The 144179-nt window shown below is 35.3% G+C and overlaps 1 protein-coding gene across 1 annotated transcript; it reads left to right on the top strand.

Annotated features, from left to right (window-relative positions):
• Positions 1–208: 208 nt before the first annotated feature.
• Positions 209–85035, top strand: LOC145660939 (SCO-spondin-like). Its single transcript, XM_081726379.1, has 6 exons — positions 209–428; positions 21635–21820; positions 29851–30033; positions 40161–40337; positions 45558–45725; positions 84848–85035. Exons 1-6 carry the CDS (start codon positions 209–211, stop codon positions 85033–85035), a joined length of 1122 nt encoding a protein of 373 aa, XP_081582505.1.
• Positions 85036–144179: the final 59144 nt, after the last annotated feature.

Here is a 144179-nt window from a genome sequence, read left to right on the forward strand (position 1 = left end):
GGTAACAATGGAATCAAATAAGTGTTAATTGTGGAGAGAAAAAGCCAAGTAAGGTATCAGAAATAGAAAAAATGAAAAGAGAATCAGAAAAACGAAGAAGAGAAAGAATAAAAGCAGATCCTGTATTATACGAAAATTCAAAATAAAAGAAACAAATAGATACAAAGCCAGAACTCTACAAGCGGAATGATTTTAAAAAATAGCAGACATGAGTAAACGAGAGAAAAGAGCCCAGAGAAAAAAATACGTGAAAAAGTTAGAAGGCATAAAGAAAAGAAGAAACGAAGAAAAGAAGGAAGCAGTAAATAAAATGCTGGAAGAGGCAACTCCTCCTAACAGTGATAATGGTGGTAACACTCGAAATGTCGTAAGGAATGATATTGTTGGGCCTAATTTTGAACGGGTAGAAACCAGCCGAAAGAAAAATGGTAAGAAAATTGCAAAATGAAATAAAACTAACAAGGAGAAAGCAGATTTTGGTAAATGAGCTTCGGGGTCATTTTTCGCGAAGTGCTAGTGCATATTTAAAGTGTTAATATTACAAACTGGGAGAGCGCAACAGCCAAAAATAACGGAGAAAAAGCGTCTTGAAGTTTCCGACTGGCCGCATATATCGTACGACGCATGAAGTTATCAAGTGACGGCGTGTCAGATTGAGGAATATCTACGACTCACGTGCAAAGGGTGCCGGGTTCGGTTTCCGCCCAAGTCTACTTTTTTCTTCAACCAATAAAGTAGCCATTTGTAGCTACAAGTAAACTATTAATTCTCCATATGTTTATAATGAATAAAACAATAGATATGTTGAAATCAGTTGTAAAATCCTTCAATGTTCCATGTTAACTATCAACAAAATGTAATCTATTCCGTAAATATATTGGTATCACGAGTTATATTATGGTTGCCGCAGTCATTGTGTAAAAAAATGTTCTTCACGCTTCGTGTTTACATCTGTTGACAGTGTGCGAATTATAACTGAAATGAGGGGGGCAGTCTCCTTTGGTTATAGCTACCAAAGGGGATGGAAGTACCGTCAAGTGACATGGGGAAGAAACACATTGGTATTAAATATGCGCAGACTAAGCTCCTTTCAATGTAATCCTGACACTAAATGCAATCATTTTCATGAGGGACAATACAACTCTGTGCCTGCTGCACAGAGAAAAATCCGTTCTCCGGACAGTGGTAACAAATATACGGTGTCCTCTTGCTTACTATAGAAATCAGCACGGAGCATACGTTATCCGCATGCTACATAGGAACTGCCCTTAGATGTTACATCATGCCGTTGCAGGATGTCTGACATCTAACAGTTTTCCGTATATAACATGCATATACTTCTGTTACCTGTCAGCTATATGTTATATACATCCATTTGTATGTGAGATCCTGACCGCCTACACTGTTTCATACCGAACGTACGTATAGATGGAACACTTACACTGAAAGTATTATAAAACATGCGTTTTCAGTTATACGTCTGCTGTACGTTGTCCAAAAACTACAGGAATTACGCATGTAACCTTTTTAAGTACGCCACCTACAATTTTTTTCTCAGTGTGTTTCAACCATAAAGTGTATTCTTTTATGTAACAGCATTTATGAACTGCTACAACTTGTTTTCAGCATCTTCGAACTCTTACTCTAACCTAACGATGTTCAGAAGTTTCATTATAGTTACGTGTTAAAAGTTCCGTATTTTTACTTAACTACTGCACCCAGTACTAAATAAATCTTAACAAACGTTGTGTTATCAAGATGTGTAATCCGCCATTGACAACGAAAACGATGCCAATTTTTTGGGGGGATATCGACAGAATTTACACAGCAAATTCTTTTGTTATGTTGAAATTATGTACTCCAGGAACACCATCAGACATTACGTGGCCTTAAAATGTCTTCTAACATCTCCGAATAAAGTCGAGGTTTTTTTTTTTTTTTTTTTTTTTTTTTTTTTTTTTTTACAGAATAGAGGCAGAACTCATAATTGTGTTTTCCTCAAAAGCAAAAAGAGCCACTGTGGATACTAAGGACATTGTTGCGGGATTGGAACAGCTTTTCTTGTAAAATAGAACATTCCGGTCTACGTTTACTGCAATTTTAGCTGTGTGCACAAATCTATATTGAGCATTCAATCCAAAATATTACAGTGTCTTACATTTTACCAGTGAATAAAACTTAAATACATCTTCACTGAGTATGTTTTGTAACCTCCGTGGATATTAATGTAACCACCGTGTTTGTCAAAATAATAAATTAACATTTTTTTAAAAATATATATATATTTTCTTGATCTCATCCACTGTAATGATTGTATTTGTTTAGCCCTTAGGTGTGTAAAAAATAAATTATAGGTTATTTCTCCGATTTTTAATTTTAAGAATTTTCCAATGCCAAAATTCCCCTTAATTTCAGAATCACCCATATATATATATATTTCAATATCTAGGTTTCACAGTAAGTTACTCCCTACAACAGTTTCAGACGTGAGAGGCATAACCTTTTTTTCCCCATGGGTTATCACACATGGTGATTTTTCAAAAATTGGGTATTTGAACAAGAAATATCTCATGACAGACAGGATTGTAAAATCCAAAATCTGTTGAAAAGTTTTGTGAATTGTGGACTAACAAGTGGTTTAAAATTTCATCATGGAGAATTTATTACTTGAGTTAATTTTCTTTTCTTTTTCTTTTTTTAATTGAAATATGTTCTCTATTTATATAATTTTACAACTCCTGTAAGTCAATTAAAACAGAGATGGAAAACTTATTTGAGTTTTTCTCCTGTTTTGTTTGTATGTAAACGAATATTTATTAATTAAAAAATTAAACCACATTTTGAAGGAAACGGCTTTATATCAAACCTAATATAAAACAGATCAAACATGAAATGCTATATGTACTTAAAATTAGAAAATTTAGTGATTGGAGAATTTCGGTACTTCCAGGACGTAGTGTATCTTCATAGAAAGAAATACCAAAAAAGTACTGTAACCTGCATTTACGACTAGAAATGGTGGATTGGGACAAATGAGGAAATAAATTAGGAAAACAACGATCATTGTGTTAACGTTTTCCATTCACAAGGCCCAAGATCCTTTTTCAACTATCGAAGTATGATAAAGTTTGGGTTCCAATCAATAAATTTGAACGAAAAGTATCATCAACAGAGATAACAACAGCTACATGTCCTAGTTTCAATAGCAGTGAAAAACTGAACAGAAATTGTTAAGATTTTTGTATGAAAGGCATCTTAGTTTACATTGTGAACAATAAATGATTTTTGAAAAAATCGCCATTAAAAAAAACGCTATGGCTCTGACGTTTGAAACTTCGGAAAGTGGTTTACTATGAAATTTCTATCCAGAAAAAATGAAGGCCATTTTTGCTTTCTTTATAGTTTTTAATGTCAAAAATGAACATTTTTAACATTAATATTTACCCATTTTTCCTATATTTCTATTCTAGTAGGCTGAAAAGTTCACTGAACATAAGATGTTGTATAATTCTTTCTCTTTAATATGGTATTTGATTTAACTGAATGTTTTTAAAAATAAGGAAGCTAAAGTGTTTAACGCAAACCTCTGTAAACTGCAAAATAGGCCAACGCACCTACACAAAAAGGAAGCTAGTAAAACCAATATACATAAAAAATATTAATAAATGCCTGTTTCCACCTTTCTGAACATAGTACGACCTTTCCTTGAAAAAAAGTACCAATAAATGTTATCAGCAACCCTTTAACATAAAATTGAATGATTGATTTCATGTGAATTGACCGGCAGTGAAGTAAGAAACATGTAAACACATTTTTATTATTGACATACCAGTACCCATATGAGCCAATTATGCCAAAAGGGCATAAATAAAATAAAACTCGAATTAGTATTAAATTGTGTAGGTCCGAGGAAAAACATCTTCGGGGTACGAGTCTGGACCGGAGTCCGTTTTTTGAAGACCCATGTCTGCATACAGTCGCTCCAGAAAAATCTTTCTTCATGTTAAGAAGACTAATAGCCTGGCTCAGAAATTCTAGTACTACTTTTGAAAGAGATTACTGACTTATCATTGATGTCATTGTGTATGAATGTCATTGCGGTGGCTCAGTGGTAGAGCGTTCACCTCTGGTGCTTGGGGTCTCGGGTTCGATCCCAGCCCCCGCCAAGTGAACTTTGTGGTGGACAAACACCGTGTACGTGGGTTTTCTCGGGGTTCTCCCGTTTCCTCCCACTTTCCTCATTCTACCATTTCATTCATTACTCATCATCACCGTCTCCTTTAGCCTAACCGGCATAAGCGTGGGACGTAAAACTCAAAGATGTCATTTCATTTTTTCATTTGTATCTGGAAATACTTCCGATTTACTAGTTTAATAGAAGCAAAAAGTTGTAGTGCAGTTAGCCGTGAAGGTAAAAACATATGATAATCAAAAGTCTTATCCAGTAGCGTACGAAGGAATTTATTTCGGGAGGGGTCCACACTCAACATGAGGATATTTTATATTAAAATTCCTAAAATTGCCCCTAAAATTAGGCTAAATTTACACAAAAATAGAAATTTCGGAGAGGGTCGGAACCCCCAGGACCCACCCCCTGCGTGAGTCCCTGGTCTTGTCGTTCAATTGGCAGAGAACTGAATCCATGATTCTCATTCTTTACAATCCGCTACCACTGAATTATTAATAAAATAAATTGTTTCAATCGTGGTTAGTGGATTTGCATGAAAACTAAATGTTACAACGAAGCTTTTCGAATATCTATAACATGTAAATCCTACTCCAAACAATCTTCAGAAAGTCAGGTTTTCTCTATCAGGTTAACTGAAGATTATGGGGTAGTAAACACAAGGTGTTGCACGCTGCGAATGCACCATCATATGAATCAAAATTATTTCCTTAAGATTATGTTAACTATTATATTGAAGAGGTTAGTAGGCAAAACGTTCGACGATTGGATTCTCTCATAGTTCTAATAAATAGTGTTGACCGTGAGAAGAGACGGAGCTTTCCAAATGCAAAAAGCTGATTTCGAGACGAGACAACATATTCAAGACGTCTTTACAAGACGAGACAGCCTTATCTCTTGTCTCATACACTCGTAAACAAAATTCGTTAGAAGGCGGAGCACTCGTCTATTGTAGATGGGTGCAGTTGAGGATCATTTATCACCAGAATAAATATTCAGACTTATGCCTAGTCATCTAATTTGTTACTACTACAATAAAATACTGTGTGTATGTCTGTCTGACCGTAATCAGATTTCCGCACAGAGAGGAGTGAATAAGAGCTATCAAATTTAGTACATGTATAGAGCGTTACTAGATCTCATTCCAGACAAAGTATATATATATATATATATATATATATATATATATATATATATATATATATATATATATATATATATTTCGGCACGGGGGAAATCATGAGGGCTAAACATTTGTGCATAGAAGGAGACAATAAATAACGGGACGCTATATAGTAGCCTCAAAAGTTTAGTTTTCTGGGTAGCAAAGGTGAATAGTGACACTCCAGATGCTGTGTAAGTCCAACTTTGGCCTCCATCGTCATAAAGCTTGGGGGTTTAGGAAATAACAAGTGAAAAATGACAGATATTAATGCCGAATTCATAGTTTTAGGGATCGCTTAGCTGATTGGTGACAATTCCGATTTACGTTTGAGCCCAAATTTCTACAAGAAAGAACATTGAAGATGAACTGACTGAACTGACAGAGACAATCTAGATTGCCTTGCAATTTGAAATTTACTTATTTCACTCATATTGAGAGGAACAACGCCGAGGGTTGCTATTATTTATTTATGTATTTATTTATTTACCTATTACACTCATATTGGCAGGGTCAACGCAACCTCTTGCAGTGGAATTGACTGGATATTTTACGTATAAATTCATTTATATTATTTAACCAGATTAAGAATGTACTAAAGATGTACCGTATTGACTTGACATCTAGACTTTCATTCCAAGCACTGCTATCGGCTGAAGAAATTCCACTCCCTTCGGCGTAGGCGGCTGGAAGGTTTCTCGCTTAGCAAAAGCTGAACCCTTATTGGCTCAACGCATGGATATATCGAGGGTATGAGCTTTAGTTCTCATTTTTCCCACTGCTCAAGACATTTTGGCAACACTATAATAGCTTCCTGGATACTAAAATCTCGTTTCCACGCAGTACACTGCACATGCAGCAGTAAAAAAAGAAAAAAAACTAGCTTGAGTAGTGACAAACAATGCCGGTCTTCCACATTTTAAAAAAGTCTTTCCTCAATTTTTATAGTAAAGGTTAAATGAGAAAACTACATGAGATGAAATATTTCGGTTTAACGTTACACGAGAAAGTTAAATGATAAGACGGATTCTAAAAATTGTTTTACGGAGACAACCATACACATTTAGAAATATTTAATACTCTTGATATTTTAAACTGTATAGGAGAGGCAATTTGTCAGACAAGGAAAGATTACAGTTCTCATCATACCTATTCGAGCATTTAGAACATTTTTATGGATGGAGGAGGAGGTCACGGTTTCTTCTGCAGAAGTGCAAAATAATAATTTAAATTTTAATTATTTTTCTATTCTCCTGATATGGAACAGAGTCAAATTTAATTCAGACGTTGCTTTTCTGCTCTCATGACATCATACTGCAAGTATCCTAGTGATAGAGAAACTACCCTCAAACGAGAGATCTGGGTTCAATTGTCTACCAGCTGAATGAGACGACTTTTGTTTCTGATACCGACCGATCTATAAACTTTCTCCCTCCTATTATACAATTACGATTACAAGTATTTCTAGATACAAATGATTTTCGAACGTTAAGATATGACGTATTTCTTCTAATGTTTGATCTTAAACAGGAACAGTTACTCTTAAAATGTTACATCATATTTTAATACCGAAATTTAGTTCCAATTTATTATTATTTTTACTTCTTTGAAAACGAAGCATGTTGTATGTATTTGCATTACTATTGAAAATAATATTGGTTGCTACATGAAAGGGAAATGTGTTAGTAATCACTTTATTTATTTATTTTCTATTACTAACAGAGAAATGAAACAATTTTTAAATTGTATTTACTGTAATATTATCATTTATCCTTTAAAATTAACTCCCCCTACCGTACATTCTGTACACAATTCGTTGCGTATATATGAGAGGGATTTAGATCAAACGCATATCAGTTTCTGTGTTATTTCTTGAATAATTTTCGATAGATTCTGTAGATCTCGAGCTATGCAACTTTAAAGACTTGAAATAGACAATCAATATACTTGAATTAAATATTAATAAGTGTAAAATCGTGAAATACAATGGATGTGAAGAAAAAAATTATGGCTTCACTTATTCGATCAATGGAACAAAGTTTACAAAATTAGATACTGATAAAAAAAACTAGATTGATATTTGACGAAATATTAACCTTTTCGCATGAATTGGCGCAGATATTACGAAGGATACATATCAAAACCTTGGATTTCTTACCAGAACAACCTAAGAATTTAGGAATGGTAACAGTTTAAGAGCGCTTTACTTTTCTGGCGTAGCCTAAGATCCAAACTTGAATTTACCTAACTTCTACAATTTGAAACACTTCTGTGAAAACACATAGTCAAAAACTAGAGCAGATAGAAAGCAAATTCATACGTTTTCTCACATACAAAAGTATAGGATTTTACCCAAAATACGAACCGTACGATAATTTAGTTTATAACTTTATATTTCAGACAATTGAACAAAGACGGACGTTGAATGACGTCATTTTCTTACAGAAAATTTTGCACAACAGAATAGACTGTACAGACATAATTGCAAGAATAATGATCTACGTTCCATCCTTCAAAACACACAAGGGAAATATTGGTCTGTTCTGCTGAAGGAAGGCACTTACAAATGCAGTGCATATGCCACCTTCATGGAGAATTTGTGCTGATTCACAAATTCTTTGTTCTGGAAAGTCTTTCAAAGAACTAATATTGAATGTTTTGTATAAAATGTTTAAGTAAAATGTACCATTTTATTTTAATATTCTGTATTTAAGCATCAGCATCATTATAATTTAATTTTTGTATGCAAGTTTTACGTTACAATCTAACATTATGTATTCAAGCTTTATGTGTAGACATTGTAATTGGGCAGTAATGCGTATTGTGTTGATAAATAAATAATATAGTTTATTTTCCGTTGTTTTCGGCAGCTTATAACACTAAAAGGAAGTATTTTTCGTCCAATGTTTATTAGAACTCTACTCTTTAAATTGATGTATGGAATCATCTCCCGGATTTTGGACAACGAATTGTTAAACATATTCTATAAAGCACGTACTATAACGTAGACTTACTAACAGTAGATTACATGTTTATTGCATATTGACGATTTGTTTTCAATTGTACATTTGCTATTACTATTGAGATCTTGGGAAAGAGGATCTAAATTTTTATTTATAATCGAAACCAAAGCTTTTCTGCCACAAATATAAGCCAATCCTCCAGAATCATACTTAATGATTTTTTATCCATTTACCCATGATAAAATTCTAAATATAATAGCTTGTCATGTAAATACCTCAACTCGGAATGCTATTTTTTGGCGTTATATACAATAACTAGAAAGAAACGTTTACTTGGTTTACAAGCTCAACAAGTAGTTAAATAATTCTGATATTTATTGTTACTAGGGTCTTTCAATATGTGAAACATATTATTGCTATTAAAAGATAGAGAAGTATGAATGAAAATATGTATAGTACAAACACATATACTTACATTTGATACAAAGTGGATGTTATAATTTTCCACTCAATTTACAAACTTCAATCCCAGTAAGTACAACTTTTCTTTTCATTATTATGTTTAGTTATTTCCTTTTTAAAAAAATATAATTTAAAAGTAAATAAACATATCTTGCATTGATTTCTGGAAATAATGCATACATTCAATTTTTTGTAAACTGTGGGATTGTTGTGGAATGTTGCTTTTTTATTCTTTTCTCTTCGTTTATTCACTTTTCTTTAATACAATATTTCACATAGAAAAATGTATGAATACATAAAAGTTTCGTTTTAAAACTAAGCGTAGTTTATATCTGAAGAGAGAGATGTTAAAATTAAGTACTGTAATGATCTATGCAATCATCAACATAATAATATATTGCACTTGGTCCTTTGCACAGGGCAATAACCCTTACACAAAATGCGATGTCGGATTTGAATACAATTTTACGCTTGGGGCATGTACTAGAAATACAAGTAAGTATGCATAATCATTATAAGCAACAATGAACAACTAATAAGAAATCTTATCCTGGTTTTCATTCAATGTATAATCTGCAAATATTATATTAACAAATTTTATTAATCACTGGGTAATAAAGGTGACCTAAGCACATACGTCATTCGCAGAAATTCGGGGGATTCGTCTCCTCAGATTTTAGTCAAATATATTTTAAGAAACTGTAGCACTTTGTATATATAACTTTTGTCGAAAAACGATTTTGACTTTTATTCATACGACCGCCCTCCCAAATTTAAAAAGCTAACGAGACTGACCAAAGACATGAGCAGCCTAGGAAACGATCTTCACCTTTGCTCGGTAAGGGCTCCAAGCGAACTAGGTGGAATGGATTTTAGGATCCCAATATTCCAAGCAAGCAAACGGAGGTTAGAAAGCCACAAAACTTTACACAAGCTGGATGGCTTAGATTAGGAATCGTATATAGTTTTGATCAAACCAAATAGGCAGGAAAGAAAGCCTAGAGATCTGAGTAAGCTAAGGGATTTAGAGTTAGGTAGCTCCTAGAGCTCCAAGCAAGCTAAAAAAGAGGAAGTAAAAAATGTAGACTGATATTGAATGTGTAAGTACTGGTTTTATAGCTGCGCCAATGTGGCACTGTTGCTAGTTGTCTTTTTGTCACATGTTAAGTGGTGTTGCTTACGTTCCCGTTGTATGCCACTGCAGTAACTTGTAGCAGGACGAGCATGGCATTGTTTAAAAATATAAGCACATGTTGGTTGTAAACAGATCCATGTGCGGGATATAATACTCCCAGGCCAGTTTAAAAAATAAACCAAAGATAATATGATGGAAATCGGAGTAAAGATTTCACTATGCGTGCCGATGCATATTTTCTAATAACATATTTTGGAGGCTACATACATTCAAAATATTCTTAACGGAATAACAATCATAATAAATATGTGTCTCTATGTGGGCCGAGAGCTAAATTGTTTGATGTCTAATCGGGGTTTGTGTATTTTGGTCCAATCTAAAGATGTAGACGTTATATTCGAGCTATAAAGAAGACTTCAACATATGAAATCAAATCAAGCAGTAAGTGAAACTAAAATTTATTGCCACGAAGTTATTGAAGTTATATTATTATTCTTGGTGCGACGGAAACGTCTACTGACGTAAATCACTTTCAAACTCGAAGAAAAATGAAAAGAAGTTGCAAGCAATCAGATCCCACTGAAGTTACATACATTCACAATCGGTCAACAATGACTGAATTTCATTGCGAAAGAAGACTGAAGACTGCGATGCGAAAAAAATCCTCAGATGGATATTGCAGAGCCAGGTGATCAAACAAGTAGGCGGAGGACCTATTGAAATATCAAAACAGGAGGAGATCGGTGAAAGAGATATAAGGAAAATACGATAAGCAAGGAAAAATTTCAATGTGCAAATTATAGACAGTTTACACCACCTTTTGAGCGATATGTGGCCATGCATTGAAGTAAACATTTGAACAGCATGTATGTTAGCGATTGATGGATGCATGAAGGCAAGTTTGTAGTGGGTGTACTGAAGTTGAACACTGTACTGATCCATAGTGATAGTTTTACCTTGAAGGAGAGAAATATGATGGAGTACTCAAACCAACAATGAACACATCAAAAATTAAATCTTCTGCAGTTGGTAAGGTGCGATTGGAAACTGTCCTGGATGATGATCTATCCACTGTCCTGGCTGTTGATCAATGTCAGATTAATTTTTCATCAGAAGTGACAAAATGTTACAGGAAATAGTCCTGTTTTTCAGCATACTCAGGGAACTACACACCTTTAGAGGACGATCCATCTTGGCCGCTATCCATACATGTATCACTCCTGAGTCCAATTTTTCACACGGCTGGTTGCGCACATATGAACAACAGCTGTATGATATGTGTTTTATTCGTCTACAATTTCAGGACCACATTTCCAAGTGTTCTTTATTCCCTAGGAGCTCTTGGAAAATTAAATCAAATCCTCCAGTTTAACGCCAAACCATTATGCCCTTAATGCTAAGGGAAATAGATAATTAAGGCAAGTGGCTAATGATGAAAGAATTGCTGGAATGAACATGTCGAAGGAAATGGGAGTACACCAAGAAATCCCACGGACACGATGTTGTCCACCAAAAACATACTTGGACGGTGATCGAATCAGGAACCTCACACACTAGAGGTTAGTGCCTTTCCACTAAGCTAACAAGCTACCAGAGCTCTTCGGAAACGATTTGGCATATATGTTTTACTTGGAATAAACAGAAGAAAATTTTATAAGCTAACGGCATATGGTGAGTAGTTTTACAACTTCTGCTCAAATGAATTGTTGGCGTTTAGCTCTTCAAGATGTGCAAAATGTCAGCATTTCAATTTAAGAGGTAAAATCATCGTTTATTGCGTACTTTTACATAATTGCACGACCCTGTTCAGCATTATCGTGCCCCTGGCCTGCTGAAGATGCACGGAGTTTGTGAGTTCGTACGTATGATTTCGGTTAATACATTAGTTGCATTAAGGCAATAATTATGCAACATTGAGAGTCATTCATGTTTTATACTTTGTGAATGTTTTATAGGAACTACATTTATGCCAAGCTGGACAGTTTCTGATGTCAGACTGCTTCGTTTTTAATAGCCTTAGTATGAAAATTCCTATTCTAAAGGAAGGTGGGCTCTTTGGAGTGCAATGAGATTTATGCAAGCTAGTGATGAGATTTATTACGACAGAATTCTACAAGCTTAGGTTTGAACATGTCAATGACTTACAGTTAGACTTTCATTTTTTTCTGTGATATATAGGAAGTCTAGAGTTAGCGAATTTGTAAGACATGGAGGGATAAAGAAATGGTTAGCTCGACAGCGCCGTGAAGCAGCAGATGCGTAAGCCATCCAGTGACAGAATCTGGAGTCCGATCAGAAAGCAACACCGGTGGTACATAAAGATTGGTGTGATGTGAATGTGTGCATATGATCAAAGTTAACTTGCCGTTAAAGGCTGCATTCTTCCCAGTAGATTTCAGTCTTTGATCGTGGGCAAATAATAGTGTATTGTGACTGTGGATTATCCTGTTACTACATTGGTGACCATATTGAACGGGATAAAGCTACGGTGGAAAGAAAATGGATTTGATGGCTCCACAAGGTCATTACTGAGGAACGTCAGATTCCAACGACCGCACCATACTACCGTCCGCAAGGACTGTCGGTCTGTGCATATAGCTCTGAAAAATCATACAGCCACATCTGGCATACTGAAGCAATCTTGGAGGCTTTCGTAAAGCACCTAGAATCTCTGCGAATAATTTCATGTCATATGTTATTTGCACAGTACCAATTCTTATGGCTCTCGCTGACTGCATAACATTGGTATGGAAGGTTGTATAGTTTCACGAAAGTCGCATGTGGAGAAACAAATTGGAGTACATAATCTTTTCATATGAATCCTGATTTTGTCTTCAGAATCATAGTGTCCTTTGCTCGGTAAGGGCTCCGAGCGAGCTAGGTGTAATGGATTTTAGGATCCCAATACTCCAAGCAAGCAAACGAAGGTTAGAAAGCCACAAAACTTTACACAAGCTGGATGGCTTAGATTAGGAACCGCATATAGTTTTGATCAAACCAAATAGGCAGGAAAGAAAGCCTAGAGATCTGAGTAAGCTAAGGGATTTAGAGTTAGGTAGCTTCTAGAGCTCCAAGCAAGCTAAAAAAGAGGAAGTAAAAAGATGTAGACTGATATTGAATGTGTAAGTACTGGTTTTATAGCTGCGCCAATGTGGCACTGTTGCTAGTTGTCTTTTTGTCACATGTTAAGTGGTGTTGCTTACGTTCGCGTTGTATGCCACTGCAGTAACTTGTAGCAGGACGAGCATGGCATTGTTTAAAAATATAAGCACATGTTGGTTGTAAACAGATCCATGTGCTGGATATAATACTCACAGGCCAGTTTAAAAATAAGCCGAAGATAATATGATGGAAATCGGAGTAAAAATTTCACTATGCGTGCCGATGCATATTTTCTAATAACATATTTTGGAGGCTACATACATTCAAAATATTCTTAACGAAATAACAATCATAATAAATATGTGTCTCTATGTGGGCCGAGAGCTAAATTGTTTGATGTCTAATCGGGGTTTGTGTATTTTGGTCCAATCTAAAGATGTAGACGTTATATTCGAGCTATAAAGAAGACTTCAACATATGAAATCAAATCAAGCAGTAAGTGAAACTAAAATTTATTGCCACGAAGTTATTGAAGTTATATTATTATTCTTGGTGCGACGGAAACGTCTACTGACGTAAATCACTTTCAAACTCGAAGAAAAATGAAAAGAAGTTGCAAGCAATCAGATCCCACTGAAGTTACATACATTCACAATTAGTCAACAATTACTGAATTTCATTGCGAAAGAAGACTGAAGACTACGATGCGAAAAAATCCTCAGATGGATATTGCAGAGCCAGGTGATCAAACAAGTAGGCGGAGGGCCTATTGAAATATCAAAACAGGAGGAGATCGGTGAAAGAGATATAAGGAAAATACGATAAGCAAGGAAAAATTTCAATGTGCAAATTATAGACAGTTTACACCATCTTTTGAGCGATATATGGCCATGCATTGAAGTAAACATTTGAACAGCATGTATGTTAGCGATTGATGGATGCATGAAGGCAAGTTTGTAGTGGGTGTACCGAAGTTGAACACTGTACTGATCCATAGTGATAGTTTTACCTTGAAGGAGAGAAATATGATGGAGTACTCAAACCAACAATGAACACATCAAAAATTAAATCTTCTGCAGTTGGTAAGGTGCGTTTGGAAACTGTCCTGGATGATGATCTATCCACTGTCCTGGCTGTTGATCAATGTCAGATTAATTTTTCATCAGAAGTGACAAAATGTTACAGGAAATAGTCCTGTTTTTCAGTATACTCAGGAAACGGCACACCTTTAGACGACGATCCATGTTGGCCGCTATCCATACATGTATCACTCCTGAGTCCAATTTTTTCACACGGCTGGTTGTGCAGATCTTAACAACAGCTGTATGATATGTGTTTTATTCGTCTACAATATCAGGATCACATTTCCAAGTGTCCTTTATTCCCTAGGAGCTCTTGGAAAATTAAATCAAATCCTCCAGTTTAACGCCAAACCATTATGCCCTTAATGCTAAGGGAAATAGATAATTAAGGCAAGTGGCTAATGATGAAAGAATTGCTGGAATGAACATGTCGAAGGAAATGGGAGTACACCAAGAAATCCCACGGACACGATGTTGTCCACCAAAAACATACTTGGACGGTGATCGAATCAGGAACCTCACACACTAGAGGTTAGTGCCTTTCCACTAAGCTAACAAGCTACCAGAGCTCTTCGGAAACGATTTGGCATATATGTTTTACTTAGAATAAACAGAAGAAAATTTTATAAGCTAACGGCATATGGTGAGTAGTTTTACAACTTCTGCTCAAATGAATTGTTGGCGTTTAGCTCTTCAAGATGTGCAAAATGTCAGCATTTCAATTTAAGAGGTAAAATCATCGTTTATTGCGTACTTTTACATAGTTGCACGACCCTGTTCAACATTATCGTGCCCCTGGTCTGCTAAAAATGCACGGAGTTTGTGGGTTCGTACGTATGATTTCGGTTAATACATTAGTTGCATTAAGCCAATAATTATGCAACATTGAGAGTCATTCATGTTTTATACTTTGTGAATGTTTTATAGGAACCACATTTATGCCAAGCTGGACAGTTTCTGATGTCAGACTGCTTAGTATGAAAATTCCTAATTTAAAGGAAGGTGAGCTCTTTTGAGTGCAATGAGATTTATGCAAGCTAGTGATGAGATTTATTACGACAGAACTCTACAAGCTTAGGTTTGAACATGTCAATGACTTACAGTTAGACTTTCATTTTTTTCTGTGATATATAGGAAGTCTAGAGTTAGCGAATTTGTAAGACATGGAGGGATAAAGAAATGGTTAGCTCGACAGCGCCGTGAAGCAGCAGATGCGTAAGCCATCCAATGACAGAATCTGGAGTCCGATCAGAGAGCAACACCGGTGGTACATAAAGATTGGTGTGATGTGAATGTGTGCATATGATCAAAGTTAACTTGCCGTTAAAGGCTGCATTCTTCCCAGTAGATTTCAGTCTTTGATCGTGGGCAAATAATAGTGTATTGTGACTCCGGATTATCCTGTTACTACATTGGTGACCATATTGAACGGGATAAAGCTACGGTGGAAAGAAAATGGATTTGATGTCTCCACAAGGTCATTACTGAGGAATGTCAGATTCCAACGACCGCACCATACTACCGTCCGCAAGGACTGTCGGTCTGTGCATATAGCTCTGAAAAATCATACAGCCACATCTGGCATACTGAAGCAATCTTGGAGGCTTTCGCAAAGCACCTAGAATCTCTGCGAATAATTCCATGTCATATGTTATTTGCACAGTACCAATTCTTATGGCTCTCGCTGACTGCATAACATTGGTATGGGAAGTTGTATAGTTTCACGAAAGTCGCATGTGAAGAAACAAATTGGAGTACATAATCTTTTCATATGAATCCTGATTTTGTCTTCAGAATCATAGTGTCCGTATCCGTATCTAGTGTAAACATGGCACCAGATTGGACGACACCTGTGTTTAGTATCATGGCATCCAGATGTAATGGTTTGGAGTGCCATTGGATTGTGTTCCTCTTCATGCCTCCTATTCACTGACTGTTATTTTAGATATCAATGTCACATTGACCTTATGGTGATTTATTTAATGAAGGTGCTTGCGAGATTACATTGCAGCATTATAACGCGCGACTTCATGTTGTATTTATTGTCCCAGAAAATGTCCATTGTCCATTTCCTGGCTAGAAATGTTTCTGTAGCTTCTATGTGTGCTCTCAATCTATCACCAAATATACATGTCTGGTCTATGGTTGAAAACAATATCACATTTGAAAATTCCGCCAGCTAAATTTGGTAAGCTCTGACAAATGGTGTCTAATACAGTTTATACATGGTCTAAGAAAGCTTGAACAAAAATACCATGCAAAGCAATTGTATGAAAAAGACGTCAACGCTGACGTAATTTTTGTCTTAAACTCAATAGTTCCTTTTAAAAGACATTCCGTTTCGGTCCTGTTCTAAACAATCCCATTCAAGAGCATACAATAACCAATTAGCACCCGAGTTGCTTGCACGATATTTGAAAACACATATGTTGGCGTCATGAGATGGAGCGCAGTTATTGAATTAGTATGTTTTTACGATGTTACATTATGAAAGCAATGATAGCTATAAATACTATTGAGAATTTCATAGTCACTAATATCTGGTAATTTGAAGAATACTCTGTCAAATTGAGAATCTATATTTTACTTTTCTTGCTTTAACAAGATGTTCTACTGCAACATAGAACACAATAATAGAGATCATGAATAGTATCAAATGATGTATTGCGCCATTTCACGTGCAGTGTATCACTGGGTTTCTTGTGAGAAATTATGCTTTAAAATTCAATTCTAGATTCATGTCTCCAAAACGAATAATAGATGTTAAATTATGATTAAATTCGGAAATGGACGAAATATTGGAAGGTTCAAATTCATCCTTATGATCCTTAAACCATATCACAAAAGGTTGAGTTTTATACACGGGCGCATTTAGTCCAGGAATATTGAATCATTGCCGGAAGTATCTGGGCCAGGAGGCGTACATGGTCTTTCAAAATGACAACGATCATGGAAAAGTAAGTAACCGGTAAACGTTAGCAGAGAATCCACTCAAATTTAGGTTATCACGACTTCCAACATTACCGAGTCGCTGTTTCACTGTTTAGCAGACATTCATGTGCTTTCGGATATTTCGCCACACATAAACACGACCCGTTGTTTTAGATAAGGTGAACAATGACTCATGCAATCATATCACATGTTTCCAGTCATCAACTGTGCATGCAACATCCTTACAGCACCATCAGCTTTGTGAGAATTGTGGTAACTTATGAGCTGTTTCGCACACCCAACCAGAATCCGTGTGTAGGCTGCGATAGACTGTGATTGTCGACACAGGCTGTGAGATGTACTGATTAATTTCCTTCGTTACTTACATCACAATGGCGTTTAGTTCTAGGTGACAATTTTCTTTAATGATTGACATGTCACTGGGAGTTTTCTTCCGACCACTGATCCTCTTCACCGATGTGGTTTTGTACAGAGTTTTGTAGGTCATCATTATCTTTGACACTGTCCTTCGTGACACGTATATCACAATTGTCATTTTCGTAAACCTCGCACCACGTAACTGAATATCAGAAATACCGTCTTTGGAAATTAGAGAGATCGCCCATTGTACGTTAGGAAATCAGATAGGTAGCAAGTAGCTTACTGTCTCTTCACTTCGCTGCTTAGTGTCATTCTACTGCTTATTACGTAGTACGGAGTTACTCTAACTCACCAATAACAAAAGCCAGGCACTACGGTTGCCGTTTAACCGTTACCAAATCAGACATCTGACATGTTTCAAACTCCACATGTTTACGTAAATTCGTAAGGATCTGAGCCTACGTACGTTTCAGTTCGAGTATCGAAGAAATATTAGATATTTCATTTTTAGTATCTATATTCTATTCAGAGACTATGAAATAGTTTGGAAATAGTTTACAGTAAATAATCATGACGTAATACATAAAATGAACTTTCCAATTTACTCTTGTCAAGTCTTGTTTTAGTTAAAGATGATTGATGATGGTGGAAGTGAATGATTATGAACGAGTTTGTGGAATTTGAATGTGAATTGAAACGTGAACATTCTATGAAAACTCACAAACCTCGCGTAGACCACCACACTTGTATGTTCGTCGACCAAATCAGCAAGTACTACAGCAGAAGCGAGCAGTTTTTCAGTGACAAGCTATTTCCTCAATCATGAGAAAATAAATTGAATATTTAGAAATTATAGAATACTTGGCCTCTAGTAGGAGGTTACTTTTCTAACTTTATTTTGTAATAATGAAAGCTTAGTTCAGTTTGTGTACACACAAACCACAGTTTTTTTTATTAAATCAGTTTTAAGCCATTAACAAAACCAGTACCATTGCTTTTCCGCCTCCAGTCATGCGGATATTAATCCAAGAAAGAGAACCTGCATTATGTGTTATCTACGTTTGTTGAACAACTGTGTTTAACTAAATAATTTTTCCTACCAAACAAACCATGAAAATGTAATCTATTAATTTATACAACGAAGGTGGTAAAAATAACAAAGTAAATTTTAATGATGGGATATGCATGATGCCATCCCATTAACATATCTAAATTGCTTTGATAAACGAATAGTTATAAATTGATCAAGTCATCTGTGAAGAGAATGTTATTTCTCGTCGTAATGTATTGGTGGAAGAAATTGTTCCTGGTGTAAAGTCATTTCTCTTCTGATAATGATTAAGAATTTTAGAATATTTATAATTTTGATGCTTAGTAGTAATAATAATAATAATAATAATAATAATAATAATAATAATAATAAGAAGAAGAAGAAGAAGAAGAAGAACACTATCAACATTTGAAATTTCGTGGTCAACGAATTTTATTTTGTCAGTAAGTAACTCTTTATACTAAATGTATCCAGAAAATATCGTAATTAAGATAGATAAAATATGCATAAATGATTAAAATTTAACAACATGAACTTATGATGTTAAGTTAAATAGAATGAAGTAAATGTATTATTTTAACTATGATTTTTGCTCATAAATATTAGTACTGACGCTCTGCTTAAAATGTTCAACTTCTGAGAGTGACCATCTTCCTATATCCCGGCAAAAAGAAAGCAGAAATAGTTAGCACTGTGCTTCAAATCTAAGGGCAAACAAATCACGTGTTCAAATTTGAGTGGTAAGGAACTTGTATCTTTTCTTTCTGATTTATTTTCTCTTTTTCCATTTCTTTACTTTCTTTCTTTTTCTGTAAACACTCGCACATATTCATAAAATTTAATTGTGCTTGCAGAAGGTCCTGTATTTTGCATGGGAACAATGAGGTTTAATAAATATGAAACCGGAAAGTGTAACATTATAGTATAACATCTGCTAATCTTAAATGAAGATTTTGTACCAATAATTTGACATTGTTAACTCGAATTTTACAAACGGTGCATGATATTGAGAAAACAATAATCGATAAAATCTCCCCTTTATGATACGCCTTGCAGATTTTTTCAAAACTTCTTTCACTTGTGTCTGGAAAGGGACATGTACAGATGTTGTGAGGAATGATAAGGATATTTATGCTCATATGCGAATGATACGCTGTGTAGAGAGCGCAGGTTCAGCTAGTCTATATATTAAAATCCTAGGTTTATATGTTTGTCGCCAATCCTTTCGACAATGAGATCTCGCAAACTATAAGTGGTAGAAACGTGCCACTTTCACTAATCAATTCCAAATTTTGTGTAGGTTGTCCAGTTCTCATTCAAATGTTAAAAAACCTTGTCGTTATTGTTCTATTCAACATTTTAGGGACCGTTTTGAGCCCATAAGATTAACATTATTGCAGGTCGAACCTACGGTGTTAGGCAAACAGTAGGGAAGTTGCATATGGCGGCTTAACAGAAATTACAGGCGCTTTGTTTATATCTGAATGGCAAAACCTATTGCAAGCTGGCAACCTCAAAGGCCTCAAGAGACGCAATGATGCGTACTCCGACGAATATGTATTTATTTGAAAAATATTTCCACTTGATATCGTGTTACTTCAACAAATTTGTTACAAACTCACTCCAACATCTAGCAATTCACTTCCTTTGTCAATCTCTTATGCTTTACTTGTGTGAGTAAGGAGACATGCACAGTGGGAAGGAGATTCATGGTCATAACAGAACGATGCGCTGAGTAGACAGCGCAGGTTCAGCTAGTATATATATTAAAATAATAGGTTTATATTTTTGTCTCCAATCATTTCGACAATGAGATCTCGAAAACTACAAGTGCTAGAAACGTGCTGTATTCATTGGGCGATTTCAAATTTGGTGTAGATTGTCCAGTTCTAAAGAATATTAAAACAACATGACCGTTATTTCTTTATAACATTTTTAGCAGTACACTGGAAGTGTTAAAGTTCTAAAAGAAGTAAAACATTATACCCTACGAGTTACACATTTCAACACCATATAGTTGCATACAGGGGTTGCATATTCCCCATGCGCATGTTTCAGTGCCAAAAGAAATGAAAACCGAAACATAAGCATTTCTCCAGTCTAAGAGGAATCTTTATTGTTTGGAGTATTTTGCCTAATGAACACCATATATCACCAACATTATAATTAATTGCGTGTGTAATGTGTTTGCTTATTACCTAGGTATATACTGCATGCAATAAAAAAGAAAACACTGGTCATACATGAATTAAAAACTTCAATCGGAGGTAGAGTAGGCTCAAATTTTGCAAACGGTGCGAGATATTGAAAAAATAACCGAAAAAATCTTTCCTTTAATGTACCCCTTGTCGATTTTTATCAAGACATCTTTCTCTTGTGTCTGTGAAGGGACATGTACATATGTTGTGAGAAACAGTTATGTGTAAAGAACAGTTATGCTCATATGTGAATGATGCACTGTGCAAAGAGCGCAGCTCCATCTAGTTCTTTGCTAAAAATTCAAATAATGATTTTGACGCTTCCGGTTACAGAGAATTCTTAGAATGGACATTCCATGAATAAAAAATAAAGAATAATTTTAATATTACAGACATTGCCTCCTTTCACCCGTTAATATCATTAGTTTCAAATATGCTAAAATAAATATTCATTTATTTCTTATTTAAGATTTCGAAAACTAAATCCACAGCTTGATATTAAACTGTTCCTTCATTAGATATATTCTGAATAAATAATGGAATATTATACAAATTATCACACGTTCATACGTTAAGAACAAAAACGTTTCTGAAGTACTAAAACACGTATTCAGTCCTTCAGTCACAACGTTTGCCAAAATATTTTCTTGTATCATCTTGGGTGAAAAGATGCGGGTTTCTTTTTGAAGAAATTTCACTTTTATATCTTATAGTAGTATGATCTGGGTGATGACAAGTTGTTTACTTTTATTCTTTTATATAATACTATATATGATCTCATATACTACTAGTGTTTCATTTGCCGAATTATATTATATTTATCAGCAATTTGAGTAGATTAAGAAAGTATAATGTTCTGATTGTAACAATATTACAGTACTTCCTAATGAATTAATATTCAACGTTTAAGCTTATTAATGGTCATCTTGTCCATTTCGGGTATATATATATAGTTGTGTTGATTGGTTATTTTCATTCCAGTATGTGATGGTGAAAATGAAGTCTACAACTACCATCAAGTTTGTGGAGGAACTTGTGTACGTCCAGCCAAGTATTTATGCGATTATTTACCTGCTCCGAATTGCATTTGTAAAGAAGGTTATGTATGGAATATGGGGTACTATCCAGTCAAATGCATTCCTATATCTGAATGCCCTTCAAGTATGAGTAAGTTTTTAATAACATTGAGTAACATTGATCTAGAATCTCACTGGATACATTAGGATAAATTAAAATGATACAAAACACATACAGTATAGTACATAGATAATAAACCGACCATATCAAAGTGTTTACAATTGTAGAAATCCATTTGCATTTTACTTATTTAAAAGCGGTGTTATCAGCGTTTGCTGTGAAGTGAAATGTGTTCGTAAAAAATTGTTTCAGCACCATGTTATAAAATTTTCAAGGAATTAAATTTATATTACCACTAACCTCCCAGTCCTAAAGGATACAATTTGTTAACATGTTGATGTACAAGGCGTATCCAAAAAGTAAGTTTCCCACGCGTCCCATAGCTAGGAAACCGCATGTTGCGCGAAATGACTGCGTGCACGTGAGAGAGTAAGGTCCTAGCATGGCGCATGCGTCAGCGGAACTTCACTAGTGCTCTCAGTAGTGTCCTGACAGTGGTTGAAGACGGACGTTCCCATTCCGTGAGTGATGTGCGAGCAGTGATAAAGTTTTTGAATGCACAGTGCATAGCCGATTGAAATCCATCGTCAGCTGTATCGTTGCAAAAATGTCAATGCTGACCCCATGCGCTTTGCTTTGTGTTCTGAAGTCAGTTGCTTCGGCACCCATCTGGCACACAACTTCTTGAACAACAGATACTCTGCGACAATGGTATGTATTAAGGAGCGGGAAATCTGCGGGAACAGCTTGGTCATGACGCAAGGTCCATAAACCTAGCACAGCTGCCACGATGCTACTGAGAGCACATTGTAAGTTCCGCTGGCGCATGCACCATACTAGGACCTTACTCTCTCACATGCACGCAGTCAATTCGCGCGACGGTTTGCTAGCTATGGGACCTCGTACTGCGCCTCGTACCTCTGGGTGCGCCTCGTACTGCATTCTCTCTTGGTGGATGTTGTCCTCGCCACGGATCACTTCATCTTAGAGGCAAGTACGCGACAATGTCCATCATTCAACCAAATCAGGTTTAATAGTAATAATATAAGTTTCGATGGATTGGTTCCAACCCACTTGTCAGTGACAAAGCATGGTTTGTACAAAACAACTACTAAATGTTCTGAAAAATATGAAAAGTTGATATCATGTTAATGTGCAAAGCACTGACTAACAGACCATATATTAGGGATATAAAGGCAAAATTTTCTAAATCCATTTTTCAATTTTTTTTTCAGGAAACAAAAATGTAGCGCCTTTATATTTCCGAATTGTTGGACAGTTTGCTTGTTTCTGGTTACTACTTAGTGCACATGAGTGAAATCTACCACTAAACAAAGAAACAAGCAAAAAAGTAACAATTCTGAAACATAAAGGCGTCATTTCGTTTACGTTTCCAGACGAAATTGAAAAATGGATTCAGCAAGTTTTGCTTCTATACCCCTGATATATGAAGTTCTTGAATTAGTAGGAACATAAATTTAGAAAGCCCTTGGCATTTGAAATGAGGTATTGTTATGGGCTATGATATTTTAATTCCTCTGAATACTATTTAGGACTGAGGTATGTACTTATATTCTTCCTTGGAGACGAGACTTTAAGACAATTTGTTGTATTATGAATTGGTACCTAATTTTCTTTAATATTTACCTGGGATCAAGGTACATATCTCTGAGGTTTGTTTGTACGAAACACTGATTTGAAACACTTTCTAAGGTATTGTGCCGGTTCTGTCGTTTTTGAAGTACCAATATTTCCTATCATTTACATTACAACAATAACATTAACCTAAAGCGGTAGCGGGACGTTTTCACGAGAGAATGTGTAGTAAAGACATTTTGTTTTCTTATAATAACGCTTTGCGAGTCAGTGAAGGTAAGAACATGAGGCAACAAAAACTATATCGCATAAAGTAAGACAAACGTAAATACTCTTAGTTCAGCAGTGAATACTGAACACAGATGATTTAGATAAACTGTAGAGGTATAATGGAAAAAAAGAAGTCTCAGTTTTTGCCCCGTCCGTATAAGACATTAAAGGCTGAGTAATGTTTCAACAACACTACGAACTCATTCTAAAATTCCTTGTTCCTCGTGTACAGTTTGGTAAGTGGTAAAAACCAAATGTCAATTCTTATTGGAAATGTGGATCTAAATACATTGTGAAAAAGCACAAACGTATGGCTAACAAAGAGTCGGTCATACAAATCGTCTGCCTTCAGGGATGTGTAGGCAAAAAACGTACCATAAGCGTGTATCCTGAAGACGAGGTTCATACTGGTCGTAAATCTAGACACAAAGAGACAATAATTTGCAGGGTTGCCCAGACACACAACAGAAAGGGGATGTATGCTTTCTAATATGTTACGTAGCCTAATGGTAGCCTATTTGTTTGTGTATAAAAGGATTGAAACAACTGTTGCGGACAACACTATAGCTAGGGGAATTCTTAGGTAATGGACAGTGTCAAATTTCTTGACTTGAAGAGAAGATATAGACGAGTAAAGAAATGAATCATACATTTACGTAGATTACGATATAATTCCAATATAACAATACAGTCAGCAACTAATTTTAAGTGGTTGTAGGGTAATACTAAACAAATTCAAATCTATATATATAAAAGAGAACGCACAAAATCCTTTGTCCGCTCATCACGCTAATACGGCTGAACCGATTTCTTTCATTTTTGGGGGGTTGTTAGGATTTGGACCCTAGATGGTTTTTATCATATCACTTTAATTTTCAATTACCAGTGTCTTGAGATAATTGACCAATCAGGTGTCCATACGTACAAAAAATCCTTTGTCCGCTCATCACGCTAATACGGCTGAACCGATTTCTTTCATTTTTGGGGGGTTGTTAGGATGTGGACCCTAGATGGTTTTTATCATATCACTTTAATTTTCAATTACCAGTGTCTTGAGATAATTGACCATTCAGGTGTCCATACGTACAAATCCTTTGTTATTAGTTCATCATAGGTATAAAAATAAACGTATTTATATGCAACCCGCATGACCCTGTGACTCGGCGGGTTAACATAACTGACAGGCGCTATAAATCACTTGAAAGCGAAAAAGTAAAAATTATCTAAGTAACAAAGTTTATTGCGTTCCGGGATGACCGCAGCGAAGCGGGGCGGGTTGGGGTGACCGCAGCGAAGCGGGGCGGGTTAACATAAATGACAGGCGATATAATGTTAACATTAGTGCAATCTTCTATGGTTTTTATCATATCACTTGAAAGCGAAAAAGTAAAAATTATCTAAGTAACAAAGTTTATTGCGTTCCGGGGTGACCGCAGCGAAGCGGGGTGAACGCTGCTAGTTTTAAATATAAGTGACATTACACCGTAAAAAAAATGTTGTGTTTCGTTGCGTAACAGCGACGTAAGGGAGTTGGTTTAGAAAATTGAGAATTGCCTAAACAATCTTAATCAGGTTTCGGAAGAAAGAAGTTCTCAATTTAGTGTAAACTCAATCTTATTCGTGAAGTTGGAATAGTTAACATTAACCGAGACTTTATTATATTTTTCCAGTTATATGTTATTATTGTTCCTATTTTTGGTTCATTTTCTAGTTATGCATTTTATATTTTAAATATTTTAAACTTTTACACACCACTTACTTAAATGATTTATTTTCTTTTTTTACTTTCGTGTTTCGATAAATTTATTCTAAACCTTAGGTTTTTATAGGAGCTTTATGGAGTTTAATAGGAGTTTAGGAAGACGTAAAGAGGCCTATGATATTTTGTTGTTAGTACGTCCGTCTATCCTTCCGTTCATCCCTCGACTGAGTTTGGATATTGCGTCAAACAGTTAATACCATATCTCACAGAAATATTTCACGTGATCCATTCTTGTCTGTTTACTAGAGTTTATTTTGATTTATTAGTATACAGTAAGTACCAAGCTATTGACCATATATTGACGAAGCAAATAGGTTCGTTGCTTTGTCCTTATTAAACACTCAGTAACTAATTCATGTATTTGAATGCAATATTCAACTATCAGAACTAATATCAATATAGTAACTAATATTCAATTTACGGTAAACATGAACAGTTTTTAATTACAAGATTATAGCAATATTTTTCCTAAATATAATTCTGCCAATTATATACGAATCTAAGGGTTTAAAATGAACTCCAAAATTTACAGATGTATGTCTCCTAGTACTACCCAACACGTAATATTTTAATCTTTTAGTACTTCGATAATATAAGAGTGGGTCAAGACTAGTATTTAAACATTCTTGAACAGTGGACCATGATACATTGCTATTTTAAAGGTGTGGGTTAATAAACCCATGTATAGGATCATGTGCAATGACAAAGCCTCATATAAAATCCTTTAAAATTTCATGTTCTGGAATACCCACCGAAGAAAAAAAAGTGAATTCAGTAAGTTTTCATGAACCCACACTCTGGTTCTACACACTTCTCCAAATTTTATTTTTGGTAATCACAACAATTGAAGAATATGGTTTTATACAACCCATTTGAAAATATTTTGGTGGACCAACTTATTGCTATCAACGTTTAGACAGCGTTGATATGCTGCGTCTCAGTAGAGAAATGATTATATTATGATTAGTCTACATGATTGGCTGAAATTCATTGTACATTTGAAGAAAATTGGATGTTTAAAGGCTAGAAAAGAAGGAAGGTATTATGAATGAAACGTTGCGATGATACAAAATACGCAAAAAGCAAAGTATTTACGAAACACTTCATCGATTTGCATTATACGCTTTTCGTGTTATCGTTCTCAGAAACAAACACTACACCATTTGTTAAACTTTGGTTAGAGAAACCGGTGGAGTATCGGTATCGTGCTAGACTCCCAAATGGAAAATATCGGTTCAATTTCCATTTCAGGTAGTATTATTTTTTCGTATAAAGTAATAGCTGCAAACAGAGATGCACCTACGGTTGGAGAACTTACAAGGTAACACCGGCGAGAATCTGAGTTAACTGTATGTGCGTTCTTCATCATGCACTGTAATGGTAAGTTGGTTTTCTATTTATGTTCGTCCTTCCCTGTCTTTCTAGACGTTTCTCTATCATGTGTTTGCATCTTTCTCTTTTCTCTCTCTCTCTCTCTCTCTCTCTCTCTCTCTCTATATATATATATATATATATATATATATATATATATATATATATATATCACACACACTTTATGTGCACCAGAGATTGATCGACCCAGTCTGGAAGATCTAGTTAACTGGAAATTTCGCAATCGTGTTTTTCGTGTTTTGGGAATAACATCTCCAGTACTAGTAATTGAATCAGCGGGTCACTATGGGTTCGAATCCTCGACCCCGTGGTGGTCGATAAGCGAACCCATGTCACAAGACTGAAGCGATGAACTGTTTCAGGTCTAACATGTTCATTTGGCGTGGGAATCCCGGGTTCGATTCGTAGTGGGAGCACATATGGTTCGGATTCCATGTTAATCAGTAGGTCCTCGTCTCGTATAGTCTCGCTGCTGAACGGAACGTTAAACTCAAAATGAACTCTAACGTGTTCATTCTATCTGTGCGAATTAGAACGTTATATCCACAATAAACGAAATCAAGACTGGTGTTAGGAACAAATAAATCTTCGGAGATGACTAGGAAATACATTTTTTGTTTTTCTCGTCTGAATTTTATTAAGAAAGAAATTTCTGTATTTTTTCACCGTCCTGGGTTTGTTTGGGTTACTTTATTACTTGGCACTCTATGTATTGTTTTTAGTTGGAATAAAGAACTATTTCAGTAAAAAATCAACGTTTATGAACAAAACTGTTACATACTGTATGAATAAAACTAATTGTAGGAAGAAACAACTGAATAGGAATCTGTTAGATTCCATTTATATAGCTTCATATTGTGGTGTCAATACGGTCCCTACTCCCAAAACTTGTGATTGTTTGCACAGAACACTTTTTGCAAGAGCGGGACTCGTGTGAATCACAATATTTTGGCATTCGGGATATGAATGGTATGTGGTTCGGATCTTGGAAACTTAGGTGAATGGATAGTTTAGTACAATGTTTGCAATAATCAGTTTGATATTTTATAGCTGCTTGTATTAGAAATTGTTATTAGTAAGCGTCTATTTGTCATTTCATCGATTTAAAGGGACGCATCCCACTCTCAGTTCTGGGACATGTCTCTCTCTCTCTCTCTCTCTCTCTCTCTATGCATATTATATATATATATATATATATATATATATATATATATATATATATATATAGAGAGAGAGAGAGAGAGAGAGAGAGAGAGAGAGAGAGAAAGAGAAAGAGAGAGCGGAAGAGAGATAAACTTTCGAACTGAAGATTGCATTCGTCTCAGAGGATAATTATCGGCAAACGTGTATAGAAATTTTGTGGCACTACTGACGTGATGGTCTCTGCAATATGCACATTTCTCAAGAAATTTGCCTATTGCAGACTCAAATGTTAGAAATTCGGGAAAGTTTCATTTTTCTGATCACCGCCCTTTGATACATACCTCTGATTATATATGCCTGCTTCTTCGTTTTCAATTAGCAGGGGCCGCGGTGGCTCAGTGGCAGAGCGTTCACCTCTGGTGCTTGGGGTCCCGGGTTCGATCCCAGCCCCCGCCAAGTGAACTTTGTGGTGGACAAACACCGTGTGCGTGGGTTTTCTCGGGGTTCTCCCGTTTCCTCCCACTTACTTCATTCCACCATTTCATTCATTACTCATCATCACCGTCTCCTTTAGCCTAACCGGCATAACCGTGGGACGTAAAACTCAAAGATTTCATTTCATTTTTCGTTTTCAATTAGCATATTAAACGCTCTGTTTTACCACCTCTTATGTTCTGTATGCATTATTAACAAATATAAAAAAAATACTCCTTGGAGTGGATTTAAACTGATGTTCTTTGGAATTATAATCTAGCGTCTTAACCACTACACTAAGACCTCTGCTTGTCAAGTATTCAGTTGTTGGCATATTTTTTCCCATTTAAATGAAATTAAATGAAATATGTAAGTTTTACGTCCCACAGTTATGCCGGTTAGGCTAAAGGAAAGTGATTATGAGAAATGAATGAAATGGTGGAATGAAGAAAGTGAGAGGAAACGTAAGAATCCCGAGAAAACCCACGCACACGGTGTTTGTCCACCACGAAGTTCACTTGGCGGGGCTGGGATCAAACCCGGGACCCCAAGTACCAGAGGTGAACGGTCTACCACTGAGCCACAGCGGTCCCTGCGCTCCTAAAATATGCGCAGCAGAATAGCTCTATGATTAAGGTCTTAAGTTTTATGTTTAAAGGCGGGATGTAAAATGTATTCATATCAGTTTATTAAGTATTTTTATGTAAAATTCATTAAGTTGAACATAAAGTATCAGAGAATAGTTAATAAATACAAGATGTACATAAATTGTGAATAGCAAATTTTACATGTAGTATGTAGATCACAGTAAGGGGAGCACGAACAAAAATAGATGGAAACTTCTGATTGAAACTTGTCACATATCCAATGCATAAATAAATAGGAGTTTATTCCAATGAAATCAAGATTGACAACAAGCAACATACTCTTTAGCCACAAAAAATTAGTATATTTTATTTTCTAGAAAAGTACACATGAGAAATTTGTCTATCATTTTGTTCAATTTGATTATATTTACACATTATCAAAATTCAATTTATCTAAATGGAAATTAAATTTTGAGAGTTAGTTATAATTTTAGCTTTTATCTCATTACTCATACACTGTGTTTTCTCGTTGCCACTATCATAAATGATAGCTTAATTGGAATAAATTTCAATACCAGTTTCAAAGTAAATAACTAGCACGGTTCTCATACGACATCAGCGTTTAGGTTTGAAAATTAATTGATCTATCTCTGTTTAATCGAAAATTCAATTCCTTTCACACCCACGCATATTACGCGTTGAAAGCTAGTAACATTGTAGATCTTAACTCATTTGGCGCTTAATATTGTGATATAACTATGAGAATAACATATGTTTTATACAATACGGAAGTCACATGATTACCAGAACAATGATGTACTAATTTATTCTAATAGATTGTGCTCCACCGATGGAGTATAAAATGTGTGGATCCGTCTGCAAAACATCATGCGAAGCGAAATATAATCCTGAAATATGCACAAATGAGTGCGAGCCTGGATGTTTTTGTCAAGAGGGATACAGAGCTGTTTCAAGTACATTTAATACATTTATCTGCGTGCCAGAATCTGAATGTCATCGTAAGTATACATTTAATGATTAATTGTTTAATTTATTTCAAAAGTCTAATAGTGTTCACATTCCGATTGCTGTTTTGAGGTAAAGCTCTTATCTGAGCAATTACAGCTCAAAAATGTGTGTTTGAGTTTCAGTCACAATGGGCATTTTCGAAATGTGTAATTAGGGTTCCTGTCACAACGGCATGGCACGTCCCCCACGTTAAGTATGGAGGAGAAGGCCTCTAGGTATAGAGATTAGCTGCGAATATATTGAAAAAGTAGCCGCTGACAGACTACCAGGGGCGATTCTCGAACTTGCTGGTTCGGTGTGAGGCTTAAAACTCATCCTGTGAAAGACACTTGTTAATGAAGATTCACAGAAGCATTGGATCAGGACTACTAACTTGCCCCTCAGTAATGTAAAATGGACATGAGAATTGGAATATGGAATATAAGGTGTTTTCATAGAGCAGGTGCGTTGAAATCTGTAATAATTGATTTAGCGAAGTATAGGACAGTCTTGGTACGAATTCAGAAAGTTAAAAAGGAAAGGAAGCTGTGAATTTCGGAAATTTCTCATTCTTTTACAGTTAAGAAAATAAAAGTGACCAAGTAAAAACAGGAATTTTCGTTTCCAAACGAATAAAATCAGCAGTTAAACAGGTTACATATGTTAATGATAGAGGCTTTCTTTTATTACTCTTAAGGGTCGTGTACATGTCCCAACAAGATAAGGATAGCGATATAAATGACAGTTTTTACGAGGCAGTAGAACGGGAATTTAACGAACTCCTACGATACTATATGTAAATTCTATTAAGGTATTTCAATGCGAAGATGGAGCTAGATGATATTTTCAACCGATCATAGGGAACAAACGTATGCATAAGGGAAGTAATAACTACAGCCCGGATTTATATACAAAATGCATGTTTATAGTAACATGCAGAAACGTATGGAAAATGTTTTCTTCTTTCCGACGAACTTGCAAGCATTCATTTGAGACGCATGTGATGGTGCGTATAATTGCATGCCTTGAGTGAATTTCGATGTGCAAGCATATTTCATAAACTTTGCAGGATACTGCATATTTCCTAATTTTATTGCTGTATACTACCATATTTGAGAGTATATTACAAGAAAGTAGATTATATTTAAAGTGAACTGTCTCACTTTGTAAACGCAGATGTAGGATAAAATGTCGTATAGAATAATAGAAGAAATGTTGTATCCTATCATAATATAGTCCACCTGACTTGTCTTGCGCACGGTTTTCGTTGTGTAGCAGAAACAACAGATACTAATATCTAGCATAAGACGCGCATGTATTAAATGTAAAAAAGTATTTGTGAAAGCTCCATTGCACGTACGTATCTTTTGCGAAGTTGCGAGAAATGTTCCAGTACCTTCTCAACCATTGGAGCTTGTGGCTAGAAGCTGTGCCATATTATGCAGATAACTTAAAGCAAGTGAAAACAACTCTAGACTCACTAAGTCTCGATGATGCAGCCGCTATTTATGTGTCTCAAAAATATTTCCCTTCAGGTGGCATTGAGAACAAATTTAAGTATAACCACTTCTCGAGAATACCTGAAATTATCAGACACTTGGAATCCCGTAAGAATATTTTGCATAATTCACTCTCCTTATTGGGCGAATTATCGCAGACTTTGTTCAGTGAAACAACTCACGGTCTTGGGAAAATAGCGTCAGATAAACTTTACAAGGTATTAGGCAAAAATCCCGGTTACAAAACAATCTGTGGCATTGCAAATGTACTTTGCGGTGAAAAAATGGAATTGTAAGAGAACGTAACACAGGAAGACATTTGTTGGTTTTCATATGTACCAGTGAGTTCTACTTATTTATAACGAAACTTGTCGACGTACAAAATGTTTCTTATTCATAAACAAAGAGCGTTGACAGAAGAATTCCTGAGGAAGATGTTTAGAGTTCATTGCAACAGAGATCATTAAGATATTTTTGTAAGAAACTGACATTTTATTTTCTTAGTGTATATTTCAGTGCATGTTAAAAATTTTAAATGCATTTCTTAGTGCATATTTGTGTTATTTTTCGTGCATATTTACATGGATATTTTGGGGTTTGTTTGTGCATGGAAATCCGGGCCCTAGTAATGATAATGGCGTTAGACTCGTGAACTTTGCAATATCCAAAAACATTATCGTGAAGAGTACAAAATTCCCACATCGCGACATTCATAAACATATTTGTACTTCACCATGTGGAAACACACATAATCAAATTCATCACCTTTTAGTAGAGAGAAGAAGACAGTCTAGCATAAATGATATTCGGTCGTTCAGAGGTGCTGACTGTGACATTGCTTATTATCTGGTAGCAGCAACAATAACAGAGAGAGTATCGTAGAATAAAAAAGATATTTATCACCTGAAAGTTAAGACGTTTAATTTAAAGAAAATAGAGAAGAACTAGATGAGAGTGGAATACGAGATTAAAATATCGAATAGATTCTCAGTTTAAAAGATTCGGAGTGCACTAGTGTTGATTATACCTTGTTGAAATTAGGAATGACGTTAAACTTTCAACAAAAGAAAAAAAATTGCGGCATACAGAAATACGTAGGGAATACCATGGCTCTATCAGGAATATACTAAACCTGCAGAAGCGTTACAAACTGAATCAGCTAGAAAATTCAAACGAAATAATTACACAAAATTTCATCGACATCAGTCGGGAAAATTTCAAAATTTCTAAAAGAGATGAATGTGCTTTTTTGAAAGCTGAGATCATTGAACTTGAAGATGATAGAATAAAAATAAAAACATTCAGGACATGTATAAGGTTATCAACGAATCTAAGAAAGGTTATCAACCTCGCGCTTGTATATTAAAGAAAGCCGACGAAACAATTCTCACTGATACAGATAGCAACTTGAATAATGAAAAGATTTCTTTAACGATTTGCTTAACACGCAGCCAGAAACTAATGTTTGTGGAGAAAGGGGAATGTACATAGGAGAACTGTATATTCCACAGCCTAATGCAACACAAGAAGAAATTGCTGTAAAGATATTAAAGAAACCCAATCTTCGGGTGTCAACGGAATTCCTGCTGAGTTCATTCTAGCTGGACGGAACAAAATGTGGAACAAGATACACATAATCCGTTTTCTTACCTAGAAGAAGGCGTAATTGCCACAGGAGTATAAATAATTAAATATTGTTCTAATTTGCAAGCAAGGCGACAAAACTGAACATTTTAATAGGACGTTCGGGTTTGAAACTGACTACAGCTCGGATAGGTATGAAAAGTTGCACGACAATATTACAGAACATCGAGTACCGAAAAAGCTACTTACATTAATTAAGACGTGTTTAAATTAATCCCAATGTAAAGTCCAAGAACGCAACTTCCTTTTCACGATGCTTTACGTCTTGAATGGTCGCCATTATTATTTAACTTTATTCTCGAGGACGCTATAAGGGAAATCAAAGATATCAACCAGGACTGTAAGCTAAATGGCATTCCCAGGTTACGGCGTATTTTGATGAAATAAATCTGATAGGGGCTGACAGGAGAACAGTAGAAAGAAATACAGAGGTGTTATTAACTGCGTGAAGGGCCTGGGTTTAGAAGTAAATGCATAGAAAACTAAGTAGATAGTATTTCGCTATAATCGTGATAATGCAAAATACGGATAAGTCAAAATATGAAATAATACTTTCGATAAAGTGGATACTTTAAAATATTTAGGGTCAATATTAAAAGACCAACACCGTATTCAGGAAGAAATTAAATGTAGACTGAAAGAAGGGAATTCGTGTTATTATTCCGTTCAAAATCTTTTGTCGTCGCAAAATTTGTCGAGAAATAAGGAGCTCAATAAAAGATAATACTGTATGTTCTGCTGTATCATTGCGAAACATGGTTGCTTACTCTGAGAGAAGAACGCAGACTGAAAGTATTTGAGAGTAAAATCCAGCGACAAATATTGAGACCCAAGAGGAACAGGAATGAGGAATGGAAGAAAATTCTTAACGTATAATTGCATATTTTGTACCGTTGACCGAACATTGCTATGGTCATCAAGTCTAGGAGGTTCAAATGGGCAGATCATGTAGCCAGAATGGAATATAGTAGGAATGCTTTAAAAGTTTTAACTGGAAATTCAATCGGAAAATGATCATTAGAAAGACCTAGACGGAGATGGGAGGACAATATTAAGATAGATCTCGCAGAAATAGGAATACCAAATAGAAAATTGATGGAGTTGGCCAAGGAGAGAAGCCAATGGAGAGCTTTTGGGAACGCGGCATTGACACTTCGGGTACGGTAAGTCATGGAATTAGTTATTAGTTATGAAAATTAAAAAAAAATGTTTAACATATAAATATAGAATTTCTATGATTTAAGATTAGAGCTTTGTTAGGAGTTTACGGGACATTTTTTTTAAATGTGCAAATTTACCAAATTGCCTGAGTTAGTTTTAAGAATATCGTCCAAAACGACACTCACTCGCCCAAAGATCAAACTACCCATTGTGGAATTTTTAGGGCAAATGAGTTGTGTCAATTATGTCAGGATATTAATAGCATATTTATATATATGAAGTAGAAGAAACTCGAAAAGGTCAGTTTTGAGAAAACTTTGCGAAAGAGCTAACCCTAGGAGCAAACTAGTATTTCTGGAATTTAGTTGCAGTCCTTTCAGTGAACATTCGATATTTTTATTATTTCTGCCCGTTAGTAAACTACTCCCATTTTTCTGGATTGGACGAAATTTGAAGTCTGGCGGATGTTAGAAAAGCATTAAGTTTAACATTCCGTATTGATACGTTAAAGAGTGTAGTCTATAGACAAGTGTACATAAGGCAGACAGAGATTATTGAGTTTGTAAGAAAAAAATGATTTGTATGAAAGGTAATGAAATAAATGGTTTAACTAATACTGTTAAAAAATTCGGAAATTATCATACCAGAAAATATTAAATAAATAATTGCTATTATAAATCCGATAGTAAGAAAAAAATAAAAATGGCAGAAAATAAATTATGAAAAATGTACAGGACTATATGGATATCTGAAGGATCTATTTCAGATGATCCTGTACTTAAGCAACATTCCAAGTTATTGAGTAAAAATTAAATTCAAATAATTATTTTAGTAAAGATAATCTTATCCAAATTAGTTTTACCCATTATTAAATATAAAGATATCATAGTACTACGACTGTAAATAACCAAGAGAGATTAAAAGTCTATAATACACTTTTGTATAAGTCATTTTCCGCAATTTTCAATGTTTTTCTGACGATCGAATTTATAATAGCATTTTAGTTACTTATACAGGGTGTTTCAAAACAACACTGACAACGTTTGGGAAATGATTCCTGACACCAAAATAAGATGAAAAGTATAGATCAACCTACGTGCACAAATCCTTCTTTTCGGAGTTATAGCCTGCTGAAAACATGAAAAAATGAACTTTAAAGATCCATAGCTCCAAAACTATCGAACCTCAAGTAGTCGGGTGAAGACTTTATTTAGGAACTAGTATGTTCTCTATCTAAATATCCATGCTTCACAATCCTGCTGCACATGCGGATTTTTTTTTTTTTTTACAGAGGTAGTTGGTGAGTACTTCAAATTAAATTCCTGTAGCCAAGCTGCCTCTATAAAAATTGAACTTGAGTATCTTAGGGTTCTGAAACATGTATTTTTGGATAGGGCACATATCAGTTCTTAACTAAAGTTTTGACCCAACTACGGTAGGTCCCTTAGTTTTGGAGCTATGGGCCTTGAAATTTCACTTTATCATGTTTTCAGCAGCCTATAACTCCGAAAGGAAGCATTTGTGCAACCAAGTTGGTCTATACTTTTTGTGTTATTTTAGGGTTGGGAATGATCTCCCAAAAGCTGTCGGTGTTGTTTTGAAACACCCTATGTCTATATATATATATATATATATATATATATATATATATATATATATATATATACGTGTGGTGACTGAAAATTTTTGAGCCTTGAGGAAACTGTAAGAAGTACAGATTTGGTAATACCTTTATTTTTCAACATAATCCCCTTGGACAGCAACACACTTGCTCCAATGGTGCTGCAGTGCTCTTATTGCAGTAGAAAAAATAACCCTTAGTTCTGAGCACAGAAACTCCTCCACGGCTGTCATGACGTCATTATCACGTTTAAATCGTCGTCCTGCTAGAGCCATTTTTACATTAGGAACAAGTGAAAGTCTGAGGGGGCCAGACTTGGAGAACAGGGTGGATGAGAAACGAGTTCAAAGCCGCATTCGTAAATAGCAGCCATGGCAACTGCTGATGTGTGGCCGAGAGCATTGTCATGATGGTAGATAAAGCTTCTGAACATCATTTGTGGAATATTTTTTTGAAATTTCCTCGAAGTTTTTTCAAAAGCTCACTATAGTATTGTCCTGTGATTGTATGACCCCTTTGCACGTAATCATTGAATAACACAACTTGGGAATCCCAAAAAACAGAGCTGATCACTTTGCTAGTGGAGGGGATCACCTTTTCATCCTTTGGGTAAGCGGAGGAGGGGTACTTCCATTATTTGGATTGTTGTGTTTTTTCTGGCTGGTAATGGTGTATCCAAAGCTCGTCCATAGTGATGAATTGACAGAGGAAATCGTCCATATTACGTTCTAACAGTTTTAAATTGTCCACGGATAGGAGGTAACGAGTGTGTTTTTGTTCGGGAGTCTGAAGGCATGGGACCCATCGAGAAGAAACTTTCGATAAATCAAGCTCATTCTTCAGAATAAGATCTGCTTGCTCCTGTGGTATGCTCAGCCTGTTTGCAATCTGTCGGTTCGGCAATTGGCGATCTTCCATGATTCTACCAATTACCAGGCCAATGTTTTCCGTTGTGGTAGCACTTGATGGTCTAGCAGACCTCGGATCATCTTCAACACTCTGCCCACCACATTTAAATTCGTGCACCCTTTCTTTGATGGTGGATATGAAGTGCCAGATTTACCAACGATATTGGCCGCCGACATTCCTTTTAATTGCAGATACTCGATTACTGACCTGTACTTGATCTTTTTCATTTTCCCAACTTCTACATTCCCACCCACTTCAAGAGCCTGTAAGAGAGGAAACAAATTACTTAGAAACAAGAGCTTGATACACATTAATATCAAAGGTTGTACTATTCTAATACATATAGTTATTCTATTCTAGATGCTCATTTTCGGTGTTAGGCTCAAAACTTTTCAGTCACTCCTCATATATATATGGTGTTGCAAAATAACTAATAAAACTCGTGGCATATGACTCCTGCCACTGAGACAAGAAAGAGTCATTTTGAAATTCTGCAATCGGACATACTTTCTTATCTACAAGTTGTCGAAAGCTTGGAAAATTAACTTTCGGATGTCAATATTGCAAACTATCCAAGGTACAGAGCGCAGGTAAAAAATAACGAAAATATGCAGAACTCAAAATTGCATGAGCAAGGGATTCCTCAAGTGACCGTATACATCAATGAAAACTTGGCGTAAGGAGTAGCATTAAGGACATGAAAGGCATTGCCAATTCACCAATAATGTTACTACAAACTAATGCAAGATTCTGTACAGGGTTGCATGCCAAGAATGGTGGAACATCTGAAGCACAGTTGGAATGCAACGGTACTCACAGGTAAAGGGTCCAACTGATGAATCGAATTCCGAGATGAGATTTAGTGCGCCTGATAGAGAATGTAATATATATATATATATATATATATATATATATATATGTGTGTGTGTGTGTGTGTATATATATATGCCAAGTTATATAGTAGATCGCGAACCTCTGAAATAGGCCATTTTGAAATATGTGATTTTTTTTACATGCAAAAGTAGACATGCAGCACATGTGCTTAGATTGTGTTTTGATCAAGGTTGCTGTGCTGCTGTCCACGTTGTCACATCACTAACCGTTGATGAATTATGACCCGTTTTATCCCTTTGGATACCATCAAAACACATTCTTGTAATGATTACCCTGTCCAACAATAGTGTGTTCCATGTACATCTTCCACTCATCATGCACTGCCAGCAATGTCCTTGGACACAGAATCGTATGTATTCTCTATGCGTTGCACGAGATATGATAAAGTCCAGACGGTGTATACTATGGACTGAAGATGGCCCCACATGAAAAATTGAGATCCGAAGAGCATGGTGGCAACTCCACCTGTCCCCGACGCCCATTCCACCTCCAAGGGAACTATTGATCCTGGTACTCCCCGCAGTCCGTAATGGGGAGAGGTTTCTACCTATTTTTTTTGTGCATGAACATATGTTTGTTCCTATATGTTCATCGTATCGAGTAGATTTGATTCGGATGTTCGAATAACACGTTTATGTCCGTTCCTTGTGAGCTGGGAAGATTAAATATTCTCTCATTTTGCAAGAGTGAGTCCTAAGACAGTGAGCCTCTGAGAGTTTTCTGGAAATTTGGTTAAATTTCGCCAAACAATGTACTTAAAATCAGTTTATTGCATACACTCATTTACGATATTTGCATTGTTATCTAGTTATCAGAATGGTATAACAATTCATACGCTTTATGTAATTTACATTTATATGTTCCACTATAAGTTACATGTCACATGAATGCCACAAGGTCTAACATTTTCACCTGTATTAATCGAACTATATCCCTCGTATCACAGTAGATGTGATTTGCTATCCGTGCGAGAAGATTATTATATGCACAATGTACTATGGCTAACTATGGCTAACTATGGCACCAACTACAGTATGCTAGTGGAGACATCCAGGTGGAAGCAACGATTATTTTAACGCTCTCACGATGCAATTGTGTGGGATGAATGCGTAAATATTCTTTTCTTTCCCAACACTTTGCAAATTGTTCCCTTTCCTTTTTTCTTAGAAAAAAATTAAACTTTTAATACTATAGAATTTTCCCTTACCGAGTTTTCAAAGAAGAATTCGCGGAAACTCCGAAACACATATTACCTTATTTTAAATTAAGAATTTACAGTGCATACCAAATTTTAGTCTTGGAATATAAGCAAATCCTAACATTAGGTATTTTTTGAATAAAGGATCTGGACTTTTATTATTATAGAAATTGCTCCCCTTCGTCCTGAATTCTGAACCATGTATTCCCTTTTTTAATTTAGTGTTGAAGTATAAAATTTCAAATTTTCAACTTAAGCGAATTCTCGAATTGAATATTGCATGATTAAAAATTGGAAATAACGAATTTATAGAAAATGCCCGCATTAATTTCCTGTTGGAGGGAAATATTGAAAATATCAAAATATACGTTCACTTACTGTTAGTTAACAGATCAAATACCAAATGTCACACGTATAATAAAAGCAGAATCGGAAATTAGAGATTTTTGTATAAACAAATGGAAAAGAAAATATAATAGAAATTCTTTATCCTTCCCCTTCTTAGAGGGAATTCGGAAAGTGCTGAAAATCGTACTTAGTTTTACTCCATTCCCTTAAGAAACATATTTCCAAAGAAAAATCTTACCATGTACTTTCGTAATACGAGGAACATTCTTCCCAAATATTACGTTAAGCTATAGCAGTACGGCCAGAATGTTGGTTAAAAAATCAGTTTCACTCTTTTATACTATATTTATAATACGAATATATTGTGTTGGAGAAAAGCACATTACAGCACACACGGAAAACTGTAGACTGATGGTCTATATTAGTGTAAAAGAAGTTTCACGCCATCAAAAATACATATTTGAGCAATCTGTAATGGCTGTGCAAGGAATTCCCCATAGGCACTTAAAATTGGGTTCAAAGTAGGCAAAAGCAAGCCTTTCCAACAGAAAATACAAAATGCGTTTAAGTGCTGTCGGGAGTATTAGGGTTAATAACAATAACGCGTACTGCAAAGCATTTTTTCCAGGCCTATTTCTTTTTGACAACTCTAACTCGGAAACTACGTCCTTCTCCTCCGCATGCTCTCCTGAACTATTTTCTTATTTTTTCAGGAAAACCTTCTATGAGAATATGTATGAATGTAAAGTATGTTTTTATTTATGTAAAGTATTGATATATTTACGCCATTTATGTTTGTGTGTAAACTACAATAAATTATTTATGTATTTTATCATATAATAATTTTGCTCATTTCCTAACTAGCGTGCGAAGAGAATGAAGAAAACAAACTGGATGTGTTATTCCCAGAACAAACATGTGCTCAAGACTCTATTGTCTCACATACTCTAATAAGGCATACGCGATGCGCTTGTGCAAAAGGATACGTTCGTTTAACGGCACAGGATCAATTCTGTAAATCAGTTACAGATTGTATTCATGGTAAGTATACTATAATATAATCGCCTCACAGTAAAATGTATTTAGATTAATAACCTATCTTAAGCGTGCACAGAATATTGGGCACGATGAGAAATAGTTACGTTAGCAATTAGTTCTAATAGGAAATCCAACATTTGTGAGCAATGGAAGGGATGATTGCATTGCATTGCATCAGTATATTTCTTGTTATTTATTTATATTATTCTTGCTTTCAGATGGAAAGATTATTTAAATTATGTTTGTACCTTATTTCTAATGTTTCTCCAATAAGTCCGTTCTTTGAACAGGTAGCTATTGTCATACTAAATATACGTATATTGATATAAATTTAGAAAAAAAAATATCTAAACTAAAATGTTGTAGAGACAAATTGCATATAAGTCTTAGAAAAAAAATCAGTAATCAGATGATTCTACAATAATATAAGCTATAGATGAAATATACTTCTCGCTTGTTATAATCATTAAAAATAGTTCGTGTTAAAAATTATTGAAACAAATTTTCCTTGTACATCTAAGACGAATAGTGCTAAGATCATTAAATATTTGATTTAGAGGTGAGAAATATAATACAAATGATAAGAAAATCAAAATTTCCTAGGTAGTTTGAAGAACTTGAAGGAAAATGGTAATAATTTACCAGTATCATCACGGGTAGTATTGAATATAGGGTCAATCCATGCTAAGTAATCTACAAAAAGAAAAATTGCCGCTCGACATTTTCAAGAAAATCTAATTTTTTGATTAATGTTTATCTTATATCAGAGTACTTCAAAACCACAATTCATTATTTTTTACAACAGCCCATGGCGACGCAGCGGCTGCCGCCATTCTGCGTTTTCTCTCGAGTTCAGGCATTAACGTTGTTTTGAATATCTCAGCATATATTTGTCCTACGAAATTGAAAATTGCTAAACGTCTCCAATTCGTGCAGAGCTAAAACTTTGATCTCTTAACATTTTTGCATAAAAGCATTTGAAGGGAGTGAAATCAGGGCGTACAGTAACAACATTTTTGGACATTGAAGACATGTTTGGTAAGAGGAAACAACTGACGTAGAGGTCTGAATTTGTGAATGCATGTAGTCACGTTAATACAAAATATATATATATATATATATATATATATATATATATATATATATATATATATATATATATATATATATATATATATATATATATACAGACCTGTAGCAGCTCCCAAAAGGCATGAAAAAAATTCGTAAAATTGGGGAATTATGACAATTTGGCATGTTTCAATATGCAATATCTTCAATGGGAATGGACAAAAAAATCTAAAATTTTGGGAATAGTTAGTCCTTTAGTATACTATAAGACACAACAAAGTGCGTTTTGTGCCTTTGAACAGAAGGGGGTCAAAGTATTAAATAATGACGTCATACTCTAGGAGCTGTTTTGTTAACAAATTCAACTGGAAATTCATTGTTGCGAAGTAAAATAAAGTAGGATGAATTGTTAGTCCAGTCAAGGCTCTCAAGCTCGTTTCTCTACTCTAGCTGTAGCACTGTCTTACCATACCCAGAGCAGCACTGGTGAAGAATGCCGCTATCAGTAGTAGACGATGAAAGTCAAAGTGCATATTTGACCAAAAGTCTGTGGGTACTCATTGTTCTAATCTAATTTTTAAATTGAGGAATCTAATATTTAAATTGCGGAGTGGATAAATTCACCCTTCTTATTTACGTATTAGAATTATAAGTAATAAGAAATGTGGAAAGGTAGTTAGCTACTTGTACATCATATTGCATAAAAATCGAATAGTTTCCACGTGGAACTTTTCTTATAAAGCATTGCGAGGTGACTAGGTTCAACCTCTGCCTCTTGTTAGATTTTAACTTCATTCACTGAGGCTTAGTCCTCAAAGAAAATGCATGCCATTTCGCATATATCTCAATAATTTTGGCGCAGTTGTAAAAGAAAGCCATTGTTATGTTATTATACAACACTAACCGTCAGAGAAAGGCACTTACATAGAGTAGATATTCCTTACCATTTTCAGTTTGCTGGAAATTAATTGGAGCTAATTTTTTGTTGCTCTTTAATTTAGAATTAATGATTATAGTATTAAATAATATGTAGTATTTAGCTTTCGAAGCTGTAATACAGATATATTGTATATCTGTAAGTCTTATAATCCAAGTTATTGCTATGAGAAGGGTTTTAGTTTTAAAATCGAAATTTTGTAACATGGGGATTTAGTATTGCTGTAGTTATAATGAACTACTTAATTATTGATAACACGTAAAATATACATATTGGAACATAGAACTTGCGTATGTAAAAGCAATTAGCATTAGAATCAATATAAATATAAATATCTTTGTTTTACGTTCGATCTTTCTCCTGTGTGTGTCAGATCCTTACCTAATCCCAAACCACAGTCTGTAAGAACAGTCTGTAAGAATTTTCTATCCATTTTGTCAACTTTTTAAAATTATTTCTGAAGTTATTTTATGAATCTGTTCAACATAGTCATCACCTACACACAAGGGCGCCAATAATTGGGAGCGCCGCCTCCAGCGAAGCTCATGTGCACCCCTTATTGTGTTTACGAATATACGATATTTGGAATAATTTGAATGCAATTCGTCTTAAAAACCTCATATATATATACCTTTTGCATCTGAAGGGGCCCCCAAATTTACGTAGAAATCGGCGCCCTTGTCTACGCATCCAAAACGTGATTAGGTTCTTGTGTAGGAAGACCAGTTTCAGAGACATGTTAACTTCTTGCTTTTCTATAACTGTTCAACAAACTGTTCAACTTGTGTTTTGTAATCGTCAGCTTTTGTGTTACCTAAGTACCAGGATCACAAACGAGGGATGCGAATGAAACACATGAGTAATGTAAAAGATGACTAAACCATGTATCGGGAACCTGAACCAGCACGAATTCTCTTATCAGACGGCCGAAGAATATACCATTCTACATTTTGTTGATGTTGGATTACATCATGAAGTCTAATATGAATTGAAGTACATTTATGTCTTTACTATTGATTGAAAGAGCATTTAAAGCATTCATTAGCTTTTTCCTTCCTTCTATATGGTGTCCATGTTTTCATCTGACAATGAATATCTTGTGCTCCACTATCCCATTTCCAGAAGAATCAGCAAAATTTGGAATATTTAACTCTTAATTGAGTAGTATGCCCATAATTTGCAATCAGCACGAGTTTTCATCTATGAATGTCACACTTAAAGTTTTCTAAAAATATGTTTCGTATTATGAGGTTTCTTTATCTAGGCGACATAAGTTACTGGTGCAGGTAGAAGGTATTCCCATTGCGAAACAAAACAGCTATTAGAATGTTCTTTCAAAAGTAGATAAAAGCTCTCTACTATTCTGAAACATGTACTTTACGAAGAACAGCAAACACGCCATTCACATCACAGCAGCAACAACAACAAAACAATTGTATTTTTATTCTATATAAGCATTGAATGACTGATGTTGCTTCCTGTAGTACAATGCAGTTGTATGTGAACTAAGTAAATTCCATCCAGAATTTTACCATGCGACTTATATTGCTGCACGGCTTCACATCCTATATTCATGACATCTTAAGTTAGACCTATTGTTCTGATATATGATTTTAGGGCTATTGTTATCTCTGAATGTTAATCATGTGGCGAATTTCGTACTGTTCATTCAAATTGGTATTTTGTGTTCTCCAGTTCTGAAGCAGCTATATATAAGTATCTTCCTTTTCCACTTATCATGTTTTTGAAATTAAATAAGTGGAATATTATCATTGTTATTGCATGGTTAGATAGCAAACGAAAGGTCATCAGAATACTTTTTATCATTATCAACATACGAGGGGGGACCCAAAAAAAATAACGGGAAATTCGTCGTAACTTCTTTATTTCTCAATATTTTTACACCAAATTTTCATCACCTTCAAAGTATTGTCCATGGACCGCAACGCATTTCTGCAAACGATCCTTCCATTGTTCAAAACAGTTTTGAAAATCATTTATCGGGATCTTCTTTTTGGCCTCCAGCGATTTTTGTTTTACCTCCTCCACAGTGGCAAAACCTCCTCCACTGGCTTGATTGCTGCTTTGATTCTGGGTCATAGCCATAGCACCACGATTCATCATCAGTAATCACCTTGGCAAAAAAGTCAGGGTTCTCTTTGAGCTGATTTTGAAGTTCAACACATGCCTCAAGTCGATGCTGCTTTTGCTCGTCTGTGAGAAGGCGAGGGACAAATTTGGCTGCAACCCTTCTCATGTGCAAATCTTCTGATAAAATCCTCTGAATTGAACTCCACGATATTTCAGACATCTCACAGAGTTGATTAATGGTTCGGCGACGGTCTTCACGAACGAGGGCATTGATTTTTTCGACGTTTTCGTCAGCTCTTGCCGTTGAGGGGCGTTCTGAACGGGGTTGGTCTTCAATTAACAGTTCTCCATTTTTAAAACGTGCAAACCACTCGTATACTCTGGTTTTACTTAGGGCAGCATCCCCATAAGCAGTCTTCAGCATTACAGTAGTTTCCGCGGCCGATTTCCCCAACAGGAAACCAAATTTCATAGCCGCCTTGATAATCTGCCATCACGTTTTCGCCGAACTGGATAAAGTTGGTTTACTAAACAAACTCTCAAGAGCGAACCGATGCACTCACAGCGACACAACTTCGCACACTGAGCAGGTGACATGATCGTAACGGACAATTGGTACAACAATGGGTTCCCCCACTCTCCCTCCCCACTGCAGCACAATTCCCGTTTTTTTTGGGTCCCCCCTCGTAATTATGCCTTGAAGTTGAATGAACAGAAGTATGAGCCACTTACATGGTTGACTGAGTAGTGTCATATTATCTGTGTCCTATATCTGTTAGTTTTCTTCCCTTTTATATTTCTTGGTTTATATCCAGAATCAGGTACATTTATTATTACATTGCTGATATTATATTAATTTATCCATTACATTTGCTGGATGAAATCAGCATTATCTGATAATATAAACCATGAATCATTACTTTATTAAATGAAAACGTTTCAAGAAACTTGGTAGATCTAAGAATATTACGAAAGTTATCTATTCTGCTACACAATTTATTGCAAAACAAGTAATGGAATCGAAAAAATACATATTTATCTTCTGGAGTACAACAAGTCAATTATTGGAAGATTACTTTCCTCAAATGTCATCGCTCTAAATTAGTTTGTCATTATTCTTTCAGGCTGTCCTCCAAATGAAGAATACTCCCTATGCGGAATGGAATCTGATGAGTGTGTACCCAAAGAGAAACTTGATAAAACCAAATGTAGAAGGGGATGCTTCTGCAAACAAGGATTTTTACGTGTGAACGGAACATGTGTACCAGCTGAAGACTGCCCAACATACGTTGGTAAGCAATAATCTAAGTATAATACATAATTATATTAGACATATAATAATAGATAGTATACTGGAACAAGTACTATATGAGTATCTAGTTCTTCTCATCTTCGCTTTAGCAATTCAAATTGGAAATACCATAGAGTATCTGAGCATTCTAAAAAAATTCTGAGTGTATCACACACATTATATAAGATGAAGCCAAATGTTTAGTTAGTTTGAAAAGTTTTGAGGACAATATTTCAAAGATATATTTCAGAACTCTTTGCCACTTACGATATGTGCAATATTGTTCTAAAATATTGTGCAGCTAGGGAATAAATGAGATTTTCAAAGTAGTTGCCTTTTCGAAGGCAAAATTCTACATGTATTTTCTCTTAAGTACCGATAGTCATCAAGTGACACTGAAGCTTACTAAAAACGAAGCTCTTAGCGTAGTGAAATTATATTATTTTATTTGATCGGATTGTGATAACAATATTCAAACTCGGTAAACTAGGTAATGAGATGCAATTTGTTATGTTATATACTGCATGTGCAATAGACAATTTTCCAAAATGTGTTACTACTGTTGTTTTATGCTACGTAGTTCCTCGTATATAAATGATTTTTTTACACATTTGTTTCAATACAAACTCTTAGTACGTATTTTGATTGTAAAAATCACAGCTAAGTAATATAGGAAATTAAATCATATATATTTAACCAAATCCGAAATCCGACTTATCTTGTCTCTAATGCTCATATGGTATCGAATTCGATTCCCGGTAAGGAATACAAGGAATTAATTTCAAAATTATTTACTACCATTAATCGTCCTCTCCTCTAGCTTAAAGGGCAGACCTGTGAGGCTATAAATGAAACATTTCACTTCTTTCATTGTCTCTGTGGTATACTCGTGAACAGAAAGCAGTATGTAAAAATATTGATCAAAGAAACTGTTTATTCAGTATTTCAAATAATTATTCAGAATGTCCTTATGTATAAAATCAATTTCAGTAAATTATATCTATGTCATACGTTATTTAGCAACTATAGAGCTCCTTATTATGTTTAAGGATGCAATAGGGCGTATTCTACCTGATATATTCTAGTATATATTGATCTCAAACTTATTAAAGAACAATCTTATATACGGGACATGTTTTTGAATGTATACGTTATAATTTTGAAAATGGTTGAGAGTATACTTTCCAAAAATCCTAGCATCACATCACTGTTTACGTCCGCTATGAAACGTTGGTGTAGCTTACAAACATCTTGGCATTTGAAGGCGGCGCTCCAAGTTCCCTTTAAATGCTGCTAGCAAATGAGAGGCCAGCGGTATTGCGACGTTTATTTTGTATACATTCACGTCTATCCTCTGCCACCTGATCGCACTCTGCTTAGTCATAGCTACACCCCTTAGCACTTGGCAACGTCGCGACTGAGCTTGTGTTTTATTCGTTTAGCTGAAATGCCAAGGTGTTTAAAATATATTGACTTTGATCTAAAATCCTACATGTAGTAATGATGTAGTGCATTATTCATACTGCTATATGGACAATGAGGAAGAAGGTTCAGTAGTCACATTAGATTCATCAACGCTTTAGTATCCAATCGAATCAGAAGTCACTTGTGTGATGCTTGTTCGACGAAGAATTATCTCCTTTGTGCGTTTGGCTAATTTTCAGAAAGGGTTACTTTAAAATCGACAGGATCAATTTGACAGAGCAGAAGTTTTACTCAAGAACTCTAATATGGACTACCTGTCATTTATTTCTATTATTTTTCCGCTTACTAATAAAATTCCAGATAGAACTGAAAGAGGTTATTATATAGAAATGCAATATTTTCAAGTGGAACATCAATGGTTAGTGAGTTTAACAAAGCGTTTTATCACCTATGCCATGGAAATCGTAGGTTTCCCTCTCTGTCAGAATATATCTTGTTTAGTTTCTACATATAAGTAATATTTACATGTGGACACCTTAACTGTTCAGTGCCTAACGCGAAAATTTCTGCATGTGTAGCCAAACGGTCTATTTGTGGTAGAAATATTTGTCACGGATAAAATCTTGAGTAGTAGGTAAGTGTTTTACATTAAATAGTAATTTATTGGTATTACACTTTATTTGTTTCATTACTATTAATAATTGATATTTTCTCAGTAGAACACCTGTTTCTTCCTCATATAACATTTGCAATGAAAAGAAAATTTGAATACCAACGAGTATAATCGATAGGTTTACGGTTGACGGAGTTTCCATGATGACATTAAAAAAAAATATGAACATTTAGAATCTTTAAGAACATAAAATGAAAGTCAACTTTGGTGTGAAGTTGGGTCGATTTCGAGACATTATAAGTATCACCTTGTCATATTTGTTGCGAAACTAACAATAAGCACTTCCGAAGTGTAACACTCCGATTATGATAAAATTTGGAAGGTAGATACTACACATGAAATAAACGAATACATGTTTTTTTTATTTTCTGCTGAAAAACGGTTTTAGGGTGCATAAGCCCCAACCCAAAATTTTGAAAGTTCGCGCCCGAAAGGCCAAACAAGTGAATCTAAGTCAACGAAATTGTAGACATAAAATGAGGGAATACGGGTTTTCAATTCGCTGGAAAAAAGAAAACCGTTTCGGTGCGACACATACCCTTAAAAAATTTTCATCGTGAAATATCAAAAGTGCTAATAACAGTATGTCATAAGTGCTTAAGGGACATGAAGAATTGGAAAGAGACATTATGTAGGAACAATAAGGAAAAAAGTAAATGAATACGTTTTTTTCATTCTCTGCGGAAGAACGGTTTTTGTGGTCAATAGCCCCCACCGGAAATTTTAAAATTTGAGGCCCAAAAGGCAAGGAGAAGTGCATTGAATTGAATGAAATTGTGCACAGATATTCTAGACTTAAAATGAGATAATTGTGTTTAGTATTTTCCGGAATAAAAGCGGTTGAGTGAGGCACGGAGCTTCTAAACCGTATTACGAAATATCAAAAGTGCAATGAGCATACGTCAGAAGTTCTTAAAGAATATAGAGTACTGCAACGAAACTTCGTATAGGGGCAATTTGCAAAACAAAAAATTAAACGTGTTTTAATTTGTGCGGAAAAACAGTGTTGGGGCTTAGGCCCCATCCAAAGAAAAGTAAATATTACGGTAATAGCGAAGGAAGGAGTGGACCGAAGCAAATGGAATTGTGTAGATATTGGATAGACCTTATGTAAAATAAGACCGTTCGTGTTTCTCAAGTGTCTATATCCGTTTTGCTTCAAATTTGGCACATCAACAGCAAACAAGAAGTAAATCGACATGTGATTTGGTTTATGGGAAAAAGCATTGTAAGGGTTAAAGGTGTCTTCTGAAATACTATAAAATACGCTATACTGCTTGTGCCTGTTGTTGATCTGCAAAATTTGAAAAAATCGGAAGGAGACACTTGTGAAACACGAAAGGTATTATTTTACATATCCAATATCTACATACAATTTCATTCGCTTCAGTCCACTCTTTCCGCCACTCAACGCCTCGGTCCACTCAACAGTTTTTTTGTTTTCAGGAAAATACGAAACACGTATTCCCTCACCTTACCTCTACAATATTTGTGCACATTTCATTCACTTTGCTCCACTTCTTCTTACCTTTCGGGCGTTAAATTCCAAACTTTTAAACCGGGGATTTTTCCCCGTAAAACCTTTTCCCCCGAAGATAAGTAAAAAACGTGTTCGTTTATGTTTTGCTTATTGCCCCTACACAAAGTTTTGTTTCAATTGTTCATGTCCTTTATGCACTTCTGTCATACTGTTACTAGCACTTTTGATATTTCATGAGCAAAGGTTTGGAGGGGTCCGTGCCCCACTCAACCATTTTTTACAGGACAATACGAAACCCGTATTCCAACATTTCACGTTTACAATATCTGTGAACACTTTCACTCACTTCAGTCCATTTCTTCTTGCGTTTCGGGCGTCAATTTTCACAGTTTTGGGTGGGGACATTTGTCCCTAAAATCGTTCTTCCGCAGAAAAAAAAGTGTTCGTTTATTTTTTGCGTATTGTTCATATACAAAGTTTCGTTCCAATTCTTCATGTCCTTTACACATATCTGACAAGTAAACCTTACGTTTGGGTGAATCGAGTTGCTGACTGAGACACATATGAGAAAGTAGTACTAAATGTGGTCAGTATTTCAGTGAAGTTATAGGTGCGAAGCTACAGGGGTTTACGAGATACAGTTACCAGAACATCACATGGAAGTACAGAATAGTCTTCATACAGTTGGAGGTAAGAGCTCTGTAAGAACTCTTGTAACGACAAAAGGTGAATAAAAAATATATGAGTACATATTAGGACTAGGGGAAAGTGATATAGTAAGGGTATACCTGACGGCGGCCATCTTGAAATCCGTCATTTTGAATTAAGGTTAAGTTTTTAAAATAGAAATAGGGTCATGTGATACATGATTTAAGGCGCAAATTTAATCAGAAGAACAATGGTGACGTTAATTTTGATTTACACGCAATTGGTAAAAAGTTACAGAGAAATTAAATATTGTTGCATCATATGTATTAGTCATTTACCCCACCTTGTAAATTTTGTGTTAAGGATAATAATTAATTAAAAAGCACGTGGATAAATATTAGGTCTATGGTAAGAGTTGCCTTGATGGCGGCCATCTTCAAATCCGCCATTTTGAATCAGACAAAAGTTGTAAACAAAACGCATAACATTGACACCTTATTAGTAGCAAATATTACCCTAAATCCAACGGTATAACAATTTTTGCTTTATCATTAACCAGCATTTGTTATCGCATAAACAAGTTGCTAATTTAAGGAAAAATGACCAAAGTGGAATTGAGTCATAATTGAACTTGGGTCTTTCTTCCAGAAAAATCCTCAATTAGTACAATCAATATGTAGTTCAGAAAAGAGTGCATGACTTGCACAAATGCTCTGCTCACAGTGAGAACACCTGACAAAGGCAATCGAGTTATACTTGACACATTTGTCGTTAACATTTCTGTCAAAGCAGTAGTCGTAAGGAGCGATTCATTTAATTTTGTGCTGGCTAATGATAAAGCAAAAATTGTTATACCGTTGGAGTTATGGTAAAAAGTGCTATTAATAAGATGTCACTTTTATGCGTTTAATTTAAAACTTTTGTCTGATTCAAAATGGCGGATTTGAAGATGGCCGCCATCAAGGCAACTCTTATCATAGACTTAATATTTATACACCTGCTTTTTATTTAATTATTATCATTAACACAAAATTTACAAGGTGGGGTAAAGGACTAATACATATGCTGCAACAATATTTAATTTCCCTGTAACTTTTTTACCAATTGCGCATAAATCAAAATTAATGTCACCATTGTTCTTCTGATTAAATTTGCGCGTTAAATCATGTATCACATGACCCTATTCCTATTTTAAAAACTTAACCTTAATTCAAAATGGCGGATTTCAAGATGGCCGCCGTCAGGTATACCCTTACTATATGACTTCCCCCTAGTCCTAATATGTACCCATATATTTTCTATTCACCTTTTGTCGTTACAAGAGTTCTTACAGAGCTCTTACCTCCAACTGTATGAAGACTATTCTGAACTTCCATGTGATGTTCTGGTAGCTGTATCTCCTAAACCCCTGGAGCTTCGCACCTATAACTTCACTGAAATACTGAACACAATTAGTACTACTTTCTCATATGTGTCTCAGTCAGCAACTCGATTCACCCAAACGTAAGGTTTACTTGTGAGATACGGTTACTAGCACTTTTGATATTTCGTGATCAAAGGTTTGGAGGGGTCCGTGCCCCACCCAACCGTTTTTTTTACAGGAAAATACGAAACACGTATTCCCTCATTTTATGTCTACAATATCTGTGGTCAATTTCTTTCACTTCGGTTCATTTGTTCTTGCGTTTCGGGCGTCAACTTTCAAAATTTGTGGTGGGGTTTTAGCCCCCTAAAACCGTGTTTCAGCAGAAAATACAAAAACCGTATTCGTTTATTTTTTGCCTATTGTTCATACACAAATTTTCGTTGCAATTGTTCTTGTCCTTTACACACATCTGACATACTGTTACGAAGTAGTCGCACTTTTGATATTTCGTGATCAAAAGTTTGGAGAGGTCCGTGCCCTACCAAACCGTTTTTTTTTTCAGGAAAATACGAAACCCATATTTTTTCGTTTTATGTCTGCAATACCTGTGCACAATTTCATTCAGTTTGGTTCATTTGTTTTTGCCTTTCGGGCGTCAACTTTCAGCATTTTAGGTGTGGACCCTTGGCCCTTAAAACCGTTTTTCTGCTGAAAATAAAAAACACATATTCGTTTATTTTATGTGTAGTATCTACCTGCCAAATTTTATCTAATTTGAAGTGTTACACTTCGAAAGTGTTACTTGGAAGTGACATGGTGGAAACAATAACGAGAATGATTGATCTCGCGATTTAAGCAAAATATCTCCCATTAATGAGGCAGGTTTAACTGTTAATGTAAGTAAAGTTTTCCAAAATTTAATTTAAAGTAAGGACCTGTCTACTGTTGTGATCTAATATATATTATAGGCTTTGCTTACCCTGGTTGATAGATTAGGGTTTAGTGCTCATTTTTAGCACCGGGAGTGCATAAGATATATACCTGCGATTTGTGGAATCCGAACCACCGCAATGTGTTAAAATCTCAAAATTGTCCCACCAGTAAGTTAACCAAGACCCCCTTGGACCCAAACATGCTCGTCTAATCCACTATAGCAATGACTAAAGCTTTAGTAAGTTTATTATTATTATTATTATTATTATTATTATTATTAATAATAATAACAATAATAATATTTTAGTATCCTAGGATTAGACTCTGATACTATGGTGCACAGTGATAATAAGAATGAACGAAATGGTGGAGTGAAACTTGTGGGAGTAAACGAGAGAACCTAATGGAAACGTACGAACACGAGTTTGCGATTACAGACTATAATTATTGATAGCGTTCAGAATGGCTTATTTCCTTATAAAGCTTTAGGAACACAAGTGTGTCTGCTACATAATATTTAGAGTTGTTATTTATTATTTTGCTTATGAAACAAAATGTAAAAGTATAAGAATCTGTATATCGACGTAATAATTCTAAACGTTACACTAAAATATATCGTAATCGCTTGAAAACCTATTCTTTTCCATAATCACATTTATAGAACTTCATTTTATTTAAGTCCATAGTCGATTTGTTTCATATAATATATTTTCAGTCAAAAATATTTTTAAAACTAAGTTTCGTTTCACAGCGTGAGTGTACAACTTTTCAAACAAATTTTGAGAGGAGTTTTCAAAACAAAAATAGTAAAAGAAATAGTTTCAATATAAAAGGAATCAGTGAGTTGAAAAACTTTCATACAGGAAAGTTTTAAACTAAAATTTCCAAAGAAACGTTTTTCTAACTAAACATTTCAACAGTAATATTGTAACAAGAAAAATAAAGAGCTTCGTTGTGGATAAGCGGTTATCGTACTCGCTTTTGTTGTGGGAGACCCGGGTTAGATTTCCGGCGGAAGCTCATGTGGTTCGGATTCCATATTAATCAGTAGTTCCATGTGTCATATAGCCCCGCTGCTGAAAAAAGGTTAAACCCAAAATCAACTCAAGAAAAAAGTTTTGTTACATCGTCAAACTTTTTCCGTTCCTCAACTGTTTCATTAACAAAATAAATTATTTTTAAGTATTCGACTATACCAGTGATCTTACATTATGAGTCATTATTACAAATTTTAAGGTTCAAAATGTGAAAACACATATAAGCCAATTAGATTTCACCGAAGTTCAAAAGATTCTGCTAATGATTTTAGACTATGAGTCATATCTACGGACACTAAGACTCAAAATGCAATGTCGGTGCTGCATAATTCTACTTTGAAGATATTTTTGTAAATTCTTAAGTTCATGGGTGTGATTCTCGCCTTCTTCCAAAAGATGAGAGATTTGCACGATGATAACGTAATATGTCATACTAAACACTAAGAGCACCTTTTCTCACTTATATGACAATATTATGGAATAAAGTTTCATCAAAGAGAATAAATTAGTTCAATAATTTATTATACGAAAATACATATAATTTACTTATTTATTCAATTTTTACCCATACAAAGAGACAGGTAAGACCAACTAAATGTATAAAAATATATATTCAAGTCTTGGAAATTATTTTCCAATGTTTAGTTTTGATAAGTTCGAAATTAAAAAGGTTGGCCCATTGCACACCTCCAGAAATGTAAGAGTAGTGTACCGGCTTATCGACGTTCTGAAAACGAACATGACTAGTAAATAGGGATATATTAAGTCTAAAACCTCCAAATTTTCAATTCTTGGTACTTTCTAACTATAAAAGGAAACAATCAGGACAAATCAAATTCATATAGTTGAAGAATCATATAGTTGATAAATCCAAAGAACATTTATCTACTTTGATCTTTTACAAGTTCCCTTATCTTAGTGAACCTCAAACTACCCACGTCTTATGAAAGATAATAGACCCCTGTACTTAACTATATAACTAAACGTGAAAAACCCTTACCTTAGTGAACCCCAAACTACCCATGTCTTAAGATAATATACCCCTATACTTAACTATATAACTATACGTGATAAACCCTTATCTTAGTGAACCTATAAGTACGCATGTCTTATGAAAGATAATAGGCCCTTGTACAGTCCGCGGCATAAAATTTGTTACAAAAATTCTAAGTCCAAATTAATAACAAACTCTTGCCAAGATTTCTTATGCATTCCCGCAATACATGTATCAATCGATTAGTTGCTTCTAGTATTTATTCCAACTCCTCCCCGTCCTCCACCTCTCCTAGTCTAAAGCAGTGTGTGTGACGTAGTACACTCTTTCCATTCAGCTGCAAAAGAAACAGGAATCAAGTTTACAACGTTATAGCTTTAAAACAGTCTTTTCCATTCGTTTGTTCTGAAATATTTGTAAGAGCCTAAATTAAAGGAAAGTCACACAATCTTCCCAGAGCTTCATAAATATCTTTAGTTTCATTCTTTTCTTTCTTTAAAGAGTGCAAAATAGTAAGATGCTCCCTAAGAAATCTATGGAAATTGCCAAGAGCTCTAAAATATCTACGGACAGAAACGAGTTTTATTCAATGATTCATTGAATTTCTTTTCAGTAAGTGCAAGCAAATATTTCAGGGGCGTCATTTGGGCAGGACAAGAGGGTGTAATTCCCCCTCTCTTGAGCTTCATAAATAGAGATTTTTTGATCAAATGTATAGTAATACACTAATAAAAAGTGAAAATCTTATGTCGCCGGAGAAACTCTTCCTTCCCCCCCCCCCCCCGAATAAAGTCTAAAAGACACTGGTTTTAACAACAAACCTATAGAGTTACGATAGCACATTGCTAAAGAGCTTACATTTGGTTTCAAGAGTCGAAGGTTTGATCTCAAGCCATATGACATCCTCGGTGACATTGAGAGAGAGAGAGAGAGAGGGATTCAAGTATGGAGACAGAGAGGGATGATTTGTATACACAGACTTACAATTGGGGAAAAAATGATCGGACAGCATTCGTATTATGACGAAAATTCTGATTTTGTGAAAGATAAGAAGGGAAGTTTTCGAACTGCGAGGAACACATTAGGCAGTTGTCGAATTAATATGGAGAACTCTTTTTAGAGCATCAGATGATTACGAAAGGAGAGAAAGATCTTCAGAACTGAGGAATTAAGATTTTAAAAAATCTGGTTTCGGCGACGGGTTTCGAACCACGTACCTTGTGGTCATCGAAGCATGGCTTTATCCATTCTGCTACGGAAGATTCTATTACTCTTTCACATACGTTTCCCTTAGCTGCGTTGAAAGCTACCTTAAGGGGATATTCCAAAAGTTGACTCGGTAGATGCGCCGTTCAGTTAGGACGTAAACCTCTTGTAACTTAGTTACAATGTGCAAAATGAACTTCCTCTTCTTCAGGACACTTTTTAAAGCTTTAAAATTTGTTACTATTGTTTCAATTAAGTTACATTTGATAGAACCATCTGATAAAGTAGTACCAAGCCCTGTGCGTCATTGTCTGTTAGGTGAATGGTTAATGTAAGTTACTCCTACGTGGATGGTCCGAGCTTCCAATCAAGACCATTCTTATTGATTATTTTATTTGAGCTACGCTCATACTGTATATTCCACAAGTTCAAGTTTGAAGTAAGGTAGTCACAGCTAGTTTAATTCGAAATAATTTTCCAATATTATATTTGTTACTAAATTCACATGGCACTCCTCACTTGTGTGTAGCCCTGCATAAATGCAAAATTGTTTTAAAAGTATATTTTACTTTCAAGTATTATTGATTTTTTAAAATTGTCCTTCAAATTTATTTTATAATTATTTTCTCTTTCTTAATTATAACATTTTCTATTTATATTGTATTCTATGTTACACGTTTATTATTTACATTTTATGTCTTACCTTTGAAGAGGAGCTTTTGACAAATCAGAGCAGCAGGGACATAGGGGAAAGTGGGGGAATACCACGCAACGAGGGAATACCACGCACCCTATTTTCTCAGTTCTAATGCTTCGAAACTGATTCAGATTAGTGCTAATATCTAGCTTAGACTATGAAAGACATATTGCATGAGCGAGGCGCCAGTTGCTGCTAGGTGTGGTTTATGGCATGGCGAAATGTTGTTTTGTTGTAATTTCTTCTAATTTACTTCGTTTGCAGATTTAGAGATATGTATTGAAATACTTAGTTGATTTTTATAATGTGTATACAATATTTTAGCGTAGTGTGTTAGTATTAAGTTCACGCTAAATCTGTTTATATGAAACGACGTGAAACTTCTGAAGGTTCAATTTTTCTTTCTCGGCTTGGAATGGGGTAATTGCACGCATGTCGTCCATTGTGCGTGGTATTGCCCCTTCACGAAGCAGTTATCAAAAAAGTTTATGCTGCGTTTCTTTTCCTTTTTTTATGTATATTGCAGATGCCATGACACTATATTAGGCATACAGAGAAGTGCAAATGGACATTAAAACAACTACCAAACGCCATAGGAGCAATAAATGGCGGAAGAAAAATTAGAGAGGTAGTAAATGATTTTGGGATACATGAGGCTACATTAAGAACAAAAGTGAAAGCTGGGACTGTCTGTTCTAAGAAAATGGGAAGAAAAGCTGTATTGAGCTCTACACAAAAAGCGGAACTTTCTGGTCACGCTTTACATTTAGCCAAGTTGTTTTACGGAATGTCTTTAATTCAACTACGCAGAAAAGCTTATGAATACGCAGAAGCTAATAATATCAAACACAATTTGAATAAAAAAGGTCGACTTGCTGGGAATGATTGGTTGGAATTGCTTTTAAAGAAAAATTCCACGATAAGGTTAAGGAAATCTGAAGCAATTAGTATTAACAGGGTCGACGAATTCAATGAAGAAGAGGTGAAAGACTATTTTCAGAACCTGACAGAGTTACCGAAAATATCATTTCTGCGAAGATTAGATCTTTAACGTTGACGAAATAGGTATATTCATAGTATAGACAAACTAGCAGTTGACCTAAACGTACAGTCAACAAACGACCTAAGTTTATGGAAAGATATTCTGATGCTTCACGTTAAGGAATTAGTGTGTGCCAATACCCGATGTAATGCGTGTCATTACCCGATGTGGTGGGGAATACCACGCGTTTCTCGTTTTCCACAAACTTTATTTTTACAGAATCTATGAAAATCAAGGAGCACTACCGACGACCGAATATGAAACTAGAATGATTAAGTTACAACATACATTTTCCTCATGTTAATTTGTTTGATTTGTAGGGAGATATTGGAAAATCTACCTTAAGTGCGTGGTATTCCCCCACTTTCCCCTACACAGGATGCAGGCCTTTGCAATCAAAAGCTTTTGCCCCCACGAAATCACTATTTTTTTTTGTAAATTATATCTATTTTTAGAGATGATGATAGCAGGGGCGGATTCAGGGAAATGCGTTCGGGCGATCACATCCCCCAGAATAGGGAACTTTTTATACTTTTTATTTTAAAAATAAAACATATCCTAAGTATTTTTCATCTTTGTATTATAAACTTAAATTAAAACCTAAAGTAGATAGGCCTTACTTTCTTAAGAAAGTTAATTCTGCAGAAGAGCTACTTCTCCTTTTCTAAATTTGTTTTTTCTTTTCTTTTCTTTTCTTTCTTTCTTCCTTTTTTTTGCAGTCCGCTCTTACCTTGATTTGACTTCGAACGACCGCCCCTCCCAAACAATCATCCTGGATCCGCCCCTGGATGATAGACATTTTAGTAAAATATGCCCTCAATCGCTGAAATAAATTCCTGTAAAGCTTTCGATCGCTGAAATAAGTTTCTGTCTACGCCCCTGCAAAACAGTGACGATTTTATGGAGTGATCAGTTAGTAATGCCTCCCTGGAGCAACGACACTTCCCCAGAAGTCATATCTCCGATAATTCAGAATGTGATTTGTGCATTATCACTTTTCACTCTCAGTGTCTTGAAACGCACCAAAAAGGAACTGTTCTGAAGTAGCTACTGCTTCTCCCTATGACCCCATTTCAATATGGCCAACCTTGGACATATACACATCTGAAATATCACCTTTTATGTCAGTGTTCCCGAAAACTATCCATTCAACACAAATATAGGATATTTTCGATTCTTTATTCCTGTCACCCTCCCATTGTCAACTCGAAGCCAACCAAGGTTTATTTTGGACTTACGCAGCATCCACAGTGTCACTTTTCATCTTTGCACATGAATTCGACACTAATTTCGTTCGTATTTGACTACTTTTACATGTCACCTTCACCTCTTGGTAGGGATTGTTTCAGTATCTCGCCCCCACAACTATGGAGAAATTTCAAACAACTAAGTATAATTATAAATTATCATCTGAAACACAATAGTACGGGTGATCTTTTTCGCAGAGGAATTCGTTAACTACTGTTTGAATATCAATGTATTGGCTTTTTTTGCTATCCATGCTGAAGATTGCCAAAGGGCTAAACTTCATCTGCACTATTGTGCAATGAATATAGGTTTTAGTTGTTTAATTTACTGAATACTCGCTTAGATGTTGCTCTCGTCACAGAAAAAGTGATATACAGTTATAAAAGAAAAATGAAATGAAATATCTAATTTTTACGTCCCACGATTATGCCGACTATGCTAATGGAGAGAGTAATGGTGAGAAATAAATGAAATTGTTTAATGAAAAAAGTGGGAGGAAATGGGAGAAACCCGAGGACACTCATGTACACGGTGTTTGTCCATAATAAAGTTCATTCGGCGTGAGCTGGGATCGAACCAAGGACCCTATGCACCATAGGTAAAGTTATAAAAGAATAGGCGTCTAAACAAATACGGAACACTATTATCAATGAGAGTTATATAAGATTAGATTTTTATTTATTTCATTCTAAGTTAAAATTTCAATCAATCTTTTTCTTCATTACTGTTCGAAAACTTAAAGTTGTTGCTGCAAGGACGTGATAAATCTTCTCAGTAGACTTCGCAGTCCCCTCCACAGGTTCTTTTTCATGTAAGGCTAAACTAGTCTCATTTTAGACATCAAGGAAAAATAGTGGAATTACGAATTTTCAATGGGCCCCGTTTTACTCTGGGCTCTCTCAACGCACTGCCGTTAGTTACGTCACTGTTCAGGATGCATGATGCAGCCTCTGCTTTTAGGAATACTTTCTAAGGCAATACGAGTTTTTTTAACTGCTGTGTGAATTAAGTTGTATTTACTAGAAGTGTCGGTTAAAGGAAACTAAAGATTTTACACTCAAACACAAATACTCCCTTTCGAAACTCTAATGGAAAACGAAACGAATCGTCCTGAACATGTTACGCTTTTGAAGAGAAAAAGAGCAAAGCAGTAGTAGCACATACGCTTAATGGTGTTTCTTGGATACAAATTTATAACTTACAAAAGTCATGTTCACGTCATGGTTTGATAGATGAAGGGTTAATAAAAGGAATTCTTACGCTGGTGGTCGTGGGTTCGAATCTCTGCTCTTCTTGTTACTTTTTTCTCTTAGCTACACTTAGTTTGTGCATTCCAAACCTCGAAGTTTGGTTTGGATTATTTATGAAAGCAGGTAGAGAATTAATTGTAGTCGAAATTAGTTTCAAATATGAGATTATGATTACATATTTTGTCTTTAACTTATTACGTATCAATTTTTATATCAAATTTTCCAGTCTTTATTTAATTCATCTTCCGGTGTAATACAATGAACATTTGCAGAGCGACGTCAGTTGGACGAAAGTACTATATTCCATTGTTACTCTAATATACCTAGGTTCATATATTTATAAATTGTTTACTAAGTAAAAACTTATGGCGGTCCACATTATGTGTCATATAATAGACTGTACGAAGGCGGACATAGCAGAAGGCGTATTGCAAATATCCCTGGTGATAAAAAGTAGGGGTCTTCTTCACTAGATTCGAACCACTGTTACAGGCTGTTTTGGTTTACATAGCAAGCATAATACCACTCGGCCACCAAGTCTCGCACGTTAGCCTCTTTATTAATGCAGATCATACTGAGACACTTACATTCACTGGTGTCGCGTAATGTATTTCATAAAATTTTGTTAATAAGTGGGTCGAATTAGGTAGCCCTCGAGAGGGCTGATGGTGTTGTGGGCGAGCATTTATTAATAGTGTGTATAGTCCCCTTGGGACTCGATTACAGCTGCCATACGCCGTGGCATTGAATCCACCAGGCGAGAGATATAGCGTTGGGTGCAACAGATCGACCACGCATCTTCAACACGCCCCCAAAGATCATTAGATGTTTGTGGAGGATTGTTCGACCAGGTTTCCCGCAATGTTCTTGCAACAGAGCCCCACATATTTTCAATAGGGTTCAGATCTGCTCCATGAGGAACCCAGCCAACTATTTCGACATCAGGTTGCCTCTGCAACCATATCTGAACCACATTTGAATTATGTATCGAGCTATTGTCCTGTTCAAATATAATATGCCGTCACCTACTTGAGCTTTTATTTCCGGAAGCGTTTCATCCAGATGTTCCACATACTTGTGGGCGTTTAGGCGACCAGGAATCCTGTAGATTCCTCAGAAATTTGCAGCCTTGCATATCCATGCCCAACAGTGGACAGTTACATGTTCCATTCGACCAGAACGGGAAACGTATTCAGAGGCATACCTTTTTCCAGGGCGGCGGTAAACACGCTTGGCCCGAAGTTTGCACTGGAAAATATTTTTTCGTCTGTGAAAACGACCTCGTCTCACACACGTGCAATATTTAACTGTGCAAACGCCAGACGGTCAACCTTGTGGTCTTCTGTTAGTCGCTCCTTAACAGCTGCCCTGTATGATCTCAAACCAAAGGATTTGAGTCTACGACGGACAGTCGTAACATCGTCTGGGAAATTGGTTTCCTCTCTTAACTGTCGGGCAGACATGAAAGGGTGCTCACGGCATTGGGCAATTACACTCTGGTCTTCTTCGGCAGAGGAAACTCTTTGTCCCCCACTTCCTCTTTTACGTCTTACGTCTCCTGTTTTCTAATATTTCCTCCACCACCTCCGTGCTGTAGCACGGTTAACGCCATATCTCGCGCCTGCCTCGCTATAGTTCATGCCCGCATGCTCAATTAAAGCAATCACGCTGCTTTTAACAGAAGCTTCGTAGTCAGCCATTTTCACACCAGAAGCAAAATGATAGCTTTGCTTAGGTGTTTGAACGGAACGTGCTTCATGTGACGTCAAGTAACAAGGCGGAGTTTCCTCTCATTGCTGTAGACGATATCGTACGCCCTCTGCTGGGTGTTTCGTGACGGAAAAAGTGCTTTTAAGCAGTTCATGGCGACCGCTTTGAAATCAAATGTAAAGTATGAGAATTAAATTTGTCATATTCGTAGTTTGGTGTAGAGACAAAACAAAATTGGAAACCAAAGGTTTAAGAACAACTCAGATTATTAATATAAAACAAGTCAGCGATTATTAACTTGTATTATCATACAAGAAATGCGAGAATTTTGAAACAAAGAAAAATAGCTTAGAAATTTGCAACTGAAGACAAAAAAAAACTAACTTAAACACACTAAAGGGTATGAGTAGGGGGATTAATGGGGACGTCAGCAATGAGGCTATATGTCTCCGTCTCGATTAACGCGAGGGATGGATTTTACCATTTCACTTTGACGGAATAACGTAGAGGATGTAGAGGAGGGGGAAGATACATAACAGCTATATATATAAAAATAAAAGTGACAATGTTCGGTGGTGAATAACTCTTGAACTACCCGATCGTTCTCAATCACTTTTTGAACATAGATGAATTTCGAACCTGGGAAGCTTTTTGTTATTTCATTTTGATATTAGAACTTGCGGAAGAGGAGGGGAGGGTAAATATATGAAAATGAATAAAACTTAATAACTCTTGAACAATCCGACTGACCCCAATCAATCAAACATTCAATATAGATAAGGTTCGGACCTGGGATGTTTTCATTTTTTGCCTTGACGGCACAATGTAGGGGAGGGGAACGGGGGACTATTAAAAAAAATAAAAATGCTGTCTTGGTGACTTCATCACGCTTAAACCACCGAACTGATCTTAATCAAATTATCAACATAGATGAGGTTCGGACCTGGGATGGTTTTTATCATATCCCTTTGATGGTAGAACGTAGGTTAGGAGGAGGGGAGGGGAGATATCTATAAAAATGAATAAAACTTAACAACTCTTGAACCACCTGACCGATCTCGATCTAATTTTCAACATATATGACGTTCGGGCCTAGAAACTTTTGTTTTAATATTTTCACTTTGACGGTAGAACATAGGAGAGGATAAGAGAAGGGGAGATTAATATATAAAAATAAATAGAACAACTCTTGAACCATCCAACAAATTTCGATCAAATTTTCAACGTACATGACATTCGGGCCTGGGATAATTTTTGTCATACCGTGCCCCCAACATGGAGAGGGGAGAGGGATACATACAATCGAAAATGACCAATATCAAACAGTACTTTAGTAATAGTAAAACCATAACATATTACTATTTTTCTTTAATTTAGCCCAGCGAAATCGGGGTGCGACTTAGATTCGAGGACGTCTTAAGTTCGAGTAGTTATCGAGAAATAATTAAAGATATTAACGTGTTATTGAATTACTTTGCTAATAATAATAATAATAATAATAATAATAATAATAATAATAATAATAATAATAATAATAATAATAACTATTATTATTATTATTATTATTATTATTATTATTATTATTATTATTATTATTATTATTATTATTATTATTATTATTATTATTATTATTATTATTGAAGATTTGATCATTCAAATATTGAAAGATCAAAATATTCAAATATCTTAAGACAATTAAACGTGTGTCATCGCTTACTAATGATCACCCAAAATTCCAAATTTAAACAAAATATTCACACATGGTTCCGACTTGAGAACCTCCAGATTATTAGCTAGTGCCTTGAGCACAGATCCACGCTCTATATGAGCTAAATGGTATGTTTTAGTATGTTTAAATTAGATTTCCTTGCCTCCAGTTACAAAATTCTAAGTTAGTATTTTTCGTTTTTTCAAAATTTCTTTCGATTTTTTTAAATAATATAAGTCAATAATCTTGGCATAGTTTATATTAATAACGTGGTTGTTCTTAAACCTTTCGTTCGCTATTTGGTTTCTTCTCCACACCAAACTACAGATATGATACGTTTAATTCTCATACTTGTCATTTGGTTTCAAAGCAATCACCATTATCTGGTAAAGCAATTTTGTTCGCCACGATTCATGAGTTTTGTAACAAAACACGTCAAGAAATGAGTTAAACGAAGGCTGCAAGAGTTTATATCAAAGTTGAGTATTGTGAGCTAGTGACAAGCATGTAACAACGTCTCGTATTTGAAAATAATGTTAGCTACTTTTAATTCACTAACTGGTATTAGATTTAATTCAAGCTTAAAGAATTAGAATGAACAAACTCAGTGTAGCTTAAAGAAACAAAACGTAAGAAGAACGGACAAGATTCGAACCCTGGACCACCAGTACAAAAATTCTGTTCACTAACCCCTCACCTAACAAGCCATCAACTTCTATAAGTTTTAAATTTGTAAGCAAATGATACCATTATACGTTTGTGCAATCAATGTTTTGCTGTTTTCCTCTTCAAGAACGTAACACGTTTACGACGATTCGTTTCGTTTTCCATTAGAGCTTCTAGAGAGATGATTTGTGTTTGAGTATAGGATCTTTTGTTTCCTTTAACCGACAGTTCTAGCAAATACAACTCAATTGAAACAGCTGTAAAAAAAAAAAAAAAAAAAAAAACTAGTACTGTCTTAGAAAGTATTCCTAAAAGGGAGAAACTCCATCGTGCACCCTGAACAGTGACGGGAGTGCGTTGAGCGAGGCCAACCGCAAAATGGGGTCCGTTGAAGATTCCTAACTCCACTTTGAAGGGTTTTAATTAATTTCACACTTTTTCCTCAATGTCTAAAATGTAACTAGTTTGCCATAGATGAAAAGGAAGTTGTGAAGGAGTTATAGACTGTGAAGTCTACCGAAAAGATTTATCACGTCCTTGCAGCAACTATTTCCAGCAAAAGGGAATAAGTACATCAGACCTAAGTTTTCAGAAACGCTAAAAAACCTTCCCGAGGCGTATTTGTATTTGTTTCAACACGTGAATAGCTGATTAATTGTAGCAAAAGAACTGACCAACTCTAAGACAAGAAGAAGAATCTTGTATCGTAGCACTGCAATTCGTAAGAAAAACTTAAAAGTGGAAAAAATATTTTTATGTACTTATTCCCTTTTTCCAATCAGTGGTTCAATTATGAGCCTATATTTTTGAGGTGTTAAAAATAATAATAATAAGAAGAAAACTTATTAACTGGTAGGTTACGCTGGACTCTTAATTGTGTATATGGAATAATGGAACATGGGGTTATACAGAGGATTTCGGATTTCTGTTGGCGATGAATTAATCTTTACCCTAGTAGGGAATACGTGTTTGTCCGGATTTCGAACCGTAATGAAGATCAAGATTGATTGAAATTTCAACTTAGAATGAAATAAATAAAAATCTAAACTTATACAACTCTCATTGATAATAGTGTTCCGTATTTGTTTAGACGCCTATTCTTTTATAACTTTACCTATGGTGCATGGAGTTGTTGGTTAGATCCCAGCTCGCGCTGAATGAACTTTATTATGGACAAACACCGTGTGCATGAGTTTTCTATGGTTTCTCCAGTTTCCTCCCACTTTCTTCATTAAACGATTTCATTCGTTTCTCACCATCACTGTCTCCATTAGCGTAGTCGGCATAACGTGGGACGTAAAACTTAAATATTTCGTTTCGTTTTTCTTTTATAACTGTATCTCACTTTTTCTGTGACGAGAGCATCATCTAAGCGAGTATTCAGTGAATAAACCACGATATTCATAACAAAATAGTACAGAATGAAGTTTAGCCCTTTGGCAATCTTAAGCATGGACAGCAAAAAAAGCCAATACATTGATATTGAAACAGTAGTTAACGAATTCCTCTGCGAAAAAGATCACCCGTACTGTTGTGTTTCAGATGATAATTTATAATTATACTTAGTTGGTTGAAATTTCTCCATAGTTGTGGGGGCAAGATACTGAAACAATCCCTACCAAGAGGTGAAGGTGACATGTAAAAGAAGTCAAATACGAACGAAATTAGTGTCGAATTCATGTGCAAAGATGAAAAGTGACACTGTGGATGCTGCGTAAGTCCAAAATAAACCTTGGTTGGCTTCGAGTTGACAATGGGAGGGTGACAGGAATAAAGAATCGAAAATATCCTATATTTGTGTTGAATGGATAGTTTTCGGGAATACTGACATAAAAGGTGATATTTCAGATGTGTATATGTCCAAGGTTGGCCATATTGAAATGGGGTCATAGGGAGAACCAGTAACTACTTCAGAACAGTTCCTTTTTGGTGCGTTTCAAGACACTGAGAGTGAAAAGTGATAATGCACAAATCACATTCTGAATTATCGGAGATATGACTTCTGGGGAAGTGTCGTTGCTCCAGGGAGGCATTACTAACTGATCACTCCATAAAATCGTCACTGTTTTGCAGGGGCGTAGACAGAAATTTATTTCAACGATCGAAAGCTTGACAGGAATTTTATTTCAGCGATTGAGGGCATATTTTACTAAAATGTCTATCATTCAGGGGCGGATCCAGGATGATTGTTTGGGAGGGGCGGTCGTTCGAAGTCAAATCAAGGTAAGAGCGGATTGCAAAAAACAGAAAGAAAGAAAGAAAGAAAGAAAAGAAAAGAAAAAAAAACAAATTTAGAAAAGGAGATGTAGCTCTTCTGCAGAATTAACTTTCTTAAGAAAGTAAGGCCTATCTACTTTAGGTTTTAATTTAAGTTTATAATACAAAGATGAAAAATACTTAGGATATGTTTTATTTTTAAAATAAAAAGTATAAAAAGTTCCCTATTCTGGGGGATGTGATCGCCCGAACGCATTTCCCTGAATCCGCCCCTGCTATCATCATCTCTAAAATTAGATATAATTTACAAAAAAAAAAAAAAAAAAAAAGTAGTGATTTCGTGGGGGCAAAAGCTTTTGATTGCAAAGGCCTGCATCCTGTGTATGTCCCTGCTGCTCTGAATTGTCAAAAGCTCCTCTTCAAAGGTAAGGCGTAAAATATAAATAATAAACGTGTAACATAGAATACAATATAAATAGAAAATGTTATAATTAAGAAATAGAAAATAATTATAACATAAAGTTGAAGGACAATTAAAAAAACAATAAAACTTGAAAGTAGAATATACTTTTAAAACAATTTTGCATTTATGCAGGGCTACAAACAGTGAGGAGTGCCATGTAAATTTAGTAACAAATATAATATTGGAAAATTATTTCGAATTAAACTAGCTGTGACTACATTACTTCAAACTTGAACTTGTGGAATATACAGTATGAGCGTAGCTCAAATAAAATAATCAATAAGAATGGTCTTGATTGGAAGCTCGGACCATCCACGTAGGAGTAACTTACATTAACCATTCACCTAACAGACAATGACGCACAGGGCTTGGTACTACTTTATCAGATGGTTCTATCAAATGTAACTTAATTGAAACCATAGTAACAAATTTTAAAGCTTTAAAAAGTGTCCTGAAGAAGAGGAAGTTCATTTTGCACATTGTAACTTAGTTACAAGAGGTTTACGTCCTATCTGAACGGCGCATCCACCGAGTCAACTTTTGGAATATCCTCTTAAGGTAGCTTTCAACGCAGCTAAGGGAAACGTATGTGAAAGAGTAATAGAATTCTCCGTAGCAGAATGGATAAAGCCATGGTTCGATGACCACGAGGTTCGTGGTTCGAAACCGTCGCCGAAATCAGATTTTTTAAAATCTTAATTCCTCAGTTCTGAAGATCTTTCTCTCCTTTCGTAATCATCTGATGCTCTAAAAAGAGTTCTCCACATTAATTCGACAACTGCCTAATGTGATACTCGCAGTTCGAAAACTTGCCTTCTTATCTTTCACAAAATCAGAATTTTCATCATAATACGAATGCTGTCCGATCATTTTTTCCCCAATTCTAAATCTGTGTATACAAATCATCCCTCTCTGTCTCCATACTTGAATCCCTCTCTCTCTCTCTCTCTCTCTCTCAATGTCACCGAGGAAGTCATATGGCTTGAGATCAAACCTTCGACTCTTGAAACCAAATGTAAGCTTTTTAGCAATGTGCTATCGTAATTCTATAGGTTTGTGGTTAAAACCAGTGTCTTTTAGACTTTATTCGGGGGAAGGGGGGTAGGAAGAGATTCTCCGGCGACATAAGATTTTCACTTTTTATTAGTGTATTACTGTACATTTGATCAAAAAATACGTATTTATGAAGCTCAAGAGAGGGGGAATTACACCCTCCTGTCCTGCCCAAATGACGCCCCTGAAACATTTGCTTGCACTTACTGAAAAGAAATTCAATGAATCATTGAATAAAACTCGTTTCTGTCCGTAGATATTTTAGAGCTCTTGGCAATTTCCATAGATTTCTTAGGGAGCATCTTACTATCTTGCACTCTTTAAAGAAAGAAAAGAATGAAACTAAAGATATTTATGAAGCTCTGGGAAGATTGTGTGACTTTCCTTTAATTTAGGCTCTTACAAATATTTCAGAACAAACGAATGGAAAAGACTGTTTTAAAGCTATAACGTTGTAAACTTGATTCCTGTTTCTTTTGCAGCTGAATGGAAAGAGTGTACTACGTCACACACACTGCTTTAGACTAGGAGAGGTGGAGGACGGGGAGGAGTTGGAATAAATACTAGAAGTAACTAATCGATTGATACATGTATTGCGGGAATGCATAAGAAATCTGGGCAAGAGTTTGTTATTTATTTGGACTTAGAATTTTTGTAACAAATTTTATGCCGCGGACTGTACAGCGGGCCACAGAAATTCTTGAGGTACAAAGTCCATGAGTTAGGAAACCCAACTACCGAACGCTACAAGATTAATTACGCCTGGATGAGTAGCTAGAACAGCAGCTTGAAGTTGCCCCACCTGTTAAAAGAACAAATCTTAAAGTGTGCTTTTTGTGCAGGAGTGAGGAGAAACGCTGGCTGGCGAAATGTTAAAAGGGAGTCTTTGGATAGTTGTACTTACCATAAACAGCACAATTCCAGAAAAAATATACGGACACCAGAGACGCCAATGAGAAGATAACAATGAGGGGACTTAAATAATATTATAATTAACTCAAATGAGGGATTATATAAACAAGTTAACTTACTTCAAATGCCTATACATATATGCGTATCAAATAATATACGGATAGATTATGCGGTGTATGTATTAGTTTATTTTTAAAAGTAAACACAAAGCATTGCGCTGAGTTTTAAAACTATTAACACTAGTTCTACCTGCAAATCAATTAAAGTATGGATTGAACCCAACCTCTAATGAAAATTTTGGGAGTTTAACAGGGCCTGGGCTCCTAGGTTCCGGCGTCACTGATTAATGCGTAATGTTATTTCGAAAGAAGAACTTGTCTGAATTTCATTATTCGTTAATTGACATAAGAAAATGCTAAATATTGGTATGCAGTAATTTATTTGTATATATTAAAAATGCAAAATTAGATAACACTTAAACGAGTTGGAGAACTTACCCGTACTAAGCGTGTTTCTCTTTAGGTTGCAAATATAACTGAGGATTCGTGATTTGATTAACATTTGTGCAAATTTACACATTGAGACACAAGGAGAAAAGGGGAGAATATAATGTCAATAATCAACAATTTAAAAATGCACGAAATTAACAGTTAATATCAAATATATAACCATTGATAGAATTAAGTTTGTAACTCGTTTTCTCCGTTCATTTTCCTTCCCTTATTTTCAGGAATAATAATAATAATAATAATAATAATAATAATAATAATAATAATAATAATAATAATAATAATAATAATAATAATAATAATAATAATAATAATAATTATTATTATTATTATTATTATTATTATTATTATTATCTTATAGAATATTATAAGTTAGGAGCTTATTATCGCTCATGAAATAACATTACAACCAGAAATGTAACATTTGGCAAGAATATTTCGGTTTTGTTTGTGTTGCTCACGACAAGAGGAATTTCTCACCTCCTTTCTGAAACAAAATAAAATTGAGACGAGAGTTTATATATTACATTCAAGACGGGACAAGGTAACTTAAATTATCGTCTCGCTTTGGAAATAGAAATCGAGACGAGACGGAAAGTATCGTAAACTTTTCTCGTTTTATCTCGATTCTCGAAATAATGTATGTCCATTTTTTTAAAGTAACAATTGCTTTGTAGATTGAATTTTATACGCTATTTTGTTACTTTGTATTTCGGAGCTCATTGAATTTATTGTGGTTTGTGTAGGTATTTTTGTAGCAAAGCATTTATAATTACTTCTGCATATCCTAAAATTAGTTTATTATATGCCTTACCGTTCAATGGTATTAACCCTAACAGCACAACTACATAGCAGGCATATGCCTATGATGTTCCCTAAGGTACATGGGAATGTGCCCAGTATGTGCCTTATATCCCTGTAAGTGAGAAATTTCATGGACAGCAATTGGTATTCACAGTCTATGTCCGCCCCTAGGCACATACTTGACATGTACCTGAGGAACTTACCTAGAATGTTCTAGGTATGTTCTTCCCCATACCGTAAGTGAAAATTTCTCTCCCAAAATATGTTAAATCGACATTATGCGTAATTTGTTTACATTAAGGTGAGTCTAAAAAGCACTTTTAAAAAAAGTAAGAAAATGTACACGACGGTTGTGAGGCCTGAGCCACCAACCCTTTGATTACTTGGGACGTGCTCTTCCGACTTTGTTTTGAGTGATTCACCGAACGTGTCTCAGTAACTCACTTGAACTACTTTTTTTACTAACTTTATTTGCTTACTCGTTTAACTGTCTTTTCCAATTACCTAACTGACAGGGACACGAACACAGAAACATCGAGGACAGTTAAAATCACAAAGGCTTTCCCACCGGGAATCGAAACCGGGACCCCGTACACCAAAGGCTCGCGTGCTAGCCACTAGACAACCGGGGAGGGTTGACTTGGCCACGGAGGCGATGAACAAAACATCGCTTGTAGAAGGATAAATCCTTGGGATGATTTTAACTTTGCTAATCAGAGTGCTCTTGTAACCCTGTATATTAGACGATAATCGTTTTGGATCAGATAAAATCTGTTCGCCATGTAATTTTATATATATATATATATATATATATATAAAATGACGGGCTTCTCTTTACTTTATATGATGATTCTTCCATATTCATTTTCAAACAGTTAGCATCTAAAGAATACAATTCTTTATCCTTAAGTACGTAAATAATTAACTGTTCATATATGAATGAAAGATTCATCTTAATTTATATTAATCAATTATGTTATTTGTTTCTTCTAAATTCATCTTCCAAATTTCATGCATTTGTTCCTTCTTTTTTATAAGCGATTGTGTACTAGAAGTAGCGATGTAAGGTGGAAAATTTTCCGCTACGTTTTTCCGGAAAATTTTCCGTTCTAAAAATAAAGATCAGTAATCAAGTAACAATTCCTCAGTAATCATAACATTGATAGAATTCATGTATGGAAATGTTGAAAAGTGAAAGATTGTTTAAAGAATCTTAAAATTTTCATGGCTCAGACAATATTTAGTACTACGTAGGAACAAGTGAAATAATTTTTCATGAATCGAAATATTTTCTTCTACGGAAAAATTGAAGAAGTAATTATGAGTAGGAAAATTTCCATCATTTTGAAGGAAAAAGCGAAACAACTTTTTGTAAATCTGAAAGTTTTATTGCTCTGTAGAAACAAGTTAAAGGAATATTCATGGATCGGAAAATTTTCATTACGATGTAGAAACAAATGGAAAAAACTTTTCATAAGCCGGACAATTTTGTATATTATATATAGTGATGTTAGGTGAAAAATTTTTCACTATATTTACTTGCATATTGAACTACAAAATTGAACTTCTGTAGAGGAAAGTTAGTCAGCAACAAATTATAATTTTCGAATTAGCTTTGCGGAACCTGGAAGTTTTCTAATATTTCAAGTTGTGAAGTAAAAATTTACATAGTGTTTCTCTCTCTCTCTCTCTGCGAGCTCCTTCGTTGCTAAGCGGTTAGCATATGCACGTTTGGCGTGGGAGACCTGCTTCGATTCCCAGCGGGAGCACATGTAGTTAGGGTTCCACGTTAATCAATTGGTGCCGTATCATATAGCCTCGCTGCTTAAAGGGACGTTAAATGACTTTTGGTATATAGTTAGGCCTTAATCCAAACTGGGATGTTATCATATCACTTTCATTGTGATAATATCTTAAGGAGGTAGTGAGGATTCGAATTTTTGAGAAAAGAATTGAGTATCTCACAACCCGTTAAACTTACGGAGCTGAAATTCAGTATATTAACTCTTTATTGAAAATGAACATAACGTCTCAGAGCATTTTTTAAAATTGTTCTTTGTGAGGGGGCCGGCACTTTCTATGTATTCAAAAATGGTAGTGGTTTGGTTTGCAAAAATAATCGGAAACGATCGATATTAGTTGAGAAACAAATTCACAAACAAATTGAGAAAGATAAACCATGCGCTTTCTACTATAGTAATTGCTGAAGGTTATGTTTACTATATGGAGCGCTTAGGGCACATGGCAATCAAGCAATAAAATGTGAGAAAAATAGACATAAAATTTGTAATGTACGCTAAATTACATGGAAATTTTAAGTTTGGACTGTACGTTGGTCTATTTACCTTGATTTGTGACTTTCGATTTTCATGCGTTTTTTCCACTGAGAAGTATCGATAATTCAACAACGAAATAATTATATCATGATAATTTAATTGAATTTCACCGAAATTTGACGCATGACAAACACTTTACAATTTTATATCTTAAACGTCAGATCCACCGTTATTGTAACAAGCCGGTGCCTGAGCGAGTGACCGTGAAAATTCAAACACTTATTAGTTAGAACTTCACAACATTGTTTTATTATTACAAGTATAAACTCTTTAGTCAGTAGAGAAGAGGCTGTGTATCATGTTTCAGAGTTAATAGCGATGTGTTTGGTAAGTGTGGGGTCTGAGAGGGTCGGTGGGTTGTGGGTCAGAGTGGGTCACGGTTGGTGGAGGGTCATGTTGCGTCAAGTTTTCATTCACCCATGCCATCACTGCCTCAAATAGGTCAGTGCTCGCGGTCCCGTGTTCAATTTCCGGTGGGAGATCCTTTGAAATTGTGTATGTCCTCGATGTACCTGTGTTCGTGTCCCTGTCTTTCAAGGTTACTATAAATACCTGTAAAACGAGTATTACTAAGTATAATAAAGACAAGTTACAGAGATATTTTCGGTAAGTCAGAAAAGAAAGTGGTCTGAGGCGCTATATGTATATTTTTGTTTGTTAATTTAAATTTGAAGTCTCTCGACTATAGTATTTTCATGACAGAAATCAGTGTTTCGTCGTTATCGTATTTGTGTGCAGTTTGCTTCATAAACGAGTTTTTTTTTACTTTTACTTACCTAAGCAATCTTATTGTAGTGGAGTGAGCATTCATTTCGTGACTCAAGGGTCCCGGGTTCGATTCTCGCCGCGGTAAGTTGTTTTGATCAACTACAACAGGCCGTGGCCAGCCCAAAAATGTACAATATACCACTGTCCGGAGAACGGATTTTTCACAATGTAGGTAAAACGCTACACCCATCTAGTATCGAGTAAAAGCATCACTGCTTCTCTCATGTTGAATTACAACATTATTACGCGTACGCGACTAAGAAATAGTTTCAATTTACAACGTTTTTATATGAAAACTAGCTACTTCCACGAGATCCCCCACCCCAACTACAATACAAAACATTTTGCAACTTAGTTTCTCCTTTAAATCTTGCAAATTTTTACTAGTCCTGGCTCCACAACCTGGAATTTAATCCTTAAATATGTTCACTTGCTCAGTTACTCATCTAATTAAGGTAATTTAGCTTAACTTTATTCTTCTACGAGAACAAACATATGAAAGTCTTTGCAACCATTACTTTTTCGGTGAATATTCCACCACAGTTCTTGTTTTACATATCACACTTCGTCTCCTACCTTCCAGATCGCTATTACAACTGTGGCATGAAGTACTATGAACATATTCCTTCTTTTCGGAAAACTTGCTTCAATATGTATTATGTCATTTCATATCGAGATTCGAGAAATCTGATAAACTTTACTTTAACTCCTTTAAAATATGTTTAGAAGTGTTCATCAAATAGTTAGAATGGAAAAATTCTTGGAATAATCGCCTTTATATTGCATTTTATACTTTCTTACGCTTGTGCATTCGGAAGGAATGCTTTCGTTGTCGTTTTGAAGAAAGAAAAGAAACTATAATCGTTAATTTGGGAAATACAGCTCACTGGTAGAATTGAGAGGTAACTGAGAAGACGACGAGCGTTTTTAGTTTATAGGGCATGTGGGTAGAAATAAATAAAAACAAATATTTAAAAGAAAAGAGAGAGTCGAGAGTTTGTTTAGGAAGAAAGAAAAGGAAGGTTGTTTGGGCGTTTTAGGATTTTGGATGTGTATTCCGTACCTCCGTTCCTGGTTGTCGACTGGTGGTTTCCATGTCTCGGCTTCTGTGTCGAATTGGCGTGGAACTTGGTATAGGTCTTTTCTGCCGTTGCTCACACTCGCGACTCGTGTACTTCACCGCTTCTCGAGTGCTACTCCCCTCTTTCGGGTCCTGGGACGTTTTTATATGAACCAAAGTAGGAAGATGGCCGACGAAATTACGGAAAAACATCCAAAGTACGCACGTGTAGGATTCAGGAAAGTGCAAGGTAAATGGAATTCTTGACTTATTTAATAATTTGTTAACAGTTACAGAACGCTTTGGTTACATCAGATTACATAAGTTACATAAATTTACCAAGAATGAAGAATGAGGAATCGTCTACTAAAGAGAATTTTGAAATGTTTGCTGACTGTCTTATTATTCCAAGTTGTGTCTGTTCCTCATCATCCACAAAAAATAAAGAAAGAAAAAAAAAGTAAAAAAAAATATAAAAAATAAAATCGTTTTTAAATCTTGATTTGTTTATATACTGAATATTAAAAATATTAGGGAAATCCAATATCTCTACAACTTAGTGTTTACACATAGAATTAATCGAGCTTTTTTGCAAGCCTTCCATGAAAATTTTAGGGGAGCCAAGAAAAATTGCCCACCCGTGGATACGGGACTGAACTGCAATATCCATACTTCTGATGTGTAACAAAATAAAAAATACTCAATTCCTTTCGGCCTTACAAGTTAGAGTAGAGGGTGCTTTCTTCACAGGGGAAATACCAGCAAAATGACGTCACATGTCTATCTACAACCTTGATTCTTATTGTATGAAAACGTAACGTGTTTAGCAAACAATTCATGAATACGATCTCTAAGGGTCATGCTTAATGGGGTGAGCCGAAAAAACTTTTTTATTATTTTTAAGTCGCTATAGCGCGGAAAAGTTGCCTGTGGTAGTGATTAGAAAAATTAAAAAAATTGGAGTTGGCTAATATCTTCCTTTCGCGCATCGCAGTTAAAGTTTACCAAAAGTAATGAAAATCTTGTGATTTTTAATTTCTTTTGTCTTATAAATAAATAATATTTGATCAATCCCATGATTTATATTCGTTAATATAAATTGTAGTAAAGTATAAAAATAGTTATAGTGTGTTGTTTTGTTTTATATTTTCCAATTGCACAACTTTACTGATTATTTTTTTTTTTGTAACAAAAGAAGACTTTCATACTTTGTGTCTGGGGTAATTTTGAACATATGAGTTAAATGATTAGTTTAAAAAACAAGCAGATTGGCAGGGAAATATTTCATCACAGTCCGATAATTTCCTGGATATAATCCCACTTTCCCTCTCCTTCTGCAAGATAGCTAAAGCGTTTTTCACAGACTTTGCACCTTTCAAAAACAAACCACGTAACTTGATGTTGTATCACTGCGCGCACGACTATTTGCTGATTGGTGAAGAGGAAATTGTTTAGTCTGTTTCCCGCAATATTTCTGCTGCAGCACGTGCATATATTTCTGCTACTGCGATGTGCATTACTCGTCTCACCCTCACCCTATTGCCGTGATATAGGGCAAAATACCCAATACTATATAATCCCCCCTCCTTTAAGAGCAGCTGAACATTGTTATTTTTCTCCAAACTGTAATTATAGATAAAATTACAATGAGTTATGTCAAATTATCAACTGAACGATAAAGAGACGGCGCTGGTATGTAACAGCAAGCATATTTATCATTATGGGAAATTATTTATTTTTCATGTATTACCTAAATCATTAAGCATGGTACTCTTCCTCCTTTAGTTCAATTTATTGATGTACTTTCTTAGCATGCGAATGTAAAATACTAACTTCAGTACTACAAAGTAAGTAAATAAATATTCTATGAGAACATGAAAATTAGCTATTATAGGTCTTAATTTTCTTCAAGTGAATTGAACAACGTTGATATCGTTTGATAATTTATTTGCTTTTCTTCTGCACTTACGGGTCTGCCTTGTTTATGTTTATCAGAATAACCCGGAGCAGCAGGTAACCTACTGGCTTCCTTGGGCGACATCTTTAAATTGTGGCGCGCACTTCTTGTGGTTTGTCATTTGTTGTAACAGTTTTTCCTTACAAATTCGATTTTGGTTCAAGATTTCGATCCCATATAGATACATACTTTGAGTCGAAACCTAAATGATTTTACTGTGCCTTAACAATACATGAACTACCATAATACATTGCATTTGTTGTGTACTATTTGCTCATGGAAGAATAAACTGTTATTAGTCTCAGTTTCAATGTTGCTAACTCATAGTTATTTTTCAGTTTTTCACAAAGAATGGTTGTCAAACAGTTGTGTCGTTTCATAAAAATGGGCTAAGAAAATGAAAAAGAGAAATCAAGTGAACTCGCTGTTCTTATTGAAGATAATAAGTTCCTTATAGTATTTCAGATCCTTGTTTGACCTTTCATTAGAGATGAGGAAATAGTCAATTTAGAAAAGAGAGAGAGAGATTATGTGTGTGAGGGAGATAGAGAGAAGTTAAAGAGGATAAAACGTGGTTTAGTGATTCACTACGAAGTAATATGAGGCTAATTTTTTCAGTTATAATTTCTATATCGCCTTTTTAAAATGCGATAAGAATAAATGACCATTTAAAAGATGCCAACCCGAATATTCGGTGCCAGAAATGAAATAATGGACAAAGGAATCTTCAACATTTAAGAATTTTTATAATATTGGATAGGAATGATCATAACTTTTGAGTCATATTTTTCTGTCTGCAGTGAAATTAAGAGGAGGTACTATGTGCATGTTAAATAATATGTCTTTGTTCCTATGTAGAATCTAAAAAGTTTCTTGAAATTTGTTGAATAAGATATCGATAGAGTCTTCATACTCTCATGACTGATATTAGTTTATGGTGTAACTTTTCTGTTAGATATCAAATGAAAGGATAAGTCACGAGGATTCAAAACATATTTTATAGGTATTTTATTACATATAACAAAGGAAATAAATAATAAATTCTCTATTCAATAAATAAATAAACTCAGTAGTTTTCAAGTTCTTGTAGAATGAACAATTGCTTGTTCCAAACACTCGCTCGCCTATAATGGAAACGTACAAGGAGCTAAATTTTGAAATGAAATTTTTCGAGTTTTACGTCCTACGATTATGCAGGCTAGCTAAAGGAGACGGTGATTATGAAAAAATGAATGAAATGTTAAAATGAAGGAAGTGGGAGGAAATTGAAGGACCCAGAGGAAACCCACGCACACGGTGTTTGTCTACCACAAGGTTCACTTGGCGCAAACTGGGATCGAACCAGGAACCCCATGTGCCAGAGGTGAACGCTCTATCACTGAGCCACCGCGGCCCCCCAAGAGCTCAATTTTGAATAGTAGTCGTGAGTACAACTGTACATGTTTCTAGATCTGATAATTAACTTCTTTCTGGCTATATGATCCGCGTACTCATCGTCGGACGGGAGACCCGCGTTTGATTTCCGGAGGAAATTCATGTAGTTCGGATCACTCGTTCGGCTGTAGGTTCAAATCTCATAGAACCTTGTGTTGAAGGGGACTATAAATTTAATCCAACCATCCAACCATAGATCTGCTAGTAGGAATACTAAGTCATCATGTAATAGTGGCTCTGAATCCTAACATTTTAGGTAGATTCTGAGCTAAAGGAAACGTTAGGAGTGGGGATAGTAAGTTTTAGTTGTAATTTACACTGCTAGAAGAAATTTAACGTTATGCCCTTCTTTCTTCTGGTGCGTGTCTGCGTTTACATAGTAGTTGTAAGATTCAGGAGAGCAGTGCGTACGCCACTGCAAACGAGAGAAAATGGTTCCTGATTCTCCTATCACAAGCCCATGCCATTTCATTTTTAATATTATTGTTTTTCCCCATTCAGTTTGTTCATTTCTTAGCACAAAATTACATATAACATTTTTTGTTTAATTAGTTGGCAACATTTGTGCACTGCAGTCTGCATTGTTTACAAGGGGTGCAAAGCTTCGTGAAAATCAGAATAGAGTGTTCGAGCATGGTTGCTGAATGCTGAACGGTGCAAGTTTTGACACGCATTCCATGTCCGTCACTTCCTTGTGATTTCCTCAGTTAGTGATTATGTGGCGTTGTGCAGAATTCCTCTTCAGTGTTAGCTTAGTTATTACATTTTTGTTAGTTGTTCTTTATAATCTTGAATTATAGTGTTTAGTATTTTTGTTGCATTCCGTGCAGTGATCTTTCGTAGCGGTACCTTGGCAGCTTCGAAGATGATTACGAGGCAAAACTTTGAGTGTCCTCCGTTTGGTCACCCCAAAGATTTGGCACTAACTAAACTGCCTACATATGAAAATGTACTTCGGTGTTGTTTTCACGAAAGACTACAATTGTACCCACAAACAAACCATACAAAAGTAAGCTTTTTAAAAGTGGCTGGGATAGTAGCAAGAAAAACAAAAATCATTTATGATAGAGCGTTCATTTCTACCGTTACTGAGTACGGGATCGTGCAGCTTGTTGTTGTGTATCATGACAGTTACTACAACCTGAGAAAGTCGTACGGTCGTAATTTGAACAAGCCAACATTTGGAAAGAAGATTGCAGACTTCAAGCAAAGATCATTGTCGTTATTAGATGTGGCAGCATGCAAATGTCCTATTATTTTGAACTGTACGTGTGATAAGACAGAAGATTTGTGTGAATGTTTCATTTGTATCAAGTGCAAGTGCGAAAAGTCTAAGAAGATACCTGGCCTATAGTTACGATTCATCTATTTTCAAAGGAAGTGTGTTTTGAGCAAAGTTGGATCAATAGATCTTCAAGAAACGAAAAGAGTAACTTCAAGACTGAGAAAAAGGAACTACAAACATAAACGTGTTTTTAGTGATACTCCTTTGAGTTCATCAACCATTTTTGAAAACGATCCTACATATTGCTTCAGTTCAAGACTTCAACAAGACGGTTCGGGCTCTTCCGGGTTCTGTGAAAGTAAAAATGGTGAGTTCGTCCCTGATATCCCCACCAAAACTTCGTCAGAATGGCAAATGCGAATAAAACTAAAGACAACGGCACTAAATAGTGATAGGTTTGGTGTATCTGACCGTGCTACTGCTGCAATTGCTACCTGCGTTCTACAAGATATCGGAATGGTGACAGACACGGACTATTCTTACGTGGTCGATAAAAATAAAATACAGAGTGAGAAAAGTCATATCAGCAGATCTTTGCAGTATAAACATGATTCTTTGCTTCGTGGTCTATACTTTGATGGGCGCAAAGATGATACCTTGATAGTTGAAGAACGTGATTCTAAGTTATTTCGTAGAATTAAAAGAGAGGAGCACTACACTATCATTTAAGAACCTGTGTAGACATATATTGGCCACGTTTCTCCATCATCGGGATTTTCTACTGATATCGCTTCCAGCATAACTTCCTACTTGACTGAAGTTGAGATTTCTTTGGACGAATTAGATGTAACTGTGATGGTACTGTTAGCAATACGAAATGGAGGAATGGTGTAATTCGGGAAATTGAACATTATATAGGTAGACCGTTGCAGTGGACTGTGTCATCTCCATTCTAACGAGTTGCCTCTCCGGCACTTATTTCAACACGTTGATGGGGAAACAACAGGTCCTACAACCTTTAGTTGGCCGATCGGTCAACTGCTTAATGGCTGTGAAAGATTACCCGTAGTTGAATTTGAAAGAGTTGACTGCATAATCCCTGAAGTAGACCATCAAATTCTCAGCAAAGACCAGCAGTACCTTTTGGATATTTCAAGATCAGTAAATGCAAGTGAATATCCAAAAGACTTGTCCTATCGAGACCCTGTCCCTATGTCGCACTAAAGATAGCTGACAACCGCAAACAGAATTCTTCGGTTGTGCATCAGTACTGAAAATTCCTCAGAATGTCTTAAAGAATTGGTACTTTTTATATTGCGTTCGTACATGCCTTTGTGGTTTAAAATCAAAACAAGCCATTCTTTTTCAGATGGATTGAATCATCTTTTTGAAACAATTGCTACAACAAGATACCTCTCTGAAACTCTTTGGCAAGCGGTAGAGCCTGTAATTGAGAGAAACACATTTATTGCCCATTCAGAAAACTTGATTTTGGCTATGATAACGGACGAAAGGGAATATATTAGAGAACTTGCTCTTAGACGAATAATAGAGGCGAGACAGGCAAAATCTAAAGGAAAGACAATCGGGAACTTCATACCACCCAAACTCAATATTGGTGCTAAAGATTATACTGAATGATTGAGTGGTCGACCTGCAAAGTATCTTCTCCTCCACTGTTGCGTCGAAACAATGATGATGAAATCAGAATCCTTTTACAGAGTGGCATGGTACCCGATTCGGAAGTTGTATGAGGATTCCCTTGCCTCACAGAAGTTGTCGAGAGACATGTAAAACTAGTAACACAAGCAGCTGACAAAGTATGTGAGCTCAGTCAAGAGATGGATATATCAGCGCAACTCTACAATCCAGAGCTATATTGCCACACTTCAGCCAAAAAATCATTTCAAAGTGAATCCTCATTGCTAAAGCAAATGAAAAATCCACAGAAATCAAGGATTAACTAAAAATATGTTAAAAACACCTGCCTTGAATGTGGTTGGTTGGGAAAGGTGTGGGGGGAACTAGAACTGCAGCCACCTCCTCGCGGTGAGTTCTGGGTCATTCCTGTTTACGAATGGAGGAAGAGCTGCAGATGAAATTGTTTAAATTTTAAGTACAATTTTTAAAAAATAAAAAAAGTTGCATGAATGATTTTACAATGTTCATTTTCCTTTTCAAACCAGTCATTTAACTGAAATAATCCAAACTATGTTATACAAATGAAAAATGTTATTTTTTGGAAAATAATTTTCAGTAATATTGAAGTCCTAAATTTTCAGTAATAATAATAATAATAATAATAATAATAATAATAATAATAATAATAATAATAATAATAATAATAATAATAATTATAATAATATTTTTAAAATAGCTCTAAAATTAGGCAAAACATACAGATAAGTCGTAATTTCGGGAGGGTGTCTGGACCTTCAGGACACCCCAGCAACTACCAATTTTTTTTTAAAAAAAGCGTACACTTAAGTTTCATGTAGAAAATATTCAACTGTACGTTTTGAGGAAGATAAATATAGTAAAAATAACTTAACATCATTGAACAGTAAGGCATATAATAAACTAACTTTTAGGATATGCAGAACTAATTATAATATCTCTGCTACGAAAATACCTACACATACCATAATAAATTCAATGACCTCAGAAATATAACGTAACAAAATAGCGTATAAGATTCAGTCAACAAAGCAATCGTTACTATTTCGGGAATAGAGATAAATCGAGAAATGTTTACGATACTTTTCGTCTCGTCTCGATTTCCATCTCCAAAGCGAGACGATAATTTGAATTATCCTTGTCCTGTCTTGAAAAATGCTAACTCTCGTCTCGATTTTGTTTGTTTTGTTTCAGAAACGAGATGAAAAATTCCTCTTCTTGTGAGCAACACTAAACAAAACCGAAATATTCTTGCCAAATGTTACATTTCTGGTTATATTGTTATGCACTGAGGGATAATTAGCTCCTAACTTTTAATGTTCTATATGGTAATATAATTATTATTAGTTTATTATTATTTTTTTATTATTCCTGAAGATTTGATACTTCAAGTATTGAAACATCCAAGTATTCAAATATCTGAAAAAATAAAACGTGTGTCATGCCGATCAATCGCATCAAAAATTCTAAAGTATAAAAGTACTAGTCGTTCGTGGATCCGATTCGATTCGACTACCTTCAGATTACAGGTCGAGCGCCTTGACCACTTAACCACGATTATTACCCAGCAATTTCTTTGTTTTAGTTTGTTTACGATTATAAAACACGCGCCGTATTTGGTTCAAATAAAGAAGTTTCGTATTTTGTTCTTTAAAAATCTGTAATGTTAATAATTTAGTGAATACAATGATATAATGCTTATGGAGTCATTAATTACATATTCCTGTGTTTTGCCAATCAATCTGACTATTAACAAGCTACTGTTTTGAGCGAACAGAAGAGGCTTTTCATTAAGACAAGCTTGAAGAAGTAACTCTTTAGATGAGTAGTTAGCGGTGTAGCATCTTAATCCGGCAACCCGTGTTCGATTCCCGCGTTCGAGGTTTACCCTTCAGAATGTTTCATTCACAAGGCTGAACTCCAGTTGGATGCTGTTAAATGAAAGATAATCTCCAGTGGAGAAATTCAGTGATGATGCAATCCTGAAAATAAAGGAAGAAAAATGAATGGAGAAAACGAGTTACAGAATTAATTCTATCAATGGTTCTATATTTGATATTAACCGTTAATTTCATGCATTTTAAATTGGTGTTTATTGACACTATATTCTCCCCTTTTCTCTTTCTGTATCAATGTGAAAAATGTCACAAATATTTAACAAGTCACGTACCCTCAGTTATATTTGCAAGGTAACGAAAAAAAGCCTACTTTAATACGGATAAATTCTCCAACACGTTTAAGTGTTATCAGATTTTGCATTTTTAATATTTACAAATAAATTACAGCATAACAATATTTAGCATTTTCAAAAGTTATTTGACGAATAATGAAATCAAAAATTTCTTCTTTCGAAGTAGTATTAGGTATGAATTAGTAGTGAAGGAACCTAGGAGCTCACGCGCTGTTAGACCCCCAAAATGTTCATTGGGTTATTCCTCCCAAATAATCCATCCGTACTTTTAATTGATTTGCATGTAGGACTACTCTTAATAGTTTCGAAACTTAGCGCAAGTTATTGTTTTAACTTTGAGCTAGTTAAAACAATAACCTACCATATACGTATACCGCAGAATCTATCCGTGTATTATTTGATACGCGGATATGTATAGTTATTTGAACTAAGTAAAATTGTTTATATAATTCTTATTTGAGTTAATTATAAGATTATTTAAGTCCCCCAACTGTTATCTTCTCATCAGCGTCTCTGATATCCGTATATTTTTTCGAGTGGCTGTGTATAGTTTTAAGTGTGTATCATACAAACAAGAAGTACTGTGAGTACAAGTATCCAAAGACTCCCTTTTGTCATTTCGTCAGCCAGCGTCTCGGTCAACTTCTGCACGAAAACACTATTTATGATTTTTGCTTTTAACAGTTGGGGGCAGCTTCACGCTGCTGTGCTACGTACTACCAGGCGTAATTTATCTTCGAGCAGGCGTTAGTTGGGTTGCCTATCTCACGAATTCTCTACCTCAGAAATTTCTTACGCCCGCTGTACACAACTTTATAACGTGATAAACCCTCATCTTAGTGATCCTCCAAAGTAACCCTAGTCTTATGAAAGATAATATACCCCGACACAACTACGATATAACGTGTTAAACCCTCGTCTTAGTGAATCTCAAGCTATCCATATCTATGAAAGATAATAGGCCCTTGTACTTAACTATATATCTATATAACGTGATAAACCCATATCTCAGTGAGCCTCAAATTACCCACGTCTTATTAAAGATAATAGAACCCTGTACTTGACTATTTAACAATATACGAGTATGAAGTATCAGTATGCGTTTTAATAATTCATCATCAAATAAGGTAAATTAAACCAATAACCAATCATGCGGCATATAATTAACTTTTTTCTTCTAGAAGGGAAAACCAAGATCAACCTAATTTGAAGAATTATGTATTAAAGTTTTGAAAAAATACCAATTCTAAATTCTGACAATTCTCAAATTTAAAGACTGGTCATAAGTAACCTCCCAGATACATCAAAGTATTCATGTAATATAAGAGAGATTAAACCTCTACATTAAAGTATTTAAGCATATGTAATAAAGGCTAATGGAACAACATAAATTAGATCAATGGTCGACCACGTGGAAGGTACAAGATATATTTTTGGCATGTTTTACTCATAGAAGGGCACAAACTGCATCAACCGAATTAAAAGAGATATTTATTTAGAACTTAGGGAATATTTACCAAATTCTATGTTTATCAATTCCCAAATGTAAGAGATGGGCTAATGTGTCTCTTCTAAAATTTAAAATGGAAGTATCAATGTACCTATGTTTATGAAAATATGATGGCCTGTATTCTCCTACATAACCGTATAAGGTAATAAAGTCTTATCATGAATTATAAAATAATTCAAAAGTCGAAAATTTGGACTTTTTACAAAATTTTAATCCGAAAACAAAACAAGTAAACCAACTGAACTTATATAGTCTTATCCTATAATACTATACCAAAATTTGAAAGTTAGTAACTTCCTAAATTTAAGATGGGTGTTTACTACCTTAATTAATTGGGCAGGCCAAAATGCTGCTGTCAAAAGTTTAGAGGGGTGGTTATATACACACCTAGACCAGTGATCGTGAGGGAAAAACGTGTCCTAAATTGCGACGATTATTACTATCATAACATTGTGTATAAGAAAGTACTTAAGTATTCATATTGTCTTTCGAATTGCAGATTGGTTAGTTGAACAAAATCTAAATCTGTTAAATCTGAACAATTACTGCTTTAATTAGCCTTTACTTAATAATTTTAATTAATAATTTTAGCCTTTACTAACACCAGGCGAAATGCTTGTGCGAGATATACTAGTAAATTTAATCTAAATATCTTTGTTATATTATTTATATTAATGTCGTCTTGGGGGCTGTGGATATGAGAAATAAAGAACTACATATTTATACCGTAAGTAAATAGAAATTAACGAGAGTGTCATTTTAATCTTGTTTAATAACAGTTTAATACAGGTCTATCTTCGTAAAATATTCTACTACTTGTACGAACAAGTTCTTTCTAGTTATGAAATCCTTATTAAAAATCTAATAAATTAACGATTATTTACGTTAAGCAACTTCATAATTTATTTTATGTTTTTCTACTAGTTTGTGGAGAAAATGAAGAATATGACTTCTGTAGACCACTACCAGAACCAAGTTGCCTCCTTGTGACTAAACACATTACCGGCATTTGTAATAGGGGCTGTTTTTGTAAAGAAGGATTTTTACGCCGTTATGATGGTATATGTAGCCACGTGTCAATTTGTGAATGGTTTTATAAAAGTGTAAAATAGTTTTGTCTTCTTGAAGATTAATTTCTAGAATTTTGAATTTAGTGTTACATTTCTCTTTATTGAATAGTAATTGTACAGCACTTAGCTACAAATTACATTGTATAGTTCTGTGTTTCATATGCATGAACATTATATTATTTGGTAGCAATGTAAAGAAGAATGATAAGTGATACAGGATTTTATACATATGCATATCTAAATAGTAATGGTAGTTATAATACTCACGTGTCAGTACTGTGTAAGCCTGAAGTATTGTAGAAGTAAAGAATCCAATGTAATGCTAGATTACATTCCTGAATATAAAAGTAAAATATAAATGCATACATTTTAATTTCTGAAGTCTTTTTACCTTAACCTACTGAAGTTGGAAATACAATTACGTTTACATTAGAAAAAAAATTAAGACAAAAGGATTGCTATAATGTAAAATAGTACAACTCTCAATTAAGACATTATATATCTTTCTAAGTACATGGAAATAGAGCATAAATAAAGAATTGTAATTTTTTTACCTGATTTTCTCGAACTATAGTGAAATTATTGGCCCTTATATTACAAATTGTTTTTTGAGAAAGCTGCAAGAAACAGGGAAAACATCTGAGAGTTGAGGGAAATTTATCCCATAGAGTTTTAACATAACCATATAAGCAATAGCAACATAGTGCGAAACCTTTGCGTATTAAAATAAGAGGTTTTACACGTCTTGACACTGAACGTCCGTACTACTAGTCTTTAATGGTGCTCTTGAAAAGTGGCCTTCCTCACTCACTATGTAAATATCGATAAAACATTGCAATGTTTTCTTGACAACCATTACTTACATGGTGCCTGCCATCCATATGCCTACCAAACATGTACTGCATGCTATGCGTCAGATGACCATGCGGGTCAGTGATGCATTGGAATCCTGAATGAAATATAATGCTTCAATCTTAACAAATACCCTACGATATAGGTTGCCCTAAAGTTTAATATCGAAAGCGTCCCACAGTGTCCCATACCATCACTATGTTTTTCCGCCACTAGAAGTTTTGAAAATGTACGGTGGGTGATCGTTCTCATAACAAAATGATCTGACTCATGTGTGACCATTGACGTAAAGATATTAAAGTTTGTTCATTCAAAAACACTATCACCTCCACCTTTCATCAAAGCCAGCACAAACACAAATAAAGATAGATGTTTGTATTTCTAAGTTAATGAAAGGCGACAGGAAAACATTCATGTTTTCACTTCAGCGTTCAGCATTCGACATCGAAAATGGATTTTTTCTGAAGAAATTTATTTTTCAAAAGTACACGCCCCTCTTGACCGGTCCAAAGTTAACGTACAGATCTTAAAATAACTTGAAAAATGCCAAATAGTGTACTAAATGCGTGTGCAAAACACTATTCTGATATCTTAAAAACTAAGGCGGGGAAAATATTTACAAATTTCCGATGAATATTCCAAGTATAACCAGAAGTCTCAAAAAAGAGGACGAATGTAAAAATTTCCTAACACATCACTATTTATCCTAGGATTTTAGTTGTTGCCCCATTGTCTTCAGAACAAAGACTGGTTGTGACTAAAATAAAACATAAGTTTATTCTTCGTCGTTTATATTTTATCACCAACACAAAATGATTTGTCCTAAACGCAATCAGTTGAACCTTCTCCCCTTCTATAAGTTTGTATTTATGCAAAGAGTGGATTTTAAACTGAAAACCAGTACCTTTTAACTTAAAGTAAATAATGATAAGGAAATTCTAAAGTAGGAAGAGAAGAGAAGGAGGAAAAAGCCATTAAATGTCTACTCTATCTGGAGGTCATGTCGATGACATACATATGTTTTCTAGGATCCCATAAAAACATTTAGACGGCATTATCGAGAGAACAAAATAAGACTTTTGCGTTGTACTCTTAAAGGCCAAACGGATGACGTCATAGCCCCCACCAACTTGACGAGCACGAAACAATGCATGTACAACTGAACGATAAAAATCCACCAGTAATCGATGTGACATGAACGTTTTAAGACAATTCACACTTATGGTATCTACATATACCATTGATGCCCGATAGAGGTAATTATGAAATATATACATTTACCCTAATTTGTATGTCTCTTCGTGTTTGTCCAATATATACACTTCTACATACACAACTGTTTTTTACACACAATGTACTGGATGAGTTGTTTGCTCTTTTACTGTTCGCAACTTCTGCACTTTGTTGATGGGTTTGAAATCGGTTTAAAGAACCTTAACAAACCGTGCAGCATAAATTCAAAAATGATTCTTGAGTCAGTAGTAAAAATTTCGATTGGATTCAGAATATTTTCCAAATACAAGAGAAACTTGCAGACTTAAAAGCCTTTAGAACATTGTAGTTGAAGCTACGTTAAATACCTTGATCTACATTCTGTCTGACAGTAAGGAATGGAATATTATGGAAGTTAATGTCTTACTTCCATTTTCACTACGTATATGTGGGAAATGGGCTTCTAGATGTTGTATGGAATTAAAAGACCACAAAATGAAGGAATGAAATCCGTCGATGAAGAAGTGAGACTTCCATTGTCAGCCATTGCCTACATGCATGAACAGTCAGTGTGCAGTTTAGCACACACAAGTACAAAATTGAAAATTACGTAAAATTATTTTCTTTATTAGTAATACTTAGAAAATTATATTTTCTACAATAGAATAATTTCTAATATGCAGCTTAAGTGAAACTTTTGGTAGACAAACACCATGTGTGAGGGTTTTCTCGGGCTTTTCCCGTTTTCACCCACTTTATTCAGTAGACCCTTTCATGAACTTCTCTTCATCACCGTCTCCTTTGCTCTAAACGGTATTACCGTTTTACGTAAAACATATTTAATTTCATTTTATACGTATCAGTATATAAAGAGTCATCGAAGCTTCCCTGGGTAATCTAAAAAGTAAAAGTTCAAAATTAAAGAAACAGAAAAAGGAGGTTACATTGAACATATATATAGGGAGAGAGAGAGAAAGAGAACATATGTGGTATATAAAACCTTGTCCGAAAATCAGAAATTAACGAAGTCCGAGTCGGTATGACCGTCGTAAATGGTAACAACCAATGGTAGTTTACATACTTTTTACGTATGTCATGTAATTACTACATTGTGTTTTCCTTGACTATGAAATAAACATTTGTAGATTCTATAAAAATAAGCGTAATTGCATTGTTATTCACATTTAATATGACTTCTGTTATTACTAAACAGCTAAATATATTCGTCTTTAGCATAATACCTTTCACACACTGATATATTTTTATACTATAAAAAGATATTGCGAGATAAGCAAGCTCACCTACAGGGTAAAAGCAGTATAAAATTAAAAGAATTATGACATGCAATGTGATTATTTTGATATATGAAATTACATTAACGTATAGTTGGATTTATATATGTATGCGATATCAGTAAATATTATTTCCAGAACGCATTTGTGTCAATACATATTTATTTTAATATTCCCTGCTTGCGTAATTTTGTTAGTTAATTTGAAAACTGCCTACATAAATATCATAATATATTAACTACAAGATTGTAATGCGAATCCATTTATAGTATGCGTGGGAAATACAAGTTTGTAATTATTTTTGACTTTGTTATGGAAGCAAATGTTAAAAGCTGCTACGATTAGTTTTCTTCTCACAGTAAAACCATAGGAAACTAATTTTAACTCATATTAATATCAAAAAGAGGAAAACTAACTAACTATATTGGATGTAGACAATAAACTATAAATTAAGTATAAGATGTACATAAATATTTGATTATTGTTGTTTCGAAAGGAAATAATTATATTCCTTCATGAATTATATTCGGATAGTCTTTTTAAACATATACTTATTTAAGAAAATTTATATCAGTTTCCTATAGTTGATATAATATCCTTTATTGATTTTCATGAAAGCATTATTTTATACAGAGATCTAAGACACTTTACCCACATGGATATATTGAAACAATGTGCTTTTCAGTTTGTCCCCTTTATAGCACTTATGGTCAGTATATCACAAACACAAATTGAAAGACAACATTTTCTCTGCAATAATGGTTTACTTTACGATGTGGAAAAAGGGATGTGCATACCTGCTCCAGGTAGGTATTTATATATCTTTATGTTGCTTACCACATAAAATAAAACATTGAATAATGATTTTGTGAAATTCTATTATTTAGCTGGCTTATCATAACACGATTTGCTACTTGTTGTTACGATCGTATTAATTAATTAATTAATTTATCAACAGAATAAGCAGATGCCCAATTACAGTGTTGAAATATTATAATTCATTTTATAACAGATTCCTTCAGTTCTTTACATGACATTGTACTTATATCAATTTTTTTTATGTTTATGACATAATTTGTTATAGAAAGAACATATTCTTCAGATTGATGACTTCAGCATTATGTTGGTCCTAGCCTTTTTGCAATAAAAGATACCTATGTTATTAATTCTAGTTCTAACTGAATTAACATCGAAGTACTATAATGAAGATACGAAGTTTAAAGAACGAATTCATTTTGAACACTTTTTTGAAGGAATATCAGATCGGCAATATTACGCCTTTGTTCAAATGAATAAATATTAAAATTGTTTATCAGTGTACTATGACTTTCAAGTGAGGGATAAATTCCAGTTATTTTGTGTATCAAATACCTTAGAAATTTAGATTGAACTCTTTCAACGCTGATATAATGTTCTTATATCAAGACTAAGTATTGTCGATACTGCTAATTCTACTTCTAACACATGCTCGTTTTTTTACGGTACTACTAAACATTAAAAACAACGGAATTACTGAAGTTGCTTATTTCTATACATTTTCTAACGAATATTGTAATAGTTCTCTCTTTTGTCCTCTATCTCATTAACCGTGTTCTGCTTATATTTACAAATCATTCTACGTATTGGTTTACACAGTCTAAAAACTAAACAGTGTTGGTAATTCTACTAAAAAACATCATTATTCATAATATGTTGTTCGTGTTATTTTCTTTCTGGTTATTACTGTACGTGACACAATGATAATAAGAAGAGGATAACTTATGGATAAACTTAAGTCTTAATTTAGAACTAATCAACTATTACAGAATTAAGTTGATTATATAGTTGTCGAGAAATGATCTTCGAACAAATTGACACTATTAATTACAGAAACTTTTCAATTTAACGAAAACACACCTACAGTTGGAAACACGTCAGATTTCTGGGTTAGCAACGGTGAAAGACTGAACAAAATAAGAATAGGTTGCATGTTTACGAAAGAAAATCAGAAACAAATAGAAATAAGTTACTAAATCATAACGTGTGAACAAATAAAGTGGTAGATAAATTAATTTCTAGTTTGGGTCGTCGTAATTTTATACAGCACTACAGGTAACATAAATTTTATTATAATGAACGAATTTTTTATCTTTAATGAGTTTTGATCAAATAAATATCCTATTAATACAGAACCAAATTACTATCCACTTTTACTTAAGTAGTAAGGCGAGTATCATGATTGTAAGAGGTTTACACAATATAGTGTGACAGTCTATACTGGATGGAGAGAAACAATTTGAACAAAATTCGGGAGCTGATTCCTGACACCTAAACTAGCAAAAAAGTCCTTTGAAACTTTGATCAGTGAGGGATAGTTTCGGATATATAAAGTGCCGAAATCGTGAGAAAAAGAACTTAAGAGGGCTGTAATTCAAAAACAACGCAACTTAGAGAGTGTGCCTTAGAACATGACTCTCGAAGTCATACCTGCTCGATTGGAAAATGGATGTTTCAAACTTCCTCAAGATATGTGCGAAGGATTGCCCAAATGAATATAGGATTACTTGCCAAGTTATAGGGAACCCCTAAGCTCCTTTGGGGAATACTTCGCACACACCTTGCGGAGATTTGAAACATGCATTTTTCAATTGAGCAGATATGTCTTCGAGTGTCATTATGTTGCGTTTTTTTTTTAATTACAGCCCTCTTAAGTTCATTTCTCCACACTTTGTGCACTGTGTATCGCCGAAACTGTCCCTCACTGACCAAAGTTCAACAGGACTATTTTCTTACTGGTTTCGGTGTCGGGAATCAGCTCCCGAAGTTTGTTCAAATAGTTTCGTACTGTCCTGTATATATTTGCCAAATAAATAAAAAAATACAGGTTGCTGCATCTCTTATGACTTACAATGAATGTTATTCATGTAGTTAAGAGTTTACTAGCTGTTAGTATATATATATATATCTGTGAAAGTTAATCATCTTAACTTATATTCTTAATTAGCTATGGGGAAGATTTCTTATATCACGTTCAAAAATATTTTGAAGTTCCACAACCACTACATAATATCTACTAAATTTTGTTCCTTTATACAGGGTGTTTCAAAACAACACCTACAGCGTTTGGGAGGTGAATCCGGACACCAAAATAAGACAAAAAAGTATAAACCAATCTGGGTGCACAAATGCTTCGTTTCAGAGTTATAGGCTGTCGAGAACATAAGAAATGAACTTTAAAAGTCCATAGATCCAGTACTATGGGACCTACGTACCGAAGTCGTGTCAAGACTTCACTTAGGAATGAATACGTGCCCTATGCAAATATCCATGTTTTAGAATCCTGCGGTGCTTCTGCAACAACTATTATAGATGTAGTTGGTAGGTACTTCAAAATATATGCCCGTAGCTTAACTTTCTCTATAAAAGTTTTTCGTGAGTACCGCAGGATTCTGAAACGTGTACTTTTGGATAGCGCACATATTAGATCCTAAGTGAAGTTTTGACCCGATTTCGGTAGGTTCTATAGTATAGGAGCTATGGATCATGTTTAAAGTTCATTTTTTCATGTTTTCGGTTCGCTGTAAGTTCGAAAGGAAGCATTTGAGTGCTCAGGTTGGTCTAAACATTTTGGTCGTATCTATGTGTTAGGAATCACCTCCCAAACGTTTTGGGTGTTGTTTTCATAAAACCTGTATTTCGTTTTCGTATCTTTGCAAGTGATTAAAAATATATTTCTTCATACTTTGTTATATTGAAGGTTTAATTTCTTATTTTATTAGTGTATATGTCAAAGTCATTGAAAATTTTCCAATTTACTTCAAGCTTTCAAGCTGAAGTCCCCCCCCCCCTGTTCCACTTCAAACTAACTTATTAGTCTTTTTTTAATGTTGCCACCAATTAACGTTTTGCCTCAGAGAAACGTAGGAATCCGTTTCTGCTAAATTCATATATTCTACTTGGCTTGTTGTGTCCCTTACGAAGTCATTCAACATTATCTTATTTTTTTCTATATTCGTTTCCAATCTGATTTTCTTGCTCCTGAATTTAAGTTCTTGTATCATATCTTGAAGTTCTAATCTTTATTTTCTTTTAAAATAAATGATGGAACCAACGAAACGAATATAATGTATATGTTCTCTGTTTACAATTGAGCTGTGTGGCGTCAGTGTGAACTAACTACACCTTCATGTCTTGTGGCAAATTAGCATTTTTGGAAGCAGTGACAGATAAAATTTCAGTGGATGGTTACATTAAAAATGTGATTAGTGTGATTCCATAAATTATATTTGGAATATAACATGCTGGTTTTGTGACGTATCATCCATCTCTATATGTCCAGTAGCAGTGTTGAACTCACATCTGTTCACCTGATTGTCTTTTGTTGAGAAGTGTACGGTAAATCCGAGTGCAATGCTGAACTATCTAAAAAACACACAAAGAAAGAAAAAGAGAAAAAAGATTTATTATCATTATAGTCCAGTACCAAGTCTGGAAAAAATACAGTTTTGTTTAAAAAAGAGAAAAACGTGTGTTTGAAACATGAAAAAGTTGTTCAAAATGTTATAAACATGTTTTAAAACACGAACGAAAATAAAACATGTTTTAAACATTTTGAACAGTTTAAAACATATTTCATAATCGTGTAATAACTTATTTGGTAAGACTTTTTACTCTTTATTTGCAACCTGTATTACAGATACATCCTTTATGTACTGATTAGTGCAAATTGGTAACAGAAATAAAATCGTTTGACTAAAAATGGGTTTTATATAGTTTTTGTTTAATGAATTTTTATTGGCCACTTGTTGTTCAAGATGATTTTCGAAAAGAAAGATTAAATATTTTCGTAGTACACTGGTGATAATAAAACTTAATATAATTATCAAATTTCGTTTTCGTAGCACCAGCGGTTTTGGAAATGACTTTTGAGTGTCCGTATTGGATTCAAAATGCTGACTTTGTATTTCGTAAGCTGTCACTGATAACGCACCTGTTTCTTTCTTTCTTTTTTCTTGACCTAATTTAATTTGTGTAACACCAGTGGTTTGCAAAATGACTTTCGAATGACCATTGGATTTAACATGACATATTTTACGATATTTGGCTCAAATAATTATATTGTTATTGGAATTGTATAGTCCGCCAGGAAAGTAAATGTACACCTGTTTTTTGAGTCTGGCATTCTTGCGCTCCGTTCATGGAGAGTATGAAAATTAAATCAATCAAACGTTTATTGAGGGGCAAGAAGAAAAGTCTAATCTGAATAAGACATTGCAGAGGGGCACAAACTGTGAATACGAATAGTGCATTGTGTAAATAAAGACGACACCGAAAGAGAAAGCCAGAAACAGCTGCTAAACGAAGAAAAAAGTGTAAAAATTGTCAAGTAGGAACATAAAACACAAATAGAACAAATACGCCGACAACTAAACGTTCACAAAGCCATGATCTTGGTGTAGTGGTTAAGGTGATTGCTTAGAAGTGGAAAGAACGGCAGTTCGAATAAGCTGCAAAAAAATTTTTATTTTTATTTTTGTTAATAATACATAGAGCTCATGAGAGATCCTAAAAGAGGTCGTATTTTGTCTTTCGTAGCAATTACTATTGGTAATGTTTAGTACTGATAATACATTTTGTCTTTGCGTATTGCTTTTATTCTTGTCTTCATTTCGAAAGAGAAGAATATCCGAACAAATGCCACCAAAATTCCTCTTATTTTGAATGTAAACGCCATTTGCAATTTGTAAAGAATAAAAATTGAACGTTCCGACGTAGCTGCAAAAAGTAAAAAAAATGGAGGTATAGAGGTTCGAAATCCATACTCACGGTTATTAAAATACAATCACTACATGCCTTAAACCTCTCGACTACGTTTCTACGTTGAGTAATAAGAGGCTCGTGTTTAGCTTAGGCTGGTCAATACAAAGGTAGGTTTGCAAAGAGGCCCGGTTTACCTCTAACATAGCACAGAAGAGAGAAGGGAGATGGGTGCAACGCACTTTTTCTCTCTCCCTCTGTGTGTCTATCTATCTATCTGTATATATATATATAGCGCTATTTGTGAATGCCATAACCACCGTAATTTTCAACGGATTGAGACCAAACTTGGCACAAACATTAATTGTTGAAATATCTTGAATGAGTTCGTTAGCCAGAATAATCAGATGAAAATGTTCAAAATGGCGGCCCTTGAAACTCTTAAAAATTTCCAAGCGAAATAAATTTTTCCCATAAATGGGTATTCACAATATTTGAGTGACGTTTCCTCTTTTACTGAAATGTTTGTGTGCACGGACGTATCCTCTTTTATTGAAATATTGGATCCGATTAATCACCTAAAGATGGTTCACACTCTTTTCCTAAAGTCAGGCTTTTTTTGCAGGGGAATATTTTCCAATGGGAACAAGACGATCGTTAGTGATGATATGAAGTTACACATTGAAAATGAAGTAACTTGTGAAACGTGTTATTTGAAAGAATAATAATAAATATGCTTTCCCCTAACACAGAGAACTGTAAATCGTGTATTTCGAGTTCGCGAGCGTGAATGGCGAGGAGTGTTATTTGATTTGCTTTTTAGTAACACATTGCATTGCAAATAGTGGTAGGCAACTTTAGTGGTAATAATAATAATAATAATAATAATAATAATAATAATAATAATAATAATAATAATAATAATAATAATAATAATAATAAGTGTTGTTTGTGGCAACGCAATATCTTCCTCAATTTTTCATTAAACGTAATGATTGAAACGCCATATCTCCCTTACAATCAAAATATTAGCAATTTATATCGAGAGAACGAGAAATGGTAGAGGGATGGTAGCAACGTTGGACAGTATGCACTGATAGTACTCAGAAAAATAAGCGATTTCAATGCACAAAGAACGAAGAGGTATTGTCATGGGGAGTTATGGGGCCACGGCAGAGCCGTCTTTAGGCAAAATGTCGATAATTTATATCGAGAGAACAGGAGGTGATAGTGGGATGGGGCCAAATTTGGACACCGTGGACCCATAAGGCGCATCGAAAAAATATGGGGGAGGGCGCCAGCCAGCCTTAATTATTTCCACATAATAATATAAAATTATATTGTGCGAAATATACGCACGAGTTAGCTAGTAATATTTCATATTACTATTATTACTATCAACAGCGTCTTTTCATTACGTATGCATGTTTGATATGAAACGAAAGAGACGATCCATCATTCGTAGAAAGAATAAGAATATACAGTTACTTTAACCGTGAAGGACGACGAAAAATACGAAAAGAGTGATTAGCTGTAGCGAAAAGAAACAATACTTTCTCTCAAATGGATAAAAATCAAACCAAGATAGATTCGAACTCGGGTGGACGGCGCGAAAAGCAAGTGCTTTGTCCACTCACACACTGTGTCGTTAGGGATTAATAGCTATCACTTCCGTGGATTGTATCCTATGATCATATGTTACTTCTTTGCTGGGACTCGACAATGTTCTTACATGTAGTAGTTAAACCTATATGCTATGTAATACATGAGGTATTTAGGCCTGCATGCTTTTGATATAATGTAATAAAAGGATCATGCTGGGAATAAGAAAAAGAACGTTCCTTGGACAAAACGGAAACTATTGGCATCAGAAATATTTATCTATGAGGCATGCGCAGTAACATAATTCAGAATGGTTACTGTTTAGTTCAGTAAACGAAGAAAGGGGTATAGGAAGCAAATATGTCGCGTCAACAAGATCAACCAGAGTTGACAGAGGCGAAAGTAGATGTGTAGTAATACAACAGGTTTGCTTAAATTGATATTTCGTTCTGTATCCTGTAGTAGATTGTATCACAATTTTATGGGAGAGCAGAAAAAAGACTTACTAACCCTATCATATAGAAAACTTTACTAACCCGATCATATAGACACAAATGGATATAACTATGAATACTACAACTTGGATTTAACGAAAGCCGTTTAGACATTCAGTGGTTTGCAGGTTGTATAAGACACAATACAATTCTACATACCTCAGATTCCAGTAGCTAGATACATGCAATTTCTGGTTAGATACTGAAACTGCTGTCGGATTTTAATACATGATGTATTGCAGGATACAAAATGCTTTTCATTACTTTCTTGTTTCTATACAGCTATTAGTTTAACGTTCTGAAAGATTGTTTGTAAACTAGGGATGGCCAATTCCGGAATTTTTACTTTCCGGACTCCCGAAAGTAAAACCACACAAATTCCGGAAACCACAAAATTACAGAATCCGAAAAATTCGATTTTGGAAAAATTCCTGAATTCGAAAAAAAATCCGGAATTTAGGAATTTTTGATTTCGTAAGCATCCCGAAATTTGAAAAAAATCCGGATTTTTTTAGAATTCCTGGATTTTTCTGAATTTCGGAATTTTTTAAATTCCGGATTCTTTAATAGTTCCGGAATTTTTCTGAATTCCGAAATTTTACCGAATTCCATAATTTTCGGAAACCCGGAAAGTGAAACTTCCGCTTCCGGAAAATTAATTTCTGTTGGTTAATCTGTAACGTGGCGAACTAAGTCTTTGACCAGGTAAAGGCTACAGCTTTGAAACAAATGCAAAGTATGAGAATTAAATGTTTATCTGTAATTTCGTGTGGAGAAAAAACAAACTTGTGAACCGAAGGTTTAAGAACAACTCAAGTTATTAATATAAAGTTTGGCGAATATTATTCACAAAAGAAATACGAAAGATGTTTTGAATCGAAGAAATATAACATACAACTTTGCAAGCGGAGGCAAAGAAACCTAAAGTAACCAGACTAAAGACGAATCGTTTACCGCGTAGCGATCGCGATTCAGTGGTCAAGGTTCTTGCTAGAATCCATGTCGCACATTTTTTTTTGTTACTTTAGGATTTTTGATGGCGATTGCTCGACGATGACATACGTTTTATTATATGCAGATATTTGAATACAGGGATGTTTCAATACTTGAATTATCAAACCTTCAGGAATATTAATAGTAATAATAATAAAATAATTATTATTATTATTATTATCTCGTAAACGATTAAAAGCCAAGAGCTAATTATCGCTCAGGTCATACCATTCGGGTCATATCGGTGATGTCATTACAAACAGAAACGTGACATTTGGAAAGATTATTTCGGTTTTGTTTAATGTTGCCTATGAGAAGAGGAATTTCTCATCTCGTTTCTAAAGCAAACAAAATAACATGAGAATTAACATTTTACATTCGAGATGGGACAAGGCTAACTTAAATTATCGTCCTGCTTTGGAGATGAGAATCGAGACGGGACGAAAAGTATCGTAAACATTTCCCGTTTTGTCTCAATTGTCGAAATAGTGTATGTCCATTCTTTAAGTAACAATTGCTCTGTAGACCGAATCTCATAGGCTATTTCGTTACATTGTATTTCAGAGGTCATTGAATTATGGTCTGTGTAGGTAATTTTGTAGCAAAGCTTTTATATTTACCTCTGCATATCCTAAAAATTATTTTATTATATGCCTTACTGTTGCGTGATATTAAGTTATTTTTATTACAAGTATTTTCCTTAATACATACAGTAGAATTCTTTCTATATGAAACTTTAGTGGAATGCTCTAGTTTAAAATTTTGGCAGCTGCAGAGATGTGTCTTGATAGTTGTTATATCAACACCGTGTATAATCTTTAAAAGATATGCGGTTTGTACCTGAATAGTAAAAGCTAATTGACTGTCGATCTCGGTCGTCGAGAAGTCTTATGAGGCAAGGACATCGGTCACGTTCTGGGTTTGAGTTCCGAAGGGGCAAGTAATCGGGATCGAACCAAAAATTGTTAAAAGTTATAGGCGTCAGCCAAACATGTTCAAAACATCTGGGACGGATTTAGGGTTCTCAACGGCTGGAGCGGCTCGGCTTACAGCTCATTCACTACCAAACCGGACCGATAAGTGAGGCGAGCCAACAGCTCACCCAACCCAGCCGGTTCGAGCCATCGGCATGGTGGAGCTAAGTCGAACTATGCCGATGGACTAGTTTCAATTTAACTGGTTGGAACCGATGGTTCACATGACCCGAGTAGACCCATCCTAACCGAGCTAGGTCGAGCCATCGGCTCAATTGAGCCGAGTGGATGGCTCGTTCCAACTAAGCCGGCTCAGGTCATCGGCTCAATTGGGCCGAGCCAACGGCTCATCCCAACCGAGTCAACTCGAGCTGTTCGCTCAGTTGAAACGAGCCGAGCCGGTTGATGCCACTACCTGGGTTGGTCTTCTGCTTGGGCTCAAGAATTCGACCGTGCAGGTCTCAGCCTTCATTTTAAGAACTACAGTATATACTTATATTGGTGATCACGACATTTGAGGCTGTCTTGTAATAAAAAAAACTCTTGTCCTCTCGTTATCTAGACAAGACGAAATACACTAAAATTGTCCCACGAGATGCACTAAATTTACGAGACGAGATGCACCCCTGTCGTGAGCAACACTAAAAGTATTCCACATTACTGCTTACATTTCTCATGGCTTTTGCTTTTCAGTCTAGTCAGGCCATTATTTCAAAACGAGTTAAAACGAGCTGAACGTGCGAGCGAGCCGTTATCAAACTCGACTCAACTCGAAACTCGACCTCGAAAACAGCGACTTGGCTCGGAACCCAACTCAAGAAAATTATCTTTGACTCGATGGCCCCGAAATTCATTCAGTCTGCTTTTTCCTTGTTAGATATACTCATCTCAGGTAAGTAAATACAGGTAGAAACAAATTCAAAAGAAGAAGAAGAAGAAAAAAATGGAGATCCTAAAAGTAAAATGTAGACAAATTCACAACTGTTCAGAGGGTGCTATATCGAATACACTAAGCAGAGTGTGTCGGTGGGTCGTAGTGACCCACGACCCACGATCTACTTCATCTCTGGTGAGAGGCTTCCAATTCAGCATGGGCGAGACAATATAGGCTTTGTTAAATCCGAGACTAGATGAGACAAAGCGTCTGTCTCGTCTCGTTTTCCTAGACTAGACGTGACAGGTCCTTGTCTGGACTCGTCGCGTTTTAAATGTCTTGGAAGCATTCCATAGCCCACTCTTGTCCGATTATCAATTCTAACTTGTAAACTTCGTTACATTTCGAAGCCGCATGGCTTCCAATTTTACTTCTATTATTATGAAGTTTACGAAAGAAAATTAGACGAAAGGAGACTAGATATCAATTTGTCTCGTTTCGGAAACACGAGGTGACACCGGGATAGCCACGAGACCAGTGGCGGATCTAGAAGGTAAAAACTGGGGGGGGGGGGCTGCCTGAATTTAGACTATGATAAGTATATATATATATATATATATATATATATATATATATATATATATATATATATATATATATATATATATATACATATTCCTATCTCACAGAAGTGATGAAGTCACAAGGACAGTTGCTTTCATTTTCATTGTTTTACATACATCTTCTTCCTCTCCCTCCTCTACGTTACACCGTCAAACTGAAATGATAAAACTCGTCCAGGCCCTAATCTTATCTATGCTGAAATGGGGGTTGATAGAGATCGGTCTTTTGGTTCAAGAATTAAGTGTTTTTTTCATTTTTATGTATCTCCCCTAACCCCCTAAATTCTAAATTCAAAATGAAATAATAAAAAAAATTCAAGGCTGGAACATTATCCACATCGAATACTTGATTGAGATTGGTCTGGTGATTCAAGAATTATTAACTCACAAACATAGTCACTTCTATTTTTATTTACTTTGGTTTTTATATATCAACCCCTCCTTCCTCTCCCCTACGTTGCTCAGTTAATGTTACGTGGCAAAAATATTCCAGGCTGGAACTTCACCTATGTTGAAAATTTGAAGGAGATTGGTCGTTTGGTTCAACAGTTATTATTTATTGTGTTATATCTCTCCCGCCCCTAAGTCATACCATCAAAATGAATATATAAAAATACACCCACATCCGCACTTGATGAATGTGGAAAATTTGATAGAGATCGGTCGGAAAGTTCAGGAGATTAGAAATCGCAAACATAGTCATTTTCAATTTCATAATTTAGATTATGAATAAAGTACAAATTAGTGTGATGTTAACAAGTATCACTGTGACGAATGCTCTACGTAAATGAGTTCAAAAGAGATAGGAGTGGAGATGGAATATACAGTATATTTTTAGAGGCTAAATTGATTATAGAAAATCGCTTCTCATTATCTGTTGTCGCTTCCATTCTATAAATGCAATGCCTAAATCTGTATTTGGGTGAATTTTACTACTTTCGGTTTGAATAGGTGGTCATGAGGGAAGATGCTACGTATTCTTAGAACCTTAAATAGATTCAATTAAATGACTTCTCACTAAATTTTAGCGTTTATGCTTTAGGTAGATCAATACGAAAATTATACTGGATTTTAGGATGGAAATGAAATGTATTGTTGAGAAGCTTAGTCGGATGCGGAAAATCATTTCTGTCTATCTAGTAAGTTTCTAATTCATAGTGTGCAACGTTCAAAATGTAATTAGATAATTTTCTACCACATACGGTTTTAATGGAGACACTACACTGGAGATGAAACATACTCTTGCGACGCACAGTGTGACATTTTGATGATCTAGGAGGACAAAATAAAAGTTATTAATATACATATAACTGCTAGTTATTCCAATAATATAATAACCACAGTTTATCAAAACAACATTTGTTTCAAATTCTGTTTATTTAATCTAGCCGATAGATAAGCCCAAATTTGTCGGAACACCTGCTCAGTGGTTTCGCAGTGCACGTTCGAAAATCTGTGATGCGATTTCGCTTGTCTAGTGTGGATCACTCGAGTCGTATAACAGCAAAAGGAAAGTGGACATGTATTGGTGGTCATATTACGTCTGTTCTGAATTGTAGTGTTTCGTTTCAAAACATTTTGTTCGATCTGAAAAAAGGTACGGAAAACTGTAAGTGTTAAACACACAATTATATTGAAATGTAAAAAAAGAGCTTTGAGTTTCAGCATATAATTACGCATTATTCCAGTGTTAAATTGTATGTAAGTTATTGCTGAGAATTCAGACTTTTCAAAAGTGAAAACAGTTGTTGCGCGAATTTGCACACTTAAAGGATTTTGGTTTTCAATTACAATGGCGCTACACATTCTCTATCACACTTTATTTGAGATATGGATACAGAATTTTCACGAGATTTGATGCCTTACTGACGTATGTTGAGCTATTAGTTGGCCACTTCCCATTAGCTGATGATGGTTTATCAACTATTAAGGCGCTAGTTAGGACTTTTAGTCACAAACTTGAAGTGAAGTGGAAGACAGCATCAAGACATCTCGAACGTTTTCTGCAAAATAATTCCTCTTGGCTTGAAGGAAGTCTTCAATTCCATAATCTCATGACATTGCAGCCTAGTACATCCCAAGGTTATGTTCGAAGGCCACACAAATTCTTCAGCGACTGCAGCCGAAAGTCAAAGAAACGTAGAGTGAAGATTCTCATTGAAGAAACTAGCCATGAGGAACTGTCGTTGGCCATTTAACTAAAACTTAGACAAAAACGAAAGAGGAATTCTGCTTCAACTGTGAGTGAACTTTCAAATGCCTTTCCCCAGAGAGGAACTAGGATGAAGAAGTCTTGTATTGTCTTCTTCAGGTCTTGGTCTTGGTCTTGTATTCTTCCTATTGGCGAGCTTTCGGAGGAAGAACACGAGACCAGAGATAAGCACCACAGGTAATACACGGAATTCTTAACGAGGAATACATCGAAGAATTAATTCAAATAACGATCTACTCCACAATCTTCTCATTATCTCTGATCCAGTCATTAGAAGTTACCGATTTCCTCCAAAAATAAAACACAGTCCTATCGACGGAGAGGTACTTGATTTATTGAATGAGCCTTCTTTGCACACTTCCAACGAACAACGATCTTCATCAGATGACTCATCGGCCAACTAACTCAGCAGTAGCGGTTAAGAGGGTGATATGTGAAGAATTTATAAGTGAACATAATGTTTGACTGTCCAAACTAGGTTATAATTTGTGTTGTGTTATATTTATATAAAGTGGGATATGTGATAATTGAAAACAGAGGGGAGAAACAATTAATAAATATTGAACGAAAATGGTGAAAAACAGGAAATCAAAAAGTAGTCAGCATACTAAATAATTGTTTTTGTTTGTTTCTTTGTTTCTTTGTTCTATTCTCAGCCTCTTTCTTTTTTTATTCTCAATTATGCGAGTCCACCTTGCATGAAGAACTTTGTGTTTTTGCATTTTCTTTTGTAATAAAAATAACAAATTATAAATTAATAAAATGAGAAAATAAATGGTATGGCTTAAACTTACCAAAAAAATAGCAGCCTCGTCTCATCCTGTTGAGGTTTCAAAACAAGAAGAGATGAAAGAAAGAAACGAATACAAGAAATAAAGTAGCAGAGAGAGAACAAATTGGTAAGAGGCAGTTACTTCTGCCATGAATAAGACCAAAGGAACTTGGCCAAGGCAGGGGGAAGTAGAGGCTAAAAAAATCATGTTTACAAGGTTTGTTTCAATAACTAGTGGTCATTACTATTTTTACAATCAACTTTCCTCTCGTTGTCGTTATTTTTATGGGAACAACCATTTCTTCCTTTTTATTTAACGTGTGTCTACGAAAGTTGTTATTGTTGCCGTAGATTTGTTACTACCTTTTTTTTCTAAATATAGGGTTCAATAACATGAGTTCAGTTATTTCTACTACTGTACCTTATGTCACTTTAATGTGATAGATTTTTGATATAATAATTTTGTCCTCCTAGATTGGCAAAATGTCACACTGTGCGACGCTTAATCGATTGCAGCAAACTGCTTCTAGCTATCTCTTACAGTTTTCAGTTTATAACGATTAACAAATAAAGTAGGAGTGGTTGATATTTGCAACTTGCTTTTTTAGCACAAGGAATCAAGTAGAGATGAAACATATTTCGGGACGATCAATTAATTACTGAAAATCGTTTCCTGTTGTCTATTAGTTTCGATTATAAGGCAAGAGATAGCAATACCGAAAGTGGTAGAATTCTTCCATTTTCGGGTTGAATAGATGTTTAAGAGATAAGATGGTACCCAATCTGATAATCAAAATCATCATCAAATAGTGTCATCTTGCTATCTGTTAGCATCTAAACTCTTATTGAATCAATATTAAAATCTGAATTCCAAGTACATTTCTATCATTTTCAGTTTTAATAGAGACTTAGGAATGGAATTGAAATGTATTTTTGAGACACTTAATAGATTACAGGAAATAGTTTATCTCTATCTACACTATGTGATCAAAAGTATGTGGATACCTGGCTGAAAATAACTTACAAGTTCGTGGGGTCCTCCATCGGTACTGCTGGAATTCAATATGGCGTTGGCCCACCCTTAGCCCTGATGACAGCTTCCATTCTCGCAGGCATACTTTCAATCTGGTGCTGGAAGGTTTCTTGCGGAATGGCAGCCCATTCTTCACGTAGTGCTGACTGAGGAGAGGTATTGATGTGGGTCGGTGAGGCCTGACACGAAGTCGGTGTTCCAAAACATCACAAAGGTGTTCTATAGGATTCAAGTCAGGACTCTGTGCAGGGCAGTCCATTACAGGGATGGTATGGTCGTGTAACCACTCCGCCACAGGCCGTGCAGTATGAACAAATGTTTGATTGTGTTGAAAGATACAATCGCCGTCGCCGAATTCCTCTTCGAAAGTGGGAAGCAAGAAGGTGCTTAAAACATCAATGTAGGTCTGCGCTGCGAGGGTGCCACGCAAAACAAGGGGTGCAAACCCCCTCCAAGAAAATCATGACCACATCATAACACCACAACCATCGAATTTTACTGTTGGCACTACACACACTGACAGATGATGTTCACGGGGCATTCGCCATACCGACACCCTGCCATCGGATAGCCACATTGTGTACCGTGATTCATCACTGCACACAACGTTTTTCCACTGTTCAATCGTCCAGTGTTTACGCTCCTTACACCAAGGCGTCGTTTGTCATTTACCTGCGTCACGTGTGGCTTATGAGCAGCCACTCGACCATGAAATCCAAGTTTTCTCACCTCACGCGTAACTGTCATAGTACTTGCAGTGGATCCTGATGCAGTTTGGAAGTCCTGTGTAATAGTCTGGATAGATATCTGCCTATTACATTTTACGATCCTCTGCAACTGTCGGCGGTCTCTGTCAGTCAACAGACGAGGTCGGCCTGTACGCTTTGTGCTGTACGGATCCTTTCAAGTTTCCACTCCACTATCATATCAGACACAGTGGACCTAGGGATGTTTAGGAGTGTGGAAATCTCGCGTACAGACTTCAGACACAAGTGACACCCAATCACCTGACCACGTTCGAAGTCCGTGATTTCAGCAGAGCGCCCTATCCTGCTTTCCCACGATGTCTAATGACTACTGAGGTCGCTGATATTGAGTACCTCGCAGTAGATGGCAGCACAATGCACCTAATATGAAAAACGTACGTTTTGGATGGGTTTCCGATACTTTTGATCACATAGTGTATTCTTCTTTCTACTCCATAGTTATTAAAGATAACCGGAAGTAGTTGATTATTGCCACTTCTGGTTTTAACAGATATATTGGTAGGGAATATACTTTGTTCTCTCAATTCACTGCTAAAACCTACTTCTCGCTATGTTATATTTTTTTGCTCTATAATGATCAAGAACTCCCTCGGGGCTAAGCGGTTAGCGTACGTACCATTGGCATAGGACACTCGGATTCAATTGCCGGCGGGAGATCATGTCGTTTGGATCTCGTGCTAAACTGTAGGACTACGTTTTATATTGCTTCACTGTTAAAAATAACGCTAAAGTCAAATAAAATGTATAACTATCAACGTAAAAACTGGAACTGGTTGATTTGCGAAACTTCTAGTTTCAGTAGAGGGACTAAAGTTTAGATAGAATTTATATTTTGTACACCCAACGAATAAGAAAGAAAATGGTTGATTTAAGTCATTTTCCGTTTGAATAGAGCGAACATGTTATCTATTCTTCACATCAAATTAATTCTAAGGAAATCTCTCTGTTATCAGTTTTTCTGCACGTAAATCAGTAATTCAACTGGAAGTTGCAGAGGACTTCTAATACAGTACTTTTTGTTTTAGTAAAGAGTTAGGGTTGGAGATGTAATGTTTTCGTGGAATTACAGAAAATCGTATCTCTAGCTATACTCCTCTTACTCTATAGCGAAGAACGTTAAAGCCGGAAATGGTTAATTTCCACGATTGTCATTTTGAGCATTGCCTCCTAAATAAAATATTACCTAAATGTTAACCCTATCATTTTCTCTAAATTTGGTGATGATTGGTCGAGTAGTTCTTGAGGATATTTTGTCTTTCAGGACAAGGTAAATGTATACGGAGACTTTAAAATTCAACTCCTTTACAATTCCTACATATGGATTTTTGAGGTTAAAGTTACGTATTTCAACAATGAAATAAAATTCCAAAAGAAAGGTTATTATTTTGGGAATACCACGCTAAATACTATAGTAGGAAACATCAGGGAGAAAATAAAGACATACAACAAAAGTAAAGAAGAAGGTGTCCGAGCGCACATTGAATGGAGTGCCATTCTTGTCCCGGAGGGGGGAGTGCACTCTATTATTAGCCCTTAGGAGTCGCTTGAAAATTTTCAATACCAAGATATAATATTTTATACCAGTAAAAACATCATTTAAAATTCGAGAGGTTTTTGTAGTCAAACCATTCTCATATGAGACGGAATTAAAAACAAAAACATTTAGTTGTACTTTTTGCACATTTAGATATAATATACAATTATTATCCCTAGGAATACCAATGGTAGAAGATGGGTGGTCCGTAAATTATTTTTGTTACATTTTGTACCATTTTTAGTTGGATAAAAAATCTGAAAAAAAAAATGATATTTTCAGACTTGACCCCATTCATCAAAAAACGTACTTGATTAGATTTGAGTGTTTTCTTTTTTCTATTTATAAATAAAGAAAGCATTGTGGGCCTCAGAGGGTCTCTATGGTAGTACTGTTGGGGAATTCACCACATACATTAACTGATATATTCCAGTGTTTTTTCTATTTATTTTATTTTCATTCGAAACAATTTTGTTATTACAACATGCGGGGGCATTCTGACCTACTATTCTGGTGCAGTGTTGCTAACTACACTAAATTTTTTTACATTAAAATATGTCTCTACAAGTGATAACTACCTTCCTTCCTACCTACCTTCCTTCGGATAGCCGTCGTCAGTTTATTGATGATAATAGGTTCAGTAGTGTTCAAATTCTCCTTTTAATAATGCCGCAGGAAATAGTCTGGTGGAATTACATACAAACTAAAATTTTCTCTTAAACTACACAAGCAATTACAGCCATAAAAATCTTGGCCTTGCAAAAATATTAATAAATTTAAAGCCAATGGATGTCATTTAATCTCCAGATGAAGAGAAATGGGAAGTGTCGTCGATGGGTTGTCATGGACATATGATAATAATGACTGGTGGAGACAACCTCTGGGGCATTCTAAGGACAAGGTGTAAGTAGTAGTGGCCGACATTGGCGCGAATGAGTCGCCTCTCAAAGGTAAATGACCTCGGGGTACTTAGGACCACCTCCTCTAGATTTTGGCAGGGGTAAATTGGCCCACCCCCTTAATTTTGGCAAGGGTACATAGGACCACCCCCTTAAATTCTGGAAATTGCAAAATCTAAAAATTGGGTGTTGTAGCCTACAACCTAGGTATGTATCTCTACCAGTACTGGGGGACTATTTCGTTCCCTTTTATGCGTAAAAAATTGCCAAAATGTCAAATTTCGTTTTTTACCTAATTTATCCCCTTTGATGAGCTTTAATTACCTTATATGGGCGTAAATAGCGGTCCATTCGCTTACATAAGACATGGGTATTTTGGTGCACCCCTTTAAAAATTTGGGAGGGGTACACTGGCCCACACATTCAGTTTTGGAAATTGCCCAACTTAAACATTTGTATTATAGTATAGGACCCTAATATATAACACTATAAATGTGGGTGATCCACCTCGTTCCCTTGTAGTGGTACAAAAATTCTAAATATTAACGTAAATAATACGTTGTACCACGAGTTTCGTTTTCCCCATTTTATCCCATTTTATGAGGTTCTATTACCTTATATGGTTATATGGGCGTATACAGGTGTCCATTCCCTATCATAAAACATAGGTACATTGGTGCACTCCTTTAAATTTTGGCAGAGGTACATAGGACCACCCCCTTAAATTTTTGTATCATAACACAGGACCTCAATAAGTATCATGATAAATTTCGGTGGTCCATCTCGTTCCTTTCATGGATACAAAATTGCCAAATTTTTAGTACAACCATGTTATTGACTCAATTTATCCTCTTTGATGAGATCATATAGGGTTTTAAGGTATGGACGTGTATCCCCTTTCAGTTTGGTAGGACCCTTAGGGCGTTAAATGCTAGTACGGACACGTGATCAATGATTTGGTTTTGATACGCTTTTAGAAGTCGATTAAACTTTGAGGATCCCTCATAATGCAAACAAGTGGCTTTGTTTTCTGTGATTCTGGCGCGTTTGTGCTCTGGTAAAACTTCTAGTTATTTTTCAGTGCAATGTTTGATACAGACAGACGCAAAAAAACAAAAAACAAGCGAGAAAGGAAATTATATTTAGTCAAAGGAAATGAGAGAGGAGAGAATCCTATTTCTTAGAATTGCATTACTAGCATCACTCATGCTCCCATGCATATGATGACATATTGACTCCAGGTCACTCCGGGTTATGGAACTGTCCAGATCAGAGGTCACTACGGAAAACGAGTCTGAAAATGTCATTTGATTGGTGGGTCGTGGGAATGACTTCGCCTGTGTCATGCCGGACATGAGTCACGAAATACGTGACTTATTCAATCACTGAGCACAAAGTGAGTGTAACGTAAACGTGGGACATGTACGGTTCTTTTCTAAAACAAAACCTCCTTCCCACCATCTCTTTCAGAAGCCCTGGGTCCGCAGGTAGACTTCAATGGAAGGCAATTCGTTTTAAACCAGTTGTTATCTTAATTTCAAGTCAATAATTCATACGAGCTAAACTCAGGGAAATGAAATGAATTTTTTAAGTTTTACGTCCCACGCTTATTCCGGCTAGGCAAAAAAGACTGTAATGATGATTAAGGAATGAAATGGTGGAATGAAGGAAGTGGGAGAAAAACCGGACAACCCCGCGAAAACCCACGCACACGGTATTTGCCCACCACAAAGTTCACTTGGCGGGAGCAGGTTTTGAACCCGGGACCCCATTCACCAGAGGTGAACGCTCAACCACTGAGACACCGCGGCCCCAGCTAAACACAAGTGTGAAATGTTGGGCCTAGATGTTGAAAACTATCATTATAATTTATTTTAAAATGCCGAACTTACTATTTAACAATGGCATACATTTTCTGAATTTATTAGTATAAGGAGAGACTTTATGATTTCCGGCCTATTGTTTTATCATTGTTATCTTCCATTAGTGAGACTATAACACACATCCTACTCGCCCTCAGTTTCTTTACCATAGAGAGAATCTGATTCAGTTTACATTACTGAAATTAATTTATTAGCAAGTTATTGCCAAATTATTAGCGCAGATGTGTATACCATGTATTAGGTACGTAAACTGTTCTGTAAATAACTTCGGAAACTTATTTGCCTTAAGTTGAACACAGGCCTGAATTGGTTTATCACTAATGACTAAGTTTTAGCCTATTGTAATATGTTGTTACTTTTGTTAGGTTGTGGACCAAACGAACTTTTCGGCGAGTGCGTTAGTCCTTGTCAAGTGACATGTGAAAAGTCACCAGATGTTTGTGTTCTAAGCTGTGGTACTGCATGTTACTGCAAACCAGGTTACATACGTTTGTTTGAAAATGGACCGTGCGTGCCGCCTACTGAGTGCCCACCACTAGATGATTATTTTGTTTTTTCTTGTAAGTATGTTAGGAGGTAAAATTTTCGAAAAGTTTTCGATTTTCTATTGGTCTTGTTTTCCTACTTATATTTGAAGTAACAAGCATTACCTGGAAATTGTAAAATGACAGACAGAGTCATATGTGTCTACTACAATTTATTACAACTTGCTAACTTAAGAACTTTACCGTATCAAATGAAACTGGAGAACAAATAAAGTTACTGTTAGCAAGTGAATTTGAAATTTTTGTTATAGTTCAGCATCCTACGAGATCCCACTTTAACCATAGTCAGCTAACAATGGACAAGCTTAATTTGAACTAATGGAAAGCAGTAGCGTACCCAGGAATTTATTTCGGGGGGGGGGGTCCAAACTAAATATGAAGCTATTTTATATTAAAATTGCTAAAATTGCCCCTAAAATTAGGCTAAATTTTTAAAAAGTCGAAATTTCGGGGGGGGGGGGGGTCCGGACCCCCGTGTCCCCCCCCTTCCGTACGTCCCTGATGGAAAGTATATGGAATTGACTGTGAGGTAGTGTAATTATATAGGTGAGGTCAAGAGTTCAAAGTTATCTTGCTGAATTAATAGCATTCGCTAAATTGTTAAGATTTAAGGTGCACTTTTCAAATGAGATAGCACAGTAGAAGGAACAAGTACTCCTCGTGTTGCACAAAAATCAACTTTCTGGTTTAGGAAAGTTGCTATAGCGTTCTATCCGGGTTAAAATGGCTGAATTTCTAAGGATTTCATCAATCAAGTACTGCCCGCTAAGTCAGTGGCGTACACTGGTTTACTAGCTTGGGCTACCACTAACCTTTGTAACGATTGTACATTAATAATAATAATAATAATAATAATAATAATAATAATAATAATAGCTTCTATCTTTGAAGTAATGAGTAATTACTAGTTGGACCTAGTTCCTCTTTAGTAACGCTTATGCCCTTCCTTCTAGTCTAATCGCAAGAGCGTACGCCTTTGATAGACGTTCTCCCAGGACAATTTTCGGTGGGGGAATGTTGAACGGATTACGCTGGTGTAGATTCTACGATAGCCTGTCGGTCAATGCCTCATGTAGTTTCGGTGCTGCAAAGGAACACTTTTATCGAACAAATAAACAAACAATAATACTAATAATAATAGAGAACGAAAAATTGTGAGAAAGGAAAAATGAAATGAAATCTTTCAATTTTGCGTTCCATGTTTATGCCGACAAGGCTAAAGAAAACGGTGATGATGAGAAATGAATGAAATGGTGGAATGAGGAAAGTGTGACTAAGGGGGATAACCCCGAGAAATCCTAAGCACACGTTATTGTTAAGCAACCAAGTTCACTTGGCGTGAGCGAGGATTGAACCAAGGACCACATGCACCAGACGTGAACGCCCTACCACTTTTATTTTTTAAGTTAACTAATTCACCGAACGTGTTTCATTAACTTGCTTAACTACTTATTACTAGGTTTTACATACTCATTTTTACTCGTTTAACTTATTTCTTCAGTAACCTAGAATGACAGGGTCACGAACCCAGAAACATCGAGGACAGTTAAAATTCCAAAGGCTCTTCCACGGGAATCAAACCCGCTACCCCGTACACCAAAGGTGAACTGCTAACCACTAGAGCTGCCTTGAGGGCAACGCCACTCAGCCAAAACTACCTCTTATAAGAGAATGAGTACAGATGATGTGTAAGATCAAATTTTCATGCAACATCAATCATTTCCCTGTTAAACAAATATAGTTTTATTGAGAAAGTGTACAAATATATGTTGAGTTAGGATGTTTTGATCAGCGTTAGGACAGGTTGGGTTCCCCGTGGGTGCGCCACTGGGTATGAGTTATAAAGAACGCTGAAATAGGCGATTAGCAACAAAGGAGCCTCAGTCTGGAACAGCCTTCGCAACGTAACGCAAGTAAAACAAGTAATTTTAACTATGCCGACTATCAAAAAATATTGTAAAACACAAAATTTGCATTGCGTTGACGCAAAACACTACGGAAAGAGGCTCAAGATATCCGAGACTGCCAAAATGCGCATAACTCGTCATAAATTTCATTCTCGCATAACTTCCCTTTCCTTTCGCTCACGCCTAAGAAACCGATTATTCTAGACTCAATTGGTGTCACCTGCTAGCTCGTTCGTAAGCTGCGGGTGGAAGTGGAAGAAAGGAAATGCGCTCAAAACTACACGATTCTTCTTGGAGTTGAGTAACTAGACGAGGTTTCGTGCTGCGTTGCCAGATTGAAAATCTCTTAAGGAAGCAAGGCAGAGTGCGTAAAGGGGTTAGTAGATTTTTTTAAATTCATACATTTCGCAGAAACATTTAACATTGAAAAAATATGCTAAAGTATAAAATTATCAATATAAATTAGTTTATGTTATATTAACTTTTTTGTAACATTTTTAAAGCTACCACCGCCAGGCCCGGTAGCCACAAAATATGCCACTGATTTAAATCGATTAATATAACAAAAATAATAATTACAGTATGATTGCTTACTCTCAAATATTTAAGAATATCTGTGAATGGTAGAGATGCAAGTGCTCGAAATGAAACGGCTTTTGTGGAAAAAAATTGGTTTTCCTGCTTCGCGTTTTTGCTTGGGAAATGTTGATATTTTTTTCAAAATTCTGCTTTAAATTGATAACGCAGATTGTGTTACTCTTTAATACAACACAAAAACTCATTTAGTTATTAGTTGATGCAGATAATGATATAAACCATTGAAATAAAACCATGAATTTCGAAAAGATATTTCAAACCATTTTATTTCTTAACATATTTACATTATGAATCCCAAAGGATTAACCAAACAAAAGTAAGTATTTAAAAAAAAAAAAACTAAGATACACAAATAACTAGCAAAATTGTAAGTAGTATTTTTACTTCAAAATATTCCACACCCTCTTATGAAACAAAATGAAATTAAAACATGAGAGAAATACATTTATATGGTACGTTTAAAGGCTACACATCAAGAGCTTCGTTTTGGGTGGTTCTGTACATTCTTGAAGTTCTGTACATTTTAACTTTCATACACATTGTATAAATATTTCGAACCAATTTCCATTAATTGATCACACATGTAATAATCTGTTACCAACTATCAGATGCTTCAGACCTGAATTCCCGAATTCTGTAATGCATTGTTCCTTAAGCTTGTTTAGAATCTGGAAAGAATTGAATTCCCTGTTGATGAATCATATGCGTAAAAGACTGTTAATCTTAACGAGTGGTTTCCTAGGCTTAGAATATATAACCACCATCACAGTTTACCCAGCCTTGAAGGTTTCTGAACTGTTAGAAGATTCAACATATATTTACGGAACTCTCCATTTATTTAAGAAAAAAAACAGCGAAAAACTACAGAATACATTTAAGAAAAGTGAATGAATCGATCATTGTCCCAATTCACAAGAAAGGCGACAAAACTGATTGCAATAAGTACCGAGGCATTTCTCTACCGGTCAACCTCCTGTAAAATCTTCTCAAACATTCTATTAGCAAGATTGATTCCATACGCAGATGGAATTATTGGAGATAATCAGTCGTCGATTTAGGTGAAATCGATTAACTATCGACCAGATATTCACTGGTTGAAAAGTACTCAAAACGAAACGGGAATATAATACCCTAGTACATGAATATTATTGACTTTTTTTTAAAAAAATTACGAGTTGGTTTGGAGGGAAACATTGTACAACTTCTTACAGAATTTCGAATACCGAGAAAGCTTTGTTAGATTAATTAAAATATGCTCAAATGAATCCCAGAGAAACATCCGAGTAGGAAAATTCTTGTCCACGAGCTTCGACGTCGAGAATGGCATGGAACAAGGAGATGTGTTATCGCCATTGTTATTCAACTTTTTTCTGGAGTACGTTATAAGGAAAATCAAAGATAGCAACCAGGGCCTAGAGCTGAATGGTATTCACCAGGTTATGGCGTATGCTCATGATGCAAATGTTATAGGGAATGATAGAACATTCGAAAGGAATGCAGAGGCCTTATTAAATGCTTGCAGCGAGATTGGTTTAGAAGTAAATGCAGAGAAAATCAAATATATGGAAGTTCACCGGGATCCAATACGACAAATTATGGATGCGTCAAAACATCAAATAATACTTTTGACAAAGTGGATACTTGCAAATATCTAGGATGGATACTAACAGACCAAAATCATATCCACGAAGACATTAAATGTCGATTGAAAGCAGGAAATTCGTAATTTTATTCAGTTCAAAATATTTTGTCACGAATACTGTCAAGGAACTTATAGCTTAAAATATATAAAACGATAATCATGCTTGTTGTACTTTATGGTTGTGAAACGGTCGCTTACTCTGAGGAAAGAACGCAGACAAAGTATTTGGGAATAAAATCCTGGGACGAATATTTGGACCCAAGAGGAACGGAATGGGGAATGCCGGAAACATCAACACGAAGAACTGCATAATTTATACGGTTTACCAAACATCGTTAGAGTAATCAAGTCTAGAAGGCTCTGGTAGGAAGGTCATGTAACCAGAATCAAAGGAAGTAGAAACGCTTTCAAACCTTTTAACTGGAAGGAACACTTTCAGAGTTTTTAACTGAAAATCCAATCGAAAAACGGCCATTCGGAAGATCTAGGAGCAGATAGGAGGACAATATTAAGGTGGATCGTGCAGCAATAGGAATACAGAGTAGAAACTGGATCGAATTGGCTAAGGACAGAAGTCAATGAGGAGCTTTTATGAACCGTGCATTGAATCTTTGGGTTCCATCGGCCATAGAGAGAGGAAAGCACAACTGCACAACAAACATGAGTGAGTGATTAGCGTTACTCTCGGGAAGTCCGGGAATCGACCTCACATTCTATCATTCCAGGAAGTTGTTTTTAATTCCATCTGTGATTGTAGAGATAGTGTGTGTACAGTGAGTACTGGCCAACTTCCTTTCTTTTTGTTTTTAAATCGTTGTTATTACTTATTACCAGCAGTGACGCATTTGCGAAAGGGGTTAAGGTGGGAGGTTACTTTCGGATTGAAGCCTGTAACTCGAAATTACGGAATTTCTAAAACAAACGAAATATTAATTATACCTTTACTAAGAAACTTCAAGCTCCCCTCACATGAAAGTTCGGAAGTTTCAGAAAAACTAAACATTAATAAGAAAAAACCCTTTCAAACTTCTTTTCTAAATCCATCATTGATTCAGTTTAAAATGGCCTTCAGGGTTCTATGCGGAAGATTATTACTGAATATTCCAACGAAACGAAATATTAGTTATGCCTGTACTCATAAACGTCAAGCTTCTCTAGACACCCCTCCCAAAATACTGATTATTTCAATAAAATGGTATTCAAGATTGTAACCGGAGGATTACTACTAAATCATTGCACAGCTAAAAGTATACCAGAAATGTGGAAGTACGATCTGACTGATATATTGAAAAACATAAGTTTAACTATGTGCTAGAGTCTTGAGAATTAATCTAAGAAAACAGACTAAAAATGAAATTGTCTAGAGAGGAAAAGGAATGTCGATAACTCAGAAGTTAAAACAAATTTAAATAACCCTAAAGCTGAACACTAATATAGCGTACTTTATCTTTAATGTATAGAACATGTGCTCCATCCATCATGATGGTGAATTCCAGAGCAAAATATGACATTAAGTCGTAAAATCTTATTTGTGGTGGACAAACACCGTGTGCTTGGGTTTTCTCGGGGTTCTCCCGTTTCCTCCGACTTTCTTCATTCCACCATTTCATTCATTACTCATCATCACCGTCTCCTTTAGCCTAACCGGCATAACCGTGGGACGTAAAACTCAAAGATTTCATTTTTTTTGTAAAATCTTATTTAACTATATAGTATACTGTAAGAAAGCTACTTACATAGAAACATCATGAAAATAATAAAAAGCCAAAATTTCCAAAATTTCCGTTTTTTTTGAAAAACAAACGAGCTCTTTACGTGAAGAAACCGATTCCAAAAAATCTTTTTTCTTTTCATCTTTACTCAATGGAAAGTTATTCTTTATATTCTGTTTTTAAAATTATACGAATATTGCTCATATGGACAATAATTGAATTTAATGTGACTATGATTTTAAAAGTACTCGTATAGAATATTTTATTTTATGGAATAACATATCTCTTCTCTTATACTTTCAATCAGTTTCCTGAAATATTTTAAAATTATGTTTGAAATTATTATTATTTAAAATTATTTTTACTTACTTTTTCCCCTTAAATACTCAAACAGAATGTCCTGAGAATGAAATATACAGCCTATATAAATACTGCGAAGATTTCTGCACGGGAAGACCTTCGCCTACGTGTGATAGTCATCTAGCTCCGGCTTGCATTTGCAAAAAAGGGTTTGCAAGGAATACTAAAAGGCAGTGCGTTCCCATAGAAGAATGTATTACTTCCACAGGTAAGTAAGATAGATTAGTCTAAGATTTCATGCAAAGGAAGTAAAATTAAGTACAAGTAATGCTGTACTGATATTGTTATATTGAAAGAGAAGCACAGTTGCTCCGTGGTATAGAACACTTACCTCTGGGACTTGAGATCCGTGGTTCGACCCCAGTGAAGTAAGTTTGTGGTGGACAATATCTTGCCTGTAGTTCCTGTTTCCTTCCACTTTCTGATTCCATCATCGTTCCCTTGGTCCAATCACAGTACCCCATAACCTGAAGAGCATAATCGTGGAATATTAAATTCAAAGTTTAATTTCACTTTCTGTAATATTGAAAAGTAAAGCCATCATATTGACCCACATGTTTGCAGGTCTATATATAAAACATAGGTACATATATATATATAACCTCCATATGAAACTGTACAGCAACATTACGATAACACCAGCTACAATTTAGTTTAGTGGTTTTAAGGCAACACGAGTTTCCAATCGTAAAAGTTTTTTTTTAAAGTTTTTTTTTTAGTTTCTCATCAAAAAGATGTGACAAATGAATTTCACAAATTTGTTTTGAAACTACATTAACACTATTCTGGATTTATGCAGAAACCGATACAAAAGTATAGTTGTACGGTGTGATTTCTAGATATATGGTGGATGGACTAATCCCTTCCTCCCAATTTATCTAAATTTTTTAAAAGTCATGGAAGAAAGATGAATGCGGTGTCGTTTTTCAGCGTTGTGCACGATACCTCTTAGTCTAGACATCGGAGCTTAAAAATTGAGTTCTAAGAGCGAATCATGTAAACATTTGGCATCCCATATTTTTTGAATATATATCCATCACTGATCACAAAAAATGCCGGATGCCAGGTAAAAGACCTCACGGGAGGGGAGAAGGTGGGGGGAGAAAGCCGAAATTTTAGCCGTTTGTATTATTCACTATATCTCCGTAACCATTGGAGCTAGAGGATCCAAACTTTCTTTTTCCATTTTGTTTCCCTAATTGTCTTCTGTGTGTAATTGTCTCTTTTGCCTAATTGTCCCTGTAGTGCATTTTTGAGCTAAATATAATTATTTTCTTGTTATTTTCATTTTTACTCAATATTGGTTGCGCGTGACGTCAGTTTTTTTAGCCAGAGATTCTTTACAAGATCGAATTCGAAAAATGTTTCCTCTAAACGTTTTTCGTCATTTTATGCTCTTTCAAAAATGTGTACTTATATTAGTGTAGAACTAATAGTATCTGAATTATAAGCGACTTTATTCTGTCGTGTGCGAAAATGATCACGGCGTGGCCCAAGTGTTACCTTCCCACAAACGGAAGATATTAGCAGCTGATGATGATGATGATGATATATATATATATATAAAATCTTGTCTGCCTTCCAGTATATAATCCTGATGATTAACTCTGTCTATAATCTAATTAAAAATATCCATTTTTGATATTAATAAAGGAGCTTTTCGGAAAATAACCCTTGTAAAACACCAAATTTCTTTGAAGAATGAAAAGAGAGCTTTCTCTACTACACAGTCTGAGAAATTCTGCAAATCTTTTTCTCTATACGTGCGTCTGATACCTTCTAAAACATGCATAAACATGCAGCTTTCTAATCGTTTTTCTAAAAAAGAATCTTGGTTGTTTTCGCTACAAGTCCTTAGATTTATGTACTACAATGGTACTGAACAAAATAGAGCAGTAACCGGATTTCAAAATTGCCTTCAAAAGATAATCATGAACAATTTGCCGTCCACGTTTTTTTTATATATTATCTTCTTTCCCTCTTGAAACCTGCTGTAACGCTAAGAAAAAATAACAACAAAAAATAAGATATGCGAAGCTCATTTTAAAAATAACCAGTTTTTAAACTGTTAAAAATTTTATTTTCACTGGCCCATTATTAAGATTGTGTACAGTTGCTCTAATACAATATATCTATAATAAGAAACATAATAGAAGGAAACCATATACTTAAGAAATCTCTGCACAAGAGAACAAATAATTTGATTTATAGAATTAGTTCTCAATAACGTTATGACATCTTATATAAAGGTAACCAAAAAAGTTCTGTCGCTTTTTCACCCACCACTTTCGAACATCGATATGTCTCCTAAGACGTACCTGGGAGATCAAAAATAGTTCTCATCAACAAGACGATCTATTCTGCTAATGTTCTGGAAGACCATAGATTGCATTGCGGTAGAACTTTTTGGGCCGTAAACCGAAGAAGGTATCAAGTGCTTTTTGCATATCTACCAGGGATTTGAACTGGCGTCCTCTAAGGTTATTATCCAAGGAATGGAGCAAGTGAAAATTGAACGGTGCAATGTCCGGGGAGTGTGGCAGATGTAATAGTGTTTCTCATCCATGGTGCAGGATGGTATCCGGGGTCATCCTAGCCACGTGGGGCTTATTGTTGTTCTCTAACTGGAAGTCCCCTTTGCTATTCAGAAGTGCTGGCTCCAGACTTTTGAGATTTACTTAAACATTGTTCAACTGCTGACAGTACACAGTCGCATAGATGCTCTGACCAGCTTGTAGCAATTTCCGGTGTACGATGCCGTGAGCAGTCCACAAACACACAGAAGGACCTTCTCCTGGTGCAGTGCTGTTTTCGGATATTTTGCAACTGGTTCGTGGGATGCTAACCAGTGATGACAGCGCCATGGAGCTTCATACAGGTCCCACTCCTCATCACATGTGAACAACCTGTCGAGAAATGAATCCTTCTTCAGTGAAGACAGCTAAGAAACAGGTGTCATCTCGCGTTGCCTTCTGGCCGGGAGTCAAATGATGTGGGACCCATCTACCCAACTTGTAATGCTTCCCAAGTTGATGTAGGTGCTGTCGAATTTTTTGCCACTCACACTGTATTATAGTCCCAGTTCCTCACACATCTGCCCACTGTTCGCCCCAACTGCTGCATGAAGATCTTCATTTTGTACATGTGTCGTTCTTCCCTCAAGTAGTGCGTCTTGTAGTGTTTCATCAACGTCCTTAAAAATGTTAAGCCACCGCTGCTCTGTCCGCGTAGACTTCACCCTCATCAAAGGAATGGCATATCTTCCGTCCCGCTGCAATGGCGTTTGATCCCAGTTTGAACTCGTACAACATACATACCCTTATGACGCTGTTTGGAGATCCCATGTTCACTCTGTTCTTATTGAAGTTCAGTTTGTAACTGAACTGGTACAAGCAGGTAATATGTTGGATATACCCACACCAACAACTGACCTTGCCTTATATCCATTCGCAGTCAAGTCACGGTGTGAGGGCTAATTGAACACAGACCTCCACTAAAAACGACAGAACATTCTTGGTTACCTTTATATTTCGGAAAAAGATTAAGAAATTTGTTATTTCCTTAATGCGCCATTCACTCTTTTTCCTTACTCTGTTCTTTAAATGATATTGAAATTTTATACCCGGTCGGACAGAGACAGAAAAGTATAAACCAGAGATGGGAACTTTTCTAAATCCTTACTAAGGTTCTACTTCAATCAATTCACTGATAATCACCCGCCCTCAGCTTTAATCCACTCCAATTCATTTACTCTCACTCGCCCACGTACTCAATTATTATTGATACTGCCACCATCACTCACACTCCCCTTCATTTGCTTACCTCATGCAAAAAATTTCTTGATGCTATCACCCTTATTTACACACCCTTAATCAACTCCTTCAAATTCACATTCACTGAGATATTATTCATGTCCTCAGTGGCACTCACACACACATCACACTCCGACTCTCTTACCCTCACAGTCAATCGATTCCCTCATACTCAGACTTACTCATCCTCACACTCAAATATTATTGACGCCCTCCCTCACACATACCCTAAGTTGATTTTATCATTCTCACCCGCACTCACATATACCATAATGCATCGAAATGATAGTGAATGGGGTAGAGGTCAGCATCAAACTCACGTACTAAATTAACAGCGAGATGATCCTCGTTGAAATGAATGAAATTTAAATATGATATGCAATTTATATATTATTGTCTATATCCCAAAGAATATGCTTTTGTTTCCGAATATCCGCTGTTAAAGGCTCATAAGCCGTTCTAGTGACCCCCTATATAGAAGTCGCTAACATCTTGCCTTTGGTCTAACAGTAGCTTTCAGAATGAAGTCACTTGGAAGGAAAGGTGTAACTTACTTTTCAGCTATACTATGCCCAGTGAGACTTTTCCTCTTTTACAGCAGACAAAATGGCGATATGGTATCTAAGATACAGATTAAAGGCTGCTTCCGTTTCTTTCCCTTTATTTGCTCCGTTTGTCCTTCCTTGCGTACTATGTTCGTCGCGAACGCCATCCCTCAAGGGTGACAGGCTTAAGGTCATAAATGCCGGTAATGCTTTGAAATGTATATAAATAAATTGAGCCTTTCTAGCCTTATTTTAGAATGAGATATTATTATTATTATTAATAATAATAATAATAATAATAATAATAATAATAATAATAATAATAAATATTCTGTCTTTTGACAGGTCCTATGAGTAATGAACTCTTCTCCTTTTCTTCTTCTTAATTTTCAGTTTGGGCCTGGACATGTTTCTTGATTTTCAGCTTCATCTTGTAATTCCCAATATTTTCTTCTATTTTTTAAAAGTCATCGATCACTTCTGTTCTTCTTCTTCCTATTCCTCTCTTTGCTTCCATTTTCCTTGTATGGCAGTATGAAGAAGATACTTTCTCTGCAAGATTTGTCCAAACCAGTTGGCCTTTCTACGAAGAATGGTTGCTACAAGCGTTCTCTTCTCCCCTATCCGTTTGAAACATCTTCGTTTGTTACTCTCTCTGTGCATTTTATCCTCTCCATCTTCCTCCACTCTGCATTTCAAAGGCTTGTAAATATTTCTTCTCTAACGGCTGTAATGCATAAGTCTCTGAACCATAATGTGTAATACTCCATATAAAGCACTAGTCAAATTTCGTCCTTAGTCCAATATTAAGGCTACTAAATAGGAGTGATGCTGTTGAATACTTCTTTGGCTATGGCAATTCTTGACATGATCTCTTTGGTGCAGTAAGCGTCTCTCGTCAAAATAGTAACTATATACTAGAAATGATCGACTTCTTCAAATGTTCTTTGTTCTACTCTGACCCGTGAGAGTCCACTTCACATTTTCATGATTTTCGATTTTTTGATGATGGTTTCCATTCCATATAGTTTTCCAGTGTCAACTATTTTGTCAATCATCTGATGCAGTCTTTTTTTGGTTCTAGTTATAATAACCTACAGTATCATCTAGATACCTGATCTTGTTAATGATCTGCCCTACAATCTTGAAATCTCCAATTCCCATTAATGCTTCCTTCATTAAGCTTTCATTGTAAATGTTGAATAATTGACGCGACATACTATATCCTTGTCTGACACCTCTTCTAATTTCCGTAATATTGGTTTCTCCTTTTCTCAACCGCTACTTGACCCGTCCTATGTACAAGTTGTAAATGAGTCGCAAGTTTGTCCAATTGATCCCAATTTTTTTAAAGTATTTGAAAACGTTTCGTCTAATTGACCTTGTCGAAAGTTTTTTGTCAGTCTTCCAAGCACAAACACAACCAGAACTCGTTCTGAGATAATTCTCATCAACCCAATGACATCACTGGTGCCTTTTCCTTTCCAGAATCCAAATTGATCTTTCCCAACATCTCTTCTATCTTACTTTACAGCCGCCTGTTCAGTATGCCCGCAACTATCTTTACAGTGTGGGAAAGAAGGCTGATGTTTCTGTGATCGCTGCACTTCTTCGCTTCTGTTTTCTTTGAGAATGCAATTATTGTAACATCAAGAAAATCCTTTTTCAATTCTCCACTCATTTAGATCTTGTTAATAAATGAAGTTAGTACCTAAGTTGCATTGTCTCCGAATCTCGTGAGCAAATCTGCTGGTATGTCGTCGTCTCGAGTGGCCTTTCTTCTTCACATGTCCTTGATGGCTTGTATTATTTCTCTTTCAAATATACTTGGTCCTTTTTCTTTACCATCTACTTCTTCCTCTGCTTCGATCGCAATATCTTTGGGGCGATTCTTCTGATCATACAGATCTTTTATATATTACTCCCAAACTCTAAGAATTTTTTGATAGTAATTGACTACATGACCTTGTTGATCTTCGGTTCCAAACGAGCGTATCCATTTGTTAGCTTTCCCTCCTAATTCTTGTGTTTTCTGATACTTTAGATCTTATGTTCCACGCCGTTGAAGTTCCATTATTTCTTCATATATCTGTTTCATGTATCTTTCTTTGGCTCTTTCCATATCTCTTCTCAATTTATTATTCAGCCTTCTGTATTCTTTGATGTCCTTTTTTTCGCACTTCGCGTTAATCCATCTTCTTAATCATTGCTTCAGTTATCCATGGGTTTTCTTCTTGCTCTTTCCATATTGCTAATATTATTGTGGAGTCTGTAAAGTCGAATCTGTTTAACTTCTTTCCAACTATTTTCTACATTGTCTACCATATCGCCAATCAAACAGAATTTTTCTTCAATCTCTTCCTTCACATCACTGTCCATTCTTCTTAGTCGCTCTAAGCTCCATTTTCAATTTCACCTTCCATTTTCCTTGATTGTCTTTAACCACGTTTGCATTTCCATCACAAGGAGGATGTGATGCGAATAGATATCTCCTCCGGTAGCGTCCTCACGTCTCATACACTATTCCTGAAACGTTGCTTCACAAGCACGTATTTATTTGGTAGCGTTTCTTATCTCCTGCACTTTTCTATGTGTACTGCTTGGTTTTTCTTTTCTTAAACCAAGTGTTCATTACCACCATATCATGTTGACTATAGAAGTCGATAAGCATTTTGCCCGCTTGTTTCTTCTACCTAGTCCAAACTGTTTCACACCTAATTTACGGCTCATTCCCCTACTAGGCTGTTAAAGTATCCCACCATCGTTATGGCGTTGACTTTATCTCTTCCGTCCTGGTGCTATATGTCATTGATCTCATCATAAATAGTTTTACTTCATTGTTATCATCGTCGGTTGTTGGTATATACACTTATATTATCACATTGTCCAATACTTTTGCACTTAATTTTACAAACATTAAGCGGTCACTGCAGCGTTCTACTTTGGTTACACTTCTTGCTAGTTCGTTCTTCATTGCTTTCGCGACAACATTCTCGTCCTTAACGCCATCCGAATAGAATATTGTGTAATTTCATTATATTATCTAACCTTTTTCTGACCATCGCACTTCACTTATGCCCACTATAATCACTTTACATTTGTCAATTTCAAGTTTACCCAAGTGTCGTAAAGTTCGTTACAGGTTCCTATGCTGAAATGAAAGTCATTATTATTATTATTATTATTATTATTATTATTATTATTATTATTATTATTATTATTATTATTATTATTATTATTATTATTACCTTATGGAACGAAATCATTTATTATTTTTGCCTCAGGAAATTCTAAAACCGAATTTAAACATAATGTACAGTCTTGCCAGCGAGAAATTACGCTGCTGAAATAACGCAAGTAGTCGCGCGCTAGAAGAAACCGCATGAACGTTACATTATGCAAATATCGTTTAAAATATTTTTTTCTTGTATTAGAAAGGTAATTTTGTAAAGTATTATAATAAAAGTGTTACAATAATAACTATTAGGGCAACTTACAATTAGACATATAATGTTTCTTTCTCTTATTAGAGTAAAACATGCTTTCCTTTGTTACATAACTCTTTAGATAGATTACTAAGTATTGCTTTTATTGAAAATTCGAACTCTGAGGCTGTTCTTTTGCTTTATAACGAAATGCAATGTTTCTTTCATTACCGAGTGTCAGTCATTCGAATCTCACACCAAGCAGTAGGTCCATGTCTCATATAGAATCGATGCTGAAAGTGACGCTAGATTGAAATCAAATGAAAACCAAATTTACAGTGAATTATTTTACGGCCCTGTTATTTTGAAACTCGATCTCCTATACGGAAGTACACTGAATTACTTTAGGTTATTCAATTTTACTCTGTTTTACACTTGTCCTCGCTTATTTCGGTCTTCTGCTCTGACAACACTCGAAGATTCGTTAGGCATTTCTGGGTTGACGATCTCAAACTCGATTCCAGACTTTTCACTATCACTTTCATGTTCACTCAATTCTACATTATTTCCTTTGTTATCACCTTCCTCAGGCAATGCTTCCACGATATCATCTTGGCTAATTTCTTGGCATAGTCTTTTCCTAACATACTCCTTCGTCCATTTAAGCAGTTAATTCCTACTTACCTCTTCTTCCATACTTTGTATCAGTTTGTTAACTCTGTCGACCTCTCTTCTATCCATTTTTGTAAAAATATAAATTTATGTTTATGAAGCTTAAAGCGTCTCCAACGCAAAAGTTACCTGCGAAGCAAAACGCAGGAGAAAACAATAGTCGTGCGTGGTGGAAAGCACCGCAGAGTCACTAACCAATCACTGTTAACTAAAATAAACAACGGATATTGGAGTAATTGAGAAGGAATGTTCGAGAAGATGCGGCGGAATATTAGCTGGACGGTGGAGCCTGCCAGACGAACAGAGTAGCTACATGATAAAAAATAATTTTCCTGTGGTGCTTTGGATTGCGGCGCGACTTCTCGACTTCTTTAAAATTGTTACATCCAAAACCAGCAACACACAGCAGTTATGGTGTTTCCAGACACTCAACATTTTATTCCGATTAAAATTTGTTCTTAAGAATCAATATTTCATGTAGTGTCTTCTAAGTTACATTTATATGAAACACTAAGTAAATAATTGTAATTTTAGTGAGTTATAAGTTATTCATTGTTTTAATTTAAAACTGTTTTATAATGAAGTACCGAATTTCCAAATGTATGATACATATTTAAACAAAGTAGATATGGATATTGTTAAAAAATACCCAACTCTATGTCCTATGGAAAATGAAGATTCATTGCCGTGTTCATAGAGGCTATCTATCAACTTCTGCCCTCAGCCAACTGGACAGAGTTTCTACTTTGAATCCTATTTCTTCGATACCCATTTAAGTATTGTCCTTCCATCTGCCCTTAGGTATTCCTGATAGTCGTTCGCCGATTGGATTTCCAGTTAAAACTTCAAAAGCGTTCCTACCTTCTTCTATTGTGAATACTTGACTTGCCAACCTGACCTTCTTGACGTGATGACCCAAAAACCGTTTGGTAAAGAGTTCCTCATTATGAAGTTTCCCCCATTCGCCATCCCAGTTCCTGTGAGGCGCGGAGGCTCATGATAGAGCTTTTACCTCTGGGGCTTGGGGTCCATACTCCAATCTCAGCTCGCACTAATTGAACCCTGTGTTGAACAAACACCTTGTGTGTGGTGTTCTAGTGGTTCTTCAGTTTCCTCCCACTTTTTTTCATTCCACCATTTCATGCATTTCTCTTCACCACTGTCCCCTTTAGCCTGGTCGACATTAACATGGGACGTAGAGCTGAAAGATTTCATTTAATTTTTTTTCAATCCTGTTCCCATATTTGTCTGTGGATTTTATTCTCTAATACCTGAAACATGCGTTTTTCCTTATGCGTAAGAGAGAGCATCTTTCGCAATCATACAGTGCAATATGCATCACTATCGTATAAATTTTAAATATAGTTAACGAATAAGTAAGAAAATTTATTTGCATGTAGAAAGTTCTAAGCAAAGACACTTGTGTCATGCATAGTCACACAGGATCTTCATTGGACCTCATGGTAGGAGATCCCTTCGCATTAGGTGTTCGTTCGTGTCTCATACGTATTCCACGAACAGTGAACAAGCATCGGTTCTTCACAGATGTGCCTACCCTTGTTGCCCCAGGGACTGCATAACGTCACTTTCCAACAGAATAACGCATGATTCCATGTTGGAAGAAATGTCCTCGCATTTCTGGAAGCGAACAACATGCTTTTGCTTCCGTAGGACGCATATCCAGCAGATCGCTCGCAGATTGAGCATGTCTGGTCCAAAGTGGATCACCAACTGTCTCCCTAGTCAGCGACGCTAGGGAGCTTGGTTGGGCTAGACGGTAGAACAAAATGCTCGTAAATGAGCGTGAATTAAAAATGAGTTTAAATGACATGAAACGAAAACATATATAAAATTCTAAATTTCTTCTGTGAGCTGCAAGCCTAATCTTAATTTTGTACACTCCGCATCAAAAAACTGCGACAGTTAATGCCCTGCAGTTAGGCCTCCAAATATACTCCTTCTTATCCCATAATCGTGTCAGGTAAAGATACCCCCTCTTTCGCCTCCTTTCTTCTCTGCTATACTAAAATTAGCTAACAATATGAACGCAAATCTTATTTAAAACTACACATGTAATAGTTTCGATAAAATGAAACAACAAAACCGAGACGAAACAAGATACATAGGTTGATGTAGGGAGAAACTGAAACACACACAATGAAAAATTAAAACCAACGGATGCCTATTACACAGAGGTTCATAAATGAGGCAGAGAGAGAAGAAGAAGAGAGAAGAAGAAAAGAAAAGGAGAGCACAGATAAAACTGTGTAATTGAAACGTAGTGAGAAAAAACTAACATTATAGAGTTCCGTTTCCAGAAATCCAACAGTAATATAGAAATAACGATTGTTTTTACATATTTTTTCAGAAATATTCGAATATATAGTGGATACTTTAAACATTCATTTTGTCACTTTCGTAATGGATAACATATTCAATTTCAAGTAGAACTGTAGATCTCCGAGACACATCTGGGATGTCGAAAGTTTAACACACATCCTTTGTTTCCGCGTGGTTCGATTACAAATTCGATAGTGTTCGTTGGACGTACTGCTACAAAATACATTCTAATAAACCCAGGAGATAGCATTGGTCATGTCCTCCACATCAGACTATTAATGAAATTGAACAAAACAGCAAGAAAAAAAACGAAACGGAACGAAAAGAAAAGAAAAGAGAAAGAAAGAAAGAAAAAATAGAACACAGTTCTATTTTACTATTAAATTTCTATATTAAAAGTTCAAACTGTATAGTAACGAAAAGTTACAAATGTTGGAAAGCAAAAGTTTATATTCCTTATAGATGTAGCATGTTTCAAATTTCAACGTGAAAAAAAAAAAAAACACATTGAACTATAGGATGGGAACAAATTTTGTGTCGAATTAGTATAAATAAAATTTTGTTTTCAAACAACAAAAGAGTTACCATTTTCTAGTCTTTTCCGAATATTTATCTGTTCCGAACATCCAGCATTGATTTCACCTCTTCCGGATATAACGTAATTTGCACAGATAGAATGAACACGCTAAGAGCTCAAACGGATCATCGTGTCAGTCGGATGATGGTTAGGTTATAGACTACCACTGGATCGATGATTCAAATCCGTAGTGATCCGGTAATTCGACTGAGACTCGGTAATCCAGAGGATAAAAAAGAGATTTTTTTTTATTCCCTTACGTTTAAACAGTATTTCTGTCAGAGATGACCAGGACTGGAGATGTTATCACCAGAGCACGAAAAACACGACGCCGAAGTTAAGAGTTAATTAGATTCTCCAGGCCATGTATATCGGCCTCTTGCTCCGTTTTAACTTCGGAACATTAAGTGCGTGTGTGTGAGGGAAGGGGAGAGGGAGAGGAGTGAAAGATGCAAAGACAGGATAGGGAAACGTCAAGACAGAGAGAGAGGGGAAAAATATAAATATGAAACATACTTATCATTACGGTGTATGATATAGAACGCACACACTGTTTATTTGAATTACCGTCAGTGATTCCTTGTAAGTTCTCCATCAGAAGATAAATCTCTGCAGCCATTATTTTATGCGAAAAAATCATACTACCTGATGGTGAATCGAACCTAGATTTTCCATTTGAAAGTCTGGCACGTTACAACTACACCACCGATTGCTTTAGCCAAACTTTGTTTAACAAATGGTGTAGTGTTTCTTTCTGAGAACGATGACACGAAAAGTCTATACTGTAGATCAATGATGTTTTTGGAATGTCATGGTAATTCCCCCTCCCTTTCCCAACCAGCATCCGTAAATCGTCTCAACCGTGATACAGGTGTTTGCTTCCACATTCTTATGTATTGCTTGTCCAGTATGATAAGTCGATTTTTCACAATCACTTTGTAAAAAGTTTAAATTTGGCGTGAACAGGATTTGAACTTATTGATAACTCCGTTATTGATAAGGCCATTACTTTACTCCTACACTATCACGCCGTCTGAAATTACAAACGAAATATTACTTACAGTAGAACGTCGATTATCCGAAGTAATTTGGGGACATGGGTGTTCGGAAAACTGGTTTGTTCGGATAATCGAATTGTACATGTTTATTTGCCAAAAAGAAGTACTGTACAATAAATTTGTTCATAAAAACAGGCATCTCTTTAAGTATTACAAAGTATTAATCCTTCAAACTGCGCGGAGCGGCACGCCTCAACTCTAAGCTGGCGCAGCTGTTGCTGTGAACAGCTTTGATACTGCCGCTACTTCTACAGCCAGTGCCAAACTGACAGAAGTGTGCTGATTGTTGTATCACAGCGACTGGCGGCTTGGCCGGTCAGCAGCGCCTTATGAAGGCATCATTAGAAGCAATGTTCCGCCAGCTGTGGCTCAGTGCGGCGACTACTGTGGGAAACTTGGTTTGGGAGTGAGGGGGATGATGGACGGTAGGGTAGGAGAGTAACAGGTGCGAGCGAGTACACAGTTCGGTTAAGCGGTCGTTCGGTTGACCGACGTTCGGATAATCGACGCTCTACTGTACTTTAGCCCTGATCTTTGGGTCGAACCTTCTTCTTCCTGTAACGTTATTGGCACCAAAGTGCACAACGAAATTGATTTATTCGAGGCCTAGAGAGAAATTAGTGTCCACTTGAACTTGCATGGCAAAATTAGTGCAAAATATATTTTATTTATTTATTTTTTTCCCGATTGTATATTTTTCCTTTATCAGTGGAGAAAGGAGGAGATAGAGGGGGTATCTTCACCTGACACGATTATAGCATAAGAAGGTGTATATTGGGTGTCCTAACTGCAGGGCGTTAGCTGTCGCAATAAAAAATGATGTATCATCTCAATCTCCCTTTACGTATTATATTATTGATGCTTAGATAATTGATCTGAAGAAAAATGATATTCCATATAAACTTTCCTTTTTAATATCTACATTTGATTACTTAACATGATTATATTATATCACACACTCATTATAGTGTGCATATTTGTTTCGTCCAATTTTGTAATGTTATCCGAGGTACGCTACCTGGGAATGCTTAAAAAGACCATCAAGTTTTTGTGTGGTTTTCTTAGTGCTGTCTTACTATAATATTTATTTGCTGAAGGTAAACATATTCTAGAATTTTCACATACAAATATGCATTTTCTTCATGCTAATGTAAATCAATGAAACATAAACTTCTTCATATGAAAAATGCAACACAAATATAAATCATACGGAAGTATACTTTCTGCGACCAGTGTTGCTAATCAAAACCAGAAACACAATATGAGAGTATATATTTAATAAATCTGCTATGGATACAATTTGACAATAAAGTTTAACAGTAGTACTTTAGCATTACCATTTATGAACTAACTTCTTTCAGAAAAAGCGCTAAACTATTCACTTTCGATGCAATTCCTAAGTTCTGCACAACAAACTTCCTTTTACCCGCACGGTGGTAACAGGCGAGACGCACAATTCCATTTCGAAGTATTTTGTTGTTTAATTCTAGTAATATTACTCACAGATTTTCGCACCTTCATGTAAGCTTCAGAAACAACTATGTTCATTAGAATATATGTGTTCGGGGTTCTCATTTTCTTTTTGTAGTGGATTATGGTATTGTTATATTCACTAGCATCCCTGTTACTGTTTGCTTTCGTACATTTTTAAATATAATCATTGGACACTTTATTCATAATTATTATATTTATGATCTATCTTAACTTTGTGAATTATGTTTCTTCTTAGTTGAAAGAAGGTTATGAGTGCAGTATTGTTGAGGTTTCTAGTAATGAAAATGACAATTGAAGTGTAATTGAATCAGTGCGAAAATAAAAGTATCGTTTGAAATAAATATTCATTTAGGCAATATCGTATAAAGATAGAAACTCTCAGACTTGTACAATCAACGGACGAGAAGAGGCCGGAAAACTAATGAAGAATAAATTTTATTGATTGTATAAGACTGGTTCCAAATATCATACGATCTAAAGCTATAAAAGTTCGGTTTCTCGATTTATGGAAAACTAAATATGATAATTCCTCTTCGAGCATGTCATTTTGTAGATGATTTGATCTATCTACTGATGTATATTTTATCTTTAGATAATGTATAGCTAAGTAAAAGCAAAACTTTTAGAGCTAATCGTAATTCTGGGCTATATTTCAATAATTATTTCGTATATCATCATTTTGTCTCTTTATAATGAAACGTTTATTTTTCTTTAGGAGAACGTTCCTTATCTCTATTCTTTTGACAGTTTTGTCGTAAAAAATGAATTTGCTATTGTAAACCATTAATGTATAGGTGAACAGAAACCAAGTGCGGCGATTTCTTTGTAAATGCAGGGGGCCAATTAAGATGCAGATGGCATATATGAGGATTTTAAGACAAATTGCATTCAAGTTATGCTAAATAATGTATATTCTTAAATATAATTCGTGGGTCCACGTAAGCATTGGGGGTCGAGCCCCCCGCCTCCAGGATCGGCGCCCTTGACAGAAACTTAAGTTTTCTTGTCTGTATGAAAGCTCCATGCAAATTTATGTACCTGAAATGAACTTTAAAATTTATTCAGCTTAATGTGACCTGAATAAGTAGTATGAATGACAACTTCGGATAACATTTTCCATTATACCCTAACGATATTGTAGAAATACTTATTTCCAAAGTCAGGTATTCTAGAACTCTTAAGTTTACCTTATTTTATTTGCAGGTTAAATACAGCTTTCAAATATTTCATTTAAGATAAAAAACTCTATATAGTAAGTGTATATCATGCCATTTCAAGCACCGTTCTTTCTCATCAAACTAGAATACGATTTTTATATGTTATGATTGCCAGCTTTCCATATACTGCATATTTAACTCTTCACGGTTTCAAGCTAATTTAACATAACGTAATCAAGAATTACTCGTGTTTATATATGTTTTACAGAATGTCCACAAAATATGGAATTCAGGATGTGTGGTTCAAGGTGCGGAACATCCTGTGAATATAAAACTAACCAAACTCAATGTAATTTAAACGATTGCGAGCGGGGTTGTTTCTGTAAAGAAGGTTATCTCCAATCCCCGATTGGTGTTGATTTATGTCTGCCATCCTATGAATGTCCAGGTATGTAAGATAATATTTAGAATGGTAGTCATAATGAATGGCTGGTGCATATAATCCAATTTAAAATATTTTCAAATGTAAATAATAGTATGTATTCAATAGTGCATGAAATTTGATAAAAGTTAAGTATTGTTTCAGTGTTGTAATAATACTTCAATTTATCACATCTAGTTGTTCTCCATACATCCGTAAGTCTTATTTACTTGCCATATCCTTGTTAGTTATATATATACAGGCCCGTGCTGGCCCACCGGGACACCGGACGTGTCCCGGTGCGCCCTCAGAAATGTCACACTATAAATAATGGTACAAGTTTTTAGTAATAAATTCTTACAGTTTTATTGGTAAAGAATCCATGAAAGGTGCAGTGAGCCCTTTACATTAGGCGCCCTTCGGAGACCATATCAAAGATGAACGATTTTATTTACTCTTCTGTATAGCACATAAATAGTACAATAAATACACACAGTTACTGTTGGCGAAGAACCCGTGAAAGGTACAGTGCGCCCTTTACATAAGACGTCCTATGAAACATCACATTATAGATAAGTGGTTTTAGTTATCCTGTATACGAGCTTTGTTTAATAAATTCAAATACTGACTGGTAGTACAGAACCTGTGAAGAATACAAGGCGCCCTTTACTTAGGATGCCCTGCGAAATATCACATTATTTTTTTTATTTTATTTTTCTGTATTTCAGTTTTGTATTATAAATTCATACAGTTGCTATTGGCAGAGAACAGGTAGAGTATAATCACTTACAAAAATATTATAAAGTTATATAGCTATAAAACGAGATAAAGTGATATATCAAGAATAGTTCGGATAGTTAAACGTACGATGCATTTATACGTAATACTATACTGACACTATAGTCACTAATTTACGATTTTTACGGCATCGAAGCTTTCACAGTCTTAATACGCATCCATATATCTGAGCATATTGATTGTTCCTGTGTGTTTTAAAGCAGTGTTCAGATAATCAGTACCTGTTGTATTTCTGAAATATAGCTGTATTAATTTCTGTAAAGTGTGGTCTTCCTGTCACCATGGCACGGCGCGTCCTCAGGTTGTGAATCGAGGAGAAGGCCTCTGGGATATAAAGGTTAGCTTCGAATGTACTGAATAAGCAGTCGCGGAAAGACAAGGGATGATCCTCCAGCTTGAGAATTTGGTGTGAGGCTAACAACCTCATCCTGTATAAAAAGGACTGTTCAGATAGATTCGCAGAATCCTCGGATCAGAACTGATAACTTGGCATGAATTCCGCAAAGTAAAATCGACATAAGGTTTGGAACATGAAATGTAAGAAATCTCTATAGGTCAGGCGCGTTAAAATTTGTAAAAAAAATGAGTTTAGAAATAGAGGTTGGACCTAGGGGGATATCAGGAAGTTAAATGAGAAGGAAATGGAGGAGTCAAGTCGTGAAATTTTACGTTCTTTTACGAGGAACAAAATTAAAAATTACCAACTAGAAACAGGGCTTTCCGTTCACAAACGAATACGTAATATCAGCAATTGCATAGGTTGAATTTGTTGATATATTTTGTTTTACTGCTCTTAAGGGTCGGTGGTGTAATATTATAAATACACATGCCCCAACAGAAAATAAGGATGGCGATTAAAAAATACAGTTTTTACGAAAGAATAGAACGGTATTTGATCTTCTCCTGCAATACCATGTGAAAATTCTGTTAGGCGGTTTCAATGCGAAGGTAGGACCAGAGGGTATTTTCAAACCGATTATAGGGAATAAATGTTTGCATAAGGAAGGTTGTGACAACGGTGTTAGACTCGTGAACTGTGCAATATCCAGAAACCTTATCGTGAAGATTACAAAATTCCAACATCGCGACATTCATAAATATACTTGGACTTATCAGATGGAAAAACACATATTCAAACTGATCATGTTTTAGTAGACAGAAAAGAACAGTCTAGCACAACTGATGTTCGGTCGTTCAGAGGAGTTGATTGTGATAGTAAGAGAGAGACTATCGTTGAATAAAGGAAATATTCAATATCTGAAAACTAAGCGGTTTAATTTTTTTTAAATAGAGGAGAGTCAGGTGAGAGGGGAGCCAGATTGAAGTGTCGAATATATTCTCGGTTTTAGAAGGTTCGGAGTGCACTAGTGTTCACGATACTTGGTTGAAATTAGAGATAACATTAAAATTTAAGCAAACGTAGCACACATTCATGGTTCAACCAGGAATGTACCAAAGTAGTAAAGAAGAGAAAACAGAAGAAACTGCGTTGGCTACAAAATCGGAACGAAATAACTACATAAAATTTCATTGTCATCTGACAGTGACTTCTAAAACTTCTAAAACTTTTAGAACAAAGAAACGCGACTTTTGAAAGTTAAAATTAATTAACTTGCAGATAATAGTGAAAACAAAAACATTCGGGTCAAAAACGTTCGCATCAACGAACTTAAGAAAGGATATCAACTTCATGCTTATATATTAAAGAAACCTAAAGGACAGTTCTCACTGATACATATAGCATCTTAAATAGATGAAAAGATTTCTTTGACGATTTGCTTAACACGTAGCCGAAAACTAATGCGCGTGGAGAAAGTAAAATGCATCCAGCATAACCTTATATTCCAGAACCTATCCAGACAGAAATAGAAATCGCTATTTAAAAAAATAAACACACATCTCCGGGTGTAGATGAAATTCTGGTTGACTTAATTTTAGCTGGAGGGGAAAACTTGGAGAGTAAGATACACAAACTCATTATCTGGAACAAGGAGGAATTACCACAAGATTGAAGAGAATCAATCATTGTTCCAGTTCGGAAGAAAAACAACAAAACAGATCTAATAGTTATCGAGACACTTCTCTTTTGTCAACATCCAATAAATCCTCTTAAACATTGTATTAGCAAGATTGACCCCATACGCAGATGAAATTATTGGAGATTATCAGAACGGATTTAGGTAATATCGATCAAATATCGACCAGATATTTACCATTCGACTTATACTTGAAAAGAAATGAGAGAATACAACATCCTGGCACATCAATTATTGACTTTAGACTCTGGTAGGAGGGAAACATTGTACAACATGCTTTTAGTCAGATGTGTTGAGTTTTGGTATCTTCAGGGAAACAAAGTATTACTTTAATTAACTTTTCTATCTTACTAATATTTACTAAAGAATGATGATACCTCTTTCTTTTCACTCTCAACTTTTAATCGACATACACCAATGCAACCACCAAAAAGAAAGCTTCCAGTATCCCAAAACCTATTCCAATCACGCAAGCCATATCTGGCATTAAAATACACTTAAAATATCTATAGCCACACTTGCCTATTCAACGTACTCTATCAATAGCCACTCTTGGCTCATCAACATCAACATGAATTCTCATACAAGGTTATAACTCGTTTTAAAGATTACAAATAATTTTAGCCACTTATGACCCCATTCCTATATCAATACAATTGCACGCTATTATTTATATACAGTATCGTCCTTCATTTATTGTTAGAATATTCCAACACTTTGTCCTATTATTCAATATCAACACCTTGTCCGGCTAATTAACATAACCCAACTTTCTCCCGGGTATTGCCCAAAAAGAAATTGACAAAAACATAGTACCAACCTAACATTCTCCTAATTCATGACTACATATTTTCCAGTCCCCCAAAAATTTCTTTCTCCTTTCTTAGTGTTCTCAACCTCTGTTCAAGTTCATTAACCTTGTCACTCATCTTCTGCATCTTCCTATCTCTACTCATAAGCTCAGTAAATATAAATCGTAATATTTGTTGCTTCATGCTAAATTTCGAATTATGTTTTTCATTCTTTTCCTCATTTGCAGTGGTAGTATGAACCTTGATTTTTCGATCATTCCCTCGATATCTTAGTTTTGCCTTCTTATGCCTACTGCTTCGCTTCTGCTTCTTAAGACCCTCAATTTACTCTTTTTTCGGAATCAGACATCAACTTGTACTCGGTGTGCGTCTTTTCAACTACGGACCATTGCCTTGGGACCGTACTGATTCTAATCCAGCACTATTCTGCTTTCCTGAAGCTTCTTTAAGCAACCGCTGTTCTAACATTTTCCAATCTTCCTGCTATTGGGCATCTTTTCTCGATATTCTTCGGTTGTCTTCTTTACATCTATTAAATCGTCTTCTGCATGATTGACTTGCAGTAAATCATCGTCCTGTGATTGTTGATGGAGTGTCCAAAGAGTGAGAACAGGGTAAGGATCCATCACCTTTTCAGACTTCAACGACGCTGGTATTGCACTTGCCTCTCTATCTCTTCTTTTGTCACTACTAATCTCTGAGCTTTGTACTTGTAGTTGTTTCATTTCTGCCTCTACTGATCGTAACACACACACAGTCGCAAAATAATGAAGCCCTGTGCAACGAAAACAAGCCTTGCCATATGTTGGACATTCTTCGTTCACACTTGGTTTTGCAACCTACTATATCAATAGCCACTCTTTGCTCATCAACATCACCATGAATTATCATACTACGCTAAAACTCGTTTTAAAAATACAAGTAATTTTAGCCACTTATGGCCCCATTCCTATATCAACACAATTGCACACTATTATTTATACATAGTAATGTTCTTCATTTGTTGTTACAATTTTCGAACAATTTTAACATTTTACCTCCCATTTTATAATTTCTTATTATCTTATACGGTTATAGGTTGGGGTATAAGAATACATTGCTTTTTTTATAAGACATGGGTACTTAATGTCCATCTCTAACTTTATTGAGGATAACGACATAGAATAACCCCCTCATTTAGGGAACTATTAAAACATAGAATCTAACAAAATATTCTCAACGATTTAAATATATACAATTGTAAATTCGTGTAGTTCTGTTTATTTCTTTTGTTATTTCATAGCTGTCAAATATTAGTGTTGTCACGTGGTTGGTTATTGACTTGATTTATGTACGTTGATGTGCGTGTAACATATTATATAACGATTATTTAATATAAATATCCATTCTTTTTTCATAGGGTATGGGTACTTTAATGCTACATTCTTAATATTTGAAAGGTATACATGGGGCAACTTCTTATATTTGGAATTATCAAAATAAATATAGTATATATATATATATATATATATATATATATATATATATATATATATATATGGTGACTAAGGTTATCACCTTCTAAGGTAAACAATTACCAAATTTCAAAATCTAGGGGTTATTGAACTAATGCATCTTCTTAAACGAAATTTTCCTCTATGATTATATGGTTAACTGCAAGATCAATTCTATTTTTAATAGGACCTATGTATATTGATGCACTGATCCTTAATTTAGGGAACGATATATTGGTATAACACTTAAATTTTGAATTGTGATAAAACAAATTTGGTAAATATTCTCTAGGACGTCTTTAAATATGCTCCTTCTGTATTTTATAGGTATATATATTTGTACCTATAAAATAGAGAAGGAGCATATTTAAAGAAGTAATAGAGAATATTTACCAAATTTGTTTTACATATATATATTACGGTGCGCCTTAATTTTTGGTTTCTGAATTTCTTTGGACGAACCCCCTAAAATGGTTCCGAATGAGACTAAATTAATGTTCGTTTTTTGGGAGCAATTCACTATGCTAGGTGTTAGGGAAAAGAAATCTACTGTTTAAAATTATTTCTCTTTCGCCAACAATTTCGTTTAACGAAGCAAATAGAAACTAGTCTTCGGAGATCATGCATTTTTCTGATACGTCCTTATGTTCAAGCTAGATTTAAATGTGATCAAGCATCCCATTCACCATTACAAGACCTGCAATTTTTCAAAGGTTTGTACAGTTATAGACATATATATACTGAATTATCTGAAGTGGCTCTTTCTAAATTTTTTCGGCACCTCTGGTACTTAAAGGAGGAATACGTAGCATTAGGGATTTTTGATGACGAAGTTAGCATAGTGGAAAAACAAAAAAAAAAAAAAAAATGAAAGTATTACAACGGTAAGGGGAAACAATGAAGAAGCCAAGAGGCTCGACGCAAGACGTGATACCATAAAAGAATCTTGTGAAAAGAGAAATCAGTGATTTTGTTACAACAAACAAATTTTTCTCGAGAGATTTAAAATACCCAAAGGGTTCGTTGAGTCTGATCCGATTTCATGGTCAAATAACAATGACTATCTTCAAGGAAAGACAATAAGCAAATTCATCTCCGTAACAAACGATGCAGCAGGGAGTGAAAGTAATAGATCATTACAAAAATGTTTTTACGAAAAATGACGATAAGAAACACTTTCTTTTGCAGATAGTGAAGGCTCATAGACAATCTTTTACTAGATGTGAAAAAAGTGAACTGTGTAGCAAATAACATTGAAAAATTATTAAAACCTTGCCACAAAGCTACTACATAAATAAGGGATATTTCAATTTCTTCCAAGTTATAATTTTTCTTTTTCCTCATAATGGTCTATGAATCATCTTGATGGTTATTTGTAGTTCATGAAGAAAACAAGATTTAACTTTCTTTAGCAGTTTGTTTCAAGTTATGTAAAATACTTCCAAAATTCTTACAAATTTGTGGTCCATAACTACAATAAAATAACATTACATCGAAGCATTTCGTTTTTCAAACGTAACAACGCTTACATGATTATTGGAGCTTGGAAATAATACCAGGTTTTTGCTTCTGGGAAAACACTACCTCAAAATATATAATGTGCCCATTTTCTATTTGAAAATTTTGACTTGAATTCAGGATGGCGAACTCCAACATGGCCGCTATGAAAATGCTATACAAGACTAGGTTGATCTCATCCTCTAGTTCCATTATCCAAGATATATCCCCATTGCCTTAAGCCGTTTCTAAATTAAAACATTTTATTTCATATTTTCCCCAAATACTATGTATGGTAATCGAATACAAAACTTTAGGTCGCTTGAGGCACCATTTCAAATTATTCAATGGATCTATTTTTTCTACTGGCTTAATTTGGTTCCATATGGAACTATTTTTAGAGGGTTCGTCGAAGGAAATTCCTAAATTTATTTTTCCCAAAGTAATAAGACCCACCCTAATATATATATTATATATATATATATATATATATATATAGGGTAGCCCATGCTAATCTTTCCACGGAAATATCTCGAAAATGGTTAAACATAAATGAACCAAACAAAAACTCAAATCGCAAATGTCATGGGGCACAGCGAATGGTGTTATCTCAGTGCTCCCAGGGTCGCCATTCAGGGCCCAGGGCCCCAATTTAAAATTTTAAATGCAAACATGGATCGAATGGTACTTGGTTTGATAGATATTCAAGCACTAAACAGAGTTGTGGCAAAAGATTTTCCACATCTGGTCCCGTATTGAAAATGGCAAGCCAAATCACTGCATCAGTATGTCCCTTTGACAAGATGCATTCGATCAAATCTCGCAGTTCTAAAAGTTGCGAAGAACTCGGAGCGTTGATTGTTAATATCCGAGATTCCAGCTGCTGTAAATCCAAATCACACTGGATCCCTTTCTCTTTAATCCCCATGGAAGATAAATCGGCCCTGAAGAACAATGAAGTCTGGCCCGAAGAATTCTTATTGACCGCATTCGCAGAAGACGACTTATTCTGCCAAAACTTTCGCTGGCCACCACGATCACTGGATCTAAATCCAATATTCCGTTTGAACACACCCCGCCGATGTAGAAGTCGTAAAGTCTTTTTTCCATTGTTCAAAATTAAAAGGTTTTTATTATAATCTAATATAGCAGACGTAGTCCGAAGAAATGACATCCCAAGCAAACAATCACAAGGTAATTGTTCAACCACCTTGAAGATTACAGTTTGGAAATGTCCCGAAAGATTGATAGTAAGCAATATTTCTTCTTTTGTTACGAAGTTTAAACCCGAAGGAGCATTAACAGTTTTCTCTTCCACTTCGTAAATAAATTTCTCGGAACCACAACGCCTGACCATATCAATGGTAACGAGATGGAAACTTGACCCCTCATCGACACAAACACTAGTTAGTATATTGTTCACTTTGCCAACCACAAAAGTTGCAACAACTCAGTCCGTTTCAGATGGAATTTTGTTAAAATTTTTATTCAATTCTTGATTAGACCGATTATTTTTGGATGAACGAAACCCTGAAGAAATCGAACTCCTAGATATTTCATTCATTGAATTCAGTTTTACATTATGATTTGATTTAACACTATTATCTTTCGTCTTAATATCTCGAGTGGACGAACTATTATTTGATAATACCATATTTGGTTTGAGTTTGTTAATCCCACAAAATCTATTGTATTCTAATTGTTCTCTATATCTTAAAACAAATTTCTCTGAAATATCTAACAATTCCCACCTATTCGAAGGCACATAATAATTCAACATTTTGAACCTAATACTTGGATTCATTTCGCATAAAATTGTTTTAACCAAGTCCCCTTCCTGAATACTCATGTTCAACACAGACATGGAAACTATAATTGATTTCACATAATCATTAACAAATTCGGTTATTCGTTGTTTTCTATAAACACGTTCTCCTATTAGTGAATGAATAGTAATGGGAGTTACAAATTTCATCAAAATACTCTGCTTAAAATTTACCCAACTCATGTTTTCATTTAATGCTGAAGTTACTACTTTTAGTACTTCCGCTTCACATTTAGGTATCAAGACAGAAAGTAGCATTCCTAAAGAATAACTGCTATCCATTAATATTTCTTCCAACTTGAATAGCATTTCAAAAACCTGAATACTATTTTTGCCATTGACATTCTTAATGTCTCGTAAAATATTTTCTAAATAACTCAATGATCGCATATAAGTATATTTGACCATTAGCTTATGCTCAATATGAGAGTCAGAGCGATTAGACTCTACATGAGAACTTGGGTTTGAAAAAACAACGTTAGGTCTACAGGATTCGGTGTTTCTATCCTCTGACCGGAAGTTGGCATTCCCTGCAAAAATATTATTACTACCCACTCGAGGATTTGAATTTCTAATACAAGAAACTCTTTTGTAATAGTTTCCTAAATTCAAGTATCGATGACGCAACCGCTCATCACCTACAGGATTATTCTCGGAAGGTATTGAATCATTTTCATTTAACATCGGTTCAGCAAAGGACACCTGTCTCTGTTCCATTCTAGAACCACCTAAACTAGTTGCATTAACCATGCGGCTGAAACCAAAAGAACCATTCGACGATTGGGTGGATCGATTAGACAAATTAACAAAAGGCGATGGTATTTGACGTATATATAAACTACCCTGTGTAGGAGGAGTTAATTCCATGTTAACAGAACCAAATTCTAAAGTTCTATCTAAATCGACATGCCCTGTGGCATCCAACGTTAAATATTCGGATTCTGGAATATCAATGACTGTATGGTCTCTAAGATCCTCCATTGTACTGAAATTCAATATGCATAAACACAATACAAGTAATATATAATAAATGTTACTTAATATTAACATAAATACAAGATAAGTCTAAGACTACTACTATTACTACACAAATGAAAATCGATATGACAAAAACTAGCTGCGAAATTTCAATATTCGGAAGAGACAAGAAATCACAATTATTTCCAATTATTTCTATTAAATCGCAAAACTTTTTGCATAAGAGAAGCATAAATTTAAAGGGAATAGACATACAATATTTACTATCAAATAATATTCGAAAACAAATTCTATTTTTACTGTTATAATATGGACTAGATATATTACTAATACAGATTTTTTGTAAGAGATACTCCTTTTTTTTGAAATATACTCTTTCTTAGCTATGTAACGACCCTTTCCTCCTAGTCACGCCACACGAATCCAAATCAAGAGTCTTAAAAAAATTAATTTTTAATTCAACAATCGATTTAAACTCGAGTAGCAAACCCGAAAGAAGGATCTTGGCCGAACAGACACATAAACCCAAAGTCGCCGCGACAGACTGGACGGATTGATATTCCTTGTGTTCCTTGTGAATATGTTAATGCATTGCACAAAATAAACAGGATATACAAATAATCATAAATAATGGAAGAACCAGATTTCAAATTTTTCAATAACAAACTTTATTTCAAAGAGATGGTTGTGCATATATACTAATACGTTAGATTAATGTATATGCACAAAGCAACAATAACATGAGAAGTAAAATACACACACACACACACACACACACACACACACACACACACACACATATATATATATATATATATATATATATATATATAACCCGCGTAGTAATTCGTAAGAGATTTCCAAATTCAAACTACAATTTAATTTGATTTTTAATTTAATTGCAATACCTAATAGCAATCTCGGTACCTCGATATGAATCTAAATCCATTTGAGTATAATACAAAAGTCAAAAGGTAATTTCTCAAAGTAATTGAAAAATTTAATAATACAATAAATCTGAAGCTAATAAGTCTCAACAATCTTATATCAATTCTAATATTCTATTCAAAGAATTTCTTTCTTAAATATTAAGTGAAAGTTTCAATGTTGACTCGAAATCTATGGTTCAATTACTTTTGTCACCGACTGTACATCGATCGCTAATTGGTGACATCAAGAACTATCACAATTAATCATATGAATTTCTTTCCAATCAAATTCAAAATATATAATATAATACTCGTTACTAAAAATTATACCTAGTCCTATTATTTTTGACCGTGACTGTACAATGTTGAAGTAATATACTAGATCTCCAAATCACGTAATATTCTGATTCCACAATTGCTAATCTTTTATGATAATGAAACGTTTGCACAATGAACCTTCAAATTTAAATGCTCTTTGGACAGTTTTACTCTTAAGTGCTCGATCTAGAATATCAATGGAAATCATTCATCAGAAGTAAATTTAATATGCACGTATTAACGAGTCTTAATAACGCTTTAAAAGTCATAAACATATCCACAAGGAATAATGGCGAACTTCTTACTATTCTTCAAAATAATTCGGATCAATACTCCTGGATTATCATTCCCCCAATTTCAAAATAACAATCTGGGGAGGATTTAATTAGAATATGAAACAGATCCCCACTGTGGCAATTTAAATCAAATGCAAATAGCGTCCTAACCAAAGCGGAAACAACTTTAACCACAACCAAACAGGAATTGTTAGGCCCATCTACTACTTAAATTGAAAATCCACTCACCCAAATTTTCCGTCTTCTTGTTACCTTGTTTCACGGTGTTACAATATTGGAATTGGCTTCGTTGACTGACCATCGAGATGAAACTCGAAGCGAACAAACATATTGGTCAAACGGCACTTTTAAGCAGAACGCTTTTTAAAGATTCTCGCCAAAAAATTCAAACTAAAAATAGTTTTGGCATACAAACGGTTACTTGCAATAGCAGTTGAGCTTATTAAGGGGAAGGCTTCCTGCATTACAAAACCAAAGCAAGTAACTATCGTTTCTCAGTTCCTTTCTTTTGTTTTCGCAGATTTATTGTCCCACAAAAAAATGCAGAATTCGTCCTTTGGGGCAAAAATGCTCCACAAACTAACCAAACAACTAGGGTTATAGTAATCAAAACGATTACACTTTTTATTAGGACAAATTTGTAACATATAAACGGGCACAAAGTTGACCTCCTTTGGTCCCCCGCACAATTCCTGCCTCGGCTCCAATACTCCTGTAATCTTTCTGCTTAAAATAAGAAAAGAAGCTTAACAGAAATACTTGCTTCTGAGAAACTGCGATTATTTTCATATCACTAAGCACCTTTTTCCACACTTTTCACTCCTTTTGCCGTTATGCCCAATATATTCATTGCCCCAGTTCAACTTCACTGTTAAACATAGACACAGACAACGACACCAAGCAACGACTGGTACACGTTTCGTTCCATAACCGTCACCACACATGCAACCATGAGTATACGATCCGTCCTGGCTGATGAACTAAGAAAGAGTATGCGGGCACAAGGCAACCGCATACCGCGAAGCTACGAACAATCACGTGGCGCGCTAGCAGACATGAATGATTTCCATTTCAGTTCGAATATACGCGCACTCCTACTCTTTCCTTTCTACTTTTTTTTAAAAAAAAAAACTAACTGAAAAATAAAAAGATTAAATATATACATAGGTTAGATTTAACTTGTTTTAAACAACACTATAACATAATGTAAACATATATTCCCTTATTTTCTATTTTTGTATAATACGAAGCAAAAAACCTGCAACATGAAAGTTTAAGTTCATTGTGAAACTACGCCAACAACATAGGCAACCAACCTAACGTCTTTGTGGCACTGATCACGCCAGGATAACCTTCGGCTTCGTCCCCCTGCACACTTCGTTTGGAGCAAGAAATGCATAGACAACGTGACTACAAACCACAAATTTCTCACAAGATGGAGTAATAAATTGAGGTTCTTCTCATTTCTCTTCTCATTTTACATCCTCAGTTTTAAAGAGAGAGAAAAAGAAAATGGTCAACGTGATAAAAACTAAATAAAGAGGAATATGCGAAATATAAAGGAAAAGAAAACGTGCGCATATATTGACAAATGACACATGCACTTCAAAGGAGACCACCTCAAATTTTGTTATGAACCATATATAATAACTGTGAGAATCAGCAAACCACAAAGACATAATTACACACAGTAAGTGTTATATAACACATATTTATTTAAACAAATAAAAATGCTCGCAGAAAGCTGAAAATGTCTTTAAAATCTCAACCATAACTGAAACAAGAAATTACTTCTCTATTGTTTTTCTTCGTAGCATCCATCTACATGGAGAAATGAGAAAGAGAGAACATCTTAAGAGATTCGCACGTATACAATATCGGAAACTGCTAAATGGAAAAAATTACAGTCTTTGGATGGGATTCGAACCCAGAAACATAGTGTTAGAAATCCCACACTCTACCGATGTAGCTAGTCTGACAGTAATACCCTATTCCTCCATCATTACCTATGAAAGATGGAATGGAGTCTGCAGAAAACTACGTCTAACATGTCCACGACAGACCGCCTATAACCTATGTCTAATTGGTACTTAAAAAAGCTAGTTCTACACGTGCATAGAAAAGTAAAATCAAATGAGTAGTTAGTACACATCACTTTGTCTGTCTCACTCTATCTCTGACTATAGAA

The sequence above is a fragment of the Thermobia domestica genome, chromosome 9, assembly GCF_964235325.1.
Source record: "Thermobia domestica chromosome 9, izTheDome1.hap1.1, whole genome shotgun sequence".
Taxonomy (NCBI): domain Eukaryota; kingdom Metazoa; phylum Arthropoda; class Insecta; order Zygentoma; family Lepismatidae; genus Thermobia; species Thermobia domestica.

Bases quoted from the DNA above. Each gene is read 5' to 3' on its own strand.
- LOC145660939 (XM_081726379.1), top strand. From the start codon at position 209: ATGAGTAAACGAGAGAAAAGAGCCCAGAGAAAAAAATACGTGAAAAAG. The intron at 30,034-40,160 runs GTAAGTATACAT...TTTCCTAACTAG, and splicing joins GCCAGAATCTGAATGTCATC to CGTGCGAAGAGAATGAAGAA. The intron at 40,338-45,557 runs GTAAGTATACTA...TTATTCTTTCAG, and splicing joins AGTTACAGATTGTATTCATG to GCTGTCCTCCAAATGAAGAA.